Raw genomic sequence first — 137,500 nt, 5'->3', positions numbered from 1 at the left:
AACAAGTCTAACTTTAACTAGTTGGAGGCACTGAAAGAATGCTTGTACCACTTTGATACCAAACTCATTGGAGTGCAGATTTAGAGGTGAAGTGTAGTGGCATATGCCTGTGGCCCCAGCTACTTGGGAAGCAGTTAGGAAGATCACAGCTCAAGACAAGATGGAGAAGGAGCAAACAAGACTTACCTCAAAAAAACAAACAAACTGCACGTGGTAGCATGCACACCTGTAGTCTCAGCTGCTTGGGAGGCAGAGGCGCGAGGATTGGACTACAAAGCCAGCCTGGGAAAAAGCACAAGGCTTTGTCTGACAAGCAAACTGAAAACTAAAAGGGCTGGGGGAGGACTGGGGGTGAGACTCAAGTATTAGAGGAATTTTCCTACCCAGTATGAGGCCTGAGTTCAATCCTCAGTACTGAGTTCAATCCTCAGTACTGCCAAAAAGAGAAAGAAAAAAAAGAAAGAAAACACAATGGAGATTTGGGGAAGATTGAGGGCTGGATTTTGCCGTTTTTAACGAGCTCCCCGGCGATGCTGGTACAAGGGTTTGCATGGACACACTTGATCTGCAGAGCATAAGAACACAGCCAGTCATTAGTGCTGGTAGGAGCTTGTCCAGATAGATCAGAGAGCTCTGGGGCTTCGGAGGGCCGTGGGGGTAAGGAGGGCTCTCTGGTATCCGGGCGCTGGGGCAAAAGAGTTAACTAAACCTGACAACGCAGCAGGAGTTGATTTAGTAGACAGAAGAGAGATGCCTGTATTGGGCCAGTTCCATGGTAAACCTCAGGTGACCAGCTACTCCATTTACCTGGAACTATCTCTCTTGGTTTTACTAGGGAAAGTCTGTGTCTTGGAACCAAGTGTTACCTGTTCTGTGATATTGGCTAAAGTAACACCTAGTCACAGGCAAACAATAACTAGATGGATTGGCCAAGTTCACACTTGGTAACGGCAGAAGTGGAAGGCATCTGTTTTATTTCTGGTCTTAGTAATGGCTTGGAAAGGAAGCGGTAATATTTTAGATAAGGCCATCTTAATTTTCTTAATATTATTGTGCTATCAATCTCCCTAGAAACAGTTAAGCAGGGGCTTTCTGGGTAATTGTCCAAGCTCAGGGAATTCCAGCGTTTTAAGCACATATTCTGGTACAGCACAGGCTTCTCAGAAGACTATTGGAAGTTCAGGGAAAGAAGTTTCCGTCCTTCTTGACCCTGACACCGCATGTTAGCAAATCAGCTGGACCATGTCATGGCTAAGGCAGCAACCGCCACAGGGATCCCAGTCACATCCTCCGGGGTCATGACCCCTCTCATACAAAGTGGAAACAAAATGGACCTGAAAGTCACAGAGCGATTACCGGGAATTGGGAAGGGTATGGGCAGGTGGGGTGAAAAAGAATGACTGAATGTTCCTGGGGCACACTGAAATCTCCCACACAAATCTCCCACCAAACCCCATGAATAGGTACAACAGAATTAATATGTTCATAATTACTAACAGCTCAGTGCCCAGGCCTGCTCTTAAGCCAGTCTTGGCAGCTGGTGTTGTTCCTAAAGAAACGACTTCATTTGCTGTGCTCGGTCTCGTGATCACCCGCAGGCACTGGGGCAGTTCCTAGGACAAAAGCGTGCCCTGTCTGTCATGCTGGTGAGCCACAAAGGCTGTCATTACATTGGACATCGAGTTTGCCTGTCCCGGGGAGCTCAGATATCCCAGGAGGGCCAGCTGCCACTTTTCACAGAACGAATGCTGTTCCCATCAGCCGATGATCCTATGTGACCTGGGCATGGATTCTGAGAGGGATCTGGCCACCTGGACAAATAGCTGCAGGTGCTGTTCCTCTGACATTCTGCCCTGCCTTCCTTCCTCCTCACAGTGTAACTGTCTCCTGCTGCAGGCCTGGAAAGAAGCTTTCAGAAATACTGAGGATTGAGGCTGCCAGTTCCCTTCCTTCCATTCTCTCTGTCACTCTTCCTCTTCCTCCTCCTCCCTTCCCCCTCCTCCTCCTCTTTCTCCTTCTCCTCCTCTTCATCCTCATCCTTTTTTTCCCTTTCCCTCTTCTCTCCTTCTTTTCCCCTCTGTCCTCCTTTTTTTTTTCTCTTTTTTTCCTCTCTCCATGTCCTCCTTTTCCTTTCATCTTTCTCTTCTGGTCCTTTTTGCTTTCCTCTTTGTCTTCGTCTTCCTCTTTTCCCTCCTCCACCCCCTCCTCTTTTTCCATTGTGCTCCCTTGCCCTCCCCCCCCCCCCCCCCGCCTCTGTGCAGCTGGGTACAGCTCCCTCATCTTTCTGCAAGAAGTCTGAACTTTTATTTCACCCAAAGCTGCAGTAAGTGGAAGCACTCACAGAAAGCAAAACCCTGGGCCTGTGCTCGAACCCCCTGTGCTGGGGGAGCAAGAGCAATAGCCAACTGCTTGGAACCAGGCAGCTGATCCTTGTCTGAGACTCACACAAAGCTACCACAAGCCAAGCTACCGGGCTCAGTCCCCGATGGCAGGAACACAGGCCGAGCCAAGCACAGGGCTATGTGGCATCCAGACCTTGACATTCCACTGTGCCATCTTGGTTGAGACAGCAATGTCTCTGCATACACACTCCTTTGTAGATTGAAAGGAATTGGTTTTCTTCATGAGAGTGTTGGGCCCGACGAGACTGAGCAAGAGTTGTTCAGTTTCTAGTCCAGGATCCAGTGTACAGTTACAGTAAGGACTCATTCGTTGGCTCTGTGCTTAGAAAGCTGAAGAGAAAGAGAGCAGGAAGTGGTGAGATGTAGTGAGTAATGAGAATGACACTGGCAAAGTGTCAGTCTCCAGAGGCCTTGACTTGTTGCCCTTGTTAAAAAGCTGTTTGGCACCTCAGGCCTATAATCCCAGCTACTCAGGAGGCTGAGATTTGAGGATTGTAGTTTGAAGTCAGCCCAGGCAGGAAAGTCTGTGAGAGTCCTAGTTACAATTAAATACCTCCCTCCACCCCAAGCCAGAAGTAGTGCTGTGGCTCAAGTGGGTAAAGCACTAGCCTTGAGCATAAAAGCTCAGGGACAGCATCCAGGTTGAGTTCAAGCCCTGGGACCAGCACAAAAATAAATGAAAAAAGTGGGAGCCCTGTAGGCGTTAGTCAGCTATCTTCTGCATGCAAGTTTGGTAGCAGCAAGCAACTCCTCTGAGTCCCTAAGACAAGGAAAACTTGTCTAAGTTTGGAGCTTGGAGCTGATGGTTCCTTAAGCCTTTTCTTTCCTTGCAGGGAACATCCATTCCTATCTCAATCCTCAAGCCTCCTGGAAGAGTCTGACCTGCTTGGAATTTCTCCCAGCAATTCCAACAATCCCAGCTGTCACTTCAAAGCCCTTCTGCTTTCACTAACAAAAGCATTTGGGTCTGCTTTCAGGCCCTTGGTGCCAAGGCAGGCCTGTGGGATAGGATTAAGGAACCCCATACCCCAGCATCCTTCCTTCCTGCTCTCTAGGAAGATGGCTTTGTGTCTTGATTGATCATGGGCAGCTATAATTTGCCTTGGAAAATTTTGCCTTTGGTAAATCTCTTTCTCTCTTTCCTACTTCCCTCCTTCCTTCCCTTCCGTCTCCTTTTCCTCACCCTAGTGGAGACATATTTTAAATGATCTCAGTCAGTAGGGCTGATTTTTAGGTCTGCTCATTTATTTTCAAATTCCTTTATAGAGGAATGAGCAGAGAGGACTTCCTTGTGAGATAAGCAAAGGTGTGAGTGTGTGTGTGCACGCGCACGCGTGTGCATGCACACACACGTGCTTGTGTGTGTATATGTCTACAATGATCTCTCCTTCTCCTTCCCCTTCTGAAATGCTCTAATTTGATATCTTCCTTAAAAAGAAGATGGATATCACAAAAAAAATTCCTAAGATTGGCCATCAGTGATTTGAAGACATGGGAAAGGATGCTAACTGTTGGCTTTGTTTCTCCAGAAAACCCTGACTTTAGGCCAAGACTGGGTCTGAGACATATACTTGGCCTGCTACAGCTGCCAAAGTCCATCTAGGGGACTCTTCAGGTTTGTGTAAGTACTGATCCACTGCCATAATTTTTTCTGGATATTACAAGATCTCCTAAAGAAAGAAATGATAAAAAAAAAAAAAAAACCCTCTTTTAGGCTCTTGAATGGCAAGGGTTATATCCTCTAATCCTTGCTTTTGAGAGCTCAAATCTGAATGGCAATCTCCATGTGTCTTGGACTAAATGCCAGAGGCTTCCCAGTGGCTTCCAAACTCCCACATGGCCTCGGAGGTATAATTGTCTGTTACCCATCTGTCTTTCAACAAAGGTATAAGTTCTATGAAGGCACTTAGAAGGTCTACCTTATTCTAACTAGGAGCAGAATGCATACCTTTGGATGACCTCTAGAATCTCTTCAGGCAAGGACAGACAACATTGCTGATTTGTGGTCTGCTTAGGTTAATTGGGTGGTTAAACATTTTGATAACATGGCACAGAAATCAAGATTTATCTCCATACCATAATCAAATAAAAAAGAATTCTATTTTTTTACATTTTTTATGGAAATACCATACAGAGGGGATACAATTACATGAGCAAGGTAATGAGTACATTTCTTATCAAGCATTATTGCCTCCTCCTTTGTTTCCCCTTCCCATCCCTTCCCATCTCCCTTGCCGCCCGCCCCCCCCACCTTCTTGCTGTCTCTAAGCAACCAATATAAGTGCTAACTGGCAATTTTTCACAGAAAAGTTTGGAAAACATCTTAATCTCTAAACATCCAAACAATCTGGCGGATGCAGGATGAAGGAGAATAGAAGGGAAAACCATAGTCTGGATGTAGCATGTGCTGAGAAGAGTTTTGTTTTTGTTTTTTGTCTGAGACTGAGACTCAAACTCCATCTGACCTGTTCACTCATTGGTTGGCATGCTACCTCTTGAGCCAGGCCTTGCAACCCCAGAGAGATTTTAATCAAATCTTCCGCTTAGCACTCTCTAGCAAGAGATTCTTGCCTCTTCCGAACTGCTAGAAGGTTTTCTATTCACCATCTAGCAATTAATCACTCGCCACCCCCTATTATCTTTTCTCTCATCTTTGCACTTCGTCTTGCCATTGATTTCTCAGAGATTTAGGTCTGTCCTCTTCATTGAGTTCCCATTGAGCTTAGTATATTCTAAGCATGTAATAAATGGCTCCCAAAGATTGGCTTTGCTGGGCCGGGTGCCAGTGGCTCACGCCTGAAATTCTAGCTACTCAGGAGGCTGTGATCGGAGGATTGCAATTCAAAGCCAGCCCAGGCCGGAAAGTCTGTAACATTCTTATCTCCAATAAAACACTCAGAAAACAGGAAGTGGTGCTGTGGCTCAAGAGGTAGAGTGCTCGCCTTGAGCTGAAGAGCTCAGGGATGAACACCCAGGCCCAGAGTTCAAGCCCCACAACCGACCAAAAAAAAAAGAAAAATAGATTGGCTTTGCCCCCAGCAACCTTAATGAAAAACTGGACTGGAAAGACTAAGAGTCCAAGGCAGAAACACAAAGATAGGGAAGAGCTAGAGCATGCTGCTGTGTGGCCCGTTGGCATCAGAACTGCCCTTAAGAGAGGCTGAGCATTTTTCTGATGACCAGGTTTGTAGCCAGAATTTCTGCTTTGGCTGGGGTGATCTCATCCTGCCTCAGTTACTCTCCAGCACCTAGGGAACTAGCCATGGAGTGGGATCAAATTTTATAGAGGCTCAATCCCAAATCTCAAAATGTTTTGGCTTTTACGATGAGAGATGGATGATTTATAAATCTCTCTTTCTCACTGTTCTCTCTCACTTTCTTTTTCTCCCCCCCTCTCCTCCCCTCCTCCCTCCCCCTCCCCCTCTCTTTCTCATTCTTATCTATGACTTGATAAACATTTCTCTCAGTATTCACTGAGGCTACAAAGAGAAGAAACCTGGGCTTGACAGCTTTCAGTCAGACACAAGCATTTTCACCACCAGTGACAGATAGCAACTTCAGCAACCGTTTCCCAAAGGGGCATGAGCAGATCCTTTCTAAAACAAAGAAACTTGCAGAAAATGTGACTTTTCTGCCATCTGGCATTGTTTCTATACTTCTCTCTGTCTGATAATGCTACCTGTCTCAGAAAGGGACCCAGACCAACAGATCTAAAAGAAGAAGCAAAGGAACCATTTTCCTCCATCTTTTTCAATGGCCTTTCTTTAAAAAGGATTAAAACAAGCAAGTAGATGCCAGTGTCTGGCTCGTGTTTGTATTTTACCTGCTCAGAAGACTGAGTCTGGAGGACTGTGTTTTGAGGCAGAAAAGTTCACTGGACTCCATCCTCAAAATAATCAGTGAAAAAGAAGAACTGGGGGTATGGCTTAAGTGGTAGAGTACGGGTCTAGCAAAGGGCAAGGTCCTAAATTCAAACACCAATACTGCCAAAGACAGAGTGAGAGACAGACAGACATACAGAAAGACAGAGAACGAGGGGGATTATAACATATAGTGCTTTGAAAGAGAATTTCTTCCCAAAGTCTTTTTTATTCTAATGCTGTGTATACTCTAAAAGCTGACAAGACAAGGTAGCAAGTTCTTGTGTTTTCCATGGGCAGTCTAGCTAACTTTCCCTCTCCCCTGTGCTATGCCAATTTCTCCTGGTTGGAATTAGCTCATGCTGAAAATTCACTTGTAATAATTCTAAGATAACACTCCAAATTCTTACCCTCCGGGGTACATGCCTTGACTGTGCTCGTACTTGAAGGTAGGCAGAACCTGTAAACACAAAATTGCCACTCCTGGATTGATTCCACTGCAGAATGACAGGATATTTTAGTTGCATAGATGTCTCCTTCAGTGCTGACAAAGTGGAGATTTGAAAGGAGAGCAGACCATTCTGCTGGCTTTAAGACAGGAAGGTGGCTTCTGGAGACTGACAGCGCCCCCTGCTGACAGACAGCAGGAACGGGGCCACCTTGTCCTATCCCTGCAAGGAACTGAATTCTGCCAATAACTACTGATCCTAAAAGAGGACTTGGAGTCTGACAAGAAGGATGTCAGCTGGGAAGACTCTCAGCAGAGGACCCAGCATTAAGCCGTATCCTGATTCCTGGCCACAAAAACTGTGAGGGAGCAAATGTGTCTTAGTGTAAGCCATTGTTTGTGGTCATTTTTGCCCTACATATGGCTTGAACGTGTCCCCCCCCCAAGACTTTATGTATTAGAACCTTCATTTCTGAATGAGGGTGTTAGTGATATTTGTGGGCAGAGCGTTTGGGATGAGTAGAGCCCAATGATGGCATAGGGACTCCATAAGAAGAGAACAGAGACTAGCATTCTTGGTGTTTCAGCCTGTGATCTCCTCCACCAAGTCATCAGGAAACAAGAGAAGCCAAGGCATGTTCTTGTACCCTCAGCCTCCAGGACCCTGAGCCAAATAAACTTCAGTTCCTTATAAATCACCCAGTCACTGGTATTTTGCTATCGTAGGAGAAAATGGACCAGGGCGACTCCCTTTATTTCAGTCCTCCACCTATTAGGTGGAGAAAAGCATTAGCTATAAAATCATCCTCGCCTCAGTCACTGATAAACCTGAGCAGTATTTTTGACCCAGGGCGACGATGTATTTTACTTGAAAATGCCTTTAGACTTCCTGTTTACATCTTCGTATCCTCTCGTGTCATGGTTGAGTATGAAAGGGTTCATGTGCTAGAAGACTGGCCTCTCTGCTGGTGAATTCAGTCATTAAGAAGGAATTGACTCACTAGACACTATATTGAAAATGAACTATACGACTTGATAGGAGAGGAGAAAACTGGGTGAGAGCAAGGGAGGGGGTGACATTGTCCAAAAGGAAATGTACTCATTACTTGACTTCTTTAACGGTAACCCCTCTGTACATCACTTTTGTAATAACAAAAACTAAACATTTATGAAAAGCAAGACTTAAAAGCTGGAGGCCAGTAGCTTATGCCTGTAATCCTAGCCATTCAGGAGGTTGAGATCTGAGGACTGAGGTTGGAAGCCAGCCTGGGAAGGAAAGTCCATAAGGCTCTTATCACCAATTAGCTACCCTAAAAAAGGCAGAAATGGAGGTGTGGTTCAAGTGGTAGAGCACTAGCTGTGAGCAACAAAAGCTCAAGGGCAGTGCCCAGTCCCTGTGTACAAATGCCAAGACCGATGCACACACATGAACACCCACACATATACTCATGCATGCACCCCTCCCTACCCCCCCCCCACACACAAAGGAATTGGATCCTGAGGATGAGGATCTGATTCATGGATGGACTTGTGATTTGGTGGCACCAGAAGGTTGGGGCTGGAGGAAGTAGGTCACTGACTATGGGGAGGGAGGTGTCCTTGAAGGGCCTGCCCTGTCGCTGCCCCGTCCTGTCCCCTGGCTGCCTGTGTATCATGAGGTAAGACTTCTCCACACGATCTCACCACGGTGTTCTGTCTCATCACCCATGAACTCAGAAGCAACAGAGCCATGCACTGAAACCTCTAGAACGGGGTCAAAAGAAATCCTTCTTTCCTTCAGCTATTTTTCAGGTATTTTGTCACATCTGTGGAAAGGCACTCACACAAGCCCCAGACATCCGCTGGGCACGTCATAGGCCAGGAGCCCCCGCATTTGGAATCCTCTCGATGTCTCACAACCACCCAGTCTGAGCGTGGCATGCTGACGGTCACCTCTAGGAAATGCACACCCTACCTCACGCTCTCTTGAGACCCAGGCAGAAAGGATCATTGGTACTGGATCTTCTCAACTGTGAATTCTCCGGTCTGTCCACTATGGAAGAGCATTTTGTTCTTGAAGACTTGAGAGAGGTTGTTAAAAAGGGGGCAATTCCTGAAAAGGGAGAGCAGCCTGCGTTGGTTTTAGAACCCATGGCCTTGGGCACCTTCACTGAGGACAGAACTAGAAAGGTGTGGCTTTTGCCCCTTGCCCTACCGAACTCATTCTTCCCCATGATTCCACACAAGGACCAGGACATTTGCTTTGGTTTGGAGGTGCCAAGCTTTGAAACTCTCCGAGAATCTCTGACCTCTGCTTTCTTTCCTCTGATCCTTGTCACACAGGATCCTCATGGGTGACGGTGGCTCCGGCCAAGAGGAGTAGCCACCACCCCGTGTCAACATGAGCACGGTGGAAAAACCCCGGCAGAAGAACCAGAGGAGAAAGAGGGTGCTTCCTCGCAATCCCTTCCTTCACTGATGATCCCCTAAAAATACAACAAGGAAAAGAAGGGAAAGGAAATAGTGTGTCTGAGGAGAGGATTTTTTTTCTGTTAAGCATTTCTGTCCTAAGTGTGACAGAGGCCTCCTTGCAGAAGTGAGAGAGAAAAAAAGATGTCAGTGAGTGACAAATGTAAATCCAGCCAGCACTGGGCCTTCTTTACAAACTAAACACTGTGTGGTGTGGGGTGAATGGGGGCAGGGAGCTTTCTTTTTTCTTTCTTTTTTTTTAAGAGATAAGAAGAAATAATATTCAAAAGGTCAGACTCGGAGATCTGTGGCTCCTGTCTGTGAAACACTGAAAACAAGTTAATGAAGTTTTAATTCCCCTAGAGATTAGCTGCCAGGCCTGGCTCAAGCGTTATCTCTCCCAGCCCTGCTGTCCACATGGATAATGGGCACTGGGTATGTGTAGAGGGGGCCATGTTTATGTTGTTTGCACTTTTCCCTTTTTATGCTAAAATCTCCAGTGTCTGGATGAGTCCTTTGTCTCTATGGTCTTAGAGAATGAATCTACTACAGAGGGAGAAGGAAAATGGCAAAGATTTATTAAAGACAAAGATGAGAAGAGCTCTTGCTAGATGGGAGGGGGGATCTCAAGAAAGGGCATCATCTGGGGTGTGTGGTGCAGGGGTAATTAGATGTCTCTAGGAGAGAGCTATGTGACTCTCGAGATCATTGGACAGCCCACATGCCGTATTAGTCTCCAGACACAATCGGAGGCTTCATACAGCCTGCACAAGCTCTCCATATGCTCTTTGGTCCCTCTGACTGGTACCCAGTCTGGTGCACCCCTCTGGGAAGCAGTCAGTCCATTATTCATTTGAAACTGCTCAAGGTCATAATGATGTGATGTCTAGGGGCCTGCCAAAAGACTGCTCAAGGCCATGAAAGAAGCAGAGCTCTGTGGCAGGAGGCCCTGGCCCTGTTTACCTTTTTCTGCTTTCACAGGTTCAGAGAGTTGTTCCCTTCTTCCTTCTAAAACTGGAGGAGGAAGTGGTCCTCTGGTCTGTTACTGCCTTAGAAATATTCTTAGGTATTGTAACATGGACCACAAGAGACCCAGGTCCCAGCCCTGTCCCTGCTTCTTATTCATTCCTAAGGAGTTTCTAGAAGGGCAACAAAAACCCCTTGTATTATTTGTTCTCTTTAAGCACAAAACATGGCTTCCCCACAGTATCTTGTGAGGAAAACATCCAAGCATGCAGCCAAGTCGAAAGAATCTTAAAATGGACATCTACCATTTAAAGCCTAGAATTAACAATGACTATACTTACTTTATAATGCATCTCTCCATCTATTTCCTTGTCCACCACTCATCTTTCTTTATTTTTATGATACATTTAGAAATAAATTCGTGTTCAGTATACTTCTCCCTAAACTCTTGAGAGTGTATTTCATCAATGAGATATTGATGAGCTATCATATCAATATTTTGTCAAAAACCACCATATCATCAGTATATGATATGTTGTTGGGTTTTTTTCTCTTTGTATGTAAAGCTTATCCCAGACGAAATGCACACATCTTCTGTGTGCATTAGCTGAGTTTTGGTGTATGTAGTGTTGACCCTAAACTCCTTGAAATACCAAAAGAACGTTATTTTTACTCCAGAAGATTTTCCAATCAATTCTTGTTCCTACTCTACTCCAAGAATCTCTTATTTGATCTGTTCCCATGGACTAGTTTTCTTTTCTTTTCAAATGCCAGGTAGATGTGATGATATTGTGTGTCCTTTCTCACATTGTTTCCTCTTCTCAGCATGACTGTGAGATCAGTCTCTTCATTGCTAGTTCTGAGTACCTTGTATGACTGTAATTCAGCTTGTTTATCTTCTCTATTGCTTCCATGTGCACACATTATTTTTGTGTGTGGATAAGAAGACTCAACTGAAATAATAAAAATGAACTGCATACAAACAAACAGACTAAAAGAGAATAGTCTTCAGAGAGGAACCCAACAGCATAACTCCTTTGAATATCTAAAATATTATTTATCTAAATGAATTCCAGGAAATAGAAATGTGCTTTGGTTTTCTTGTTATTTTTGGTGTTATTGGGTCTTTTGTTCTGGGTTATTGGTTGTTTTTTTTTTTTTTTTTGGTCTTTCAGGGGAGGCAAAAGGGGATCCCAGAAATGAAGGGAGAAAGGTTGAACAAATGCAGTCATGGTATTCAATATACCCTATGCACAAAATAAACTATGCAACTTAGAGGCAGGGTCAAGAGTGGGAAACTGAGGGAAAGCAAAGCAAAGGTTGACATTGTCCAAGAAGAATTATGCTCATTACTTGATTCATGGAATTATAATCTCTCTGTACAACTCAGTAATACATTTTTAAGTGAAGTGAACAACAAATATTAAACAAAACTAGCACACATGTGTGCTTATACACACACACACACACACACACACACACATACATATTCACACTTTGAAATCTCTGAGGTAGAATTTCATTACCTTCTCTCACATATCATTACTATAGCATATACTTACATATCTTATAGAAAAGAAATTCTATTTGGATAAAGGTACTACGATTTTAATTAGTATATGAAGTATTTTCTTAACATAAAAAATGAGCATGAAGTCATAGGAAAAATATTGTTTTTTCTATGTCAGCATGGTTTAAAAAAAATACGGTCAGAGCCATACCTGTAATCCTAGATATCCAGGAAGTTGAGCTCTGAAGATTGAGGTTCAGAGCTATAGAGGGCAGATACATTGTAAGACATTACCTTGGAGAAAACACACACACACACACACACACACACACACACACACACACACACAGCCAATTGGGAGGCATGGCTTTAGTTGTAGAGTGCCAATTAAGCAAGAAAGTAAGTTTAATAAGCACAAAACTGAGTTCAAGCCATAGTTTCAAAATTTTTAGTCAGATAACAATAGTACTCCATTAACATCATGTCTATAATGTTTCTATTTTATATATAGTTCAAAGTTAATTTCAAAAATTAAAAATTCAATGCTGAGCAAGAGCACAAAGACCTAAAAACAACAAACCTATGAGGTCTGCTTCAGAATAAGGTGATTGAAAGACTTCTAATAGTCTGTTGAAGTGACGCAGCTGTCTTGGCTGGTAAACCTGGAATAAGATTTCATCTGGAACCTAAAGAAAACAAAACAAGCATTCAGAAATGCAAATTCTATAAACAAATAAGAACTTATCAAAGTTGAAAAAATCATAATGAAAGGGAAGGCTAATGATGGATGTCAAATACTCAGTGCATCTATTCAGAGAAAGATGCAGAAGACACAATGAGAAGAACTGTTTACAACTCACACCTTCCACCCAGGTGTAGCATCTTTTGATAAATGTTCCTCTCTCTTTTCAGCAGATTGCACAGCCTATTGGAATTCCAACTGGATCTGTGCTTTTTTTGTTTTTATCATTCAGCATTTGTCTGTAATTATTCAAGGCTTTTAACTGCTCTTCATTGAATTAACCGTATCTATTTAAATATCCAAATCAAGGGTAAACAATGCAAAAAAGATTTTTAAAAAATTCAGATCAGAACCATGTGAATTGTCATCAGTTTCCTGTTGCTTAATTGGAGAGTTAAGTCCATTAATATTGAGAGTTAGGACTGAGAGGTGTTTGGTAGTTCTTGCCATGTTATCCACCTTCTTGGGAGCTGTGACAAAATATGGAATGCTTCATTAATTTGTGTGTATCCTTGCCCAGGGGCCATGCTAATCTTCTCCAATTTTACTATTGTGCTGCTGAAGGAAGCACTCATCTGTTTCCTATGACTGGGATCCAAATGCAGTACAGAAATACAATGTTAAAAATAGCTCTATCCTGTGCTGGGAAAGTGGCTCAGTGGTAGAGCGCTTGCCTTGCATGCATGAGGCCCTGGGTTCGATTCCTCAGCACCACATAAGCAAAAAGAAAAAAGCCGGAAGTGGTGCTGTGGCTCAAGTGGTAGAGTGCTAGCCTTGAGCTGAAGAGCTGAGGGACAGTGCCCAGGCCCAGAGTTCAGGCCCCACGACCGGACCCCCTCCCCCCAAAAAATAGCTCTATCCTCTTGTTAAGAAAAGTCACTGCTGGTGACTCCTCTCTCTCTCTCTCTCTCTCTCTCTCTCTCTCTCTCTCTCTCTCTCTCTCTCTCTCTCTCTCTCTCTCTCTCCCCCCCCCCTCTCTCTCTCTCTCTCTCAGACCCTGCTGGTGTCCAAAGTGACAATCCTGTCTAAGAATACTGTCCTGAGTGAGAGTCAGTGTGAGGTCTTAGAAAGATTAAACTCAAAGTCTTGCATTTGCTAGGCAGGAACTCTACCACTTGAGCAACATCCCCAGTTTTGTTTCTCAGATAGAGTCTCATGCTTTTGTCGTAACTAGCCTTGAACCATGATCCTCCTATATCAACTTTCTGAGTTTCTGGAGTTACAGATGTGTAGCACATAATCAAACCTTGGAAGCGTACTTCTGGTCCAGTCTGAATTACTCAAATGATCTGTCCAGTTTAGCTTCAGTGTAGTCTGAACTAGTTGGTACTCAGGTCTTGGTTGGAGGTTTTTATCCAAATTGACAGTACTGCTATTCCAGCTCTTAACTTCTTGTTAAGTATTATTAAGTCTCGCCATTTTTTCATTTTCTTTTCACTCTTCAACTCAAAGAAATCCAGTTTCTCTCCTATCCAAATGCTTGGTGCCCTTTAACCCATTTCCTATTTGCCTTCTGTTTTTTTCCCCCTCCCTTCCTTTCTCTGCTTCTTTATATTGGTTTCTTAGAGTGTCTGTAACAAAAATACCACCAAATGGGTGGTTAAAGACAACAAGAATTTATTTCCTTATGGTTTGGGAAGCTAAAAGTCCTAAACCAAGGTAACCAGCAAGGCCCTGTGAGCATCTGTATACAGGATCCTTCTTAAATGGTCTGTTATTTCTCTCTTTTTCAATTTTCTTCCTAATCTATAATTCAAGAGCCAAGTAATTCTTTTATTGATTCGCTATTATGGAGCATTTCCGGGTATTAGAGGTATTTCATAGAAACTACTCTTTGCTGCACTCCCATTTTATCAGTTAATGTATTATTATTTTATTGTGTAATCATTATGGCCAGTGCATCTGGCAGAAATGGGCCTGGGAGCAAACACATCTGACACTGGACACCCATACACCTCATCTGCTAAGAACACACAAGGCAGGCGTCCAGGAGGCTGCTAATCAGCCCATTCAGCCTGTGGCTTCAGGTAGGAGGTTTCCTGATAAAAGGGAAAGAGGGTGAGCACAATCTATCATATTTTCAGGGAAAATTTAGTTGCAAAAGGCATGTAGGGCAGAAGGTAGAATTGTTGAACCTCAGTCAAGATGCAAATGCTGGATGTGCGGCTGGAGATTCCTTTTGGTCCAAACCACCCAAGCTTGTGCAGTTGTTTACATGGGAAGCTGTTTCCAGAAGGCAAGTGTTTGGATATGGTAGAAATACAGAAGCTCTGGGAAAAACTGCTCCCCCTGTCTTCTGATTACATAGGAAACCCAGACCTAAAGGTGTCCAGCTGCTACCTAAGTATTTAGCCATGTGCTTCATGTTCCTAAACTTACTAGTTCTGACTGGCTTTTTGTCCTGAGCAGGTACTTTTGGAAGGCAAACCCTAGGACTGCTCAGATGTTTCTTGAGTGAGTCTCATATAATGCGCTTCTCCAGTACCTCTCCCAGTTTGAGCTAGGTATCAGCTGACCCAGAGGTAGACTTTCTTTGGAACATCAACGTGTTTGGAGGCCTCCTTGGACCACTTCCCTGCCACGCCGACCCCAGTAGAGTCTGCTTAGCATGGGAAACCATCTATCAGACCATGATAGGGGCCTCGAGACCTATCTCTGAGTTTTGGGACTTCACCGAAGTCTACCTCAGAGAATGGGGCTTTACAGAAACCTATCTCCAAGTTTTGGGACTTCACCGAAGTCTACCTCGGAGAATAGGGCTTCTAAGAGGCCTACTCCTGGGAAAAGGCTGGAAAAACCCCTGGGAAAAGATGTGTTTCTGCCTTTCTTCACTGTATAAGAGTGCCTATTAATCTTTTACTGTTTCTACTGCTCATTGTACTTACTCATTGTCAACGTTCCCTTATTCAAAGCTCTTTCTTAAGAGTGTTGATGACTCCAATATCTGATGAGTGTCTTAAAAATATGACTAACTCACCAGAGTTAAGTGCTACCCTGAAACGCCTCTTATGGAGGCTAGTAGACAAGCCATAAGCAAATATAAAAGTATTGGGGGTTTCACAAAGTCACTTCAGCAGAAGGAATTGTTTGTAAGATTTACAAAAAGTTGTAGGCGCGGCTAGAACAGAAAGAATGTATGGCAATTGCTGAGATAACTACTTAGGAGAAAGAACTTCCTCATTTACTAAGAGACTTGCTAAATCTAAGTCTCCTTGGTGCTTACTATTAAAGAAGGAACAGGAAAGATCTTAATGGGACAGTTAAGGCCTCTATAGAATAAAGTAGTGGTTAATTGGTGACAATCATCGAAACCCATTGTATTTCTTAAAAATAGAGGTAAAGCCGGAAACAAGTGCCTATCAGGCGACCAGCTGGTGACCACCCAAGGATGAAGCCCTGCAGCAAGATTATGTAACCTTTTGCCCTTTCTTATGGAGACTCCTTGCTATAAAAGTTTGTTATCCTCTGCATTAAATCGCACTCAGCACTCAGCACTCAGCATCCACTCCTAATGTGTGTGAGTTGTCTGTTTGCCATCTCCCCATCCTATTCCAGGTTCCTCCCCTAGGTATCCTCTGTAGTCCCGACAGAACCCGGTCCGCGGCACTTCCCCATCAGGGTATTTAAACTTGAACATGGAGACACTTGCTGGGTTCCAGTCTCTTCACTTCCTTTCCCTAGCCTGGAATCACAATGGAGCACTTCCCATCCCAACAAACCCCAGATCCACGCCCTGCTCTCTGCTCCCACACCTCCCCAGGACTTACCCTCTGTTGACAGGGATTTACCGGGCTTTCTTACTGCCAAGGGGTGCTGCCAGGTGCTCTTACCTTGCCACCTCCCAAAACCCACATTCTGTAGAGTCTTATTAACTCTACCACTGAATGTCAAATGATTTTGTTGCTCAGTCTCTACTCCGACTATCACCATTTAGTTCTAGCCCTTCTTATCTAGACCATTGAGGAAGGAACCTGGCTGGTTTATTTTCTCCAAGACTCTTGTCCCCAATTAGCTCTGTGTGTGTGTGTGTGTGTGTGTGTGTGTGTGTGTGTGTGTGTGTGTGTGTGTGTGTATTTTAATCCACCTGGGAGCCAGTGGCTCATGCCTGTAATTTGAGCTACTCAGGAAGCTGAGATCTGAGGATCACAGGTCAAAGCCAGCCTGGGCAGGAAAGTCCATGAGACTCTTATCTCCAGTGACTCACAGAAAGGCTAACACTGGCTAACACAGTGGCTCAAGTGGTATAGTGTTAGCCTTGAGCACAAAAACTCAGGGACAGGGACCAAGTCCAGAGTTCAAGCTTCAGGACAGGGAAAAAAATTCAGTCTGATCATATAACTCCCCCAAATCCTTGAAAATAAACTCCCAGTGTTCACAGACTAAAATCTAAATTTCTTCAGCTGGCACCCCAGGCCTGTGGGGCTTGGCTTGGCTTTTGCCTTTTGATGGAATGTCCTGCCTTTTGAAGGCCAGGAAGCCTGTCTGGAATGTCTTTCTCTCTTTTCTAAATAGCTAAGGTCACTTGTCCTTTGAGATTCTGCTCAATCCTTCTGAGAAGACTTCTTTCACCATACCTCCACCTCTGCCCAGGCAGGTGCCCTGCTCTGTCTGGGTCTTCATAATTCTAACATACAGATTTTATCATACCGTTCGCTTATCTTTTACCAGATGTGGTTTCTCAATGTCAGGAACTGCACCTCTATCTTCTGTACACAGACACCCTATGGGAAACATGCAGGTGATAGCTTTTGCCTGGATCCAAGGACATGTTGATTGGGACTCACTTACCCATATGAGAACAACTTCTCCCTCTTTTTTGTGATGGTACTAAGGCTTGGCCTTAGGGCAGCTCATTCTTGGTTAGCTTTCTCTGCTCAAGGCTGGTGCTCTACCACTTGAACTACACCTCCATTTATGGCCCTTTTTTGCCAGTTAATTAAAGGTAAGAATTTCTCATATTTGTCTGCCTGACAAATCCTAGCTGGCTGTGAATTGGGATTCTCAGCCTCCTTAGAAGCTATTCTTCTTCTTTTCCTTCCTTCCTTCTTTCCTTTCTTTCTTCCTTCCTTCCTTCCTTCCTTCCTTCCTTCCTTCCTTCCTTCCTTCCTTCCTTCCTTCCTTCCTTCCTTCCCTCCTGCCTCCTTCCCCCCTCCTTTCTCTCTCTCTTTCATTCTTTCTTTCATGCCAGGTCTGGGGCATGAACTCAAGTCCTGGGCACTATCCTTGAATTTTCGTGCTCAAGGCTAGTGCTCTACCACTTGAGCCACTACTTCACTTTCAGCTTTTTTTGTTAATTGGAGATAAGGGTCTTACAGACTTTCCTACAAAGGGTGGCTCTGAGCCACCATCCTCAGATCTTAGCCTGCTGAGTAACTAGGAGTATAGGAATGAGTGCTGGCACCCAGCACCCCTCTTTTATAATTTGGCAAGTTCCTTTCAAGAAAGGTAGGAATTGAAATATTGTTTTTATTCCCTCTTTTTATCAGTATATGTGTTAATTATACAAAGGAGTTTCATTGTGATCTTTCTAAAAGGTGCATCTAATGTAGTTTGATGAAATCCACTTCCTCTTACCTTCATTCTTTCTCATCTTTCCTGCACCCCTCCTTATAAACAATCTTAACAGGTTTCATTGTTCTGTTACCACACATATGTGAGTAGTACTGTGGTCCTGTCCACCCTTCTTCATCTCCTTCACCTTTCTTCTTCCCACTAGTTCTCCTTTAATATCATCCCACCACTCAAGTTATTCTTCATTTTTCAGGTCTAGGTTTCACATATGAGAGGGAAAACATGTGCTATTTGTTTTTCTCAATCCGGCTTATTTTACTTAACATGATGATTTCCAGATCCTCCCTTTCATGCAAAGAAATTTTTGTTTCTTCTTAAAGCTTGCATACATATACATATTTAATATATATATATTTCCCACATTTATTGGTTTGTTTCTTTTTGGTGGTACTGAGGATTCTGGTTGCTGGGGATTCTCAAGCTTGCTAGGCAAGCTCTCTACTACTTGACACACTTACACCGCATCTCCCGATTCACAAAATGTTTTAAGAAGAAAAATATGTAAGAAGCAAGATGTTAAAGTGTTTCTTGTCGCCCTCATAGCCCACTCACAATCTCAAGACACTTTTCTGCTGAAGCACTCCGTGCTGTAAGTTCTATTACTTTCTCTAAAAGAAATCTAGAAAATTCTCTTAGTTGGAATTTTGTAAGAAATCTGTGCAATACAAGGTGAAGAATGAACCTTGTGCCTCATAATTAATATGATTAATATGGCAGGAGTGTGAACCCTCTTCCTCCGCCCCCCCTCCCCTGTCCGGTCTCTAAGGTGGGGGGGGGCAGGGAGAATGGCCACCAGGGGTCAGCATTCTCTGGCCTGAGTAGCCTTGCCTATCAGGTTTCCAAGGGGAATGACTGGAGGAGTTGGATGGAGGAATTCTGTGGTAGAGCAGCAAATGTCATTCTGTTTATGTACTCTGCTAAGACGAAGGGCTCTGTTGGCATGGAACATTCTGTTCCAGCACAGGATATCTGTGTTAGAGCACTGGTTATAAAAGGAAGGGAGTGTCTTGAGAGGGTGGGGAGAGAGCTTGTTTCTTAACTACAATACTAGATAAAGGCCACCATGAATATAGTCTCATTTAGTTTAACGTTGTATGTCTTTTGCCAAGGATCAGTCCAAGGGCTTTCCTTCCTTCCTTCCTTCCTTCCTTCCTTCCTTTCTTCCCTCCCTCCCTCCCTCCCTCCCTTCTTTCTTCCTTTCTTCCTTCCTTTCTTCCTTCCTTTCTTTCTTTCTTTCTTTCTTTCTTTCTTTCTTTCTTTCTTTCTTTCTTTCTTTCTTTCTTTCTTTCTTTCTTTCTTTCTTTTTGTCGGTTGTGGGCTTGAACTCTGGGCCTGGGCGCTGTCCCTCAGCTCTTCAGCTCAAGGCTAGCCCCCTACCACTTGAGCCACAGCTCCATTTTCAGTTTTCTGGTGGTTAACTGGAATCTCACAGACTTTCCTGCCATGGCTGGCTTTGAACTGTGATCCTCAGATCTCAGCCTCCTGAGTAGGTAGGATTAAGGCGTGAGCCACCAGCACCTGGCTTAAGGACTTTTCTTAAAAACTAATTGGAAAGGTTCAAGGTAGATGGAGGCCAAGGCAGCTAGCCAGGTACAGAGGCAAAGCCCATTGGTGATGCAGACTTCCCTCGTGGGGGGATGGGACGCCACCTGGCATGCCCATTACGTGCCTAGAAACCAGCCCTGCAGGGGAAATACAGCTTGAGCCTCTGTTTCCCAGGGCTGTCCAAACGCTTTCCCTCATGTTTTCTTCTTCATCTGCAGCCTGAGAAAAATTGAAGCCACAGCATTGGATGGGTTCTCCCTGGGAAAGTTTCGCCTCCCTTTTTGGTGTTCCATCTCCCATGCCCTGTAGCTTTGAGGTGATTTTGAAATGCTGAGGCAACAGTTTTCCAGAACCCTAAGGTCAGCCAGCACCATGGCACCTTGTAATGATGGGGCTCAGAATAAATGTATGACTCCAACTGTGGTCCGCCTGCCGGGCAGATAGAAGGCTTCATGCCAGGAGAGCCTGATGGACCGGCTCATTCTCAGGTGGGATGGCCAACACCAGGACATTCTTGGGTTAACACGGAGGGAGTCACATCCAGGACTGCTTCAATCCTGAGGAGGTTGGGGGGGAGGGACAATTAGTGACCTGCTCACTAACCCTGGAAACAGGGGCTTCTCCTTCTCTTCCTTTCTACCTGTCTGAATAATTGTCCTTCTAAGAGGATGACACATTGTGGACCCAGAGAGCATTACCAATTTACGTTGGTTCCTGGAAGCCTAGATAGTACAGTCATCTTTCTCTTGGCCAACTCTTCAGTCCTTAGTTATTCATATATGTGTCGTTGGGGTTGGGGGGGGAGGGAGAGGGATAGAGATAAAAAGTGGTGGACATAGTATATGGTCAATTACATGTGTTCCATCGTTTTGTTCTCATCCTGACATGGGCTCCTGCTCAAAAACTTCATCTTCCCATAACGTTCTGGGTGCCCACTCCACTCATGAACAGCTCCAGAGTGGGGTAAACCAATCCATCAAGCAACCAGTGCCCTCAGAGAGGACCACATTGGACTCCTCTTTGAGCCTCCATACTTTCTTTCATGGCTTTCCTTTCACTTCAACTAAACTTGTTGCCTTTTAATTATTGAATGGGTAGAGAAAACGTATCAAATACTTACCGTATAAATGTACCCACTTTTGTTCTACGTATACATCATGAGAACCATTTAAAAGTCTTCTGGAATGACTTCCAATTATCAGGCCCCTCTGAAACCTCTTGCAGGAAGTTTTTCTGAGCTGTTCCACATTCCTCTTTGACCCAGGATGTGCTGCTGTAACAAAAGACCCCCAATTTTGCACATGGAGATGAATCAATCATCCTAAGCATGGGCTGTCAGACACCAAGATATTTTCACAAATGCTTGAAGTAGCATGTCTGTGCTTAAAGGATGCTCAACTTTAACAATTAACTTGACAATTTGGGCTGCCAGAGGGCAAAGGTGAACACCGACCAGTTTAGTTGTTACCACTGTTGGGATTTCTGTACACTAGTGTCTCTCCAGTTGTAAGTTAACAGTAGCTGGGCACCTAGGGTTCATGTCTATAGCCTTAGCTACTTAGGAGGCTGAGGTCTGAGGATCACAGTTTGAAGCCAGCCCTGTCAGGAAAGTTTGTGCCACTTTTACCTCCAATTAAAAGTAGAGCTGTGGCTCAACTGGTAGAGTACCAGCCTTCAGTGAAAAAGCTAACAGACAGTGCCCAGGTATTGAGTTTGCACCCAATATGATCACAAATAAAGGGAAAACAAGAGGAAGAAGAGAGAGAGAGAGAGAGAGAGAGAGAGAGAGAGAGAGAGAGAGAGAGAGAGAGAGAGAGAGAGAGAGAGTGGGAGGAAGGAAGGAAGGAAGGAAGGAAGGAAGGAAGGAAGGGAGGGAGGGAGGGAGGGAGGGAGGGAGGGAGGGAAGAAAGGAAGGAAGGAAGGAAGGGAAGGAAAGAAGGAAGAAAGTTAAGAGCTTTGAAAGTGTAGGGAATTCAAAGCATGGAACTAGCTGTGTAGGGGGCTCAGGCTGGGCCAAAGAAAACTAGTCCCAGGCCAGCTCTGGAATGGCAAGTGGGAATGGCAGCTACCATCAGACTGGCTCAGATAAGGTGTGAGGAACGTGAATTCCACAGCCCACAGTGTGGCTTAGAGCAAGCCTGAAATTCATAGAATCTGTTTACAAATTCTTTGTCCTTGGCTGTTTTGCAGGCTGAGAGGTACTTCAAGGCTAATTAACTTCTTCCTTTGGCATTCAAAGAGAAAATCCAGGCACTATCCACAATTGAGCAAAGGAATCTGGAAGGTTCTCAGTTAGGGAGGGATTAAATCTTTGGACCAGTGAATCTTGGTGGGGGAGGTGGATCACTTAGAAAATGGATTCCTAGTCTGTTTGCTAAAATCATTCTCTTTTCATTTATCTTTGCAGACATTCATTTCCTGCCTCAGAACAAATTCAAATAAATTCTGAAGAAAAAAAATAGGAAAGAAAAACTAGACTGTGGCCACAATGTGCTGTTATCTGAATTGTCCAAATGGTTAAGGGAAAAACCAATGCTTACTTGATTGATTTCTCTTATTATCCAGGCAGAGTGTGATTCATTGGGTAAATGTTCCCTGTGGGTTTTTTTAATGTTTTCAAGCCGTGGTCTTTCTAAGTGATACATAATAAATCTTGTTGCTGGGGAAAGGATTCATTTTGAAATCTAAAATCTCATCCCAATCTTAGTTTAAGCAGAGGAAAAAAAAAATCTGAAATACTTTCACCAAAGTCTATTCCCAGCATTGACCTTCCTTACAAACTATAGTATTTAGCCTTTGCACCTCTTAAGAGTACACATACAAACACACACACACACACACACACACACACACACATGCACACTCTCTCTCTCTCTCCATGTATATATAGAAATAGATGGATAGACTAGATAGATAGATAGATAGATAGATAGATAGATAGATAGATAGACACTCTAGTTTTTTGCTTTTATTTTTTGTGCCAGTCCCAAGACTTGAACTCAGTCCCTGGGCACTGTCCCTGAACTTTTGTGTTTAAGGCTAGCACTCTACTATGAGCCACAACATCATTTCTGAGTTTGGGTAGTTAATTGAAGATAAGAGTCTCATAGGCTTTCCTGCCCAGGCTGGCTTTGCACCACAATTCTCAGAGCTCAGCCTCCTGAGTAGCTAGGATTACAGATGTGAGCCACTGATACCCAGCTGTATTTTTTGAAGAAGAAAAAAAGTACGTGGCCAAGGCAGCAGTTTCATGCCAAGTTTTAGGATAAATATGCCAGATACGATACATTCATCATGCTTTTATTTTGTGTTTGGGGAGCGCTGGGATGGAACCCAGGGCCTCACTGAGGCTGCGCTGCATTGCCAGGCCTTTCACAGGACTCTGGTTTGTCTTTTCATGGAGAATCCTCATGACAACACGATGCTTTGACACCTCACCCAAACCCTTGTACTGAGCATCTGAGCCAAATTGAAATCTCTTCTTGGAAATGGATGTTGGTTTGGGTCTTCTGTATAATGTGATAGGTAAAGCCCTATAAGCCACACCAATGCCCTCCTGGATAAAAATGACTACCCACTGGGTGCTGGGCTCGTGTCTATAATCCTAGCTATTTAGGAGGCTGAGTTCTGAGGATGGGATAGGATCATGAATCCAAGCCAACCTGGGCAGAAAAGTTGGTGAGACTCTCATCTCTATTTAAACAGTAAAAAAAAATACTGGAAAAGTGGCTCAAATGGTAGAGCACCAGCTTTGAATGTAAATGAGGGTGTGAAGCCCCAGTACATGCACACACACACACACACACACACACACACACACACACACACACACACACACACACACACACACACACTGATTATAGTCAAAACTGTACAGACTGGGACTGGGAATGTGGCTTAGTGGTGGAGTGCTTGCCTAGCATGCATGATGACCTGGGTTCAAAGTCTCTGTACCACATAAATAAAATAAGTAAATAAATAAAACTACATAGACTGAATCCTTTTCCAATGTGGTCCATGGAAGTCTGTGGAGAGGAAGTCAGAATAGTGACTGAGAAGACACTGCTACGTCTTGAGGAAAGGCCTGGAAAGAGTTCTTATAATGTCCATTTTCAATAAAGAGGGGGTGGTAGCCAGGAATGATCTGTTCCATCCTAAGGCTTCATAGAGATCAGGAACCTCCTAGAAAGAACAAATGCGTAGATTTATTGGAATAGGAGGTGGTAATGCAAATATACACACATTTGCACTTTCTTGGGAGGCTGGGTGGAGAGGAAGGGGAATATAAAACTTATTTTCTATGGAAAAGTGCCTGGGATTAATCTTGCAGATATGGAGTGATAACAAGGAGGGTGAAATGGAAGAATAATTGCTGAATTTAAGAGGAGCCCTTTCCACCTGTGAGGCTCAGAAACAATAGCAGATGCTTTTTAAAAACTTACGTAAGCTGGGTATAAATGGCAAATGCTTAAGAGCAGACCTACAATCTCAGCCCTTCCTAGAGTTCTTTCTAACTCTTCACTAGACAATGATTCATTGGTAATGATTGCATCCCTGTGGCCATGGAGGATCGTGAATTCTATTGGAGGACAACCAGGCTCTGTGGGGTTTATTTTCCAGAGCAGGGATGCCACCCATTCAGCTTTTACCCAGTGCAAACTCTCCTTGACACACAGCTTCACTTCCCTTTCTTTCTCTGGTGAGCCACTCCTCACCAAGCCCTGCCAGCAGATGGAAAGATTAAGCGATGATGGGGCCTGTGGAACTTGGCTGCCATCCAGCTGGTATAGTTATTGTTCTGAGAAACTAAAGCTGCCCCCAAACTAAGATTGAATGAAGAGTAAAAATTCAAGAGGTAAAATCGAGGAGGAGAATTCAAAGTGTGAGGGGGTTTTCTAGTCCTTGAAGCCTCCAGGGCTAACAGAAGATACCAAGATCTGCCTCTCATGCCTGCCATGTAAATGTCTCAGGGCAGATCAGAGAATGTTCCAGTTTTCTAGTGGTTAATTGGAAATAGTCTCACAGACTGCCCGAGTGGGCTCCAAACTGCGATCCTCAGATCTCAGCCCCCTCTGTAGATGGGATTACATGGGTGAGCTACCCACACCCGGCTTCCAGATTTCTTTATTTGCTATTATCCATCTTATTTAAAACCCAAGTCAGTTGGACAGGGACACCTGTACTTCAAACAATATGGGGCTCTGGCTGACCAATATCCAATAAAAAACCAGATGACAATAGAAAATTTATCACAATAGTTCCATTCAGGTTAATCAAGATCATAATAAAGAATTCTAGAATAAATGGCTAAACCCTCATCATACATATCCACAAACCAGCAAATAGGAATATTATAGTCGGTGATATTGATACCATCTAGGGGCTGGTTCATTTCCTCTTCTCTTTAAAGAATCTTAATTCCTGTCTTTTAAGACAGGAAAGTGTTTGAGGTAAACAGAGTAAGTTTACTTGAAAGTAAAAGGAAAAACATGAGGGAAAGTAGAGAAACTTCCATCTGGAGAGAGGCCTAAAGAGGAGTCCAGTGGGGTCCTCTCAGAGAGCAGCTTTGCTAGTTTGAGAGTCCTCCCGTATCTCCCCGCATGGGCTTTGTGCTGATCCTGCACACCACCTCACTGTTTTTATTGGCAGAGCAGGCACCCAAGGCAGGGTATTTGAGCAAAAGCAAGCATGTCAGCAGGGGCCCAAGCACTATGGGAACAAAAACAATGCCATGATGGCCACATTTTGTCCATCACGTGTTAGGTGCACCACTTTTCTTCCTCTTTCCTCCCAAACAGTTCTCCCTTTGCTCTTTCAACCTGGGTTTGGTTGTACATAGCCAGTGATATTCCATGTAACTGTATGAAGCAGAACCCCACCCCAGGCTGACTGAATCCTGAACAGTGTAAGATGACTGAGAAGTTGGAGAGGTTGGGGGTGTGGTTTAGTGGGAAAGCATTTGCCTGACATATCCTAGGCCCTGGGCTCCATGTCCTATACCGAAAACAAACAAAACAAAACCCACAAGCAATTAGTCTTCTCTAGAATAGTGCATGCGATTTGGAAGAGAAGCATGCAGAATAATTTATTTGGTATAAAATCCTAGGAATGTTTCTTAACAACGTTATCATGGCACTGATGGGTTTTATCCTTTGGTAACACAAATCTGGATTTGATTAACTGAATTCTGTAAAGCAACTGTCTTCTAATCTATACACAAACATATATAAACATAAATATGTAAGTGATCTGATGCTATGTATTATCCATATAAATAAATATTCCCTTTAGCTGCTGGGAATTTAATATCTTTGTATTTTATTTACATTCATTAAATTATATTCAGAGAAGGTATATTTTTATCATTTAAAATTTTGCTGGCCCTTCTTACTTCTTGGCCATGGAAATGTATGCAGACATGAAAACAATTTTAAGTTATTTCTTCTGGTTTTAGTTAACATTTTTCATTCTAGTCCACATTTTGATAAAAGTGGAAAGCACTTTTGTTATTGTATTTATTAAGTATAAAAAGTAACAATTCTGCCAGGAGTACATCTGTAATGAGATGGCCATGGTAATCTGGTGCTCCTATCAAAGCTTGTAATGCTGATGCCAGTGACCCCTTTCTGTGTAGACAAACTCTCACATGGCTCCCCAGCGATCCCCATCTCCTGATGTCCACGGACTTGTGTAGACCATCCTCTAACTGTGGGTGGAACCTGTGCCCCGCTTCTAGTTAGTAGGAGATGGCACAGGTAGGTCATCTTTGTAGTGGTGTCACACAAGATTGTAACTTCTGTACCTCTAGCAGACTGCTTTGCCTCTCTCCGCCGGCTTTGATGGAGTAAGCTACTAGGTGCTGAAGGCCAATGGACAAGGACTTAGTGCAGCCTGCAGGTACCATTAGCAGGTCAGTTTGACCCTCAGCCTAGTACCCTACAAGGAATGGAATCTCTCCCCTGCCCCCCACAAATACATGAGCTTAGAATTAGACCTATCTCCTACCAAGCTTCCAATGAGACACAGCCCAACATTAGACTCATGAAAGACCATGAAGTAGAGGACAATGCAGCAAGGCCCAGCTGAATTCCTGACCACGTAAACTATATGATAATAACCAGAGTGGTGTGAGCCACTCACTGAACCCACTTCACACACAGGAACCAATATTCTGGAACGTAATACTGAAAGAATAGTGGGAGCAAGCCAGGCTCTGACATAAGGTGGGAGATGGGGTTTGTAAAAGATAAACATACATGAGGGCTGCTTCACAGCTCTCTGGAATTCATTCAGTTAATTAAAAATGTATTAATTTTCAAGTCTGAGGATTCAGCTCTCCGGACCTTGTACTTACTAGGCAATAGAAAAAATAGTCATTTAAATAACTTACAGTAACAAAATCATTTATAGTCATTATAGAAAATGAGGATAAGCCGGGCGCCGGTGGCTCCCGCCTGTAATCCTAGCTACTCAGGAGGCTGAGATCTGAGGATCAAGGTTCAAAGCCACAGAAAAGTCCGTGAAACTCATCTCCAATAAACCACCAGAAAACAGAAGTGGCACTGTAGCTCAAGTGGTAGAGTTCGCGCCTTGAGCTGAAAAGCTGGGGGACAGTGCTCAGGCCCAGAGTTCAAGCCCCACGACTGACCAAAAAAAAAGAAAATGAGGATAATCTGGAGAGAGAAAGAAAGAGAAATCATCTAAAACTCTGGCTAACCATAATCATGGTTAGCATCTTGACATCCTGAGAGGATCTCACATAAGTCTGGCACCTGAAAGATGTTCCTATATCAAGAGCACCGCTGCTGGGTGCCAGGTGCTCACGTTTGTAATCCTAGTTACTCAGGAAGCAGAAATCGAGGCTTGTTCAAAGCCAGCTCAGACAGGAAATACCCTGAGATTATTATCTACAATTAACCACCAAGAAAGCCAGAAGAAGAACAGTGGATCAAGTGATAGAACACTAGCCTTGAGCACAAAAAGCTCAGGAACAGCACCCAGGGTTAGAGTTCAAGCCTCAAGACTGGCACAAAGAAAAAGAAAAAAAAGAGTGTTTCAGTTAGGGCAAGACCTGCAAGCTGATCACCTTACCTCCTAAGTCTTCCCCCTTACTATGGCTCTAATGTGTCCCCCAAAGTCTATGTATGGAAGTTTGATCCCCAGTGAAACAGTGTTGATAAATTGGAGATAAGGTCTTGAGCGTTTGCTCCTTCTCAGTGGTCAGGAGACTAGGCTCCTTATCATACAGAGAAGATGCGGTGTGGAGTGAATCTGACCTCCTTTGTCTCTTGCTCTTCTGACATCCACCATGGAATGATGAAGTTCTCTGCCCATAGGAGATACTTGATGTTGGACTTTCAGCATGCATAACTATAAGAGCAAATCTCTATGCTTCATTAATTATTCAGTCACAGTAGTATTCTGTGTTGATAACGGCAGATAAACAGAGACAGATAAAATAAGACAGACAGCCGTCCGTGGAAAGCAAGTATGTAACCATCCAGCCTTTCATCAGTGAGGCCCCTTATCAGCCTACCAAGATCCTTGCCTTGCCTCTCTCCCTGCATGCAAGGAAGAGCTTATCGAGAAATCTCCTAGCCAAAGAGCCTGAAGGGCTGACCCTCTCTCCCCTTTCCTGCTATCCCTTAATGAGACTAGAAATTAATAGATAATTAGATTTCAGCCTGAACAGGAATACTTGGTTTAATAAAAGGAAAAATATTTTGTTGGAAATGTTCCTTCTCTATTTGGCATGATGCTTAGGGAGGGCTGTGCCATGGATTGATTTCCCTCCGTGCTTGCCCAACTTGGCCCTTTTATCCATATCTCTGGTTCTAAGACAACTCCCAACATTGCATTTCTTGCCTGGCCCTTTGATTCCCATGGCTTTCAGGGAAGGCAAGTGCTGCTATGTAGACAATCTGTGCTAAAGTCTCTGAGCTCTCCAGACAGGCCAGGGCCAGGCAGGACTCAGACTCCCCGAAACATGCAGGAAACGGATAACCAGACAACCTGGCAGGGTCTGAGCCCTGCTCTTAGGAGAACATCTGTTGTCTTCATCCTTGCAAAAAGAATGTTTTGCTTTGTGCGGAACATGTCAAGCCAGTTGGGCGCCAGTGGTTCACACCTGTAATCCTAGCTACTCAGAAGGGGAGACTTGAGGATCATAGTTCAGAGCTAGCCTGGGCAGAAGAGCCCAAGAAGACTCTTACCTCTAATTGATCACCACGAAAAGGCAAACATGGGGCCGTGGGTCAAATGGTAGAGTAGCCGCCTTGAGTGATAAAGCTAAGGGGAGAGTACTCCAGGCCTGAGTTCAAGCCCTAGTAACACACACACACACACACACACACACACACACACACACACACACACACACACACACACGTGAAGCCAGCAACTCATTCTTCAGTTAGTAGACTGTCAGGCAGAGGTGAATCTTGTCCAAGGAATGAAGGTGTTGGCAAATGGAAAGGTCAGCCAATGAATGAATAGCTTTTGATGGCGCAACTCACACAATCTGGATGTGTTTGGAATCCTGGCTGGAAGTGACCCAAGAAGTATTTCTCTGAGATAAGAAGGCATTCAGAAGCTGTCAACGTTACGTTGACATGTGACATACTGTTACACTGGTCACGGGATGTTACCAGCGTAAACAGAGCTAGACCTTATATCATAGTTATATTTCAATAATCATACAGAAAAGTAGAAGGAGAAGAGGCTCTGAAAGCAAAGGAAAGCTGACACTCATCCTGGACTGAGACACCCGCAGATGTGCATGGAGTACCTACAGCTCTGTGCAATGCTTTGATTTGGCATCATGGTGAGAAAAGGGGTAAGCAAGTGTCAAAATATGCATGTTGCTATATCAGATAGAACATAGTGAGTGGGAGATGCCATTTTACATTTCCCCATACATCTGTAAGGTTTCTGGGCTCTACTCTCATGGTCTCACACCAGGTCACCCACCTACCTGTCCAATTGCATGGGTTTGCCCATGCTGCTCTGCTTTCCTCTGAGCAACTCCCAGCTCTTGGTCCACTCCAAGCCTTCTTTACTCAGTAGTTTGGGGTCCCAGGCCTTGTCTGGTTTCATCTGTGCAATGTTGGGAAGGGGCTAAAGGTGAAAGACTTGGGGCTATTGCCTGTGTATTACATGTGCCCACACACACATTTTGTGGTAACTAATAAATGCTGCTCAACTCCCCTCTCCCCCCAGATTCACATGTTCCAATTTAATTCCCAGCGTGGGGGCATTTGGAGGTGGAGCCTTTGGGAAGTGGTTAGATCACAAGAATGGAGCCTTTGTGAATAGAGTTAATGCCCTCATGAAGAGGGCTCCAGAGAGCTTCCCTGCCCTAATTGCAATGTGAAGCCATAGCAAGAAGGTGCTATCTCTGAACCAGGAAGGGGCCTCACCAGAGCCAGACCATGCCAGCACACTCATCCCAGACTCCCAGCTTCCAGAACTGTGAGCCGTGGAGTTCACTGGTCATAAGCTACCCACTTCACAGTATTTGGTTCCAGCAGTGTGAATAGCCTAAAGCAGTAAGTTTCCCCAATTTGTCTAAGGCAGTCTGTACCGTGTGAAACTGGAGGATGCACCAGCAACTGTGCATCTGGCACATCTGGGTCCCCATCATGATTTCTTCCCTTCTTCTCCAGTGGCTAAAGCAGAGACTCTCACCCTCCTTATTCAGAGGTTTAGCAATATGGGAAGAAAGCCTTATCTGATGATGCCTTTAATGAGCAGTCATCATTTAAAAATTTTTGGATCTCAACTTCATGTTCTCCCTGGCAGGGTGATTTATGCCATACCATATTTCCTCCTGCAGCCAGAGCAGCTTTTATTATGTCATCAATTATGCATGGGTGAGCGGCTGTCTTCTTGGGCTCTGCAGCTGAGCACATCTGGAGAGAAGGCCCACTGCTGCCAGGCATCACATCAGCCTGTGGGGACTGGAGCACATGCCGATTACTTGGCTGGACCTGTCGACGTTTCTCATCCCATGTGCAAAACTGCCTGCAAAGCCAGCTGTGTGGATTGTGCTTTGCCCTGAGAGAAAAAGGCACCTGGCTACCCTCTTACGTTTTGGCATAACTGAACCTTGGATAATCAATAAAGCAATGTGGGCAGTTTTACAGGAACACATGTAGGGCAGGGCTGGAGAGACGTGGACTCCGTTTATGGATCCAATAACAGTGATCATATCGAAGGACAAGTCATGTGCACCCTAAATGAGATTAGCGCTTTCTGGAAAAGTATTAGTAAACCAGAGCTTGCCTGTGGGTCTGGAGATGAAAGTCACTGCCCCTCCCTAGAAATATATGATTTAAATAAAATCCACATGCCCTGGCCTGACTTACGGGCTTCATTTTTCCCTGCATAAGTTCATGTGTATGTCAATGTGGTGGGAATTGGGGTACAGTAAGAACAGGGATAGCAGTGGTCAGTTGGTTCTGTAAAAGTCCATCAAAGACGTTGAATATATTCATTGATTTTGTTATGAGTGGAGGTGATATCCCCAAGTAAATGTCTCAGGGAATGTTCTAGAACATGTTTTTCCCTTGTGGAGAGTGCTAAAACATTCCAGGGGATGTCAAGTCTAACAGATGCCAGAGGCCGTTGAGGAGTTGACTGACTCATAAAGGATACCTATCCTCCTTGGTATTCTGGAGCTGAAATTCCTCGACACGGATTTAATCAGGTTACTCTGTCCTTCCCTGATGGACATGAATTAATTAAGGAAGCAAGGCATGTGTGGAAACAGTTTAGCAACACAGGAAACACGGCCAGAGAGGTCACTGAGCAAAACATCCCAGCAGGGGGCGCAGTGAATCCTTTTGGAGTTTAGGGGAGAGAACTTCTGGTGAGATCCATACCCTTGGATCTTGTAATTGATAGAGACAGGTTCAGGCCCTTGTCTAACCTCAGCGTGCCTGCAGAAAGACAGATCTACTTCTGAGAAAACTGAGGACTGAGGAAAATAGTTCCAGCTAAAAAGTCCAAGGATTCAGCCCAAGGCAGAGAAGTCTTGGCTGCCTGGTAAGGCACTGATTTCCTCCCCAACAGCTGCCCATTCTGTGATAGAGTCATATCTGTCTTCTATTTTTTTCATTGTGCATTAACCTTGGTTGACCTTTGCATATTAAAGTGAATTTCATTGGCATTTTTAAGCCTTGCCATAAATTCAGTATTTTTTTAAAGTATGTATCTCTAAAAGTCGTTGCGTTTTGACTAACAGAAACATATCCCCAAGAGAATCATCAATTTCTTTTGTTGGAGAAAAGGCAAACAATGTTGGCTGTGTTGGTATATGGAGGCGTAAACGCAAGAGGCAACACAAGTACTTTTCCCATACAGCTGAACTTTAAAAAAAAAAAGACAAATATTTTGAACAGCTCATACATCAAGAAGACATGTGCAGGCTCGATTATTAAAATAATCTTGGTATCCTGGTGTAGTGATGTGTGCTTTTATCTTCAAAGCAATTTATGACTGCTCATGAAGTGACTTGGGACAAAAGATCAGAAATTGGCGGGAGGTCCTGGGTCTATGAGTGGATGGAACAGAAATCAAAGGCACTTCCCCCAACCCCCAAGCCTTTTAGTGGATCACAGCCTGAAAGGAAGCTGGGAGCAGTTTCTTCTGGACAGCAGAAGCCCACAGTTCAATGGCAGTTCAATGCTTTGCTGAATCCCATTCCTTTATCCCATAATAGTTATGGTCCAAACACCACATCACACCTAAGCAGAAAAAGCACTTTCTGATCCTGACCCGGCCTCTATCTCCTTCCATTATCATTGGGCCATTATCATTGGGCCACACAGTCTGACTCTGATTTGACAATAGTGACATGAGTTTCTACGTGCTTATAATGTGCCTATGCTGTTCTTGCTATGGAGAATACCATGGAATCAACACAGCTAATTGCTGAGGTGGACATTTGATAGGAGGAGTCGATGGGCTGTAGCATGGTTTGTTATTTATACAAAATCCACAGCTATAGGTGGTGGAGTCAGGATTCATATTCTGGATCTCAAGCCATCGGCCTTATCCCATTTGCCTTCCTATGTCAGAGCAAGGACACTGGCGTTTTAAAGCTTTGCTTTCTACATGGGATAAACTTCTGTCCAAATCTACAACTATCAGCTGGTATCCATGTGCTATACCATCCAGCGAGTAGGTATTTGAAGATATTGAGCAACAGAATTAAACAAATCTAAGTGCTTCTTGGCAAACTATATATCAAAGATCATAAGTGGCTAAAAGGAAGACAGCTGATCTCAGGTTAACAGGTCAGAAAATAATAGCAAAAGCATTTCAGTGGCCTTTGGTAAAAAATGTGTTGGTCCTAGCTCGGTGCCAGTGGCTTACACCTGTAATCCCAGTGACGTAGGAGGCTTAGATCTGAGGACTGAGGTTCAAAGCCAATCCAAGCAGGAAAGTCCCTAAGAATCTTATCTTCAATTAACCACCAAAAAGTCAGGAGTGGAGCTATGGTTCAAATGGTAGAGCACTACTAGCCTTGAGTGAAAAAGTTAAGGGACAGAGCCCAGGCACTGAGTTCCAAGACCCAGAACTGGCACCAAAAAAACAAGTGCTTCCCCAGCCTAAGTAAACCCTTTGTTCAGTTTTCCTGCAGGACTCACCTGCTGGTTCCACCAGCCTGGATGTATTGAATCTCCTCATTCCTTTGCACTTAGCTGTCATTCTTACCATGCTTCTGTGCAGGCTTCATGTCATGCCCTGTTTCCCCCTCCTTGTGACACTTCTTTCTGCTAACCAACCTGTGTTCAGGATGATACCTTAGGTGAAGGTGCTTTGATTAGTTCCCTTGCTCTTTGACCAAGCATTCACATGGTATTCACTCTGTGAGAGACTCTACCCAGGGCTGGGACATAGCTTGAATTGTCTAAAATGGAGCCAAGCACTAGACAGATAATCAAGCAACCGTTTATCCACTGAAATGAGCACTATTCATGAATGTCCAAATGGATGAGTGAACAAATAACAGGCGGTGGGGGTGGGGCAGCTGACCTTGTCAGGGGTCAGCAGAGGTTCTCTTGAGGATGTGACCATGGAGATGGAGAGAAATGAGTCCCGAGTAAAGAGAGATGAGAAGCAGGAGAAGGGATTGTCATGGAAAGGGCTGAGATGGCAAGGGTTAGTGAGTCAGGGATCCAGCAGAGAGTCAGGAGCATTGGTAGAGAAGGAAGATTGGATTGGGCTCTGCCAGGCTAGATTCTGTGGTCAAAGAGCACATGTGAGTTGTAATCCTAAAAGCCATGGGAAGTCATTGAAAGGTTTCTAAGTAGAGGGATGGCATGGCTTAGTTCATACCACTCAGACTTTGGTATCGAAAATTGACGAGACAGGGCAGCAGGGAAGGAAGAGATCTATGAGAACTCCATTGTAATAGTCCAGGTGAGAGATGATGGACCAGAATTAGGGATGGGATGGCAGATAGAGTGGGCTGGATAAATGTCTGCTCCTGCAAGCTCAAGAGAGAATCCTCGCATACATGCCATCAATAATCACTTATGAATGTCAGCTACCATCGTTGTTAATGGTCCATGTATTTCGATTGGAAGCACATAGATAAACTAGCCTAACCTCATTCAGTGAAGGGAAACAGAATTCTAGATGAAATTTGGCAAGCCATGGCCTGCTGAAGCTGGCCCAGTGCCTGTTTATGTAAATCACGTTCTATTGGAACACAGTGATTCTTGTTTCCATACTGTCTCTGGCTGCCTTGGATGGTGAGGTAGGTAGCTGTAATGGAGACCAGCTGGCCCACAAAGCCTAAAGTATCCACGTGGAGCTCTTTACAGAAAAGGTTGCTGATCCCTGTTCTAGACCCGTATGCTTCTCATTAATAACAGCTGAAGTTTCACTCTTTCTCTCTGGTTTCACTTGTCCTGACAACACCAAATGTCCTCTCTACCTTCGATCCATGAGGCAAAGACAATTGTCTCCTTCCCAGATAAAGAAAGGGCACACCACTAGCTTTAGCACTGTGCTTTTCTATCTTACAGAATACATCAGAATATAATAGGAAGGCTATTGGCCTTGGTATATTTTCTGTTAGATTGACCTTCTTGGTTAATATACTTAGGCTTTTTGAATCAAACTCAGACTTGCTGGTAGGCACTGAAAAAGTTACTGGCTTGTGGCTGTTCTCAAAATCGTGGGTACTTGCAACACAACTGTGTCCATTTGAAGTCTTTTTTGTGTGACTTAGTTAGCAGTGGGGCTTGAACTTAAGGTCTGAATTCTGTTCCTTAGCTTTTCTTTTTTGCTCAAGACTAACACTCTACCACATAAGCCATAGCTCTACTTCTGGGTTTTGGGTGATTAATTGGAGCTAAGAGCTTATGGATTTGTTTGCCCAGTCTGACTTTGAACCATAATGCTCAGATCTCAGCCTCCTCAGTAGCTAGTATTACAAGCATGAACCACCAGTGCTCGGCATGAGCCACCAATGGCTGATCCATTTGAGTTCTTTATGTCCTACAAGACAACAAGACAAAAGTGCAAATGTATTTCCTCCCAGAGTTACTTGATTTCCCAAGAGGTAACATCCATTAGCACACGTACAAGCAAGAGGAATGGAGTCAGAGTGGCCACTCAGCAGGAGCACAAGAGACTGGCATCCCCACGTGCTGACTGCATGCATCTGGGCTGCTGCTAAATCCCTCTAAATCTTGGCTTCTTCATTTGTGAAGTTATGATCATGACAAGCCTAATATTGTTGAGTTTCTCATCATCCATCCATGGTAATCTTTACTATGTAGTAAAGATTGTCCTCATTGTGGAGAATATAGTATGACCAAGTTAGACTTGGGCAAAGTGCATGGGAAAGGCTAGTAGACACAAAGCACTCCAAAAACCTAAGATGTCATAATTTAAAGGAGATGGCCCATCTTCAACCCAGCCCTTAACCTGGGGGCTCAGGTGCATCGCTGTGGGAGAATCATTCACCCACTCAAAGCCTGGTTAGAATGAGGAGAGGCACTGGACCCAGGTGCAAAATTTAAAGGAGCACTGAAGAGCTTTAATTAAGATGGATAGTATGGGAATGCAACACTCTAGAAACGTGCAAAAGAATCCATAATGAACAAAACATCGGATTTTAACTAAAAACAGATTGAGTCTAACTGCATTTGTTAACATTCACCAGAACACAAGACAGAGCGCTCCCAGTTGTTTGTGGCAGGGCCAAGTAAAATGAAAACAAGTAAATAATTAGAAGGACCCCCCATGGAGATGTAGATTCACAGCCTCAGAGGCTTGTGGTCAGCAGTCAGGGCAGGGCGGACTTCCAGGCCTCAGAATCAAAGCTTGACAAACACATACTTCAGATTTTAAACAGGCTTGCTTCTTGTCAGGCCTGTCTATGCAACCTCTAACAGGCACACACACAGACACAGACAGACTGACAGTCAGACAGACAGACAGGCAGACAGACAGAAAGACACACACACACACACACACACACACACACACCTTTACCAGAAAACTGAAGCTCATCCTTTTATAGGCAGTTAAACAACATAAGTTAAATAGATTTATATCACACAAAGGCCATATATAGGATTTATGTAGATTGATTGTGTGACTATGTCAAGGTATGTGTCTGTCCGTGTATATGTACGTCAGCGAACGTGTTTGTCAGTGTATCTCTGCGTGCGATGTCAATGCGTGCCCATGTGTGTGGGTCTGTGTGTACGTATGTTCATGTACATGTACGCATGGGTATCTACTTGCTTATGTGACTGCAAGTGTGTGTCAGTACGTGTGTATCACAGAGGAACCCCCCCCTAGGCACGCTGCAGCCCCTGGTGTAATCATGTGACCCCAAGGTTAATGCAGAGCAGATGTGCTCTCTTGGCATGCCTGAGCAGCTCTCAGCTGCTCCCTGACGCCTGATGACAGTGAGTGGCCTCCATATTGTTGTTGGCATTGCTAACAGCAGCGGACATGGCTCCGCCTCATATTTAACTCAGCCTGCAGGCTCGATTCATTAAAAGGAGATTTATGGGTGTCCTAGCATTGTGCTGTAGATCTTGTTTCCAGGAGCAGGCAAGAGAAAGGGGCGTTCAATCTGTCAAGTCTAAGTTGAGCTACATGATGATGAAAAATGTTCAGGCAGGCTACGGCGATTGTTATCAATTCATTAATTGCTTAATTAAGACTGGTGCCATGACTACACAAGTTATTTACTTTGGCTAATTCTATCTTCCCTGTAAACTAGGATCCAGTTATGACTCTCCAGGCTGGAGGCTTTGAAGGAAATAAATAGAAGACATGAACCTTACCTCTGATGGGGATTACAGATTATAAGACAAAGAATATAATACAACTAAAAGATAAAGATTGTAATACAACAATTATAAGACAATGATTATAATGCAAAAATTACAAGACAATAATTATAATACGATGACACGCTTGTAGAGAATGGTTTGTGGGGACAATTTGTGAATTAACATCATCTCTTTTATATACATTCTCATCCGTTGGGTAGACAGCACGCTGCATGGATGGAATGCTGAGATCGCCTTTACCATCTGACAACTCTGTGAGCACAAGCCAGTGCTTCTTGAAGTGACAGCATCACCTGGGGAGTTTGTAAGAAATGCACATTCTCAGCCTCACCCAGACCTGCTGAATTCAAGGCTTGGTGAGTGGAGCCTAGGGATGTGGGTTTTCACCAGCCTGTCAGTGATACGGGACTCATGTGAATTTGAGAACACTTGGTCTTAAACAAATCTTTTCATCTTTTTGGTTTTATTTCCTCAGCCTAAAATAATAAAAAAAAATCACAAGTCCTAGTCTACCACATTCATTCCTGGGGTTCACATGAGCTTCTCATACCACGTAACGAAGGACAACAGCAAACAACTGAGTAATAAGAACTAATTATCACCCATACAAAGACTCAAACTTCCCAAGACTGGTCACAGCTGTCAGTAATTTCGTAAGGTGCTCCTTGGCAGAAATGGTCTCCATCATGACCCTATTATAAGTGTCTACATCATGACAGCTCATTTGTATTAGGCTGTTTCCAAGGCTACAACAAAATGCTTCATCACAAGAGGAGCATGTGAGAGAGGGATCACATAGCAAATCAGAAAGCCATTGACCAGCTCACTCTGCTGAAAGCGACCTGAGGTCTTAGAAGCACCACTTAATTCTCTAAGAGCATAGGTCATCACACCTTCCTCCAGGCTCCACTTCTTGGCTAGCTGTGATGGGGACCCACTTCAAATATATGAGCCCTTGGAGACACACTGCATTCTAGTCTAGTGCTATCACTCACCATCATGCTGATTTATTAGTTGTTATATAGCGTCTTTGTGGATAGGATTTTGCATCCTCCGGTGCAGAGGCCCAGGGGACCTGGGCACCAGTCCAGTTTATATCAGACCAAACAAACTAGAACCTTTTTATTCAGAGCTTGAAGGAGGAAAGCTAGTAGATAAAACTTCAGCAAAGCTTTGGAAAGTCAGCCTATCACCCTAGGGGCAAACTAAACATACAACTGCAAATAGAAGAAAAAAATTCTTTCGTTTAAGGTAGAAGGATAATGATTACATCAATCATTCAGGGAAAACCAACTGTACCAAACAATACCAGAGTGGGAAGCCCAAAGAAGAAATCTCAGGACAGGAATTCCCAAACTATCAAATAAGAGAGCATCTTTGTAACATTGACTTCTCACATGGCTTTGTGTTTATCATCAGTTTGATTTGTTTCTGGAACTAAGGCCTGAACTTGGGGCCTGAACACTGTCGCTTAGCTTTTTCACTCAAGACAGATGTGTACCACTTTTAACACTTGTACCACAACTCTCAGCTTTTTAAATACTTAATTTCAGATAAGAGTCTCACAAAACTGCTTGGGCTGCTTCAAACTATGATCATCAGATTTCAGTCTCCTGAATAGCTAGGATTACAAGTGTAAGCCACTGGTGCCCAACACTATTCTGACAGTTCTATTCTATTATGTAAGTCTACACCGTTGTACAAATCATCATCACCGTCCATCATTATCCCAAGTAAAATCTAGGTCCATTCAATAGTAACTCCCTATTTCACACACACACACACACACACACACACACACACACACACACACACACACACACACACACACACATACACACAGCCCCTAGAAAACACCATCCTACTTTCTATTTGCAAAATGAATGAATTTAACCACTGAAGGCAGCTCAGATAAGAAGAATCTTGTACCAAGTGTGATAGAGTAAGCTTGTAAGTCTTGCTACTTGAGAGTCAGAGATTGGAGGATGGTGTTTCTATGCCAGCCTGCATATAAGAAGTTCACAAGACTCCATCCCACTTAATGGACTGTCATGATAGCATTGTTATTGGTTATCACCAATTGGTTATCACCAATTACAGGGGAAGCACAATGTCTGGGATAAGTGGTGACTATCTGCCATAACCACGGACATAAAAACCATAAGTTAAAGGGATCACAGTCTACACTGCTGGTCTAGGCATAAAGCAAAATGCAACTTCAAAAATAACTAGCGGAAAAGAGGGCTGGAGGCATGGCTCAAATGGTAGAGCATCTGTCTAGCTAAGTATGAAACCCTGAGTTCAATCTCCAGTGTTACTACAAAAATGAAGATGCACTGCTGGCTTCCTTCATTTGGTATAATATTTTCAAGGTTCACCTCCGCTGTAGCACAGGTCACAATTTTCTTTCTCATGAAGGTTGAATTTCCTATTTCATATATCTACTACTTTTGCTTATGCAAAAGTATTGTTCTGTTTCTGCCCTTTTTTTTTTTACTTTTGGTCCTCTAAATACAAAGTGTGCTCAGTAAGCAAATATAAGCATGATTGATTACCCCCAACTAGAAGATGCCTGCACACACTTACCTGTACTTACCTCTTCAGCGTACGGACTTGGCGATGAGGTAGGAAGACATTATTTCACCTCAGTCACAGGTAAGTCCATAAGGAACACCATTGCTCATTTCCAGACTGAGAATGTTACTTCATAGGAAAACAAATATGAGGAGGGCACTGTGTTTGGTGATATTAACTCTTAGCTTAGCGAGCTCCCTGTAGTTGGTTTGGAGGATAGCAGGAGGATGTGCATTTGTCTGGCAAATGTTTAGCTGTGTGCATGCTGAGTCTGGGTTGAGTGATGGTGAACACACGGATATGTGGTGTCTCCCATGTCCTCAGGTGTTCAATCGCTGTCATCTTTTCTAAGTGCTTGTAAAATGCTTTTAGAATGTTCAAAATGTTACATTTTAGAAGGAAATGAGCTGCATTTTTGTTCTAAAGCACAGCAAAGTCCCCCTGTTAGGGCTGTAACATAGAGTTTGATGTTTGTTCAGCTAAAAACAAATAGAACAAGGAAGTAAAGATAAACCTTCAGTGGCTATTAGCTAGAATGCAGGCTATCAATCAATAAACAGAGGGTATCATTACCGATGGGCCAAAATACTGAACCCTATAGAAACCCTCCCCACTTCTTCTTCTTTCAGTAGAAGGTAGAAAAGCCTCTGGGCTCTCACATTGTGCTAGCCCACCCACCCTCTCTAAGACTAGTTTTTTTGCCCTTTGGCTAGGGGTGTAGAGAGAATAGGATGCAGGTGTGGAGTTCGTCAGGGTCTGCTTACTAAGCAAAATGAAAAGAGCAAAAGAAAAGTTCAACTCCACATGTGCAAAGGAAGCAGATGTCTCCCTGGGGGAGAAAGCAAGCCCTGGCCAGAGTTCCACAGACAGAGCTGTGTCCTAGGTAGAATATTTCATAAATATGAGCTAAAACAGCAGCCAGAGGGCGATTAATGTAATATTAGCATCAAATGAGCAGCCCTCAAGGAAAAGGCAGAGAGAAACATCTCCTGAAACACACTCCTTTTCATTTTTTTCTCTGTGCATCTGAATTATGTTTTATGAATAAAATAACAGCACAAATGCAGACCTTGCAGGTGTCTTGTTCACTACAGCTGGACCAGGTGGGCGAAACTATTCAGGGTTATCTCCTGTGTGGGGAAATTTCAGGCTCATAACTCACGGACAACTACTCTCCTTTCAGGCTGACCTCATGCATCTCCTGATGAGATGCAGTGGAAAAGTACACATCACCCATGCAGTATTCTTGCCAAAAATGTTTGGCACGGCCTCCCCTCCCCCCTAGGGGTCATCAGGCAAACCCAGAATATAGACATTCACGAGAAAACTGGCCTGAGATCCTCAAAGAAATGTCACATCATCACATTCAATGTCATAAGAGACCAAAGTGAACAATAGAGAAAAGACTTCTTTTTTGGTTCTATGGCTGAGATCTGCAAATTGAACTTAGTAAGAGATTGAGTAATAAGAATGTGTGTGTGTGTGTTTGGGGGCTGGGAAGGTGGCTCAGTGGTAGAGCACTTGCTTTGCATGCCTGAGGCCCTGGTTCAATTCCTCAGCACCACATAAGCAAAAAGAAAAAAGCCGGAAGTGGTGCTGTGGCTCAAGTGGTAGAGCGCTAGCCTTGAGCTGAAGAGCTGAGAGACAGTGTCCAGGCCCAGAGTTCAGGCCCCAGGACCAGACCCCCCTAAAAAAAAAAGAAAAAAAGAAAATAAGAATGTGTGTGTGTGTGTGTGTGTGTGTGTGTGTGTGTGTGTGTGTGTGTGATTCGCTAATTATATTTTTGCTAGTATGGGGGCTCCCTAGAAAAAGTGGAAAATCCAAAGAATCATTGAAACCTGGAACCTTAGGAACCTAGAAACTTATGTACTATTTTAACAACGAGCAGTGAACCCTGGAAATATGACAAAGGAAAAATAGGTTTGAGGTGGGGGTGATATATTATGGCAAAGTGACTAGGAAATACATAAGGGAGACTAACAGAAGCCATCCCCAAATGCCATCCAGAATGATGACCTCCAGGTCACAGCTGACTCTGTAAGACAAGAGACAAGAGATGCCTACTTACAGTAATGTTTGTTTAACATGGATAATGAGCTTCTCACTGTGTCTGTCTCTCCATCTCTCTATCTCTATGTCTTTGCATCTCTATCTGTTTCTCTCTTTCCCCATATCTGTTTGTCTCTGTCTCTGTCTCTTTCTCTCTCTCTCCCTCTTTCTCTCCCTTTCTCCCTGTCTCCAATGAGTGTCTGGTCTGAAGACTAACCAGAACCTTTGGTATACAGTTAGTCAATATTTATTGAATGAGGGAACACAAATCTTCATGAATACCAGGAAGGGCTATGTAGAATTACAGAACTGGGGAGTTTAATGGACAATTCATCCATTTACCTTCAGCAACTGCTTCATTCACAATGATGAATTTATCAAGTTACCTGACCATCACCTGGCACATAGAAGGGGGCCTGGTAAAAAGGAGTCCAAGATGCAGAAGAAGGAATGTAAAAACCACCTTTGCAAGAATTGTGGGTGGGCCAGTGCTAAAAAAGAGTGACAGTTTCATCCTATCAGCTACTATTCCAACAGAGTCTTCTTTATTTTTTTTGAAAATTCTTTATTGTGATTAAGTGATTACATAATTTCACCAATTTCACAGTATTGTGGGATAGTGAAGCTCAAAGTCACAAACACAGGACTGGCAAAAAAATAAAAAATAAAAAATAAAGAAGTCACAAACACATTCTACCTTTCAGAGTGCAAATTGTCTATCGAGGTCTGTAAAATTTATGAGTTCTATGATCTTTGACAATACAGTTGTTTCTTCCACATCAGGTGATATGTACATTTCTTTCCTTTTGCAGTGTCAGCTGTTGCCTCTTTCCCACTTATTCCCTCCCTCCCATAGCTGCCATTGAGTTGCTTAGTTCGTTCTAATCAATGTCCAGTGCAGCTGATGGGTCCCGCTGTTGTATGTTTTTCCCTGATTCCCTCTAGTTCTGTGTCATCCTCCTGGTTTCCCTCCGGGGTGCACATATATACTATATATGTGATCAGAAGCATGGGGTTATTTAGTAGTAATTAGTGGAAGTCCTTTATTTTTCAAGTCTTGTTAACTTTGTTGTATCACCTTACATTTTAGATTTAACATCCACTTATCAGGAAGACCATGTGCCATTTGTCTTTTTGCTCTTGGCTTACCTTGCTCAACATGATTTCTTCTAGCTCCATCCATTTCCCTGTGAATGCCACTATTTTGTCCTTTCTAATAGATGTATAATATTCCATTGTGTATAGATACCACAATATTTGGATCCATTCATCCGTGGTGGGACATCTGGGTTGTTTCCATATCCTGGCTATTGTGAACAGTGCTGCAATAAACATGGAGGTGCATGTGTCCTTGTATATTGGTTCCTGTTGTTCAGGATAGATGCCTAGAAGTGGTATGACTGGGTCATAAGGGAGGTCAATATTTAGCTTTCTGAGGACCGTGCAAACTGCTTTCCAAAGTGGTTGTATAAGTGCACATTCCCACCAGCAGTGTAATAGGGTTCCTCTTTCTCCACATCCCCTCCAGCATTTGTCGTTGGCTGACTTGAGGATGTGGGCCATTCTGACTGGGGTAAGGTGGTATCTCAGGGTTGTCTTTATTTGCATTTCCTTCACAACCAGGGATAGTGAACATTTCCTCATGTATTTCTTTGCCATTTTTAGCTCTTCTTCTGAGAAGTCTCTCTTTAGTTCCCTTGCCCATTTAATAATTGGTTTGTTACGTTTGGGAGGGATTAGTTTCTTGAGTTCCCTGTATATACTGGATATTAATCCCTTGTCTGATATATTGCTGGTAACTATTTTTTCCCAGTTAGTTGGTTGTCTTTCTAGCTTGGTTATGATAGCTTTAGCTGTGCAGAAGCTTTTTATTTTGAGGTAGTCCCATTGTCAAGTCTCTCTCCAATTTGTTGTGACCCTGGGACTCTGTTCAGGAAGTTCCTTCCTGTGCCTATTAGTTCAAGTGTCTCTCCTACTCTGTCCTTCAGTAGTTTCAAAGATTCAGGTTTGATGTTAAGGTCTTTAATCCATTTTGAGTTGATGTTGGTGCATGGTGATAGGCTGGGGTCCACTTTTAGTTTTCTGCATGTGGCTGCCCAATTTTCCCAGCACCAGGAGTTGAAGAGGCTGTGTTTCAGCCACTGTATGTCTTTGGCTCCTTTGTCAAATATCAGCTGACTATAAGCGTGTGGTTTTATTTCTGGATCTTCTATTCTGTTCCATTGGTCTTTGGGTCTGTTTTTGTGCTAGTACCAAGCTGTCTTTGTTATTACAGCTCTATAGTAGAGTTCGAAGTCTAGCATCAAGATCCCTCTCATGTTGTCTTTTTTGCCTAGAATTGTTTTGGCTATTCTAGGTCTTTTGTTGTTCCATATGAATTTTTGGACTGTTTCAAACAGTCTTCTTTTAGAGTGGTGCAATCTGATATAAAAGATGGACATCACAAATGTTAGCCTTGTGTGTAATTTAAAATTCCGTAGTATCTACCTCAAAAAAGAAAAAAAAATAAAAGAAGCAGGGTGCTGGTGGTTCATGCCTGTAATCCTAGCTACTCAGGAGGCTGAGATCTGAGGATCACGGTTCAAAGCCAGCCATGGCAGGAAAGTCTGTGAGATGCTTATCACGAATAAACCACTCAAAAAACCAGAAGGGGCACTGTGGAAGGAAGGAAGGAAGGAAGAAAGAAAGAAAGAGAAATGATAAACTTAACTTTGATTATATTTTACTTGATTTACTATTTCTAGAATATTATTCGAATATGCAACAATAATTACAATATAATTATTATAAATAAAAAGAATATAGTGTATTAAATCTTCAAAATCCAATGTATATTGTATATTTGGACATTTCTCAACTCACACTAGCCATATTTCAAGTGCTTCATAGTCACCCATGGCCAGTGTCCCATATTTTACAGAGGAACTGAAGAAAATGTTCTATAGGAATATCTATTCATCTCTAAGTCTCAGGTAAAGAAACCACAGGATAAGACAAGCTAGCTAGCCTGGAATAATCAGATGAATAGCTTTTGGCTATTGTGAGCTCTTTCCTGATGCTAGATGACGATGATCAGCAGCATCAGGAAGAAATGCCAGGCTTCTCTTGATTCAACTGAATAATTATATCTGTACTTGGAGTATTAGCTCCAATTTAAAAAAACCTAGCCAGAAACCAGTGGCTCACATCTGTAATCCTAGCTAAGGAGGCTGAGAACAGAAAGAACATGGTTCAAGACCAGTCCAGGCACAAAAGTTTACAAGACCTCTTTTCAACCTGTAGCTGTTGCCACTGCACCAGTTTGTGCCTTCATTCTAAGCTACATGGGAGGCTGTGATTGAGAGGATTGCAGTTCCAGGCAAACCTAGATAGAAAAATCCATGGGCCTCCCTCTAAATGGAGGGAATCTGTGCATAGTAGGACATACTTTTCATCATAGCAACAACAGGAAGTTTATATAGGCGGATCACAGTTAAGGCATGAACCTAGGGAGGATGTGAGACCCTATCCTAAAAATAACCAGTAAAACAAGTGCTGGTGGCTCATGTCTGTAATCCTAGCTATTTAGTAGGCTGATATCTCAGTACTGTGGTTCAAAGACAGCCAGGGCAGGACAGTCTGTAAGACTCTTATCTCCAATTAGTCTTCAAACAAAGCTGGACGTGGAGCTCAAGTAGTAAAGAGCTAACCTTGAGCAAAAAACCTCATAGCCTGCACCTAGGTCTTGAGTTCCAGCCCCAGGACCAGCACACACACACACACACACACACACACACACACACACACACACACACACACACACACACACACACACACACACACACACACACACACACACACACACACACACACACACACACACACACACACACACACACACACACCTTAAAAATAATGAGCAAAACACAGAGCCAGAGGCATGGCTCAGTGGTAGAACTCTTGCCTAATAAACATGACAGCCTGAGAACAAACCCAAGAACTACCAAGGAAGGACGGATAGAAGGAACAAAGGAAGGAAGAAAAGAAGGAAGGAAAGAAAAGAAATTCCTGTTACACATGCATTACTTCTACCCTATGCATCCTCCAAAGCATCAGAAAGTGAGAGAAACTAAGGTGTGGGATTTTATTATAAATTTTGAAATACTGAAAACATAAAGCACAATATTGAAAATTACTGCACCTCAACCTATATTAGTCCAGACACTCCAACTTTTATGGAAGCAGAACATTCTTCATGACAGAAAACACAGACTAAAACTCAAAGGAAAAGTCATGTCAATGAAGAAAAAAATCAGCCTATAAAAACTCCTCTATGCAATTTCATAAATCACGTGCTTACTTGGCAAATGTGCTCTCATCGTTGTTCTTTGCGTGTCTGCTTATATTCTCTCTGTCCTGTTTCTGGGTTGTCTTCACAGAGGTAGTTGGGTAAGCCTGATGAGTTTGACCATCCATCCACTTGAGGATGAAACACTGACCTTATAGTCTACTCAGGAACTGATCCTTGCTCTTTGGAGTCAACAATTGACCAAGAACAATTAGACTAAAAAGATAAAAAAAAATAATCACACAGCCCTGGATTGTTTTTCATTGTTGTTTTGGTTTTTCATTTGGTTTGTTTTCTGAGACAGTGTCTCCCTGGATAGCCCTGGTTGGTCTGCTACTTTCACTCTTCCTGCCTCTGTCTTTAGAGGGCTAGGTTTACAGGTATGACTCATCACACTTAGCCCTTGTTTTCTGTGTATGTGTATGTGTTGTTGTTGTTATTTTCTGTACTAATTGCAGTCCTAAAGAAATTCAAACTGGTCAAGGACTGGCTATACCCTCTACCTCTCTAGGTTATAATAAAAGCAGGCCTTAGACAAAAATTAACCCCACACTGAGACATTTATTGAGCAAAATAGGTTAGATAACTAATTTGATAGCTTGATGAAGACCTGAGTTACTGCCCAGGTGTCTAAGTACACCTTGCATGAAAAGTTTACTCCAGGGCTGCGTACCTTTCAGGGTCAGAATTTTGTTCCTATCAAACAGCATGTCTTTCTTGAACACAGGGTTGAAATAAAACCATTGGGGTCAAACATCAGGACAATTTCTAAGGGCCAGGGCTACAGGCTATCCTCATATAGAGATAGGAAGAATTTATAAAATATTTTCTTCTGGGGCTGGGAAGGTGGCTCAGTGGTAGAGCGCTTGCCTTGCATGCCTGAGGCCCTGGGTTCGATTCCTCAGCACCACATAAGCAGAAAGAAAAAAAGCCAGAAGTGGCGCTGTGGCTCAAGTTGTAGAGCGCTAGCCTACAACTGAACTACAACGCCCAGGCGTTGAGTTCAGACCCCACGACCGTACCCAAAAAGTATATATTTTTTCTTCTGCTTGCAATCTTACAAGAATTTGTTGCTAACATTCAACAATCCATTGTTCTCAAACTTGGAAACCTCAGTTCTTCATATGCTAGCAAAAGGGTGGAGGAGAACTGGTTAAGAAGGAACAAGAAGAGTCAGAGTTGGGCATGGTGGTGTATGCCTGTAATCCCAGCTACTCTGGAGGCAGAGCTAGGAGAATCATAGTCCAAGGTTACTCCTGTGCTTTAAAAGCCCAAGACACTATCTGAAAAACAAACTGAAAACAAGAGAATAGGGGCAAGCTTCAAGTGCTACAACACTTGCCTAGCAAGTGGTAAGTCTTGAGTTTAATTCCTAATACTGCAAAAAAAGGAGAGGGGGGAGTAGGGAATCAAAGGGAAATAAAGGGAAAAGAGAAGAGGAGAGAAGGGAAGGGGATGAGAGAAGAGAGGAGAGGAGAAGAGGAGAGGAGAGGAGAGGAGAGGGAAGGGGAGAGTAGGGTAGGGGAGAGGAGAGGAAGGGAGAGGGGAGAGGAGGGGAAAGGGGAGGGGAAGAGAAGGGAGGAGAGGAGAATGGGGAGAGGAGGGGAGGGGAGGGGAGGAAAATAAAGGCCACCTTGGGCCAGGTCTTTCTTCTGGGCCAGCTGGTGCTGCATCCTAGGTTAGTTTTAATCTAGCAGGATTAATAATTTCATACTATCTCAGAAGAAGGACCGGGTCTCTGCTCAATATTAGGAAAGGAAGATAAGATCCTTGCAGATACCAACCCAAGGGATGAAGCATGGGCTAGGAGACCATGCAATACCTCTCTGAGCAGGCATTTAATACTCAGACTGTACAGACAAAAAGGTATGAGTTTGGGGAGGAAAGAAGGCAGATAGGGAGAGGAGGCTGGGGACCCAGAAACCAGAGGTAGTGAGTTTATGGGCAGAGTATACAAGCAAGAGGGGCACCAGAGTTTCCTAGTTTCAGAGGAAAGAGTCTAATCTGCTTTTAAGGCTATTACCATTTGTCACCCCCAAGACCCAGGACACAGGGAGAGATTTCTGTGTGCATTATGAGCTCAAATTAAACACAATCTTTCATTTCCAGGATCCAGCAATCCTTCCTCATTTGTTTAAGACAGACAACTTGGACTGCAATGTCAAGGTACAAAGTAAGTTCTGAAGTACATTTACATCAAACCTTTGCTTTGTTTTACATAAATAATCTGCTAAATTACTTTAAAAATTCTTCTTACCAGCCAGGCTCTAATGGCTAATAATAAGAATAAGAATAATAGCTACTCAAGAGGCTGAGATCTGAGGATAGAGGTCAAAGCCAGCCCAAGCAGGAGGCTATGAGACTCTTATCTCCAATTGACCAGCAAAAAGTTGGAAGTGGAATGGGGGCTCAAGTGGTAGAAGTCTAGCCTTACGCAAATAAAGCTAAGGGACAGAATCAGGCCCTGAGTTCAAGCCCCAGTACTGGAACAAGTATGAAGAAAATTTTCTCTGACTTATAAAAGTAATTCACCTCTGACTTATAAAAGTAACATCTGTGGTTATTGGAAAGAAATGCACTTTCAAAACAAATCTTTTGCACAGGAAAATTGCTTCTGAATCTGGTATTTCTTTTTCTTGAACTGTTCAGCCTGATAATCATTTTCTCATCATATGCAGTGAGCTACATGGGAGGGGACTGTAATTACCTGAAAAATAACTGCAAAGGGTGCTGGATTCATACCATCCACTGAGACTGCACCACTGTTAGATTAATGGTCAGATTGGGGACGTACCTCCTACTGCACTTCAATACCAAAGAACCAACAGCCTCGGAGACCCAATGGGCCACCTGAGCTTATTACCATCTGCTAGTTTAGTACTTAGATGACTATCTTTTATTTTGCAAGTCAATAAACACAGGGGACAGATAGGAATCAATAGAGAAATGGCAAGAAAACTGGGGGGCTGAAATGTCCTGTCTTGCTGAGGTAAAGGTATCTTATTAAAGCTGTTCCTGAACAAGGAGAAGGAACGTGCTTTTCAACACACAGACTCTTCCCATCCCCAGTTTCTGATTTGGTAGGGCTTGAGGGCCAACCATCTGCATTTCTCATAGTTTCCTAGGGGATGCTGATGCTGCTGGTCCAGAGACAACTAAAGAATAACTAAGAACAACTAAGTTGGAGAGAGGAAGGGAGGAAAAAGGGAAGGAGGGAAGGAAGAAAGGAAGGAAGGAAGGAAGGAAGGAAGGAAGCAAGCAAGCAAGGAAGGAAGGAAGGAAGGAAGGAAGGAAGGAAGGAAGGAAGGAAGGAAGGAAGGAAGGAAGGAAGGAAGGAAAGAAGTTAAAGAGCCAATACTCTAAGAAGCATCCAATGGTGGAACTGTATTTCTTGCTATGCTTCTTGGCTTCTTTGGTATCACATAGTAGCTCTCCAACTTTGTGATTTTTGTCAGATAGAGAATCAGAAAAATTCTGGGAGAGGGAGATTTAGGGGGGGGGTAATATCACAAGGATGAATATCAGAGACCCAGGCCAAACCTGAGGGATAAAGGAGTCCAGAAGTGGTGTGAGCAGCTAAGAGGAAAAGAAATGACAGTAAGAAAAGGAGAGACATTGGTGATCTTTAGGCAGAGGAGAGATGAGAGAATTTTGTTGCAAGGGAGTCACTGGGGGGTCTTGTGACAAAAAAGAGTTCAGTAGGGCTGGGTGGGGACTGAGAGCCAGAACCTGTAGCACATTCTCAAGTGACATCTCTGCCTTTTCTCTGATTACCTAGAAGAAGGACAACAATTCACAAACACCAAAGTCTGTCTACTCTTCCCCCTTCCCCTCCTGAAGATCTGTTGTTCTATTTTTATCAGACCAAAGGTGGCAGTGGAGGGTAGGGTGGATCTGAGAGCAGATCTCCCCTTTTCGGAAATCTAGGACTCTGCCATAGTTTGGGTCTGGAATGTCCCTTAAGAGACTAATGTGTTAAAGGTGTAGTCCCCAATCTGTGGTGCTATTGGGAGGTGCTATTCGGAGGTGGATCCTTAAAGAGGTAGGATCTAGTGGGCACTGGCAGCTCATGCTTGTAATGCAGGCTACTCTTGAGGCTGAGATCTGCGGGTCACTGTTCAAAACCAGCTGTGCAGAGTCCATGAGACTCTTATCTCTAATGAAGTACCATAACAGCCAGAAGTGGAGCTGTGGCTCAAGTGATAGAATGTTAACCTTGAGCAAAAAAATTTCAAAAATAGCTCCCAGGCCCTGAGTCCAAGTCCCAAGATGGATACACACACACACACACACACACACACACACACACACACACACACACACACACACACACACACACACACACACACACACACACACACACACACACACACACACACACACACACACACACCAAAACAATAAACAAAAGAGGTGGGACCTAAATTTCATCATTGACCTGAAAGTGCATTGTAGGATTCTGGTCTCTTCTTCTCTTTTTTTGTTCACTTCCTGGCATCTGTTAAGTGAGCACTGTGTTCCAAGCACATGTATACACCATTGCCAAAGCCATGGTGCTAACTGACCATAGACCAAAACCTCTAAAACATTAAGCATAAATGATACCTTTCTCATAGTAAGTTGATTTATATCAGGTATTTGTTATAGTATAATAAGGTGCTTGCTTGAGTCCTTCAGACTCTATATCTTTCTGAAGCATCCTTTCCTGTCTTCATTCCACCCATTTCCCCAGAAAAGTCCTAGACAACTCTGTCAAGTTGCACATGTATTGTTCATTCAGGTCTAGAATGAACCAGGTCTAGAGTCATCACTACCCAAATGTTGCTTTACCTGGGGGATGATCTTGGACCTGATCCTCCTACCTCTCTGTCCCTTATAACTAGAATTACAGCTATGTACTGCTATGCCCTGCTTGCTCTAAGATTAGGAGCAAAACACTCTTCTTAAGTTTTCACCTGGACTGACCTTGAACTGTGATCCTCCTGTATCTACTGCCAGAGCAGATAGGATTACTGGTATGAACCACTCACTGAGCCCCAGCAAAAGTTTTATAGAATCACTATGCCTAATCCAAACCCAGAAATTACGGCTTTGGAGTGAAGAAAAGTTTAGATCAATTAACTGCAGTGCGGTGAGGGGGGGGAGGGGGCAGTGACAAATATCTCAAGTGATCTTTGAGGTCATCTCATTGAAAAAAAAATGGTCTATCTTGTGAACAAAGAGAGTCTCAGCACATGAGAGGATATATAGATTTGAGGTGATCTGCACACCTGCTATGAGGTTCTTAGCTACAGACCACACCTGAACTACCCCTCAGAGGAAACCGAGACTGTGTAGATTCATGACTTGTCTGTGTGGTTTCTAGGGATAATGTGATTCATTTTATGCTTACAAAAACTAACAAAAAAGTAAGGGAAAAAAAGTGAGAGTGCTCTTTCCCCTTCTCCACCCCCTCCCCCTCCCCAGCCCTCCACATGGCTGCTCCGGGCCGGAATGTGAGAACACATAGCCAGAGGTTCACAGGTGTTCCCCATGCATGAATATCTGCACCTGGGGCTTGAGGCTGGCTCTCCAGACAGCACCGGCATTACACAGTGATGTGTTTCTGTTTTGTTTTGTTTTACTTTTTTCCCTCTATGCCTGACACAAGACCAGGGCTGTCTCTGCAGCTTTCCCAAGTGCATTCCACCTTCCCCAGTCTGGCCTCTGGCCTTGAAAGCAACCTGTTCATCTCAGCCCTCAAAACTTGGAGCCACTAGAGCAGGCTTGAAGTAGATTTCCTACCCGAGGCCTGCAGAAATAGTCTGCTCTGAGAATCATTTTGTGTCAAAGAAAACAGGACTGCAGACCCTCATGGATTTGAAGACACCGATTTATCAGCACAGAATGCTTCCTGAGCTGTTGGTACCTGCTCAGATTGGTCATCAGCTGCCTCAGGGGATAGGAGGGAATGGCTAAGCTAGATGATATGCTCACCTGTAACACACCAGCCGTGTTTTACAGTCAGTGCATCACACAGACACATAACACAGCACATGCACTTGTCCATTCAGCCCGCACAACACAGGTATACACTGCAACCCACACAAACACAGCATTGTTGTGTATAATACATGCATGCCTAATACCCACACACCCAAACAACACTATAGGGCCTCATGAGCACTTCCAGGAACCAGCCAGCAGGGGACAGCATTGCAAAGGCTTTCTAGAAGAAATGAAAATGAAGATCTAGTTAAACTTCTTTACAACCTGTACCCAGGACCTACTATGGGCCAAGCATTGTGTTTTGTACTTTCAGCAATGAGGAACACTGAAATACGTTTTCTTCTCTCAAGATTAAACTTTCTGTCCAGTGTGGTGATACACGCTTGTAATCCTAGCACTCCACCAAATCAGGCAGGAGCATCAGTATCCTGCTATATAGCAAGATCTTGTTTTAAGAAAACAAAAACAAGATTAAACACAATTAAGTAACTCTCAAAGGGTACCAGACATGGTGACACGTGTCTAATTCCAGATACTCAGTAGTCAGAGACTGGGAGAATCATGGTTCAAGGTCAGCCAAGGCCAAATCAGTAAGATTCTATACTCCATCTCTAGTAATCAGCTGGGTGTGTGACTGTGATTCCAGGTACATGAGAGGCATAAGTAGAAGGACTTAAGTCCAAGACTGGCTTTGGGCAAAAAGATGAGATCATACCCAAACAATAATTATAGCAAAAATGGATTAGAGGTGTGGATCAGGTGTCTGTCTAGCAAGCTGAGGCATTGAGTTCAAAACACAGTATTGCAAATACTATAAAAAATACATAACCAAATTGGGTGGGGGGAAGGGGGAGGCGGGGAAGGGAAGTGAAGGGTAAACAAAGGAGGAGGCTGCAATGCTTGGTAAGAAATGTATGCATTATCCTGCCCATGTAATTGTAGCCCCCCTGTACAGTATGTTCTCAAATAAAATAAAATACAATTAAAAAAAATACATAACCAACAACAAAAACCCTCTAGATGGGGATGAAATATGGCCATACCTCTGCTCCAAGCCTGGGCTTGGGTAGTAGAGCAAGTTTTTTCATCCCAGGTCTGCCTCTGAGGAGGATTATGATGCTAGGCAAGCCACACAAGCTCAGGTCCTCTTCCCAAACAGTAAAGTGACTATTGGAGCCACATGGCCCAATAGAAATGTAACCTGGGTGCAACTGACAGCCACATGGTCAATAAAAATATAGCCTGAGTGCAACTTACAACTACATGGTCCAATAGAAATATAATCTGAGTGCAAATGACAGCCCCACAGAGCACTAAATTCTCCAATAGCACCATTAAAAGTTAGGTGCTGAAGTCTCTCTCTCCCTCTCTCCCCCTCCTTTCTGTCTCTGTCTCTCTCATATAATTTACTATATCCCAGTATATTTTAGATCTAACTTCCCCATATGAGAGAAAACATGTACAATTTGTCTCTGAGCTTGACTACCATCACTTAATGTGATTTTTTTCTCAGGCTATCCATTTCCCTGTAAATGACATATTATTCCTTCTAATGGCTATATAAAATACTATTATATATAGATACCAATTTTAGGATCCACTCGTCTATTTTAGGGTATCTGGGCTGTTTTCATATGTCACTCACTCTTAAAAAGGGGTTTGAAGAAAATATTGTCTGTAATTATGTAGCACTTATTTTCTAGCACTTCATTTCTAGAATGAAGTGTTCCCATCTGAGCATTGTGGTTCACACCTGTAATCCTAGCTACTCAGGAGGCTGAGATCCGAGGATGGCAGTCCAAAGCCAGCTTGGGCAGAAAAGTAGGGCTTATCTCCAATTAACCACCAAAAAGAAGGAATTGAAACTGTGGTTCAAGGGGTAGAATGCCAGCCATGAACAAGTGAAAGCCCAGGTTCTGATTTCAAGCCTCAGGACTAGTACAAGAAGAAGACGAAGAAGATGAAGAAGATGAAGACAAAGATGAAGATGAAAACAAAGGAGAAGGAGCAGGAGAGGGAGGGGGAGGGGAAAGGGGGAAGAGGAAGTAAGAGGAGAAGGGGGAGGAGGAGGAGAAGAAGAAGAAGGGGGAGGAAGAGGAGGAGCAGGAGAAGGGGGAGGAGGGGGAGGGGGAGGAAGAGGAGGGGGAGGGGGATAGACACACCTGGGAAGCAGAGTTGTGTGAAACTTGCTGAGGAATTTCAGCTTAGAGTCATGGAGGGAGGTCTGAGACGGGTCTGAGGTTTTCTCCTGGGTGACAAGTGACCTTGCACAGGGCCCCAGAGAAGGACACAGACTCCTAGATGGGAGAGGAGGACACTTACTTCTCAGTGTAGCCAGGGCTCAGTGCTTCTCATGCCGAATCCTTAGTTCCTGGTTTGCAGCCAGGTCAGATACACACAGGCTGGAGCAGAGCTGAGCACAGTTCTTGAAAATGGATAATAAGCCTGCCTGCCATTTTTTTGCACCCCACCTCTAGAAAGAGTCTACTAAGCAGTAAGCAGAGATGCCAGTTCCTCTGGTAGCAGACCCTGTGTCTGTCTTCTCAACCCACCTGCTTAGCAGGTGCCCTGGGAAAGCATCCTTGAAAGTTCGGAGCTGTGGCTACCAGCATCTCAATTGGGCCCAAGGGTCAGAAAAGCATGCAACCAAAGGGATTTTGCCTCCATACAAAAATACAGCATAAGCCAAGTCCTAGTAGCCCACACCTGGAATCCTAACTACTCAGGAGGCTGAGATCTGAGGACTGAGTTTGAAGCCAGCCCAGGTGAGAAAGTTCACGAGACTCTTATCTCCAATTAGCCACTAATAAAGGAGGAGAAGGGGCAAAACCACACCCATCATTCAGCTTTAGCAGGTTGTGTGCCCAAGGCCACCTGGCTCTGGTGACTCACTGTGTTGAACACTGAGAAAGGCATACTGCAGGTGCTGTGCTGGTTTTGTTTTATTTTGTGTGTTTGTTTTGGGCCAGTACTGGGGCTTGGTCTTAAGGGCTGGGTGCTGTCCTTAGTTTCTTTGCTCAAAGCTGGCACTTTACTACTTGAGCCACAGCTCCACTTCTAGCTTTTTGCTAGTTGATTGGAGATAGGAGTCTCATGGAATTTCCTGCCCAGGTTGGCTTTGACCTGTGATCCTGACATCCCAGCCCCCTGGGTAGCTAGGATTCCAGGCGTGAGCCACCAACTCCCCAGACCCTTTGTTCTATTTCCACCACATCCCTGCCAATAGGTCTCATGGCAATCTGCAAGTTCAGACCCCCACATCCCCCCAGCAGCCACTGCCAGTAGAAAGGTCCACAGCGTCCAGGCTAAGCTCACTTGACAGCAGTGATGGAGTGCTAAGCAATTAGACTATAATTCTGGCTTATCAAAGTCTTCCACTGTCCTCTCCAATCTGCCAATATGGGCATCCAGGCATTATGAAGGAGGTCACAGGCACCAGCGACTGAGCAGGACTGAGAAGTTTGGGGCTGGCGAGACACTGGCCCTTGCTTTGATGGGGCTGTCCACTGGAAGGTTCTTTCTATGTGCAAAAAGTAGTGAATCTAGAGACTGAGTTAACAAGCATGAGTTAACAAGCATGAATGAGGGTCTTTGCCTGGAGTGACTGACTGCTCTCCTGCAGGTAGGGAGTGGGATCTGGTTGGTGGCTCCAACTTCTACACTTCTACCTCTCAGGACTTCTGGATTTGTGGCATTGTATTAGTTGGCTGTAACAAAACACCTGAAAGAATCAGCTTATGAAGAGGAAAGGTCTGCAATCCCAGCACTCAGGAGGCTGAGATAGGAAGATCTGAGTTTCAGGCCAGTCTAGGTTACATATCAATTTCCAGGTCAACATGGTCCACAGCCCCTACCAGTAGCACCAAACTTGGAAACCCAGCCCTCAGCAAATGTTCCTTTGAGGGACACTGTTTTAAACTGTAGCAGGTATCTGTTGCACTCGGCCAGTATGATTACTGAATCCCATTGACTGAACACATGCTAAGTACCCCAAGCTGTACAAAGCTATGCCCTTCCCACAACGGTTATCCTCACAGTAACCCTCTCTCAGTGACATGCCAGCATCATGCATGCAAACCCTTCTTTCAGGGACATGCTGGCACCACACAATAAGTCTTTAGCTTTTTCTTGTTTGTGATCAGATCTGATTCTTAGGCTGAGATGTGCTTGTGGGTTATTTATCTGCACAGTTGTACAAATACCTCAAGGGTCCGGGAACAAAACTCTTTCAAAGCTATTGTTCCTTCCTGTCACAAAAAGGTACCTCTGAGTAGATGCACACGGCTGTTCCGATGTGTGCATTCTGCCTGTAAGGAAAGCAGCAAACATTTGCCGTTCCCGTCTGCACTGGGACGTCTTGGGAACAGATTTCTTTCTTGGCATGAAGGAATGCTGCCCTCTAGTGGTAAAACACCAGCGGGCCACATCCTCTGCTCTACAAGGCAGGTAGGAAGCCTCCCAGCATTGTCCCACTCTGTTCCATGGCCTTGTCTCCCTGGCCAGCACCCCTGTGTGAAAATATCCTGGGCGGTGTGCTAGATAGAGCCACCGCCACCTTGGGAGGAATGTGCCTCCAAAGGGAGCTTTTATACACAGTTTATTATCATCCACCCCTCTCGAAGCCCTTTATCCCAGTGGCTCATGATTTTCAACCTGATTCTGCACACTTCAACCACATTTCTTATTCTCTCTTATGTCACCATCTCTCTTTACAAAGCAAACATATTTCGGAAGAAATGTTTTGGATCACAGGCTCTTTGATGTCGGTGGCCATGAGGAAAGTTAGGGCCCTGGGGAAGGAATATGAAAGATATCTTCCCTGGGTAGCTACTTTTATTTATTTGTTTAGAAGATGATGCCTTTTCTCTATTGTATGCTATACCAGGGTCACACAACACATCTCTGGATGAGGGAAATGAAACTCTGAGCGGGTGCTATGCCATGAAAGCTCATACCCAATTGTGTGAAGTGCAGCTTTTCTCCATGGTATGGCTTTATATGCATGAGATGGTCTAAACCAAACACTACTTGATGCACCAATAACTCTGACAAGAAGTTCTCCTTGTAACAAAGCCTATCATTCAAAAGACTGCCCCCCTGTGGGAGTGGCTGGACTGTTAGATCACTCTCTTAGCAAGCATGAATCCCTCCCTCCGTTCAAACTCCGGTATTATTAATAAAAAGAAAAAACCTTTGGTGCAAACTATGCAGCACAACATTGGCACAATTCAAACAGCGTTCTGTCTGAATTCATGCATGTATAGATTCCTCCCAGAGGAACCCTTCTCAGAACTTCCAGTTGTTCTTCCTAAGAAATTTGCAGATGCCACAACAAAAATTTGAGACCATCTAAAGGAACCCTGTTTGGTATTTGGTATGTCTGGGGATTAGCTCAGGGGTAGAGCCATCACTTAGCATCCATGAGCCTTGAGTTCCAGTGCAGCACTCAAAAGAGAGAAAGAGAGAAAGAGAAAGAGAGAAAGAAAGAGAGAGAGAAAGAAAGAAAAAGAAAAAGAGAAAGAAAGAAAGAAAGAAAGAAAGAAAGAAAGAAAGAAAGAAAGAAAGAAAAGGAGGGGAGGGAGGGAGGGAAGAGGAGAGAGAAAGGGGGGAAGAAAGGAAGGAAGGAGGGAGGGAGGGAAGGAAGGAGGGAAGAAGGGAGGAAGGGAAGGAAATGTATTCCAGACCAAATTCTATTTCCTTAATAACTTAATTTTCCTTTTACCTTCTAATTTTCTCAAGTTCAAGGTCAAACCTCCTACACATGTTTTCTATTTCTGCAAAACAAATTACCCTCACACTTTGCAGTTTACAATAACAATGAACATTTGCTATTTTACATTACTCTACTGGCTTGGTGGTTTTGAAGTCTCTCCTGAAGTGACATCCAAGATGTTGGCTGCCGTTACGTGAAGGCTGGGCTGTGGGTGGAAGATCTCCTCGCGAGGAGACTTCTTTACATGGCTGGCATGCTTTTAGGGTCGCTGGCCTCTCACCGTGTGGATCCTTCCGTGGGGCTGCCTGGGTGTGATCCTGACATACCGTGACTTCCCTGGGTGTGAGGTATTGAACAAAGCCAGCTGGAAGCCACACTACTTTTCTTTGGGGGGTGGGAATGGCAGCAGGTGTTGAGCCACGCCCCAGCCCCACTGAGCTTTTTATGATCTAACCTCCGATATGCATCGTAATTTTCACAGTATATGGTTGGTTCTCAAGCTCTGCTTTTGGGGGAAGTTGGCTCAGTGGTAGAGCACTTGCCTTGCATGCCTGAGGTCCTGGGTTCACTTCCTCAGCACCACATAAGCAAAAAGAAAAAAAAAAGAGTCTCTCAAGCTCTGCTTTTGGGAAGTAGAGATTTTCAAGAGTATGAATCCTTGGGCACATTTTGGAGTCCTCCCTCCATCCCTTGAGTTCACGTTCAAGGAACTTGTAAGGGAAAACCCTCAAACTCTTCTATTTTTTTAATCAAAGCTGAAAACATTTCAGTTTATGAAGTGGTTCGACTTCAAAATGAGTTTCAGTCAGGAGTTATATCAAGCAGTGTTGAACTTTCCCTCTAACTGGAATAAAAGGCATTGTCCCATATTGCAAATAGGAATGCGGACCCCTAGGATCACCTGCTGATGACTTAGACAGCCATATTTGAGGGTAGAATCGGACTGGACCTTGGGAGATTGAATGGGATTTGACCCATCCACATGGTCCTTGCTAATGTCAAGGGGGTCTGGAGGGCCTGGCCTGAGCTGTGCATCTGATACCACCCACCCCAGGCTGGTGGCACTGAATAGAGAAAACTCCCTACCCCCCACCACAGCTCACCTGAACCTGGGGTATACAACAATAACCATCTGCTTTCAATTTCCTGTCCTTTATAGTTTCCTTCTCTTCTCTTCCCTTTCTCCAAGAGAGTACTCCATCTTCTAGAACATACACATCAGCAGCACACACATCCCTTATCCCCATCATCCTAACTCCAATGATGATGACTACCATGGTTTGGACATGTCTCTCCAAATTTTCTGTGTGGGAAATCATGTGGCTCTGAGGTCAGTTGGTTTTTAGCAGATGTGTGCATCGGATAAAAGGAGGATTCGAGTTCCCTTTCTTCTCTCTTCTGTATTTGGGCATGCCTTGGGATGTTTCAAACAGAAGACCCTTGCCAGAAATGAGCCGTGTGTGTGTGTGTGTGTGTGTGTGTGTGTGTGTGTGTGTGTGTGTGTGTGTGTGTGTGTGTGTGTGTGCTGATACTGGAGTTTGAACTCAGGGCCTGGGCAACTATCAGCTCTTTTGCTTAAGACTGGTGCTCTACCACCTGAGCCACACCTTCACTTATGACTTTTTCCTGGTTAATTGAAGAGCCTTGCAGTATTATCTACCCAGGCTGGCTTTGATCATGATCCTCAGATCTTAACCTCCTGAATAGATAGAATTACCGACAGGTACAAGCCACAAGTAACCTGTCGATTTTAGTCTCTTGACCTTGAACTTCCAGGCTTCAGAAGTATAGAAAAGAAAGAAAAATTCTCTGCCTTTCATAAATGAATAGCAGCTATTGAGGTTAGGAACATCATACACATTAAAACAACTCTCGTTACGATCTTGCTGATTACCCCTCTGGCCTTATTCTCAATGTTTGCTCTATTATTATGTGCACTTCTTGCTCTATCCAAATAAAATAGACACCTAACATACTTCCCTCTTTCACTTAATAACTAAACAGTTGTTGTTGCTTCAATAGAAGTAGGTACTGATAACTTATGGTAGCTATATGTGCCTGAATGGTAGGCCCTATGTATTCCTGAGACAGATACGGTCCAAACACTCATGTGCTGTTGCCTAGTGTATGGGGGACAGTGAGTGAGCTTCATTACTCTGTGTGTGTGTGTGTGTATGTGTGTGTGTGTGTGTGTGTGTGTGAGAGAGAGAGAGAGAGAGAGAGAGAGAGAGAGAGAGAGAGAGAGAGAGAGAGAGAGAGAGAGAGAGAGAGAGAGAGAGAGAGCGTGTGTGTAGACGGGGGCTTGAACTCAGGACCTGGTGCCATCTCTTAGCTTTTTTGCTCACAGCTGGTGGCCCACCACTCGAGCCACACCCCCACTTCTGGCTTCTTGCTGATGAATTGGAGATAAGAATCCCACAGACTTTCTTGCCTAGGTTGGCTTCAAACCATGATATTCAGATCTCACGCTCCTCACTAGTTAGAATTACAGTCATGAGCGATCAGTACTTGGCCTCCACCTCCATCTTTATGGTGCCAAGAAGGAAAATCCTGGTACAGAGCTATCTGATCTCACCTGGATGAGTCAGGGGAGCTACCATGGGATCTGAGATCAAGCCGAGATCTAAAGGGACAAATGGATACTGTTGTGTGAACAGAAGGCAAAGGTCAACCAGCATGCGGGACCAACTCAGTTAAAGGACTGATGTAAGAGCTGACAGCTGGTTTTTTTGAACCACTTCTAAGACTCTGGAAGTTTGCTTGGGTATCTATTGCCTGGATCAAAAATCACATACACACTAGTGAAAAATGAATTGTCCTGGTCTCCCTACTGAATACATAGTGATACCCACACAGTCTTTTTCTCTTTCACATAGTAGAGGCATTGGGATGCACAGCTATATTTACAGCCACTGCTTCTGGGTTCCCACAGCTTGCACCAATGGTGGTACAGTTCCTAGATGAGAGAGAGAGAGAGAGAGAGAGAGAGAGAGAGAGAGAGAGAGAGAGAGAGAAACATGCCTGAAAAGGCCAGTGGAGAGGTTAATTAGCATATTTCATTGACACAGTTTAATGTCTCTGAAATAGAGACGCATTAATAATTGAAGGCAAGTCATAATTTCATTGAGTGTTTGGATATAAAGCATAAAGATTCACATGTTGCCAGCTGAGTCCCTAGCTGAGAGTTAATTGGATTCCAAGGCTGCTAACTTCCTCAATGGACTAACCCAACCAGGAGGGCCCAGCTGCAGGAGATGTTAGGAGGTGGGACGCAGCTGGAGGACGTGGATCACTGGGAGCACAACTTTGATGAGTAAGTGCTGTCCTCAGCCCCTTCCCTCCCTACTCTCTGCTCCTTGGCTGCCATGAGGTGAGCAGCTTTCCTCCACCATGCCCTCTCGCCATGGTGCTTCTGCCAGGACAATGGATCCAGCCCTTTGAAACTGTGAGGCAAAATAAACCGTTCTTGCCTTACCGTGTTTCGCTCTTTTTTGTTTTTCATTTTTTATTTATTGTCACAGCCACAAAAAGGAACACAGACAGCAGTCTTCTCATTATTCAGAAAATAACAAATAAAATAATGGTGCGTCTTCTAGATGTGTTGAAATACAGAAATAGATGCTACAAACCATGACTCAGTCTTTCTGACCCCATTTTGTCACCCATGTAATGGTGTAGTAGATGAGTTGGTGCATTTAACATGCTTGGCCCAGAACAAAATCCAAGAATGTTTGTGTCCTTGCTTTCTCCTCATGCTCATGAGAAACATTGGTTTTTATTATTACTTTTAGCAATACTGAGGATTTGAACTCAAGGACTTGGGCCTGCTAGGCTGGTATGATTCTACAGAGCCATGTTCTCAGCCCTGATTTTCACTGGTTATTTTCAGAATAGGATCTTGCTTCCAGTGTCCAGCCTGAGCTGGAATCTGCCTATTTCAGTCTTCCTATCATTGCTGGGATCACAGGTACGGACCACCATTCCAAGTTCTCTCTGTGGAGATGGAGTCTTGTGTGCTTTCCTACCCTGGCTCACCTAGAGCCTTGATACTCTGGATCTCAGCCTCCCACGTAGCTTAGCATAAGTGGAGCTCCACTGTACCCAGCTATGGGTTGAGAAAGGTTCTCAATAGCTTTTCTGCAGAGACAAGCCTCAGAGTACACTCCTCTTAGTCTCAGCCTCAAGTAGCTAGGATTATGAGTTACTAGGACCAGCTTTGAGCATTTTATTTTGAACACTCAAGAGAAATCCTATGCAAACATGTGCACATTGAGGTTTATTTCTATACAAGCTGGACCCAGCTATCTTAACCTCAGGAATATGCACGAGGAGTTGGGCTAGGCAAAATATCCAGACGTAATGTAGCAGGAAGCATGAGACAGAGGAAAGGAGTCAAGAAAAGAAACAAACGGAATGTCTGGAAGCTTCTTGAACTCAACTCAAAGATAGGCTCTGCAACTGAAACCAAGCCAGAGGCCTGGCGAACTCCTGAGAGCCAGTGCAGATGTTCAGAGTCCTGAGCGAGGAGGTGGCTGACGGCATTCTCAGTCTGTGCCCTGCAGGCTGATTGCCTGGGGAAAGGTCCACGTGTGAGGTACAGAAATCCTGACTTGGATACGACACGAATGTCACTGAACCTTCATGTATGTGAAGAAGGCCTGCATCAGCCCCACTATAAGAAAAGTGGTCTATATGGTCCACTATTGACTAATGCCTTGGGCTGCCTGCCAGGCTCATAAACACCCTGCTCCCTGCCCTAGTGTAAGAAAAATATGTGGAGGAATTCAATATTGTCAGTCCCACATAGCCAGGGTGAAGGACGAAAAGTATGTTATTGGATTGGGGAACTGGACCACCCTGGTGGAGAAAACATGGCAGGATGCCCACCCTGGTGAGGACCCAGTTCTCAGGCATGCACAGTTGTCTTCCTTCTGGACCCTTCTGGCAGGGCAATGGACCCTATGAGATTCCAGGCTTGCCAAAAAAATAGTCATATAATCTTATAGTTGGAAGGAACTGGGGGACGTAGTCCAATCGCCCTCCCCACTCAGGGGTGGCCACAGTCAAGGCTAGTGAACAGCAGAGCAAGCTCAGGACTAGCGCCCAGCCTCCCTTGCATGTACATTTCACCTTTCACCTTGCTTCAGTCCAAGGACTTCTATTTTTCAGATGTATTTAATATATGGATTCAATTATAAACCAACTGAGACCTAGTCCTTCCTTTAAAACCCACATCCTAATGTGATCTGAAATATTATACAACTTAGAAGCCTATAGAACCATTGAGCTTAGAGCCCACACAAGGGGAAGTCAAGCAAGAAATGAGAAAAACAGCCCACAAAAGGTAATGAGGTGACATTGACCAAGATGCATAATACTCAGAATGACTTAGGAAATTGTAACCTCTTTGTACAACGACTTAATAATAAAAATAAACAAATAAAAAGGAAGTGGAGAGGGAGGAAGCCTACATTGGGAAAAAGAGACCATTTTCCCAAAATTCAAAACAGCTCAGAAGCTCTCAGGTCAATTAGCAATAACAAAACCAGAAGCATGAGGGGCCAGGATCTCCATATACCCCTTAGAACCACCATGCTGCAAACAGACATGGCTATCCAAATGAAGAACAGGCCTCAGATTAAAACCTTCAGGCTTACCAACAAGAATCATGTCCATAAAGTAAAGGCCTTCATTCGCTATGGATACCTTTAATATAACCAGAGCTTTTCCTATACATTGTGTGTGTGTGTGTGTGCACTGATATTATCAGGACCTGACCTTAGGATGTGGGTGCTATCCCTTAACTTTTTTTTTGTCAAGGCTGGCTTTCTACCACTTGAACCACAGCTTTACTTCCAGTCTTCTGGTGGTTAACTGGAAATAAAGGTCTCATAGACTTTCCTATCGAAGTTGGCTTTGAACTACAATCCCCAGCCTCCTGAGTAGCTAGGATTATAGATGTGAGCCACTAATGCCCCGCAGGACTTGACTTGTATTTCATCTAGAGTTTACTGCTTTTCTACGGGCTTCAGCACATGGTTTCCATTCAAATTTCTCCTCTCCTTGAAGTCGCCTTGGTCACCATCTTGTTCTGTGAGGGTGAGCAGCCACTGCGGCTTGGCTCTGGGATGCGAGTACAGGGAGGTAAGATGAACAATGTGTTGCACTTTTGATGAGTCCGTAAGCCACTCAGGGACTGGCTTCTGTAGAGACAAGGCTAACTTTTCACTCTAGCCAGGCTTTGGGACAAACAACTGGACAACGGGGTTTGCCTGTGGGTTTAGTTTCAGTCAGTGAGCCGCAGCCACAGAACGGCCACCTCTGTGGCCTCTGCTGTAAGAATGAAACCAGCTGTGACAGGGGCGCTCCAAAGTCAAGGCCAAGAATGTGCAGGAGCTCCAGCCGCCTCCCAGCACCGCTGCTGAACCCAAGAACTGTGTCAAGGGGCAGGCTGCTAGACCAAACAGACCTTTTCAAAAAGCCTTTGCAATTTAGAGTCCTAACCACTCCTTCCTTTTTCTGTTCAACACAACACACAGGCTGGAGACCATTCTTCCTTTAATGGAATTTTACCATCTCCCTTCTTTGCCTGGTGGGTCCCAGGGTGGACCAACCCACGCTCTTGGAAAAGGACCTCCCACCATGCTGACTCTTAAATCTTGTTTGGAACATCAGCTCTCCATCCAGAGCTGGATATAGACTGTGCAGTCAAACACAGAGCATAAGGGAAAATGCAAAATTCCCCCAGGCTGGCCACAGCTTCAGCTTCAGCAACACCCTCTGACCTGCACAGCTAGATCTAGCAGAACAATGTTCCCACCCACCAATGCCATGTTTGTAAGAACTCCAGGAATTGGAATTGTCTTCTCAGATCAAGTATTTACAGAAGGAGGATTCTACTCCACTGGTCACTTTGCAAGAGAGGTTAATCTGACACCTCGCAGTGGATTATTTAATCAGAAACAAGCAACAAAACCCCACACAGGCAACTATCATTATTGGGTGCAGTGGAGTCCACAGCATGAAATGGGTTGTAAATGCTCAGGTCCATGGGTGATTTCTACTCAGCTGGGAAGCAGCTGTATGCAAAATATCAGCTCCTTGCATGATCATTAGACATCTTCCACCAAGAGGAGGCCCGAGCCTCTGTGCTGTACAAGTGGCCAGGTTCTAGGTTCAATTATTAGTTTAAATACTTGGACTTTCATGAACGATGGATCTTCACCAACTGTCAAGTGGATCAGAGAAAGTTCTGCTGAGAATTGCCACGTTAATAAAAACTTAGACTCACAGTTCTGGTAAGGCAAGCTATCAAAGGGTAGATCTATATGTTAGGATCTTTTGAAAAAGAAATCCAAGTAATTAGGAAAGCCTGAAAAAAAATTCTGAAGATACACTTCGAGGCTGGCTGCATCTTTTCTAGAGTTGTAAAGCATAGGTTTGAAAATGATAAGCCAAAGAGTTCATTCTCTATCACTTGAAGCCACTTTACTAGCGTTTCCCTCTCTGCAAATCTAGAAACACAAATACATTTCATGTGGAGTTCAAATGGTCAAAATTAGAACTTTTATTTTTACAAGCTCCAAACTATTAAATACCACCAAGAAATCATGTGCATGGGAAAACAATGGCAGACACAAAATGTTAAATGTTTCTCCAGCCACAGCTGTGTGCATATAAGAAGAAATTGAAAACCTCTGGGAATGTTATTTTGATTAGAGACTCTTGTTTGCTTCAGAATATGAAAGTTTGAAAATCCCATTTTTCAAGTTACTGATTTGAAAGTCAACCTTTGCCCTCCAAATGATTTACATACAGGCTTAAATCCAGGAAACTTAAGGTTAAAGTATAAATATTAATAACTTTGATTAAATTCAGCTTGGTTCCAGAAACATATGATATGATACAACACTTTAGAATAAAACAAAACAGAAGAGAATCAGATTTTGGGTTATGTGAAACATACATAAGGTCCAACATTTTTTTTTTTTACCCTTGAGGATCTTTCTCTTCAGGAAGAAGCTAGAACTGAATTTGTTTGCTTAAAAGAAATCTCTAGATTGTATCCAATTAGTTAAGAGAAAGGCAGGTATATGTACACATGCACACGAATGTGTGCACACATGTTTACATAGCTAGTGCTCCTTTTACTTGCTTCTGAAAGGGGACAGAGCAATCCATAAAGCCCCCAGGTGGCTCAGCCTGCATTTAGCTCCATTAGAGAACTTAATAGCTGCCCAGCAGTAATAAAGCAATGCACCTCTGTCCCACCAAGTTGCCCCTCAGAAAAGAGTTGGGTCATCTTGCTGCTGTGAAAACCAGAGCCTTACTACAACTTTCCGGGAGAGTCAAGTTCTGGGAAGAGATAGCTTTGAGGGTAATGGTGAAGTCAGACTGCTGGTAGGTGTCTGTGAGAAGAGCTGTCAGGATGACCTCCATTCTAGTTCATCTGCCACAGTCCAAATCCATCATTCTTTTGAAATAACATCACATGGTGTAGGTAAGAGCAGGCATGATGAAAGCCTGGTCAGTCAATTTAGGGCCAAAGGACAGACCAGCCAACTGTTCACATTTTAGGAATTTGAAATGTCTCAAAGTAGAAAGATGATTTAAAGGAAAGAGAAGAGAAAAACAATAAAAGGGAAGAAAGAAAGGAAGAGGAGAAAGAAGGAAGGAATAGAATGGAAGAAAGAAGGAAGGGAAGAAATAGGGGAGAGGGAGGGAGGGAAAGTGGAGAACGAGAAAGAAACTGTATAGAAAATGTAAGCTAGTAAGAATTCCTCACTTGGAAATAAGGAACAAATGCATATAAAATGCATAAGCATTGTGCAGTTTAATGCAATATTAAACAGTAGAATACATAGGCCTCAGAATACTTTTGCTATGGCACATATATACATATAAATATATAATGCCATGTATATAATGTCTCCAAGCATTTTTTTAAAATATGCAAGATTAATTTAGGATCATTCTAGATAAAAATACATATTTCTTTAAAGGGGCAGGTTCTCAGGGCAGATCCGCGCAGACATACAAAAGTGAAGCTATGCTTTTTGGTAGGTTTAGTTGTTACGACCGCAGAACTTTGTCATAGGCTGTTAGGTGACTGATAGGGAATTCTCCCATGAAGCTTTACAGGAGCTGATGAGCCCTGTAGAAGCTCCAAGGTGAGAGAAGAGAGGCAGAGGTGCGGCCTGGCAGGGGTACGTGCTTGAAAGCAGAACGGGACCCTCTCAGAGCTCCTCTTCTGCAAAGGGATAGGCTCTTAAATAAAATAACACTTCCTTAAAAATCTGCCACCTAGCAACTCTTTACATCATAGAAAAATAGCAATTCTGTAAAAAGAAATATAGTTACTTTGTTAAAATGGTCTATTTTTAAACCAGCAATTACTTTTCATATAAAGAACTTCTAAACATCCATTCAGAAAATAAAAATAGATAATACTGAGTGCAAAGCAGACAATGGCAAGTTTGCAAACCATCGAAGTATTTTCACTGCCAGATGAACAACACTCTTCAGTGTAGTACACCACAAGTGTTATCTTTTAGGAACTTGAAAAGTATTGCTTTTATTCTCTGATGGCAAGGTAGTCACTAGTAAAGTGACTCCCGCATCGGAAGGCCGAATTGATAGAAATGGATCACATGTAGCCAATCCATGTTTCCCTAAGCTCAGAGGACCCAGGCCCCAAGCAAAGGCCTAGGACCAAACTAGGCCCAAGCGTGAGCATGGAAGGCCTCAGGCACACTGACCACACTCCCAGTCATTTCAGTTCGACTCACTCCATTGTCCATATTTAAATTTCCACACAGAGCCAGCTGAACACCAAACTATGTGCCAGCTTAGCCAAATCCATTAGGCAGGAGATTTTTCTGTGAAAACTCTTCTAAATATAGACATTAGATCTTCATGCTATGAAACAGATGGTTTTATCTCCACAAACAACTCTGTACGGACGCATTTCCTCATCCTTTATGGAAGGTAAAGAAGAAGTCAGACCAGCAGTTTCCACCTTCTGCTGGGCACTGCGAGGGCACAGACTGAATCAAGGAACACTGAAACCACCAGAGTGGTCCTGGCCTCCACCAACATGGCGTCACACCCGCTCTACCCGGCTAGGGTCATACGACTCTGCAAAATGAAAAAAATAAAAGGGCAGTGAGTGGCATGTTCAACTAGCTGGTTTTTCTCTTTAATTTTTAGACTATAAATTTGCTTAGAGAGCAAAATCTACACATGTAAGAACTTCAGTCTGAGACCTTTCAGTAAAAAATTATGGTTAAAAGGTGGTTCACAGGACAATGTCTGGTTTTTACCCCAACATGGATGAGCTAAGTGAGTGGCTTAATGTTTGGATGTACTTCCTGTTTTCACCGTGAAAAATAATTCACCATAAATCTGATGTTTCTTAACCAGCCAGGATGTCCTTGGCTGATACCAAGCAGGAATTCTTTTCTTTCCCTTGTAAATTGCAACTCTAGCCAAAGCTTGCATTAGAATACACTTTTCTGACATCAAGGCTTAGGGATCATGAAGTCCTTCCAGTGTGGAGCAGCCAGCAATGAGATGCTTCCAATATCCAGATGTTGCCAGAAAGCATGCTGGATGCTCACCTGTCTTCTGAGACTTTCTAGAAGGACACACAGGTGTATCTGAGTCAAGACCACCATTGGATCCATTTTATAGCCTGCCACAGAAATTCCAAACTGAGCCTCAATACATGAATTTTCAGAACAGGTCACTATATGAAAAAGTGACAATCCTGAATCCAAAATTTTAAATGTGTGTGTGTGTGTGTGTGTGTGTGTGTGTGCGCGCGCGCGCACGCGCACGTGCGCTGGTCCTGGGGCTTGGGCATTATCACTGGGCTTTACTGCTCAACTCTAGCAATCTACCACTTGAGCTATAGCTCCAATGTAAGCTTTTTGGTAGTTAATTAGAGATAAGAGACTCACTGACTTTCCTGCCTGGGATGACTTGGAACCTCAGTCCTCAGATCTCAGCCTCCTGAGTAGCTAGGATTATAGGTGTAGGCAACCAGTGCCTGACATTTTCAATTCGTAAAGACAAGATGTTTAAGAAACCTGGAAGGGGTAGAATCATTGATACATAATGGAGATTCCCTAAGAAAGTTAAAAAGAGAAGTACCACATGATCCCACAGTCCCACTACAGGGTGTGTCTCCAAAGGAAATGAGGCAGGGTGTGGAAGAGCCAGCTCACACCCACGCCACTGCAGCACGGACACCACAGCAAAGACATGGAAATGACCTCTTCGTCCATCAACTGATGAGTGAACAAGCAAACTATTTATATGGAAATATACATGAAGGAATATTATTCAGCCTCAAAGAGGAATGGAATCCTGTTACTCACAGTAACATGGCTGATCTTGGGGATATTATGGTAACTGACCTAAGCCTGATACAGAAAGACAAAGGCTACATGAACTCACTTGCATATGGGTTAAACTCAAGTAACAGGGAAAAGAATGGTGTTTCCAGGAGACGGGGTGGGGAGAGAAAGGGAGGTATTGGGAGAGCTAAACCCTCAGCTGAAACACAAGTACTGAAGAGCAATGGGCTGACCACAAGCAATAATGCTTCACTTAACACGACATCTGCCAGAGGGCAGGCTTAGACTGTTCTCACCACACATTAAGACAAACTTGCTAATTATCGTGGTGGTATTTAGAATACGCACATATGATAAGGCACACCTCCAGGAGACACTTTTTATTTCTTAATCATGTCTCAGTAAAGCTTGGAAAAAAGGTGATTCATTTATCTGAGTTATCATCTTATGATCATTATGCTGAGTGAGATAAGCCAAGCTCAAAAGGCCAAGTATTACATATTTTTGGTTTTGTTTTTTGCTCACATGGAGAATCTAGACATAAAATGGTACTAACAATAGTAATAATGAGACAAGAGTGTAAGAGAGGGGCTTGGGAAGAATCAGCGGAGGGGTGAAAGGGGAGGGTAGCGGGATAAACACAATCAAAGCACTTACATACACACATATACACACACTCACAGGCAGCTGACTTGTAACAAGAGACAAGAACACAGGGTGAGAGAAGATCATCTCTTTAATAAATGGTGCTGGAAAAAACTGAATATCCAAATGCAGAAAAATGCTATTAGACCTACCTCTCACCACATCAAAAAAAATTCAAAATTGAAGACTTAAGACTCAAACTATGAAACTACCAGCAGAAAACAGGGGGAAAACCCCACTGTCTTGGTTGATCATCTTTTTGGATATAACCTCCAAAAGCACAGGCAAAGAAAGCAAAAATTGACAAGTGAGATCACTTCAGGCTAAAAAACTTCACACAGAAAAGGAAAGAACAAAGCAAAGAAAATCTTGTAGAAGAGCTGGGGCAGTGGCTCCACTTGGGAGGTGAAGAGTAGGAGGATCACTATTTAAAAGCAGCCAGGGATATAACTAGTGAGATCCTCATCTCAACAAAAACAAATGTGGGGTGGGAGGTGTGTCTTTTCGTGCCTGTCATCCCAGCTACATTGGGAGGCACAAGTCCAAGTTCAAGTGATAGAATAATTGCCTAGCAAGTAAAAGGCCCTGGGTTCAAATGCCAATGCAAGAGCGGGAAGGGAGAATATGAATCTTATAGAAGGGGAGAACACAGTTGCACACTGTACACCTGCCAAGACACTATATATCCAAAATATATGAGAAACTCAGTTGAATATGCAAAGAAACAACCTGATCAGTAATAGGAAAAAGATCAGAACTGATATTTCTCAGAAGATACACAGATGGTTTACAAGTATATGAAAAAAGACAAAAGATGTCCATATGGGTAAGGATGGAGAATGACATCGTGTTGATGGGAACATAAATTAATACAACTATAGAATGGAGGGCAGGAGGTCCTTGAAAGACCGAAGGAGCAGTACATGTGGCTGCCCAAACTCGCTCCTGGTATATGCGCAGAAGAGATGAAACTAGCACCTGAGCAAGGTCTGTACTTCGTGTTCACTGAAACACTGGCCACACACCAGCCCGGACAAGAAACCAGACTATGAGTGGAAAAGACATTGCCTTCTGCTTTTGTGACAACATGGAGGAGCCTGGAGAACATTCAGTTAAGTGAAATAAGCCAGGCACGAAGAAAAGATAAAACACGGAGCGATTTCACCCACATGTCTAATCAAAGATGGCTGACATCAGAGGAATCGGGAGCAGAAAGAACAGTGGCTGCAGAGAGCTGGGATATTGGGTGGGGTGCGTGGGGGGATGTGCTGATGGCTACAGGACAGGAAATGACAGGTGGGAAAGAGTACTGTGCAGCGGATGGCTATAGTAAATGACAACATGCTGCATTCTTGAGAAGTGCAGGGGGTGTGCAGTGTTCTCACCACTGAAGCAGCTGAGTGAGGTGACACATCTGTTAATTAGCTGACACATTCGTTAATTAGCTAGCTTCATTGAGTCCACACTTGCATACATCAAAATATCATGTTGTACAAGACAAATAAATAGCCTTATCTGTCAGTTTAAAAGTCAGCCCCTCCCCAGAGCTCCCTTCCACAGTCCACAGCATCTTGTCAGGGCAGAAGACCCAAGAGATCTGGGACAAATAAGTTATTTCAATAAAACATTCTGCCAAGGAACAGGGCCACACTGGTCAATGCTCCTAGAAATCATTCAGTAATAGTATTTATTTGTGGGAAGTTTTCAAAGTGCCCTGAGTAGCGAATTTTTAATTTTGAAAGTTTCTATATTCTTCCAGGGGAAACAACTGCATGCATGTCTTCATCGACTTCTAAATTCTTGGATTTCAAACCAGAGAATGAAATGAGGTGGCAGGGAGCAGAGTTGCTGGAAGCAACTGGGGGAGATGGACGGGTCAGCTTCAGCAAGGGGTATCCAGTAACCAGCCTTGTAAAGTGTGGTTTTCTCCAACCTGTACAACTTCCAATATTTACCTCCGCTCCTCTTTTAGTCATTTGGAGGCTGCATGATGAATGTCTGGTGTCTTAACATCATGCCCAAGAATTTCTCTGGGCCTGTTTTTGTTTGTGATGCTGGTCCTGAGACTTGAACTCTGGGGGGCCTGGACAATGTCCCTGAGCTTTTCTTTTTTCTGTCTCAAGGCTAGCACTCTACCAACTGAGCCACAGCTCCACTTCCGGTTTTGAGGGTGGTTCATTGGAGATCAGAGTCTTACAGACTTTCCTGCTTGGGCTGGCTTTGAACCGCGATCCTCAGACCTCAGCCTCCTGAACAGTCAGGAGTATGAAAGTGAGCCATCAGTGCCTGGCACTGGGCCTGTTTTTGTAAGAGCTGAGAAGGTGAAACTCACTTGAGGTAAAAACACTGTTGTTGTCAACGGGCAACTACCTGTGGCTCAGTGGACCACAGGAAGCCCCCAAAACAAATAAACCAAGAGAAGGCCTGAGCTCCTGAAGCCAGCACCAAAAGCTTTATGAAACATTCTGTAAGGTGCTATGGTTTGTCTCTCCCCTGTCCCGCCCTCACCCTCTTCCACAGTTGCTTTTTGGCAGCCTCTGCTTGACCTCCTGCTTTTTTTCACCATGTTACCGAAAGGCACAAGGCCCTCCCTCATCAAATGCAGCTCCCCAACAGGAACTTCTCAGCCTTCAAAATAAACCTCTTTTCCTTATCAACTACCTAGCCTCCAATATTCTGAGAAAATGAGTTAAGACACTGGGTGGATTTTTTTTTCAGAAATGAAGTGTTAAGAATGGACAAAGCTGTTCACTTAGTCCACTAAATCTTCTCAAGTATCCTAAATGATGTGATCTCTGGAAAAGAAAACAACAGAGGTTGGCAAGCAAGGAGTTCTGAAAGGTGGCCATGTAAGACCCAGCCCAAAGGGCAATGAGTGGATCAAATCCATCTATGTGTCCTTTCTTAGGGATTACTAAAGGCAGCGAGGGTCATGTGGGTGAACCGTTGGCATTGTGGGGGGAGGAAGTATGAGTAGAGGAGCTGGGGTCTCAACTAGCTTCACGGACTTTCCAGCAGCCACACCTCTTGAGCTGGGTGCTGGTGGCTCACCCCTGTAATCCTAGCTACTCAAGAGACTGAGATCTGAGAACTGAGGTTCGACGCCATAATGAACAGGAAAGTCCATGAGACCCTTATTTCCTATTCACTACTAAAAAGCTGAAACAGAGCTATGGCTTCAGTGGTAGAACGCCAGCCTCGAGTGAAAACAAAACAAAAGAAAACTAAGGGACAGCACCCAGGCCCTGATGCCAGCACCAAACAAAACAAAATGCATTCACCTCTTTCACTAATTTCTGAAAAGCTGGTCATGTAGATAGTTTTATACAAGTGTTAACATACACAATTTCTATAAAGTTTTCATAACATATGACAATAATATGATTTTTGAAGAAAACTTCTGGATAATTCTTCAAAGATGAAGACTTTCTGTTTCATGTTTGCTTCATTTTGCTATGTAATTCTCACTGGCTTCCAACTTTTTTTTTTTTTTAGTAGTACAATGGCAAAGATTTATTGAAGAAAATGATAAACAGATCTCCTGCTAGACAGGAGAGGTCCAAAAGGAGGGCACTTCCAGGGGTGCATTGTGCAGAGGTTAATAAAGTGTCTCTAGGAGAGAACTATGTAACTCTCAAGATCATTGGACAGTCTGTGGGACATATCAATGCCCAGAACCAATCAGAGACTCCATGAAGCCTGCACAGCTCTCCATGGATCCTTGCTTAACCACTATTACTAGGTATCCATTCCAGGGCACACCTATGGGATCCAATAGTCTTTTGCTTATGTGCAAGTCTTCCAAGGCCAATGGGCCATGACATGATTCTCAAAGAGTGCATGTGCAATGGCTCAAGGTTATGGTGATGTGATATCTAAAGAGCTGTGTACAGGACTGGTCAAGGCCATGGTGAGAAATCCCCTATAGCAGGGAAGCTTTTGGCTTCCAACTTTTGATCGCCCTACCTCAGCCTTTTGAGTGTTGGGATTACAGGCTTGTACTACCACACCTGATGGAAATGAATAACTTTTTGCCGGAACCATTCACAGGGTCAACTTTATCTTTTATGAATATGTAAATTTGTATTATCTACCAACTTATTTATCTATCGATCTATCTATCTATCTATCTATCTATCTATCTATCTATCTATCTATCTATCTATCTATCTACCTATCTAATCTTAGGATTCAAAACTAATAGCAAACACCTTTCCCGGACCTAAACTGCTTACCTGGGCACCAGAAGTCTGGGTCCACAATCCTTTCCCTTCTTTGTGTTGATGGATGCCCATTTTCTTCTGGAGGGATGAAACCCTTGGAGACAGAGTGGGGGTACCCCAGTCTCCAGGCTGGGTCCTCACTGCTCCCTGACACAAGATCTCCTGGCTGCCAGTCATGGCCTCTTGAGGCCTTGGGGTCCTCGGCCTCCTCCGTGGAGTCTGCATTGTGGAAGCTCAGACTCCGCATCCTCGACACTGAGCTCACCTCCTTCATTCGCATCAAGCGATCAGGGTCCACCCTCCTTGGAGGGGAGGCCAACTTCTCTTGTAAACTCTCGATCACTTTGGAAGGGCTCCGAAGCCTCTTTTCTGAGCCTGTCCCATTTGGGGTCCTTTCTACGAAATGGAACAATGTGGACCTGAAAGGTGGCCTGACCTCCATATCCTTCTCCTCAAAGGTCTTGGACTCCAAGGAGCTGGGCTGAGGCTCAGGGCCGGTGGTGTGGCCCACAGTGGCCCTGTCTACACCTGAGCACGCCGATGCCTGGGGAGCCCTCTCCCCTACGAAGAGGGGACTTTCGGTCCAGCCACACTTTCTCCTGCCATAGAAGGCATCAGTGGCCAACGTGGGGCCCCCGGATGGTGCTGACCTAGGCACTGACTTTCCTGTGGACAAATCGGGGCTGCAGGGACTGGCATCGGGCTTGGGTGGCTGGCTTTGTCCCGCTGCCCTGGTACCTGGCAGAAGGGACTCCACAGCCACCTCTATGCCTAGGATCCTCTCTGCCCTGGCCTGCAGAGACTCACCTGGAGGGATTTCCACCGCACCCTCTCCACCCAAAGCCCCATTTAACTCAGTAGTGTTTTGCTCTTGTTCAGGGTTGAGCCCTGTGGACCGCAGGTCTGGGGCTGAGAGACCTCGGGTTTTGTGAGCGATCGACAGCGGGACCACCGTGTCCCTCTCTCTACTACTCTCCCCCTTCAGCAGGACCCCTCTGCTCAGTGGCCCAGCACCGAAGTCTTTGGTGAGACCTTCTGAAGGCTCCTTCTGTTCAGCCCAGTAAGCTGAGCCTGCTGGTTTTGTGTCACTTGGTCTTGAAGTCACCCATCTTTGCACAGGACCTGGGCCGACTGCAAGCTTGGACAGGCCATTTACAGCGGCCTGCATTGGCTGCTCCATCCTGGCACCTGCGTCTCCCCACTGGAAGGGGTCGCCCCTGCTACCTTCTGCCTGGGTGGGGCTGGAGAAGCCAGGACAGTTCCCGCTGGGCCGTGGCTCTATGCTCCAGCTCTCAGACGTACGTTTAACGCTTCCCACTTGAGTCTCTGAGTCCTCTGGTGCCGGCAGGGGACGTGGCTGTTGCTCAGGGCTCATTTCCGGGTGGCTATTGTGGAGGCCCTGGGCTCCTGGTCTGCTGTTGGCCCAGGCTCCGTGCTGCAGATCCGCCTCGCTGCACTGGCTGCTGTTGTCACCACTGCCTTCACTCTCACTCTTTTCCTCTTCTTGAAGCTCCTTGTTGAAACTTTCTAACTGACTTATCAGATCCCAAGGCCGACGGCTAACTGGTTTCAGGAGAAACTGACCAAACAGCTGTTCGCTATTGCACCGGGCAGCTGTGGGCTCTCCCTTCACCACCTCTGGCTTAGCTGTGGGCTTGGCTTCAGGATCCTGACCGTGGACATCGACGCAGGGCTGACTGGCATCTGCTTTGGGCATAGATGCCACATTTTTGGATGAGGAAGTCCTGGAAAAAGCACTGTTGCTGGATGGGCTGAGGGACACCTGACCCCTGAGGTCAGGGGCATTCGGCTTCTGTGTTTGGTCAGTGGAGGTTAAAGCCATGTGCAAGGATGCTTCAGAAGCAGGAAGGTCTAAGGGCAGGGTGGGATCTGGACTCCTTGGCTCTCCCGGCTCTGTAGCAGGGAGGTACCGAGGGCCTTTGGCTTCTTCAGGGAAACTGGTTTGGGTTTGTTGATCTCTATACTGGTGACCTGGCCATGAGCCAGAATACTTGAGCTCTCTGTGTTTTGTGAGGTACACGAACTTGAGGTCATTTGTTTGCTTGTCTTCTAGTTCCTCCAGGTCTTGTTTGAGGAACACGAACCTCCCAGCCATGCTTCCTGTGAGAGCCTGCAGCTCCAGGTCGGTGGAAGACATGCTCAGCAGACTTTGTTCTTGCAGATCTGCGTTCTTATCAAGCCCCGGCTTTCCCTCGGCGTGTGATTTTAAGTCATTGTTGTTCGTATCTATATCTGGCAGATGGGCCTCTGATTTAACTGGGATGGAAACCAAGCAAAATATGGTCTCGTTTGTTTTTTTCTTTGAACTTTTCTTGGTCTGAATCCCAGTCTCAAACTTTCGGAGCTTGGTTTGGCTTCTGCAGGTGTCCTCGCTCTGGGAGTGTGGGGAGGAAGCCTGACTCTCCGGGCATCTTCCTGACCACGGTCCACTCACCACACTGGGGTCTCTTGGGTCAGTGAAGCCTCCGTTTTCTCCATTCCTGGGGAGTAGGCCCCAAAGCCATTGGGGGTTGGGGTGTGCAGAAGCTGGGCCCAACTCAGCGTCTGACGAGGGTGTCAGGTCCTGCGGGTGCAGGAGGATGCCATTGTGCTGTGATTGCCCGCGGGCTGGCTCTCGAGCTGTCACAGGGCCAGAGTCATATTGCCTGTCACGGAACTTTGTTTCCTCGCACAAGCCAGCGGGCGGAGCTAGTTTAATATGTCGTATCCTCGGATCATCGAAGGGGATGTACTGAACACAACCGTCATAGGTGGCAACTGGGTAAGCATGTGAGGGGAGCCCTTGGGGCAACACTGGGGCAACACCGTATGTGTTCCCGGCACCACTAGGGCCAGGAGGAAGTGGACAGTTTGTTCCATCCTTCTCGGCTCCATGCTGCTCCTGCTGACCCTGGCTGTCACTTACATGGATGGGCTCTGTGTCTTCTAGGTAGGGGTTTGGGATGTGTTGTGGGGGTGACTTATAGGAGGGTGGAGGCACATAAACTGGAGGCTCCAAACCAGCGTCTGACACCCCAAGGTCATGCCTGGGGTCATTACTTTTGGTCAGATAGCTGTTTGCGTCACTCTCCTGAAAGCTGCTATTTTCTCCTGCCCTGGATGGTTGGTATGAGCTGTAGGAGGGAGGAGGTTTAACAGGCCTTCCGAACTTTGGCCGGGGAAAAGGGGCTGGGGTAGCACCTTTCTCAGGGTTCCTCGTGGATTCCAAATGTGGTGCACAATTGGAAGGATGTGGGGGTATTCTAGGAACACCTGGTAAATAGCTGTCCTTGATGGAAAGGGGAATTTCTGTGCAAGCTAGGCTTTCGGGGGAAAGAACTCGAGGCAGTGACCGGGATTTCCTTTTGTTCTGAGACGTCAGCCCATGCTCTTCCTGAACGAACGGATACAGATCTTGAAACAGTTTCTCTCCGTCACCATCGGACATGTGCCTCCCCAATTTCCTTGACTCATTCCAGCTTTCCGGGCTTGCGCTGGGCCACTTGGCAGGCCCCAACATCCTCAGCTCTTCTTCCCAAACTGCTTTCTTCATCACTTGCTCTGTCCTTCCTCCGACTTCCCATGAACCCTCTCGCATGTGGCTCGGCAGGCCATGCACTCGAGCCATTCTTCTGACCTCCTGGGCTTCCCGGTCCCTTGAACCTGGCAAGTTACTGACCTCCTGGCCTCTTCTTCTGTGGGTGTGGTCGCTGCCGACCTGAGGCTTTGAGGACCATGCTAATGTGGGTCGGTTGTACAACCTGCATGACAAGCAGAGCACAGATGTGAGACACAGATGTTAGACAAGGAAGAAGTCTGTCCTTCTCTGCTTCTGCAAGGGGCATTCAAAATGACAACTGGATCAGCACCTTTGAAAATTTGGGTCCCAATCACCATACTCTGATACTTTTAAAGAAAACGGGTCCTACTAATTATGGGTGAACAACAACCATGTGTTTTGTCCTCAAGGGTTGAGTGGCAATAATAAGGATGCCCACAAGAACCCTGGGCTCTGGATGTACCAGAGATGTAAGGCCGCTACTTTTCAAGTGCTCAGTGGCCCAAGGATATGCTCTGACGCAGTGGTCCTGGACCTCCTGCTTTATGTTCCTGGCTCAGTCTACAAGTACCCTCCACATCTACCTGGCAATCTCTGCAAACCTGCCTTTGACAAAGCCGCTCTTCAGCAGTGAGCCTTGAAGTTTAGTGGGGTGGCATCCTCATGTTCAGATTCAGCATGACTGAGATGGGGCCCCCACACTCTGCACCCCCAATGAGTCTCTAGGCAGTGATGGTGCTGCCCATCCTGAGCCCTTCTATGGCTGTCACCTGTGTCTACACATTTGAATGTGGAGGGAGTTTAGAATTCACAGAGCTTAACAATGCCCTACACACATCTTGTTAGAATCGGGGACATCAGAAATGCTGCTTGTTCCCTCAAGTGCTCCTCTGGTGTAGGAAGACCATGGTTCACAGCTCTGGGAGAGGTTCCTTGCTGCTCTGGTGTGGAAAGCACCAGAGAGGCTGTTAAGCACAGTTATGCTGTGCATAATGAGGTTTCAGTCCATGACAGACTGCATACACAACAGCAGTGCCCTAAGATTATCATGGAACTGGAAAAGTCCTGTCCCTTAGTGCAACACTTTGTTTGTAGAGATGATAGTATAAACATACTTATTGCCCTGCCAGACATATAGAAATATAGCCCATGCAATTATGTATCCACACTGTACTTGATAAAAAATGATGATGTAACTGATTGGGGTACTTGCTATACTTTTATTAAGAGTGTACTTCTTACCGAAGTTAACTGCAAAGGAGTGTGTTGCATATACCTAGCAGCAGTCCCATGCATTCTTCATGTCTTTTGTTGTTGTTGTTGTTATTGTAAAGGTGCTGTACAGAGGGGTTACTTATGTAAGTCAGGTAACGAGCACGTTTCTTTTTGAACGGTGTCACCTCTTCCCTTGTCCTCTCCCAGGTTTTCCCTCCCACCTTCACAAGTTGCATAGTTCATTTTCAACACAGTGTCTAGTGAGTTATCATCTAGTGAGTTGTTCATCGTTTGTCCCGCCCTTTTGTGTTCCCCCTTATCTCTCCAAGTCAGCGAAACTTACATAGAAGACAAAAGGTACGGAAACCAAAAACAGAAACAAAGGGAAGAGAAAACAAAAGCAAACACAGAAAGCAAAATAAAACCAAAAACTCTTGCTTCCGATTCTTGGCGTTCTTCTCAATAAACCTCCTGTTAACAATTCTTGGAGTTCTTCTCAATAAACATCATTTTGTATGATCATATGCACATGACTATTGAGCCTTTGTGATCCTCTCCTAAGAATATCCTTCTTTGGTCTCACTATGTGAATGTCTAGTCTTGTATAATTGATCATGTCCAAGTGTAATTTTTTTGTCTTTTACCACCCAGTGTGTTTACTTGTAGATTTATAGGCACATTCTAGTTACAACAAATGAGGGAAATCATTACATGTCATTTGATTGTGTCAAGAGACCTTGTGCAGTGATGACCTTTGCCACTGAGACCTACACAACAACAAAAATCACCTAATGACACATCTCTCAGAGTATCACCTTGCCATTAAGTGACAGGTGGCTGTAAGGTCTCTCTTGGCGAAAGTTAAAATTTGGCAGGTCTAGATCTAGTCCTGGCATCTGTATTTTTAAGAACCACTGCAAGAGACTCTTACCCTCAGGTGATCTGAGCATAAGATGGGGTTGGGCATGGGGAGATGACTATCTGTCTGTACATTAGAACTTCCTTTGGCTCCTTACACAAATGCCTACCCCAGACGTTTAGCTTTAGTTGGTCTAGGAAAGGACCCACCACAAATATATTTCACAATCTCCTGAAACCACTCAAGCATGTATCCAGGAATGAGAATGCAACAGAGCAAGGTACCTGGGTAACACTGTTAATCTGGGCAAGAATATTAAGATTTCATCTATAAATGACTGGATAGTGCGGCTCTATGATGGGAAAACCATCTACTCAAGGGATTCAGTATTCTGACTAACAATGGGCCAAGCAGAATCTTTAACTCTAAAATCACTGATTTGTAAAGGAATATTATATACATGTATACATACATTTATACATATATGTATACATACATACATATATATGGATGGATGTATATATACATATTATATATGGATGGATGTATATATACATATATATGTATATATGTACATCTACATATATAGATACACATATGTATGTCTATATATATATGCATATATATATATATATATGTATAGCAAAACACAAACATACACCTCATTGTTGCAGATGAATGTTGGAAGAGTAAAGTACCAAAATTAAAAATTACTTCTAATCTTCCTACCTAGAGGCAGCTGCTGTAGTATATGAATCTTCTAATCTATGTGTATATGAAAATATTGGTTTTCCATGTTTATTGCAGCATTATTCACCATAGCTAGGATATGGAACCAACTCCGATGCCCCTCAGTAGATGAATGGATCAAGAAAATGTGGTATATATACACAATGAAATTCTATGCCTCCATCAGAAAGAATGACATTGCGCCATTTGTTAGGAAATGGAAAGACTTGGAAAAAATTATATTAAGTGAAGTAAGCCAGGCCCAAAGAAACATAGGCCCCATGGTTTCTCTTGTTTGCAATGTCTAGAACATGTCTACAACAAACAGAGAAGGTCAAAGGCTATGTACGTATCACCATATGAGATAATGTTAAGCAAAATGTGTCCCAAGACAGGGACAGAAGGGTTTTTTTCTTGCTTGCTATTGGTTTTAATGTACTTATAATGCAGTATGTGATTCTTTTGTTTCTTTTGTAAGTTCTTCCCCCATGGTATAACCCCTGTTTTCACTGTATTTGATTTCAGTGTTCTGCATCTTGTATATACATTTTTGTAACTTGGGGAGGGGAAGGGGTATAGTTGAACGCTTAAATGGGGATGCAGGTTGACCCAAATGAACTTTACAAGTTTGGGGGAGGGAAAGGAGTTGCAGAGGTGGGGAGGGAAGTGATGGCGGGGGAAAATAAAAGGAGGGGTAACAATGCTCAATAGGACATGTACTCATTACACTATTCATGTAACTGTAACCCCTCTGTACAGTATTTTCACAATAAAAAAATTTAAAAACAAAAAAATGTTGGTTCAAACAGTCTCCATGTTCCTTAGTCATCAGGGTTGATGTGAACACTTCCCAGTGCTTTGGGGTTCACAGTAAGTGCTCCCTGCCCCTACCTACTCACTCACTTAAGGCTCAGTGGGAACCCTTGTCATTCCCACTCAAAGGAGGAAACAAAGGCAGAGAAGCAGTCACTTGCTCGACGAAACAAAGGCAGAGAAGCAGTCACTTGCTCGACATTACTGACACTCAAGCTGTTTCCTGCATTGTGTCCAGTATGTCAAATGAGTTGTTTCACTGAAAGTTAATACCACCATTATTCCCCTGTTCAACATATACACAGGGATAGGATAAATGACTGTCCTAAATAACATAGCTCATAAAATGCTGGAAAAAATTCTAATCTGAGAAGTGTGAACCAAAAGCCTGCCCATTAGGATGCTTTACTTCTCCCAAGGTAATACAAATTCAAGTGTTTAATTTTCATAGATGAGTAGTTTCCATCATATATATGCAATTTAATTAGCACAGTCCCAATACAAAAAATTCACAAAGGATTGGTTCTAGCACATGATTTTTGTTTGTTTGGTTTGGTTTTGTTTTGTTTTTGAGACAGGGTGTTACTTGTGGCCCAGGCTACTCAAGATTCTCCTGCCTCAGTTTCCTAAATGTTAGGATTACAAGGGTGTGCCACCATGTCTGGATAGTCTAAATATATTTAGAAATACAAATATTAAATGCAAGTCTTAGATTATTTGGAATGAATCTTGAGAAAAAAATGAATATATCCCAGGACTTAATGTCAAGTTGGCCTTAGATAAGCCACCAAAGGTCACCTGGTGTGCAGGCATAGCACTGCTGAACTTTCTCATTCCTACTTATAATTACTTTTTTTCTATACTACATAGGTGAAACCAACTTCTCATTACCTTAATTTGCATTTCTTCAATTACTGGAGAGGTCAATTTTCTATGTGATGAAGTGTTATTAACTGGCTTGGGGATTTAGTTTATTTCTCCATTACACTGAACTGTGTGTTGGTGAACTCCAATAATCCCAGCACCAGGGAGGCTAAAGCAGGAGGATCACTGAGTTAAAAAGCAGCCTGGGCAACATAGGAAGTCCAGGCCAGTCTTGCTACATAGTGAGACCCTGAGTTAAAAAAAAAAAAGTCCAATTTTGCTTTGTGGTATAGCAGAGTGAAGATCATGAGATGAGGGCTGGGGAGGGGGTTCACACAACAATGGCATGGGATGGACTCCAGGGGGACCATTCCTTACACAGGCAGAAGGAGGCACTTCACAAGGAGCCCTGGTAACGATATAGTGTTACTATCCCTATTTTGGAATTACTTCTTCAATTTACAGGGCATCAAGGACAGCTTCCAAATAATTTAAGAAGCCAGTGATGGGTAGGAACTATTTTACGTCATCCTGACGTAAAACATGTGCCACCAAGCAACCATAAAGCTGTAGGCAGGCTGTCAACACAGAGCCATCAAAATTGTGTTTTCAACTCTTGGGGTTTTGAATGCTTGGCAGACCACTGCTTACATTGGAGGTCTACAAAGAACTCATTTTGGACATCATCGTGCTGGCCTTGTTGCCCACCCCACTGAGGGGGACCAGCCCTGCAGCGCCGCTGCGTCAGCCCTTCCCTCAGGGACCCTAAATGGCTGCCCGCCCGCATGAGGAAACCTGTAGGAGGCACTCCACAGTCAGAATCTACTGGCTGTGGGTTATCAGACTTCAAAGAAAGCCTAGGGCAAGACTTAACAACTGCAAGTTAATGAGACATTGCAATTATCATAGACTCAACTGGAAGAGGGTAAGAGAAAGCATGAGGAAGCATGTGGTTGGTTTCTTGCCTCAGAAAACAATCTATTTCCTTTCCTTTATTCTAAGCCAAGGGTGAGCAAGCTGTCTATGTTAGAGGGCTTCACTCAGGGCCACCCTTCCTCTGCAGTCATCCAGACACTCTGGAGGGCCTGAGGTCAGGGAGGAAGTCCACTGTGGCTTTCGCTCATTCACTCCAGTGATATTCCTACAGTGCACATGTTGTGCTTGGAGTACTGGATGGACCCCTGAGGTGCTGTTTCTGCATATACGTGCGATGGGCAGACCCCAAAGAAGGCTAAAAATGGTACACATAGGGTAAGGATATAAACTCCCTGTGACTTCCTACAGAGATAATGTGGCTAACGAAAATGTGCACCAGGCAGGGAATGTGGCTTAGTGGCATCGTGCTTGCATGAGACCCTGGGTTCAACTCCTCGGTACCACAAAAGCGTTAAATACAATTAATAAAAAGGGGAAAACGTATTAGCACCTCTATTTCATCTAGATGATCCAAAAATGGCTAAGTATTCTGAGTTAGAAAATTTTTTCCCCATTTGTGCAAAATACCCAAATCCCAGAATGCAGATCATCTGGGAAAGTTTAAACATTCTATTTCAAAATATAGTCCATGTGACCTAGAAAACTACACAAAGCGCTTACTGAACAAGTAAGTGTGCCCAGTCTTGTATGCAGTTTGAGTTAGGCTGAGAGAGGCATGAATGGACCCCCAGTGGGGAGAGCTCTGCTTGACTTCTCCCGCAAACAGCTTATCACACATGGATATTCCGGCAGCCCCCATACCTGGCATACCCAGGCTTTACCCTACCTCTAGAAAGCATGTTACCTCACACCGCTTCAGAGCCAAGAATACATTTTCTTCTACTTTTGAGAAAATAAGGTGAGATCATTTTTTTTCCTTTAAAAAAAATGAAGCACTCACAAGGAGAAATTTCACATTAACTTGCTGAACGCACTGATGTGGGGTAGAAAAAAAAAGCGACAAGCAAAGCAGATCAACTGAACTGTGGGGTCTATGAGACCAGCAGGGTCTCTATCTAGAACTCTCTCTGGATGGAGGTGAGGCGGGAGTCAGACTTGCTAACTGCTCCACGACTTTCACTGGGAAGAATGAAATCCTCTCCATAAAGTCTTTGATGTATAAATATGTAAAAATCATGTCTCAAGAAAATTGGCAAACACACAAACTCACTCACTGAATCTATGAATAAAAGATGATTAAAAGGGGAAAGTTAGGAGAAAGTTCTGACAGTTCATTTAACTTGTCTTCAACCAAACAGAAAATACTATCATTCTTTAATTTTTACTTTTTAGTACTATTTACAGTGCTAGGAATTGACTGTAGGGTCTCACACGTGCTAAATAAGCATTCTACCACTGAGCTACATCTCCAGCTCTGCCCTTCTTTTCAAAAGTAAATGTCTCCGGGTTAGAAATTTAGCTCAGTGGAAGAACACTTTTCTAGCAAGTGCAAGGCCTTGATTTAGGCCCTCAGGTCTGAGAAAAAAGAAAAAGTAGAAGCCTCATACTTAAAAACGGAAATATCTGAGATAGCTTTCAAGTGTTGCACACTCTAGTAAGACGATTTTCTCCATCAATTCCAGGACTCTTATGAGATGCACCAAGTTGTGCAAGAGCTGTGCCCAGCAGCCTGGAGTCCAGGATAGAAGCAAAATGAGAAACTGAGTAAAGGCTTGTTGCTGCCAGATTGATTAGGGTATCTGTGGGAAAAGAGCACAAACGTTGCATTTGTTTCTTTCTAGGAACCCAAATTTGGACATAGTCATCCTTCAGATAGCTCCAACGTCAGGCTAATGGCCTTCACTGTATAGGACAAGGTCAGGATGGGAAGATACCATTAAAGTCATGTATTTACTGGTGCAATGTTTCCCTCCAGGCCCTCATGTCTATAGCCTAAGCAAGCAGATGCCTGCCGCTGGAGGCTATCTTCATACTCTGGTGTTACATTCTGCAAGTTGGGATGGCTGGAGCACTCTGACCCCAGACTGTTTTTTCAAAGCCATCCTCCTTCCAGAAGGGTTGGTCATTGATAAACAACTGGATAAGATGAGCAGAAAAGTTATAGTACCACTTGAAGCTCCACATACTCCTCTCAGGAGCTGCTTTCTTCTCTCAATCACCACAGCAGAAGGAGCTGTAGGCATCTCTTTAGAGTGACTCAAATTCACCAGCAGGATCAGGAGCCTGATAAGCCACTGTGATAGCTCAGCCAGAAGCCTCAGTTCCATTTCTCAGAACACCCAGCATTCCAAGGGCTCCTCAATATACCACACTGTGCAAATAACCCTCTGACATGGGGTAGCAAATAGGCTAACTTTAGAAAGGGGAAATAGGAAGTCAGAATAAAATTAAGACTGAAGTGTAAAGGTTAGCATGAATTAAAGATCAGCCGGACAACGGGGAATATTACTATGCAGCCAACACACTTGGAACAAGAATTGTAGGTTGCATTGGCAAAGTTGTAACTAAAAGATTCCTGAATGCCTGGTCAGGCTGCTACCGTGCTGTTATGCCTACTTTCACAATGTCACATTACATGACTGCAGATGACAGAGTGCTGGTTAGTTGAGTGCCTGGTAGTCTATTTTGGGATGTCTTCTTTTTTTAGTTAAGATCAATACTCAAACTTAATAATGGGTCTGTAACAAAAAGTAAAATATGTTTTATGGTCTTCTAAATGACACTAAGTGTAGACACGTAGATGTGGGAACAGGAAATCAAAAGCAGTCATACTGCCAATGTACATAAGGGTAAATGGTGGGATTCATTCTGGAAAAACCTCAGCTAATGCTACCTGGACCAGAGTCTCTGAAGTCACAGTTGCTTAGCTTGGACCCCCCAGAGTGTGGGTTCCATGAGATCAGCACAGATGGGAAACAGCCTCTCCTGCCGCACCAGCTTGCTCTGCCACAATGCCATGATGTTTAAAAACTGACAGTTAGAAGTAGACCTGCAATGGTCTTGTGGGTGCTGAGTTTCCTGAATCATCTATGCAAGGTCCAGTAGAGACCTTTTAGACTAGCAAGGATCCACTAAGGAGGCCCCACCTCAGGGAGTAGGGTTTGTAATTAGTCCACACTTTTTATATTCCACTACATATACTACTAGTGCTCACATGAAAGACTCGGCCATCTTAGATACTGTGGTGATAATTGTAACAGTGCAGGAAGAGGCAACCCTGATACCCAAATCTAAAATGTTCCAAAGTCTGAAATGTTTCTGGACTTCTAGATTAAAGACATTCAACCGGTAAACCTTGCCAATATTCCCAGGTCTCCACTCCCCAAGTCTGAAATACTGACCAAATCAAGGATTTTGGAAAAGGGATAGTCAACCTTTTCAGTGTATCTAACAAAATCAGGACCAGAGAAACACTCCTTGAAGAAGATATTTCCTTTCCTCCTTTTCTTTCATGCAGAGCTGGGGAAGGAACCCAGGGCTTCAGGCATGCTAGGCAAGCAGTCAAAGCCTCACCCCTCTGCCAGCCCTGTCCTGAAGTAGGTGCTTGGGAAGTTGCGCCTTATTCCCATGGACTATAGCAAACATTCCTAGAGAGAGGTGGCAGGAAAGGTAAAATTCACATAAAAGGAGGATTTACAATGGAAATACGTGGGAAAAATTATATTAAGTGAAGTAAGCCAGGCCCAAAGAAACATAGGTTCCATGGTGTCCCTTGTTTGCAATAACTAATATATGTCTAGGACAAGCAGAAAAGGTTAAAAGTTATGTACATTTGACAATATAAGATGTTGATAAGCAAAATAAACCCCAAGATAGGGACACAAGTGTTTTTTTTTCTTTCTTGATAGTGTGTAACGAATTTATAATGGACTATGTGATTTTTTTTGTTTCTTTTGTTTGTTCTTCCCCACATATAACCCCTGTTTGCACTGGTATTTGATTCCGGTGTCCTGCATCTTGTATATACATTTTGCTAACTTGGGGAGGGGAAGGGAAATAACAAAATGCTGAAAAAAGGATACAGGATGACCCATTGTAACAATGATATGAACTAGACACTATGTTGAAAATGAACTTTACAACTTTGGGTAGGGGGAGGAGTTGGGGAGGTGGGGAAGGAAGGGATGGTAGGGGAAAAACAAAGGAGGAGACCACAGCTTAATAGGAAATGTACATATGACCTTATTCATGTAACTGTAACCCATCTGTACCGTATTTTACAATTAAAAAAAACATAGATATGTATAAAAAGGAGGATTTACAATCTGTATTAAGAAGGGTCTTGGTGGAGAAGAAAAAGAATACAGTGACCTGGTGGGTAGAAGTTGGTGGATGAATGAAGATCCACAGAAGGTCAATCTGTGCACTGGGCTGTTCTCAGTGGAGAGCACTGGAAACCCTGTGGCTTTTGAGGAACAACCTTCCAATGAATGCACTTGACCACAGAAGAATGCCTGCTTTACAGATCTCCTACCACCTTTCACCCATGTCTGATATGGAAATAAGTTCACTCATTTTACTGACCAAACTCTCAAGGACACACTGATGAGCTTGAATTTAAAAGCAAGAAAACACTTGAGTTCTTGTCCCAGAAGCAGCCCCCCCGCCCCATATGTTCGTATCCACATAAAGATTTCACCAGAAGAAGGAATCTCACACACCATCACAACTGAAGGACACACTCAGGCCCACAGGAAAGCCGATCCTCAGGGAGGTACTGCCAATATAGGTCCCCACCTGAGCCACTAGGTGAGGCTAAAAGTAGGGCCAGGGCTGGGAAGGTGGCTCAGTGGTAGAGCGCTTGCCTTGCATGCACGAGGCCCTGGGTTCGATTCCTCAGCACCACATAAGCAGAAAAAAAACAGAAGTTGCGCTGTGGTTCAAGTGGTAGAGTGCCAGCCTTGAGCTGAAGAGCTGAGGGACAGCGCCCAGGCCCAGAGTTCAGGCCCACGACCGGACCGCCCCCCCCAAAAAAAATAAATAAAAGTAGGGCCAGTTCTGCTTTTGTGGCATCTCAGTGCTTGGTAGTTGGAACTGTATTTGACAGGCTGTTAGTCACCTCTGCCACCTTATTTCCCAGCTTTGAAAGAACATGTTTAAAAGAGACAGTAGAAGTAGAATCTGAATAAGACCTGACAGAGTCCATGAAGCTGCAGCTCACCCTGAGGAGGGCTGCTCCACGTGAACAGGACAGCCAAGGCTGGAGCACAGGACCACCCAGTGGCTCTGGCATCATACTGTACCACGGGGAACAGAGCAGCAACACTGCCAGGAGTGAGGAGCCTCTGCTGTGGTAACCTAAGCACCAACACCACAGCATTTTGACTATGCCTTTCTCTGCCTCCAGTGTGGAGAGGATGGAGATGATCTGGCCTTTTGAGTTTGGTGGAGAACTTACCACAGTCTCTAACCCCCTCAAACACACATACACACAAACTTGTTTGTAGCTATTACTGCCATTACCCATCCAAGTATAGTAATGCTGACACTCTTTTGCTCGCACCATAGGGAAGGAGGTGCAGGTGAGCACACAGGACAGGACAGGAGAGCTGAGTGGTTGTCTGGATGTGATGTTATTTTAGGTCAGCCTTGTCTTTGGCTAAGTTGTAATCAATAGGCCTTCACAATCACAGGAAGTGATGATGATCTGACCCACGATCTTCACAAGACACTGCCCCTCCCCAGGAATGGCCTGTCTCTAAGGAAGAGCCTACGCCCGTTTCCACCATGATGCTGTAGAAGAAACCAATATTTAGGTTATTAGAACAAAACAGGAAGAGCAAGCTCCCATCTGTTTGTTCTCATGCAAATCTAACAGTTTTTGTAAAGCGGATTATTTCAAGATTTTTCGACTTTCTCTTTAACATAGCTATCAAATTTTTTTAAGGTAACCTATTTGTGCTGGTATATAGTCCATTCAGTGCCACAGTACATATTAAAACCCAATCCACACTGGCTTCTCACTTCCTTCTCTCATTTCTGCTCTATTAGCATGTCCACTTATTCACTTATTTAGTCAATGAATATTTATAGAAGGTCTTTGTGCCCCTGACCCTCTGCTCTTTGAACATTAGGCTCAGAATAGGGAGGAGTAGGGGAGGTAGCCACTAGGAAGCCTACATGAGAGTCTGAGGGCCGTACAGAGCCTGAGGTCAGTGCCTCACCACCCTATGGCCCCATGCCTGGCATATGACAGTTCATCCACTACATCTCCAGTCTAGCCTCTAGTTCTTCATCAATGGTTCAGAGACTGTCATCTTACTCTGTTGGAGCCCGTGGATTGCAGCTGTCTTTGAGGAGGGCTATTCCAGGTAACAGGACAGACATGGCTGTGGCACCTGCATGATATGATGCTCATGTCATCCAGTGGCTCTGACTTCTCACCGAACCAACAGAGAACAGGAGCATTAGGCCTGTGACTCCCATGCTTACTGGTTGCTGTCTCTCGGGTGAGTATTTTTCCCAGTCTCCAGCCTTCCCACCAACAAGGTTCTTCTAGGACATCATGGCAGCCAAAACACGATGAGTGAGAGGTCTGCTCTCATTCTGCAGAGACCGCCTCAGTTCTGTGTTTCTGGAAGTCTGTGCTCCAAGAATCCAACCTGCTTCTTATTGGGAAAAGCTGATGAGAATAAAAGCCACATGAAAGCATTTGCCACAGAGAACAGGGATCCAGATGCTTCTGGAAAGTTATGCTGCTTCTGAACAAGAATAAAGATGCCCAAGGAGATAGGAAAACAGGAGGCCTGACCCTTGTGCTCAGGAACACATGATATCAGGAATCCACACTTCCCTCATAAAAGTCCAAGAGGACAATGCCTGGCACTTAGCTAAGAGTATGGGTTTATAATTCTGTAAAGAGAAAGAAACAGATGTTAAACTTGAAGCATTCCTTTTTTGGAAAACCATTATGAGCAGTGTATGATTTGAGAGAAAGTTAAAAAGCCCCTGCAAACAGACTGTTTACCATATCCAGTAGCACCATGGGGAATGGATGTTTATTCATCTGATAAAAACCTCCCAAGATGAGGGCCCCAAGCCACCACATCAGAGACTCACCCAGTTTGCTAAGTCTTTAATTAGCCACCACAGCCGCTGATGGTGAGGGATAATTATGCGTTCTTCTCATGGTTAACAAACTTTTTTTTTTTTAACCAGAATTCCTGGGGTGAAGTGAAGAGAAGCCTGCTATGGTATGATTTCAGAACCAAATCCCAACTATGTCAAGTTATTTTACAGCTTCCTCCGATTATATATTGTTTCACAGGAAACACATTAAGGAAATGTGAGTGCCTGATAACAGCCTTTACCATCTGAGTGGGAGCTGAGCGTTACTCAGTTATGGCGCCTGCACTGGCGGCGTGCAGGGTTCTCCACGTACAAACACTCAGCTTTCCTGCGGCCACTTTCCCTTAACCTCCACATGGGCACGTGTGTGTGTGTCGGTCGGGGCATGCGTGCCGTCAAGCAAACTTTGGACGGGGGCCTGTGAGTCTTTTCTGTACCACATAAATGACTTTTCATGCAAAACCCACTGGTACCTTTATGGCCTCAGGGTGTTGACAGTGAATGACCAGGGGTGTATTACAATGCAGATCAACTCTTCATAAGACAAGTGCTTTAAATAGGGGAAAATGCCATGTCTTTAGGATTGCTCAATGATTGGTTTGAGATGAGAGAAAACAACATGTCTTGGGGTGCATGGTCAGCACCCCGTGGCCTGGAAACTTATCATCTTCCAAAGCTGATGTGGGCAAAGCTACAGCACCTATGTTTTCCCAATCCCTCCTTCCCATCCCTGTGACTCTCTCCAGCAAGGCTAAAGCACCTAGAAGCTTCAATCCATTCATTCTTTACCTGCAAACTAAGCAGAGAGACATGCGTGGGTAGTGAGCTATCTGATCTAACACTAAACCTTCATGAAGGGCGGCTACTGTCAGTGGAGGGAAGGGATCTACAGAAAAGAGGCATAGGAGTGAAGGCCAAGATGGCTGACAAAGAGGAACAGAGGTAAGTATACCCCCCACCTCGGACTGACTAGACGAAACTAACAGGCTAGCCCCAGCTCTGGCTCTGTCATGCCCAGTCTTCCTGCACTTCCTGCCCATCAAAGCTGCATCTTTATAACAAGCTGTCTTTTCATATGGGTGGGTCTGTTTCTGGTGCACTGAGAATCCACAAAGGAGAAAAATCTTTTCACTCAGAGCTGTTCAGTCCACCAGAAGTTCTGTGGAATCTGGGGCTGTTTCCTTCCCCATGTGTTGGCATACGAGGACAAAGTCATTAACTGGCCACCTCATCCACTCAGCCAGGAGGACAACACTCAGCACGGGACTGGGCCTTACCAGTCAACTTCTCTGCCTCCCGTCGGAGCCAAGTGTTCTGAAATACTCAGCAGGTACCTGGCACTGGAGTGCCAGGATTGATCCAGAGAATTTAATCTAAGGAATGAGTGTTGATGAGGTACAAGATTCTATAACAGAAATTAACCAGGGCCAGAGATGAAGTAAGACATGGGACTGGCCTTCAGGAGGCTGACAATCCTAGAGACCTACAGAAAAATGTTAGAAGTGCTAGACGAGAGAGATTTCCATGGAAAACACCTGAAGAAGCAGAGTTCCCTACAGCAAATGGGCAGAAGACAGAGAGAGGCCGAGGAAAGGCTGTTTGGTGGGGCCTGAGGAAGGTGACGGGGAAGCCTTCTGGATTTGAGTCCATGATGCTGTATGCAGATGTCATACAATGAGATGTCAGCAAATGAGGCAACAGGTATGCTGCACAATTGGTGACACAACATAGCTGAAGTTCCAGTCAAGCCCTAGGTCATGGCCAACACCACCTTGTGTTGGGTAATCCTTCCGACAGTGTCCACAGAGAAACAAGACTCTAAACTCTAGGTTTGGCAGCAAATATTTCTTCTAGAGCTCCTCAGATATGAAAGGACATGGCCATACCTGCCAGGGGAGAGTGGCGACAAGGAAGTGGGAAGAGAGTCTAGCACTGGGTGGCTGGAAGACAAACTCACATAACTGAGACCCTTTCAAACTAGAAGCTTCTTCGTACAGAGAGTCTGTGTGCTGGCCTAGTCCTTCTGCGGGGTAGCATCCGCTGGCATCTAGCAGCACAGGGCTTGGAGCTAAGCTAGGCTTCCTCTTAGGGCCTACACCAAGTGCGAGGCCTGAACGCTGCCACCTGAATGCTGGCATTAGAAAAGCCTCGTAACTTGTCCCAGTCCTCTGATGGCTTGGAGATAGGAGTCACCAGCCCAGCAGGGTCACCGTGTAGGATGGGACAGGCAGCAAGACCACAGCTGTACTTGTCAAGTGACTGAGGCTGGGGACTGGCAGATCCAGAATTCATGTGAGTCATGATGTGGTTGGTCTGTCATATTTATTCATTTACATTGTTTAGAGTTATTAATCATTTGGCACCTATTTATTTCCTCTCAAAACACTTTTTCCTCAGACCTTTCTCCCCTGTATTTCCTGTGCCCCTTTCTGGTTATACCTGGCTACATGCTCAATCTACTTGAGTGCTTTCTCACAATGTAGTATAAAAGACAATCACAGTTTTATGCAAGAATGACAGAGATTTCCTTCAAATGAACCTGTTTAAAGAGAATTTCAGAGCTCCTGTCCCAGGCTCCTGTCAGTCCATTGTCTTTTCCTGTCCTAAGGAGATACTCCCCCCAGTACCCACCCACATTGGGGCTGATGTGTTTGTACAATAGCAAAACAGGTTTAAAAAAAAAACCTGGTAAAATTGAAAGAATATTAAAGAGGAAATACTTGTTTCCTCACAGATGGTGGGGAAGGCATCCTCCCATTTCAACTCTCTGAAACTCAGAAAATATTGAGATGTACTGATGCGAAAGGCAAAGTAACCAGGTGCTGGAGGCTCATACCTATAATCCTAGCTACTCTGGAGGCTGAGATCTGAGGATCAAGGTTCAAAGCCAAGCCTGGGCAGGAAAGTCCATGAAACTCTTATCTCCAATTAACTACCAGAAAACCAGAAGTGGTGCTGTAGCCCAAAGTAGTAGAGTTCTAGCCTTGAGCAAAAGAGCTCAGAGATAGCACCCAAGCCCTGAGTTTAAGCCCCATCACCAGCGAAGAAGAAAGAGGAGGAGGAGGAGGAGGAAGAGGAGGAGGAGGAGGAGGAGGAAGAGGAGGAGGAGGAGGAAGAAGAAAGGCAAAGTTAGTCTTACTGTGTGTGGGGGCATACAGGAGCTTTACAAAGTTCTAAAGTGATCTCTATGGGAGGTGAATGCACATGAGGGGAGAGAGGAGAAGAGAAGAGGAGCTATTGCTCAGAGCAATAGCATGTCTACAGACCACCGTTTACTGAAAGCTTAGCCAACCCAGTGCTACAGGCTTCAAAAGGATTCCAGATACCACAAAGAACATAGGCATTCCAGTCTCTGACCCCCGACTCCTTCTCCAGATCTACTCATACATAAGAAATTGAGAGCACCTACTTAGGTATAACCCAATGCCAAGTCAGAAATGGTGGACACCATGGGAGCTTACCCTGCCTCAGAAGTCCGAGAAACAGAAGTACTGTGATGCTCCCCGCGGCTTCCGGGCGTGCTGCGGCGGCTCTCCGAGTCACTCACTGGTCTCTTCCCCTGGGAGGTCTGACTGTAGGCAAAGGCTGCAGGATCATCTCCATACCCATTCAGCAGGTCATGTTCTGCTCGAGTCCTGGACCTGGCTTGCCGATGCCCCCTGGGATTATCCTCACGTGGTCTGGGGAGGTCTCGTGATGGTTTGTATCCATGAGAAATCAGGAGATCTTCCACACTGTACATGATGGGCGGGTGTCATCCGAGCTCACTAGATTGGAACCATCATGGTGGCAGAACCTATCACTGAGGAGACAACAACAGAGAATTCCATTTGGGCCTGAAGAACCACAGTTCCCTTTATCCACAGCACAGAGCTCATAGAAAGCTGAGCCACATGGCTCACTTTGAAACCACTCTCCAGGTATCTGCAGAGAAGGGCTGGCCTAGTACCAGTTCCAAGCATGGTGATGGATGTGTGGTTGGCACCCAGGTGACTGCCACTGACCACTCATCTCAACCCAGCAGACCCAAAGATAAACTCAGATGTGCACACTGCAATTACAACTTCATGTTGCTAAAAAGAGAAATTCCCCGTGTACAGTTTCATTGTATCTCACACACCTGCTCCCGAGGGCCACCGCAAGATCTTTAATTAATGCAAAGCCTCAGACCACCTCAGCGGAAGCAATCAGAGGAGCAACTACAAGGGCAGCGCCCAGGATGGCTAGCTAGCAGTTAGGCTTGTAATGAGAAAACAAGCAGTTCTCAGTCAAGCAAACACACACAACCCATAATGTGAGCCAAGAGTTTGCTTTTCCATACAAAATGTTTTCTTTATTTTATCTTGCTCATATTATTGGGGTTTTCTTTGTGCTGATACTGGAGCCTGGCCACTAACCCTTAGCTTTATCACTCAAAGCTAGTGATCTACCACTTGAGCCACTCCTCCACTTTCAGCTTTTTGGTGGTTAATTGAAGGTAAGGACTTCCCTGCCCAAGCTGCCTTTGAACTGCGATCCTCAGATCTTAGCCTCCTGAGTAGCCAGGACTACAGGTATGAGCCACCAGCTCCAGGAATTTTCTGCTTGTTTGTGTGTTGAGACAAGGTCTCTCTCTGTAACTCTGGGACTCGATGTCTCTTGCCTCCACCCCTCCAGTGCTGGAATTCTGGTGTCTGACTCTGCATGAAACTCTTAAGAGTGGAACTTCTTCCAGGTGATTTTTGGGGAAATCTTTCACATCTTTCAGTCTAAGATGTCCACACCCAAATCCTGCCTCTGACCTTCATTGTAGCTTGGCCCAGTGTCAACTCTCTGAAGGCAAGAGACCAAGAAATTAGAAAAGGGGCAGAAGCCCGAAAGTTGCAGGGCAGGAGGCTGCCAGTTCCTTTCTTCTAAGAATGTGAAAGGCAAGCGTAAGTCCTGGCCGACCCCAGCCCCATTTTGCTAGTAGATGGACACAAGAGTCTCTGTGGCCATGGTAAACAATGGCCGTGTGCTTCTTGCCAGTGGGAACTGTCCCTGCTTGGTACACTGTCCTGGTTTATTCTGCCCCTGTGTGGAGCACTGTCCTACCTCACTCTATGTCCCTCATGGGAGCCCAGGAGCAGCACAGCCCTGTGATCAGCTTGGAGAGGATGGCATCTGCAGATCTGTGATCTTCCATCATGTCTCTCCATTGCTTGGAAGGCTGACAAGCTCTGACAGTTGCTGTACTCACAGCAACTTCCTGACAGTAATACTGTATGACTTTCAGGGACCCATGACTGTGTCATTCCTTGCGAGAGGGGTGGGAAATTTGCCTCATGAAATCATTTGGTACATGATGGGACAGATATATATATTTGCTTCTAGTTGGCTGCCACTCAGCCATCTACCTGTATTGGTAATTTTGTAGGGCCTACCAATGATGTTATTAGAAACATCTAAATGGGCCTGGGCAGAAAGAAGGATAACCCACTCCTGCCCTACACAGAAAAGAAAGGAACAGAGAACCTGGACAAATCACTGAGCTAGAGACTACCGAGGAAAGCCTGCACATAACAAACTCAGGTTATGTGGTCAGAGACTTTTCACATCCTAAGCATCTAGCACACAGAATTTTCCTGGATAAATGTATACATGGGGGAAAGGGATATGTGATAGATTTTGAAGAATGATTAGGAGGTGGGGGGGAGGGGGGAGGCTGGGAAGGGAGGTGAAGGGTAAACAAAGGAGGAGGCTGCAATGCTTGGTAAGAAATGTATGCATTATCCTGCCAATGTAATTGTAACCCCTCTGTACAGTATGTTCTCAAATAAAATAAAATAAAATTAAAAAAAAAAGAATGATTAGGAGTTCCTTGGATAAACTGCATGTGTCCATGTATGAGGGGTACTTAGCACCTATTAGTACAATAACTTAGCAATAGGATCCTAGTGACCTAGAGCACCAGTGTCCCTTTTTCTGTGCCCCCGATCTGTTTATTCTTGGGGAATTTGTCTGAGTGGTAAAGAAATCCTCTAGTAAGAGGATTTCACACATGTAGGTAGGTCATAGGTCATCTTTCTCTTGGGTTTAGGAAGGAATATGTCCACAAATATATTTAGCAAAAACTTAAATGGTATGACAACTCATGTCAAGCCCTAAATATCACTCAGAAAAGATCAAACGTCAACCTTATTGTTCTAAAGTCTAATGGTCTGTTTGGTGTGTGTGTGTGTGTGTATGTGTGTGTGTGTGTGTTTGTTTGTTTTTGTCATGGGGCTTGAACTCAGGGCCTTGGCACTGTCCCTGAGCAATTTTGTTTAAGGCTAGCATTTTGTCACTTTGAGCCACAGCTCTACTTCTAGCCATTTTGGCAGTTTATTGGATATATGGGTCTTATAGACTTTCCTTCCCAGGCTGGCTTTGAACCATGATCCTCAGATCTCAGCCTCCCAGGTAGCTAGAATTACAGGCATGAGCCACCAGTGCCCAGCTGTGGTCTGACTTTTGCTGACCCCTTAGAGGCTGGCAGCCCATACAGGAGTAGGGGTACAAATACACAGGCTTCCCAGACAGAGGTAAGAGCTGACTCACAAACCCCATCACCAACCCAATAGTCACTACCCAAATTCACGGAGGCTTCCCATTCCCGAGGTCTCACTCTTTGCCTTTTCCATCCCATCTCACAGCCGGGGCTCCTGTTTCTTTCTGCATTGCACACTAAGCATGAACCTCTCCCTATGGCCATTTCTGAATGGCCACAGTTATTTCTAATCTCTGCCATATCAGCTTGCTTCTTCAGCATCCTTATCTATTTAAAATGTGCTGTCCTAAGAGGTAGCAGGTTCCCCACCACACACACACACACACACACACACACACACACACACACACACACACACACACACACACACACACACACACACACACACACACACACACACACACACACATCACCCTGACCACCTGGAGGGAAGAATGAGGTGCTGATGAGTGGGCTCTGGCATCAAACAAGTTTAAAAGATCCTTTCCAGTCCTGAGATACCAGTTTTCTAAGGCTACAGCATTTTAATTCTATCACCTAGCTGCTAATTCAAAGGGCTGGTGTGTAGGCCACCACAGGGACAAATGTGTGACATAAACCTGTCACTGTCACTATCATAACTATTTATTGCATTGTGGAAAGGTAGCAAATGGCACAGATCAAGTTAATAACCACACCAATAGCTCATTTTCCAATCTGCAAAATGGCAATGCTGCTGATATCCTACCTTCTTGGACTACTCTGAATTCCCAAAAAGAATATGTGGAAGGATTGACAAACATACAAGGATATGCTATAATAGTTCTGGTTTCCCTCTCTGAAGAGTTACTTGCACTATGGAAAGATTTCACAGTAGGCATTAATTTTCTCCATTTAGTTTGAATAGTTTCTTGTTTCTTTTTGTATTGTTTGACATATTACTATCAATTTTCAAAGCCATACTCACTTGACATCACCCATATACCTTGCCCTTTCATGAGTGGATATTCCAATCTCCATTGAAGTCACTAAGAACGAGAAACAGTGCCTTTTTTCTGGCCAACTCTGAGGCTTGAACTGGATGCCTGGAGCTGACCTTGAGTTTCTTTTGCTCAAAGCTATCACTCTACTACTTGAGCCACAGTGCCACTTTTGGCATTTTTGGTAGTGTTATTATAGATAAGAGTATCAGGGACTTTCCTGGCTTTGATCCTCAGATCTCAACCTCCTGAGAAGCTAGGAATATAGACATGAGCCACTGGCACCCAGCTACACAGTGATTTAAGTAGTCCAAAACATGAAAACACTGTGGCAGCACTAAAATGATGAGTAAGACCTGCTCTGTGCCCTTGTGAGTCTTAACCTTTAGCTGGAAGACAGATGGAGAAGATCCAATTAAGACTCCACACATATGCGTTAGTAATGGGAGCCTGCCACCTCTCCACAGTGTCAGGGCACCATTACAGGGACAGTCTCTGGATCAGGAAAGTCCCTAATGACTGCCTCAGCCAAATTAATTGTCTACTTCAAGGCTATACAGTAAGAACGGTTTCCCAGTCAGGTCATTCCAAAAGTTGTTCCCTTCACTATTTTGTTTCCTTCAATTAAATGCTCAAAGTACATCTAGACAGAGTGACCAAGAACAAGAAGCGCTGATAGTAATCTGAGGTAGAGACTTGTGGCATTTGGCCAAGGTCAAGATAGCTAATTCACAAGCTTTTTCGTTCTCATTATTCTCTACTACACATGTGCTCAGAGAGCAATCAAAGTCTTATAGCAAAATTATCTCCTCTCATATATTGACAAGCACCTATTCTACTTTATGTTTTTTTGTTTTTCCTCTTTTGGCCTGTTCTGGGGCCTTACACTTATGTGGCTTCCTTGCTAGCTCATGGTTGGTGCTTTACCATTTGAACCATGCTTCCAGCCCCAGCTTTTTTGCTGGCTATTTTGGAGAATTCTCATGGACTTTTATGACTGAGCTGGCATCGAGCCATGTTCCTCCAGATCCTCATTCTAATTTGCTTTTTGTAAAATGCTGGTCATTTCATGTCATGACCCTCTGATGTGGAAACCAGGCCTGTAATGGCCAGGGTATGAACTGAGATGGCCTCTGAAACTTGTTCTTATCAACCTATGAACCTATATGAAGCTTATCAGTAGAGTGTGTGTGTGTGTGTGTGTGTGTGTGTGTGTGTGTGTGTGTGTTGGTCTTGGAGCTTGAACTCTGTCCCTGAGCTTTGTTGCTCACGGCTAGTACTCTACCACTGAGCCTCAATGCCACTTCTGGTTTTCTGGTGGTTAATTGAAGATAAGAGTCTCATGAACTTTCCTGCCAGTGCTGGCCTTGAACCGTGATCCTCCTAGGCATGAGCCACACAAGCACCTGGCATATCAGCCTTTTCTCAACAACAAATACAGCTGTTCTACCCAAACTCTCCACAGAAGGAAGTATACCTCTGTTTCCTTTCTTTACCTGGGGACTTCCAAGTCTTGAACATGAGGACGCTGGAATACCTAGGCTCCAACCCCTCCATAAGCCTCACCCTTGCTGCCAAGGTGAACAGTAAGCCAGGGGGCTTGGAAATGAGGCACAGCACGATGCTGCCACTTTTATTCTTTCTCTGTGGTTTGAAAAGGCCAAGAAGCAGCTTTCTGTCTCCTTATGCTTTCTCAATTTTCCCACTTTTCACTGACCCAATACATTCCTAGAATTATTCCATCACTTCAAAGATACCATTTCTAAAATGATTTAAAAACACTATCACCACAATGAAAAGTGACAGCCTAATGAAAGGATGAGTGTCCCTGCTGGCCTATTTCTCTAGGGACCACGTGGTATCCAGCTGGGAATCCTCCTCTCAGGCCAACTGTGGAAAGCATAGCTGCATGGGCTGTGACATCAAAAAGATGCCCACTCCACCTGCCTCTCTCCTCCTGCCCACTTCCATCTGCCTCTCTACTTGCTAGAAGGCTGTTATCAATGTACCCAACTTCCGAATCTTGGCTTTCTCCTATATGAAATAGATAGACCTGCCACCAACGTGCCTTCAAGGAAGGTTCTGAGTCACATTTAGCTGGTCATTTCTATTAGACTTGGTGGCATTGCTCCATCAGAGAGAAATCAGGACTAGATTAGTTACTTAGCTCAGAGAAAGTCCCACCAAGCCCCCAGCTACTTGCTCTTTCCTAGTTTGGTTTTATACACCTTGGGTTAATCCAAGCAAGGCTTCTAATTAAAACAAACTTTGTAGGCTCCGTATATACAATGAAGAAAAGCCACATTTATGTAAGTTCTCTTTCTGTAGACGAATGAGTGTATGACATGACATTCAAAACCAGTTAAGATAAACACAAAATTTGAATTCATGTTTGTTCTTCTATTATTAAAATGAAAAATAAAAAGCTTTAAAACTTACCTTTTAATTGAAGAAACGGGGACAGAAACAAAAAGACAATACCTAGCTGTATGGGAAGACTGGGTTTTGTCCCCAATCCTGTTGTTTATATCTATTGGACTAGTTTAAATTGTGTTTTTGTGAGCCAGGACCAAAAAAGAAATACTTATTATCATTCAGCCTCTAATTGAAGGGGTGAATCAAAAGAGGTAAAGTGGAAGAACAGCAAAGCTGGAATGCCAAGTTTTTCTGGGCTAGGCTTTTTGATAAATTCATGACATCGCTAGGTTCATATCCTATTATCTTCCTCTCCCTTGGGGAATGCTTGTGACAGGTTGTAAAGCGCTCAAAATACTTCCTAGTAGATGAGTAAGTTCACAAAGAGTACCCTTCAATTCTTGGTTAATTTATTCTTCACACCCCTTGAACAATGACCCCTATAAACTCTCTTTCTACAAACCACCAGAAAAACCTGCCTTACTTAACATAGGATCATAGGGGACATGAAACAATCTATCAGCCACTCACAAGTATCTGCTTTGTGCCACAGAGTTTACTAGTTGCTTAGAATACTGTGTTACATTTTGTGCTTCCAATATATTTCCTGAGGTAGATAAGGTTGTCTCCACTACAAAAGAGAACCACATAAGACTGCTATGCTAGTTCATTCAAGGCTACATGGCCTCTATGAGGCAGATTCAAGACGTGAACCCATGTTTGTCTAGCTTTGAAATCCATGCTCCTATTTTGGGCTCATCCATTTATAGTTCCTTCCTTTATTTATCAAATGTATCAATTAACTTATCAAATAATACATAACTCTACCAAATTTATCAGATAATGCATAGATACAAATAAGAAAAAAGACAGGGTGGCATTAAATTTTAAAAGTATATATTTAGAAAGAAAAATGTTCATTCTTTGGAATTGGCTAGCTCCTGTACATGGCCCCTTCCTTGTATATACAGCACACATGTGTACATATGCACACTCACACAAAGGTCATGCTGCATCTGATGGTAATATCTTCATGGTAAGGCTAGCCTGGTTTCTAAATGCTTGGCAAGCAAGTCATTCACAAATGCACCATTTAATCATTTCCTGACCTTCGCAGGCCACATGCAGCTGCAACTCTGTTACAAATACTCTGCATGAAAAAGAAATGCTCCACATAGAAACAGCCACTCTTGTCCGCAAAATTAATTAGTAGAGTTTGGGCTATCCTTGAATAGATAGTGGGAAACCACAAGTGAATGGGGGGAAGGGCACGAATACTCTAAGGTGGTAGCAAAATGAAAGGACTGAGGTACTAAGAGCAGTCAAAGTGGGAAGAACATAAATAGCAAAGATGGAGAAGTGAGGGTATGCGCAGTTAGAACTATAAAATGAAGGAATGCTAGAGGCAAGAATGGGGAAAAGGGAAGTGATAGAAATAATCAATCCAAATGCCCCTCAGTGGATAAATAGATCAGGAAAATGTGGTATATATATACACAATGGAATTCCACTCATCCATCAGAAAGAATGGTATGGTCCCATTCGTAAGGAAATGGAAAGACCTGGAAAAAGTTATACTAAGCAAAGTAAGCCAGAATCAAAGAAACACAGGCTGCATGGTTTCCCTCATTTGTGGTAGCTAGAATGCTCCTATAAATCTACAAGTACACACACTAGATGTTAAAAAAAAATACACCGGGACATGATAAATTATACAGGTCTCTAAGCATTCACATAAGAGAGGAACTAGGGGAGGATGTTCTTAGGAGAGCATCGTAAAGGCTCAATAGCTATGTGCTTATGAGCATATAAAATAGTATTTATTGAAATGAACTACAAAAACATGGAAACAAAGTTGTTTTTTTTCCACTGTTGCTGTTTTTGTTCTCTTTTCATTTCGTCTTGTTAGTTTATCTGTCTTTGGGAGGATAAGGAAGGGCACAGAAAGGGTAGGACAAAGGGTGAAGAAGCGCTGCAGTGCTACTAGCTACTATGTTGAAAATGAACCATACAACTTTTGGAAAAACTGGGAGTGAGGGAAGAGGTGACATTCTTCAAGAAGAAATATACTCACCTGGCTTAAGTAACTGTAACCCCTCTGTACATTACCTTTATAATAACAATAAATATTTTTATGGGAAGGGATGGTAAGGGGAAACAAAGAAGGAGGCAACAATGCTTGATAAGAAATGTACTCATAACCTTGCTCATGTAATTGTAACCCCTCTGAATGGTATTTTCACAATAAAAAAAATCCTTTTAAAATTAATTTTCAAGGCAAATACGATGGATTTCAGCCTTGGTGTATGTAGCCAGGAAAACAGTTATCTCATTTACAGAAACTAGGAATAATTATGGGTTTGAGACAATGACAAGCAATCTGATTTTGGCTTAACCTACCTAGTTCTATAAAATTTTCTTTCCGATGAAGTAAAACTCTCCCTCTTTGCAGATGACATGATCTTATATTTAAAGAATCCCACGGACTCCACTCCCAAATTACTCAAGCTGATTCGAAACTTTGGCAAAGTAGCAAGGTATAAAATTAACCCTCAAAAATCAATGGCTTTTCTGTATGTCAACAATGAGAAGAGTGCAGCTGAAATCAGGAAAGCAACTGCATTCGTAATAGCCCCACAAAAAATAAAATATCTAGGAGTTAACTTAACCTCTATGATGAAAATTTTAAAAACCTAAAAAAGGAAACCAAAGCAGAACTTAAAAAGTAGAAAAACCTCCCATGCTCCTGGATTAGAAGGATCAACATTGTAAAAATGGCAATACTTCCAAAGGCTATCTACAAATTCAATGCAATACCTATCAATGTTCCAACCTCATTCTTCAAGGGAATAGAAAAGGCAATCTAAAAATTCATATGGAACAATAAAATTCATATGGCACAAGAACAGACCTGAGGACCAATGGAATAGAACTGAAAACCCAGAAATGAACCCACAGACCTATAGCCACCTAATCTTCAATAAGGGAGCTAAAAAAATAGAATGGAAGAAAGACAGCCTCTTCAGTAAATGGTGCTGGCAAAATTGGTTAATCACCTGTAGAAAACTAAAGCCTAGATCCTTATATATCACCCTGCACCAGAATCAACTCCAAATGGATCAAAGACCTTGGAGTCAAAGCAGATACCCTGAAAACATTACAGGATGGAATAGGAGAAACCCTAGGTCTCCTTGGCACAGGCCGAAATTTCCTTAATAGAGACCTGGAAACACAAAAATATCAAAGAAAGGTTGGACAAATGGGATTGCATGAAACTGCAGAGCTTCTGCATGGCAAAGGACATAGCTAGCAACATCAATAGAAAGCCCACGGATTGAGGGAAGATCTTCATCATACAATGGACAAGGGTCTCATATCTAAAATATACTTAGAACCCAAAAAATTAAATCCCCCAACAACAAATCCTCAAAGAAACAACTGCCTGATAAATAAGTGAGCTAAAGAGTTAAAGAGAAACTTCTCTGAAGAGGAACTAAGAATGGCCAATAGATACATGAAGAAATGCTCAACTTCACCAGCCATAAAAGAAATGCAAATCAAAACAACATTGAGATACCACCTTACCCCAGTTAGAATGGTTATAATCAAGCAACCTAATAACAAAAGATGCTGGAGGGGATGTGGACAGAAGAGATCCCTACTGCATTGTTGGTGGGAGTGTAAACTTGTTCAACCACTTTGGAAAGTAGTATGGAGGTTCCTCAAAAGACTCCACATAGAGCTCCCAGCAATCCCACTTTTGGGCATTTACCCACATGATCACAAACAAGGCTGTACTAAGGCTACCAGCACAACTATGTTTATCATAGCATTATTTACTATAACTAAGATATGGAACCAACCCAGAATGGATCAAGAAAATGTGATATATATATATATATATATATACATTATATATATAGATATATACATATTATGGAATTCTATGCCTCTATCAGAAAGAATGACATTGCCCCATTTGTTAGGAAATGGAAAGACTTGGAAAAAATTGTATTAAGTGAAGTAAGCCAGGCCCAAAGAAACATAGGCCCCATGGTTTCCCTTGTTTGCAATAACTAGTACATATATAGGACAAGCAGAAAAGGCCAAAAGCTATGTACATATGACCATATAAGTTGATGTTAAAAGAAATGAACCCCAAGATAGGGACACAAATATCTTTTTTCTTTCTTGCTATTGTTTCTAACATATTTATAATGTATTGTGACTTATTTTGTTGCTTTGTATGTTCCTCCCCCATGGTATAACCCCACTTTTCATTGTATTTGATGTCTGTGCCCTACATCTTGTATATACACTTCTCTGATTCGGAGAGGGGAAGGGAAAAAACAAAATGCTTAAATAAGGATACAGGTTGACCCATTGTAACAATGAGGTGTACAAAACACTATGTTGAAAATGAACTTTACAACTTTGGAGGAGGGGGAGTAGTTGTGGAAGTGGGAGGGAAGGGATGGTAGGGGGAAAACAAAGGAGGAGGCAACAATGCTCAATAGGAAATGGACTCATTACCTTGCTCATGTAACTGTAACCCTCTGTACAGCATTTTTACAATAAAAACATACAAAAAAAATTCTTTCCCACAAATAATTGCAAGTGAGTTTTTTTTTGGGGGGTGGGGGTCTGGTCATGGGGCATGAACTCTAGGCCTGGGCGCTGTCCCTCAGCTCTTCAGCTCAAGGCTAGTGCTCTACCACTTGAGCCACAGCGCCACTTCCGGCTTTTTTCTTTTTGCTTATGTGGTGCTGAGGAGTCGAACCCAGGGCCTCCTGCATGCTAGGCAAGCACTCTACCATTGAGTCACCTTCCCAGCTCCAGTGAGTTTTTTTTTAATCAAAGATTATTTGTCCCTTCCAAAGAATTGAATGAGACTGCAGAAAGCAATGTATTGTATAGCAGATTTCAGAGTTCTTTTAATTATCCACTATAAGGTTTATATTCAAATGAGAGGAATTACAAAATAAAGAAATGACTAATGATGCAATGGCATTTTCAAGTATAGCTGAGAAGTCTCCACTGTCAGATTATCTATTTCTCTGTACTGCTCAGTGTGTGTGTGTGTGTGTGTGTGTGTGTGTGTGTGTGTGTGTGTGTGTGTGTGTGTGTGTGTGTGTGTGTGTGTGTGTGTGTTGAGTTAAATACAGCCAGGGACACCATATGGGAGAAAAGAAAGAATCCTTGGGTTTCTGTCTTTCCCTGAAAGAGTATATTGGGAAGACTCACCTGGAAGTTCTTGAGAATCTCGTACCTCTAGAATAATCGGTCCCCACCAGTGCCCTACCCCCTAGCCTTTTCTCTTTATTTCTCTGTTGGCCACAGGCTAGGGGTTGAGGGCTGAGTACAGCTTGTGGCCATGACATAGAATAAAGCTAAACTGGTCATGCAGACAGAAACTCTGACCTTGGCCTCATTAGCAGAGGCCAGTCAAGAGAGCAGAGGTAAATGGCTACACACTGGAAAGTAGAGGACCAGGAATGAGATATCCTGCAATGTTCCATCCAGAGAACAGGTGTCATACACTTACATATTCTAATCAAAAATCATCAAGACACTTGTTCTGTATTGGACATGCCAGACACTGGAAAATAAAGACCTATCAGACACAGCTACTACCCTCCTGGTAAAGGTTGAGTCTAGGTGGTCTTACATCAATCATGGGTATTCTCATCACTAGGAGTCACCAATGACCAATGGCAAATAAATGCCACTTCATAGGTAGCATTTTCTCTTCCCTTTCCACTTATAAAAATAACATTATTTAAACAGCCAAGTACTGGTGGCTCATAACTGCAATCCTAGCTACTCAGGGGCTGAGATCTAAGGATTGTGGTTCGAAGCCAGCAGTGGTAACAAAGTCCATGAGACTCGTATCTCCAATTAACCACAAGAAAACCAGAAGTGGCACTGTGGCTCAAAGTGGTAGAGTACTAGCCTTGAGCTAGAAAGCTCAGGGACAGTGCCAGGCCCCAAGTTCAAGCTCCATAACTGACCCAAAAAAAACTACCAACCAACCAACCAACAAATAACAACAACATTTTATTCTCTTATTTATAGTAATAAGGCTCTCCAAGAAAGTGAGAAGAAATAAAACACTAATAAACTCATTACATGAACCAGAATATTTCTTTCCTTTACAACTTTCCTTAGAACATGAATGAGAAAAAGATACTCAATTAAAAATATAAAAAAAGTAAACACAAGAAAGCCACCTCACCTCATCTGGAATCACGGGAGTACAAGTTAAATGGGAATGACATTACTCATATACCAAGTACTCTGTGGAAGTAGTACTCTGCAAAGCAATGCTGGGTGGTAAGGGCAAGAAGCACTCTCTGGAAAATGCTCTGCATGGCTGCGTACCTGTGTATGAGGGGCTTTGTCCTGGCGCATACACTTTGCCTTCCCTAAAAGTGATAAGGCAGTAGGTAATAAATACCTTTACATATCTCAACCCTACGCATAATAATCTCACTTCTTAGGATTCATCCTGGTGGAATTAATAACCAGAGATATGCAATGCTTTGTTTATTAAAAACTTGACTAAATGGCCAAATAAGGGATACATCTGCACGGTGGGTTACAATATGTACACACATGTATGGAATTCTATTTTCATGTACATGTTTATTATGGCACAGGAAATGGTCATGCTAAATGTACATGTTAAATAATAAAGACAGGCTGGGAAGTTGGCTCAGTGGTAGAGTGCTTGCCTTGCATGCCTGAGGCCCTGGGTTCGATTCCTCAGCACCACATAAGCAAAAAGAAAAAAGCCAGAAGTGGTGCTGTGGCTCAAGTGGTAGAGCGCTAGCCTTGAGCTGAATTGCTGAGGGACAGCGCCCAGGCACCGAGTTCAGGCCCCATGGCCGGAAAAAAATAATAATAATAATAATAAAGACAGAATACAAACTTCTAGATTAGTGTGATACCAATTGCTTTTATAGCCATATGTACACAGAGGGGAAAAATAACAAGAAGAAAACCAAATATCAACAACAATACTTAATTTTAAGTTGTTTGTGTGTAGTTTGTGTGTGTGTGTGTGTGTGTGTGTGTGTGTGTGTGTGTGCGCGTGCGCGTGGGCGCATGTGTGGTGAACATTTTTGCTCAAGGCTAACTCTCTATACCATTTGAGGCACAGCTCCACTTCTGGCTTTTTAGTAGTTAATTGGATATAAGGGTCTCATGGACTTTCCTGACCAGGCTAGCTTTGAACCATTATCCTCAGATCTCAGTCTCTTGAGTAGCTAAGATATGGGCATAAGCTATCAATATACAGCTGTACTTTAAGTATTTTTTTGTTTTTATTGTTTTTCTTTTTTGTGCCACTACTGGGGCTTGAACTCAGAGTCTCTGGCTTGACATTTTTGCTCACAGCTTATGCTTCACTATTTGAGCTACAATTCCGCTCTTGGATTCAGTATATTTTTTGTTTCAACATTTTATTTATAATTTATTTTTGTAATTATCTGCCATGAAATGCATCAGGTCAAATCACGTGAACTTGCTATTTTGCAAGTGGAAAGTAGTCAAATACCTAAAAGATATGCACATTTATAAATATGTGCATATGCATATATACCTATATATAAATTTATATATAGTATATGCACACATATATAGATGTGTGTGTGGTTACACATATATACACATATACACATACTCATAGAACATGAGTCTAACTAGGGACCATTTTAGGGGGATGAGGGAAAGCAAAGAGGAAGAAAGAAAGATGGAAGGTGATAATGTCAATACATTATAACTATGTATGAAGACTGCATAAGGAATCTCAATGAAAACTGTTGATCAACAAGAGGTTGAGGGGCTAGAGAAAACAATAGAAAAGGTATTCTAATCAAATATAATACATGCATGTCTGAAATACCTCCCTGGTACCATTAATATGGGGGGAGGGGAATGACTCAAAAGTAAAACAGGCTTTGTGTTGGAGTAGATACTAGTGGGAGGGCTGAAAACTAAAGAAGAGCTTGAATGAGGATGAATATCATCCAAGTAGTTTGTTTGCTTGAATAAAAATAGAACAATGAAACTTGAAATTGTTTTAAGGAGAATGGGATAAGGATACATTGTATGTCTGGAAATGTCATAACGGAACTCCCTTGGCACAACTAACGCATGCTAATTTTTTTTTAAAAAAAGGGAAGTGGTCAAATACTGGCAATTCCATAGGCTTAGCATACTTAATACATTTATATACCTCAAATAAGCTTAGGTACATATCTTAATAAATACATTATGACTGATATTAACTTGATTTCATCATTAGTTATCAGTCACCATCAATCATAAAACGATCCATATGTAAAATGTAAATTAGATTCAGATCACTTAATATTAATAGCATTCATTGTCACAGAATAGTTATTTCACAAATAATAACATGGCTAATAACATAGCTCACCAAACCATCCAACCAATAGAGTCAATGATTTTAAAAAGTTTATTCTGACAGTGAATGGATATATCTTTTTCTTTTATTTTTAGTTCATGTTCTAATCCAAAAGAAAATGGATAGTATAGAGCATGTGAGTCTCTTTGCCATGGGAACTCAACCTGTTCCAGTGAGTCTGAAGTCACATGCTCTGTCACAAATCTAGTACACAATTACAACTTGCATTCTAGGTCTCCCTAGCTAGTGGCACTCCTCTAAAAGTCCAACTTCCCTTCTATTCACTGACATTCCATAGTTAAGATGTAATTGGTCCCCCAAATTGTTGGCAGTTCAGTGTAAATATTTCTTCAACTGACAACTTTTAGCTCTAACATTATGATTAATATGTAACAAAGTACTTTCTTTAAACAAGAGGTAAATAGCCAAGACATTAAACAAACCAGAATGGAGTGTGTTGTGAACTGATACTTTCTACAGATTTGCTTTTCCCTTTCAATGGTAGAATTGTGTATTTTATTGTGAACAATAGGATTGCCATTTCCTTTTCTAGCCTTAATTATTAAAGAAATAACCCCACGGTTCCATTTTAAGTTCCAGGAACAAGAAGTTCTCACAAATCCTTGTTACTATACCACACAGTGTGTTGGCCAGCATTGCCAGGTTCTCAAGTTGTTAAACTTGAAGAAGATATAAAAAGCATATTTAATCTATGAAGTAATCATGTTAGCAGGGCAAGCATCATTGAGTTAACTTTCCTTAAGATGACAGAAGGAAAAACATGAGATAGAAAACTTGGGTCTGGGATCAAAAGGATCTTGGAATATTAGTGGTGTTGATTTGGGTTGTGTTAAGGTAGTGATTAAAAGTTACTAAAAGGAAAAAGTGCCCATTGGGCAAGTTTTTAATAAGCATTATCTCTTTTAACTCCTCTCATTGTTATTTTTTCCCCCACACTAGTGTGATGTTTCTGTCTTCCTGTCTTTTCTTTCACCTCTAAAATCTATGTCACAAAATTAGTATTTTGGCTACTCTCCATTTTTAAGAGATCCTAAGTTCCTTATTAACATTTATGAAATACTGCAAATCAGTAAGAAAGGACCAAATTGAGTAAGATTTAAAAATCCTCTGAAATATGGGACTATTTGCATGCAAATAAAACAGTTTAGAGTTTTTATTCTATTAGCATCTATATGTCATGTTCTATGTTAAGATTCCTAAAATATTTTATTAAACTTTTAATATAATAGTTTGGCTTTTTTATTTGTAAATATCTTTAGCATAAAAGAGCCAGGGTTTCTTAAAAGATTAAGCTTCAAATTATTTCTCATCATTTTTCCATTTTTCTTTTTTTTGGGGGGGGGGGTCGGTCGTGGGGCCTGAACTCTGGGCCTGGGCACTGTCCTTCAGCTCTTCAGCTCAAGGCTAGCACTCTACCACTTGAGCCACAGCGCTACTTCCAGCTTTTTTCTTTTTGTTTATGTGGTGCTGAGGAATCGAACCCAGGGCCTCATGCATGCAAGGCAAGTGCTCTACCACTGAGCCACCTTCCCAGCCCCCATTTTTATTTTCTAATTACAAAAGTCATATAAAATTTTTTTCAAGAGTAAACTCTGCAAAATTCAGAGCTTAAGCAGAAAGGAAAAAGTTCCTATCTCCATCCATCCATGCACTTGCTCTCATTCTGCTCTCCTTTCCCTCCTTGAAGACACAGAGGAGGCAATTCCCAACAGTATGAATATAAAGAACAAACCACTTTATTAGGTAAGCTACATGGATAATGGGTGAGCAGGAAATACTAGTGGTCTGATAAGAAACCTTTGCTGGTCTGGCCAGGCTGCTTCAGATCATATTATCTAGCAAGTTATTGGAAAATGCATTTAGCTGTAGAGAGTAAAGGTAATAAAAACATTTGAAAGGAGACACAACAAATTCAAATCAAGATAACTTAGGTTTTAGAGGTGGGGGGCGGTGTGAAGGAGATTGCTGTGGAGTTATGGAGCACCTTTCAGTGTTTGAAGAATATAGGAAGGCGGCAGACCTTCCCTTTCCTGGCTGCAGGAAAGCATTCCAACAGTCCCCAGACAAAGCCTGCTGGAAGGTACTAAGGAGGGAGATAAGCCTTCCCACCCAAAAGGTGAAAATAACTCCTGAGAACCAAAAGCCAGCAGCAGCCAAGCTCAGCACTGAGCCCATTGGATGGCTTGCAGAGATAAAGTTCTTACTTATCAAAATACAACCCACAACTGGACAATTGTTTCAGCCCTACACTCTATGTTCCAAACTCTCTCTAGATTAATTACCGGGGAGTGTAGCCAAGCTCATTAAAAGGGAAACTGGCCTCCTACTATATAGTTTATTGTTCTTCCAAACTAAAGGGGACAAAGAGGACTTGGAGAAGACACTAACTTCTGGGCTTTCATTAGTGATGCTTAAGAAAAGATTTATCTGTGCATTTCAGAAATGTAGACTTCAGGGATCGCGTCACATCTGTCTCCTTTTAAGTGAAAAATTGCCCCTTATCTATTTTGCTGTGTATCTCAGATCATCAATTACATTCTATAACTACTGAACAACATAGTACAGGCCTTTGGAATCTGAGATCTCTCAGATGAGTTAGTTGAGCTTGTCAAACCCTCCAGAGCAAGCAACCATTTCAACTCTGTGTGTTAAGCTGCAAGGGGGTGAAAAGGCAAACTTTTTTCCCCAAAAAACAGGCTTCCTCCACCCACCCAGTCCCTTAAATCTCTTGGATCTGCCAAGGGCCTGACCTTCCAGTCTCTGCAGCAGAGGGTGGCATTTTGCGGGAGAAAAGCCCAACAGATAGACTAAAGGCCTCTGTTCAACAAATATTTGCCCACTCCAGATGGAGTGAAAGTTTGCTACATGTTGCTGGTGCAGAGTAATCAAGAGAGACCTTCAGGAAACTTGTTCAGATGCTGACAAAGAATTAGACTTAATAACAAGGTAAATAATTAAGTTTCATCCCACAGAACATTATGGATAAACCAAAGGGACTTAGCAAACTCTTAATTTCAAATTAAAACCAACACAACTCCCACGAAACAGAAATCTCTGTAATTTCCAGAGATCTCTAAGTATTCCTGCTTGGCTAGCTGACCTCAATCTACTCATTGTAAATCCGGAGGTTTTATTTATCCAGCCAGTGATCACTCCGTTTACGACATTGAGTTGTTGTTGTTGTTGTTTTTCTTGGTTAGAGAATTTATCATTCTGGTTGCCAGCATCTCCTCTTGGCCCTTCCCAAGGAGCCTAATGCTCTTCTAACGCTCATCCCTAGTCCCTGGGATGTCTATTCTAAGTCTGAAAAGACAAAATGCCAAGCAATGAAAACACAAAACCGTGGGACAAACATCCTTTAAACTGTCATCACCAAAAAAAAAAAAAAAAGAAAACCTGGGAGTGGTGAGATCCAGGCCAGACACGCAGGCTCCCCGCCTGGGGAGAGCTGCATGCGTTTGGGAGGTGAAGCAGCGGAGGAGGACTCCCCCAAATCCTCGGCTCTTACGCATCACGGTGAGGGAGGACCGGGGCACCAGCCAGGTTGTGCTGGAGTAAAGTTCCATTTTGTTTTTTTTATTTTTTTAAACTAGTGAGATCTCAGCTTCCTTTTCAAATCTGCACACTAACAGGACTCGGCTGCTTCGGCCAGTGACCAGGAGTGGAATGTGGTTATGGGCATCTAGGAAGACGCTGGCATCTGGGGGCGAACCGTTGGCGAGTGGGGGAGGTGGAGACCTCGCTGGTGGAGAGGTGGGCGCGGAGACTCCATCCAAAGGATCCCCCCCCCCCAAAGGAGCTGAGGAACGGGATTTGCAGACATCCCTCCCAGAGGCGGGGCCCTTTCCTTTCTCTCTCTCTCGCGCGCCTCCCCGAGCAGCCTGGGGCAGGGCTGCCCGGGGCACGGGCGGTGAGGCTGCCGCGATTAGCGCCCTCCCTAATCCCCCGTCCCGAACAGCCCGCGCCTGGGTGGCAGCGTTCAGTCCCCCGCGGAGACCGAGCGGAGCAGCCGCCAAGCCAACTCCCACCGTCCCGCCCCGCAGGGTCCCCCCGGCGAGGACCCGCACGGAGGCTGTCAACCCCAGGGGGGCAGGGGCGTGCGAAGCTGGGGGGCGGGAGTGGGCAGGGAGGGGGACCGGCCCGACCCGCGCAGCGGCGATCAACCCGGGCGGGGCGGCGCGAGACCCCCTCCCTCCCCGCCCGAGCCTCCCCGCGCCCCGGGGCGCCGCGAGCCCCAACGCCAGCCCGGCCTCCGACCCGCCCGAGGCAGCCCCGCGCGGGGTCGGCACCTGCGGGCCGGGGAGACCCTCCCGTCCCGGGGGAGGGGAGGGGGGCGCCCCAACCCCGAGGTTGCGGGCTTGGGGCCCCGCCGCGCGGCCCGGCTCCGGGACTCGGGCGCACCTCGGCGGGGATCCCGGCGGGGCTGAGACCCCCCCACACACACCCCGAGCGCGGGGGCGAAGGCACCTTGTCCCGACCGGAGAAGTTGGGGGGCAAGCGCCGCCGGAGGCTGCGGGCCAGGCCCGTGAGGCGCTGGGGAGGGGGGACGAGCCAGATGGATAGTGGGGGTCAGGAGCGCGAGAGACGTTAGGACTTACCGAGTGCTCCCCCCATACTATCCCGCGCCGCCGCCGCCGCCGCCGCCGCCGCTCTGGCCGGCCGGGGACCAGCGCCACCAGCCCCGCCAGCAGCCGCCCTGGCCGAGCATGCCCGGAGAGCCGCGGATCGCCCCGCCCACTGCCCACGCTCGCCCCGCCCACGCCCGGACTATCCCCGCCCACCGCCTGCTCTTGCCACGCCCCCGCCCGGGCTCTCCTCCGCCCATTGCAAGAGCCTCGCTCCGCCCACTCCCGAGATCTCCCCGCCCACTTCCCCATACTCTGGCACCTGGCAAACAGGGCAGCATCAGGGCAGAGCCTGGTGCACAATCTTCAGAGGCCTGACTCAGAATCTACAAGAATCCAGGTGAGCTGACCACTCTTTCTCTCTTCTCGTGGCTTGTGTTTGGGCTATGTCAACCAGGAAAAGCCCATCTATAGAGAGATACTTAGGAACACCCACATACACACAAGCACTCATATACAAGTCACACAGTGATGCACATAAGCAGATTCATATTCAGCCACACATAGGCTCACATAAACATATCCATAAAACACACTGACATAGAGCACAGACAATAGCAAACACTGCACCTACACATAAAAGCACCAGTGATGGCATGAAAAGCAGGTAAGAGTGACCCCAACCCTCCCCCATGTTTCTCTTGGAGCTGCAAAAAGACTGATCTACTGCCCAGATCTGCACTGGTGCAACATTCTCAGACCTTGGAGGGCAGAGAGAAGGCATAACATGATAAACTTTTCTTACAAGCTGGAGAAAGGCAGGAAGTGATGTCTAACTCTACCTAGTCAACAGTGAAAAGCACAGCCAACCAGTGTCATTGAAAAATCGAGTTTTCAGAAAGCCATTTAGCTACTCGCTACTTAAAAAAAAAAAATCATTCTTGCTAATAACTAAAAACTTCCACTATGTCCTCATGTCTGAGCCTGATACGCTCCTCACAGGGATCATATAACTAATTAAGCCCCAAAAGAAAAAGGTCCTTTATAATCTAATAAAAAGTGGGGTAGGGAAACTCCAAACCACTAATGCTGGAAAAGAAATAACAATATAATTAAGTGCTGTATTCCATTATCAACAGGACAACTAAGGAAGCAAATAAGGGAACATGGGAGGGTCAGCTCACAGGAAGGTCCTGGGAATCTACTGATGATTCCTGCTTTTAGCGCTTGGCATACATGATTCAGGCCCAGGACAGGCATGAAGAAAATGCTAGCTACCATCACTAATACTGCTACCAAAGGTGTAGTTTGTGCTGAAACCATTAGGAAGACTGTGGGGAACACCTTGAAAACAGGTGGGTTGAGACAAGGCAGAGACACAAACATCGTGTTGTGACTAGGAAACTAAGATGGGATTTTTTTTCATTATTTTCCTAGAGGAAAATGAAACACATTTGGAGGAGGCAGTTATTAATAGTTGTGTTATTAATTCTTATCAAAAAAGCATTTTCCAGGTATGGATTGTTTCAATGACATACACAATCTGTTTCTCCTCAATTCACCAACTAAAAAGTAACCTTGTGTTGTCTTAGGGTACATCTATATGTGTCTTTTCTAAAAACAAAATCACGTATCTCTATATGTATCACAAATGTATATGCATAATTACATACATGGGTATGTGTATCTATAAAATGCATAGGCTGTGTGTGTATGTATATATATATATATATATACATATATATATAATTACATGTCAGACATACACAGAGCCAAATGTGACTAAGAGGAGACGATTATAGGTACTGGATTGAGGTTAGGATTTTCCTTCCTCGTGCAGGGCTGGGGGTGGGGGGGGGAGAACCATCCAGCCCTTAGGCTGTGGAAGGCTTAAGAAACGTTTTGGTATATGTTGGGACAGGCACGTATACTTCTCTTGGTTGCCTGCAGCCATCTGCCTATATTGATCATTTTGTTTGGGCCCAGAAGGATGTTATAAATATCCAAATCGCCCTTGGAAGAAAAAAGTTCCCACCTCTCCCAAGACAATGTCATATTGTTGAGTTTCTGGGTCACTTCCACAAAAGTTTTATAATGTAGCTGAAATGCTTTGATATTGCAGTAGAAAATGACCTTGATACAATGCTAGGAAAGAATATAAAGCTAAATAAGAAATGGTGAAAGCCGGATGCTGGTGGCTCAGGCCTGTAATCCTAGCTACTTAGGAGGCTGAGATCTGAGGATCGCTGTTCAAAGCCAGACAGAGCAAGAAAGTCCATGAGACTCTTATCTCCAATTAACCACCAGAAAACAGGAAGTGGTATGGTGGTAGAGCGCTCCCCTTGAGCTGAAGAGCTGAGGGACAGCGCCCAGGCCCAGAGTTCAAGCCCCACAGCGTACAAAAGAAAAAGAAAAAGAAATGGTGAGCTGGATGCTGGTGGCTCACAGCTGTAATCCTAGCTCACTCAGTTGAGTTAGATGCAGGGATTACAGTTCGAAGCCAGCTCTGGCTGGCATGGTTTAGCACTAGTTTTGAGGGGGAAAAAAAAAGCTCAGGGACATTACCCAAGCCCTGAGTTCAAGCCCCAGGACTGGCGCACGTGCGTGTGCACGCAAACACACACACACACACACACACACACACACACACACACACACCTGAAGTAGAGTTGTGGCCCAACTGGTAGAATGCCAGCCTTAAGCAAAAAAACCAAGCAGGAGGGCAAGTCCTTAAATTCAAGCTCTAATACTGGCACATAAAGAAAAAAAAAAAAAGAATAATGAAAAAAAAATTACCAGAAAGATTTTTGGAGGGAAGGTAATGAAATTGCAATGCTAGAGATTCAAGAGAAGATGGCAGGATTCCAAGCATGGCTCAAAAGGTAGAGCAAGGGTAAGGCTCTGAGTTCAAAACAAAGTACCACACACAGGACAATGAATTTACAATTTCAAAGATTTCAAAAATGTTTGTGCTCTCTTGACCCTGGCTCTTTATCAGGATGACCTGGTTTCAAAATGCTTGGCTTCCTCTTTATTTAGTACTGAGCCATCACTAGCTTGTACAAATGCTTTCCAGCCCTGACCAAGGCCATTTCAGATGAAGAAACAATAATGAAAAAGAAAATTAGCAGAGACGATGGTAGTAGTACTGAAAGTCAAAGACAGAGGTAGAAGATTTTTCTGAAGATCTAGAAATAGAATTAAGAGACAAAGGAGGGTTAGGCTAGAAAGAAGCACACCTCTGATTTAAATGTGAGAAAAAAAAACATGAGAAAATAAAACCATTTGGCTAATTTCCATACTGATTATAAATGCCTGGCATGAGATGACAAACAGGAGATGGGGGAAAAACAGAGATATAAATAAGTATCTATAGGTAAAGACAGATCCATATTTATATTTTATTCCTACCCATGTACACATAACACATATGTTTATCATTACAGTTTTATAGAAGAGGACATTTCTTCCTAAGTCGGGCTTTAGTAATTCAGAAAACACCTGTGTACATTTTCTTTTGACCTCAACAGGAATGGCATTCTTTCCCCTAACCTAATCTGGCAATCACCACCCACTTTCCTGACTCTTTGGTCCCTTTCTGTCACTTATTTGATGTGAGGAGATTAGAGCACAGGAAAAAATATCTCTATCATTTACATGATGGAAAATATAAAATATAATGGAAAACAATGTCAGCGTGATGGTTTAGAGATCTAGCACAGCCTGTGAGCATGTGCTAGGAGCCAGCCCGGATGCTCAATGTCCCCGCCTTCCTGTGTGTCCTGGACAAGGGATTTCACAAACTCAGGAAGGAACTTGGATTACTGAGTCATGGGGCAGATGTGCAACGACCAAAGAAAGAATGCGTAAGGGTCTACTTAAAGGGGGAGGGGAGAGGCAAAACCCTTGTTTCTTTACTTATGGCTTTTTTTCAAAGACCTAAAATAACCCTCTTCTCTACTTCCTTTCGGACTCTGCTCTGACCACTATAAAGTTTCCTTTAGTTGATTTAGACATTCTTTGATTTTTTTTCTGCCTTTCGTCTGATTCTAGTTCTCATATTTACTAAAGAAGATGAATGTTCTTGATAAAACTTGGATGCTCTCTTGTGGATGTGTTCAGGAAAGTTGAACAATGATGCCTATACAAAAACTAGATGAGGTTTTATGGAATGAAGACAGACATTATAATAAGCATTATATTAATTATATTATTACATTAATGGGCATTATATATTAATTCAAAGCTATACTGGCTAGTTATTTTTAACCATGACCTAGACATTGCTTTCCCAAGGTGAACTATGTAGACCTATTTCAGGATCAACTGAGAGGAGGATTTGACCAATAGATTCCTGGTCTTTATTAACCAATGGCACAATCAGAACTTCTAATTTGTACAGATGAGACTCTGGGATCTCATCAAGCAAATTCCCCAGATGATTCTAGTATACAGTAAAGGAGCAAGGATGGAGTGCAAGAAAGGGAAACACTACGTTCTGAGAGAATATAACAGAATGACTGACACTCAATTTACACTCAGAAAGCAATATTGCCAGTGCTAGTGGCTTATATCTATAATCCTAGCTACTCAGGAGGCTAAGCGGAGGATTGAGGTTCAGAGCCTGTCCTGACAGAAAAGTCTCTGAGGTTCTTATCTCTAATTAACCAGCAAAAAGACAGAAATAGGGGTGTGGCTCAAGTGGTAGAGCCACTGAGAAAAAAACCAAGTGAGTGTAGAGGCTCTGTGTTCAAATCCCAGTCATAGTCATAGCAATCAGCATATGTCGTGCTGGGCCATCAAGCTGAATCACAGCAGTGTCCTTCATTCATCAAGTTCATTCACTGTTTGGTGCTGATAACTTAGAAGGTTTAATAGCGAAACAAAGTATATAACTTTAGAGACCAGGAAAGAAGGCAAACACTTTTCAATCACATACTTTCAGTCTAAGGACACTGAATCACTGTGGTGTTACTTTGTTTTTAAATTACTGGCTATCTTTGAGTCAGCTTTTTCCCACATAAGGCTACCCATTGACAGAACACAGCTTCTCTGTCTCTTTCTCAAACCCTGTCAACACTCATCAAGGGTGATGGTTTACTAGCAGTGGACAGAGCATTCCAAACATCTTCTGCTCATGGCCTATCATTCTCTCCCAGGTTCATAAGGAAACACTCAGTGATTGCTCATTCCTCCTCAAATGGCAGTGCCCAGCTCGGGACTCATTGGGACAGGAGATATTAATGTGGCTTCCCAGTAGAAAGATATGTAGCCAGCACCAGATAGGATCAGACCTCTGGGTAGCCTCTCTCTACCTAGACACTAGCAAATCAAAAATCATTAGGATCAACCCAGGTATTGATGACTTTATGACCCATGTATGATTTTAATTTTAAAATGAGAATTATGTGAACAACTAGAATAAAGATGTAGCTTGGTGATATCGTGTTTGCCTATCATGTATAAGGCTTGAGTTTGGTCACCAGCACTGAACACAAATAACCATGAATGACTATGAGCCAAGTTGGTTGCCAACATTAATTGCAAAAAGTATGTTTCTGTCACAGAAGAAAATGATAGGTCAGTGTGGGGGGAGGGAGTAGGTGGGTGCGTGAGGAGGTGAGGGGGGGGATTTGCTAGTCCTGAGCTTTGAACTCAGGGACTGGATGTTGTCTCCAGGCTTTTTTGCTCAAGGCTAGCACTTTACTAATAAGAAAAACCTGCCATTATCAGAACTAGCTCAATCTGGTAAGGAAAAGCCTTCCATTGCCAGAAGCAGCCTCATCAGAGCTAGCTTGTTAAGTCATTTTGAAGAAATTGTAACCTGTAACCATTGGGGTCCACTGAAACTCAAAATACCTGTGCTCTACCTGGAACTAAAACCTGGAACCCAAATGCCATAAAACAATTGCATTCCTGTCAGTCAGGGCTCAGACTTCTTGGAGTAGGAACTCCTCTGGGCCCTCTGAGTTCAATACTGGGATTGCAACTTGATTCTTCCTGGAGTGTTTTCTGCAACATTACCACTTGAGCCACTTTCAGCTTTTTGGTAGTTAATTGGAGGCAAGAGTCTTATGGGTTTTCCTGCCCGGGCTAGTTCCAAACCACAATCCTCAGATCTCAGATTATAGGCATAAGCCACTGGTGCTTGATAAGGTTCTTTTTAAATCAGTGATGGGTTGCAGGACAGAATGACATCAAAGCAGGAGGGAGAGATGAAAACCACCTTTCCTTTAGCCTTTCTCTTGAGCTAGGCACTGAGCAAGGCCTTGACTTACATTCTTCCATGTGTTCAGGTCAGCTTAATTAAGAGGATTGCATGATTTTGAGGTAATTGTCCCATGTAAGTATGGAAGAAGATGCTAATCTCCAATTAAACAAAACTTTCCATCCAATTATCTGCCTGCTTTTGTAAAACTTCCATTGTATTTTGTTTCAACTTTGTATTAGCCTTCCATCACTATGACAAAATACTTGAGATAATCTTCTTATATAAGCAGGAAAGATTAATTCACTATTTTACAGTTTCAGAGGTTTGAGATCATGGCTCTGTTACTTTGTAAGGCAGAGCATCATGGCAGGGAATCTGTGTAAGAATAAAGCTGCTGATGGAATGCTAGCCAGGAAGCAAAAAGATCCTGGAAAGGCCAGGCCTCCATTATTCCCTACCAGGACAAACCTCCAGTAAGCACCTAGCATCCTTTTACTAGGCCCTACCCTCTAAAGGTACTACCACCACCCAACAGTATTAGAGGCTGGTGACCAAGCCATTCACAAGTATGACTTTGAGGGAATATTTAAGACCCAAGCCTTAACAAGCCCATTCTACAGCATTTTCAAAATATCTATCCTAGATTTGCTCATCAGCATGAATACTTGAATAGATGACTAGATTCTGAGTTCCTGATAGAAGAGGATTGCTCATCTCTGTATCCATTTGGCATCCATCAGTCTTTACGCCCAAACAGCAACCAGAGTTGTTGACAGAACCATCTACCTTCTTTCCTTTCACTTACTGAGCCAGTGTTTTTGCTGCACTAAATCAGCCCAGACCCTGGAACTAAAACCAAGAGAGAAAATGGAATTACCAGAAATTATGCAAACTCGACAACTTTTGAAACCCCAATAAAAGCTGTGGACTTGACCTTTCTCTTGCTCCTTCTGCCTTCTTACCAACCCTAGGGCTTCACCTCATGGTTTTGTGTGGCTTACTGCTTTTCTAGCCTTTAATCGTTTCTTTCTATGGCATTGAACATGGATGTTAGCCTCATGTACCTGGATTTTATGTGTGTGTGTGTGTGTGTGTGTGTGTGTGTATGTGTGTGTGTTTGAGTTTGAATTTGAGTTTGAGCCCCCATCTCAGACAAAAATAAAAGGAAGAAATGGCATTTTCAGTTTCAAGGACATTTCCAGGACTGTCATGAGCCTAACATGTGTTAAGCCCTAGGTTCAACCACTAGCACATGTGTATGAACAGATGCACATACTACCATCACCACGACCACTGTCAACAACAACAATAAAAGTCATAAACTAAGACCTAGGCACCAATCAGGTTACCAAAGAAAAAGACAAAATGGCCAGCATGTAGATTCTTGGTCAATTCAATGTAATATCTGTCTGGGGTGTTATTTTTGTTTTTCTGGTGTTCTATGTACACCCAGCTTACTTTCCTAAACCTACTTGTTACCCTCTTCTGTGCCTAAGTGATGTATCAAATAGATTGCATGTTTAATTCTTTTTGAAAAAAATCAAATGTTCTAAAAGCAATATTAAAACATACAAAAAAAAGAGGCTGGGTACCAGTGGCTCACACCTGTAACCCTAGCTACTGAGGAGGCTGAGATCTGGGGATCATGGTTCAAATCTAGCCCGGGAAAGGAAAGTCCGTGAGACTCTTATCTCCAATAAACCACTAGAAAACCGGACATGATGCAGTGGCTCAAGTGGTAGAGCACTCGCCTTGAGCTGAAGAGCTGAGGGACAGAGCCTAAGCCCGGAGTTCAAACCCCACGATCGACCAAAAAAAAAAACCAAGAGGCCAAAGTGGAAGATCAGTGGCTTGTAGAAACACAGCTAAAGAGCTAACGAAATCACTCACATGAAAGTCAGCTTTCACCAACCATAATTGAAAAATAACCTTGAAAATCCAAACCCAGTGTTTTATCTAGATGGAACAATTAGCTAGTGTCTCTAAGTTCCCAAGTAACTGGCAGTCTTTCCTTTGCTGCACTCCTCCCCACAACCTAGTGCACTTTTTCCAGTCAGCACTGATAAGGACTTTCAGGAAGCCTCATTTCTGCACATAGCTTTCATCTCTGTGGACATGCTTGCAGCAGCCTCTTCATGCAATGCGTCATTGAATGCAATGTTCAACTGGTCAGCAAGGAATTTAATCTACTGTGTAGTTTTCTCAAGACAGGCAGGTGTCTTCACTCTTTGGTCTGTATATAGTTTCACAGCCTTCCTTGTAGCTCTTGATGGCTGGAATGTGAATTCAAAATTTTGCCGAACCTACCAAATACCTGCAAGGTACCATAACTAGTCACCGAAGTTGTATTGTATCCACCTGTCTGTGTCTTCTCCCCTTCTATACAGCGCTCACTGGAGCTAGAATACCATATGTTCTTGGAGCAGATGCCATTCATAAACAAAATGAGTATTTTTTTGAGGGAACACTTTCATTTACAGTCATGAGCCACCTGTTCATGTCACGCACTACCTGTTTAAATATGGGGTTCTGATAGATTCTATATCATTAGGGATTAATAGAAATGTAGCACATTTCCTAGTTATTGATTCTTTGCTGGCACCTCATAATGCATGGCAATGTTATTAGTACAGTTCCATTCTTCCCATCTTTCCTAGTGAGTTATAATAATAATAGGGCCCTGGTACCTGGCAAATTTCCAGCGATAGTGACACACTAAGGGCTGTGAATACCCAGTCTTATAATACTGAACAACTCAGGATGGGAAAGGCAATTTTCAGCCATCTGATAGACTATTTTAAGCTCTTACTAATTACATTTGTGGAAATATACTTAAAAGTTAAGGAGAAGTAGAAGCTGGCACCAGGGGCTCATGCTTGTAATCCTAGCCACTTAGGAGACAGAGATATGAGAACTGAGCTTCAAAGCCAGCTTAGGCAGATACAGCCTATCTCCCATTAACTAGCAAAATGCCAGGCTGGAAGCATGGCTCAAGAAGTAGGGCACCAGCCATGAGCAAGCAACTTGAGTGAGAGTCCAAGTCTGAGTTCAAACCCCACCAAAGACTAGATAGGCTGTAATCTAATCTAATACAGCACACATCTATCAATTTATTATTTGGAAAATATAGTGGTCAGTGACTATTGGCTATGAACCCAGAGGCAGCACTTAGAAATCTGCAGTTTTCAAACAAACCCTGTGGTTTACATTGTGCTTTAAAGTTTGAGGTCCACGGTATGTGGTGACCAGTCCACACAGTACTTAATACTGACAAGTGCTCCAAGCAATACCTTAGTAATCCTTGTTCCCATTTGAGGAGCTGAATGTATTCAGAGGGAAGTGCTTCCCACTTCCTCTGCCTCTGTTAGGAGGTGACCCAGCTTCTAGGGGAAAGCACCAGCAATCAGACATGCGGTCTGAATATCAAGGCTGCCATTTGTGGTGTGTCTTCAGAGAAAATGACCTCCAGCCTCAGTGTCTTCATACGCTAACAAACAGTTTGTTTTGAGGCTTCAATGAGATGTTATATGAAAGCATCCAGCACAGAGTCAACATTCTGAAAATTAGCTGTTCCTGAAGTTTCTGAAGTTCATGAGCATGCTGACAGAGATGCAAAGCATCTGGCATATCATGATATTCTATGAACCCAAGGTAACTCCCATTTTGGGGAAGTAAATATAATGGAGCACAGTTCCCACATTTGTTGACTAATATGGGTGGAAACCATTTCTTTTGCTTTTTTTCTTTTTTTAGCTGAGACTGGGACTCAAATATGACAACTGATGCTTTTGTTCATTGACTATCTTGGTACCAACAGAACCAGTCTCCAACCCCAGAAAGAAATAATTTTGTATTTTTTTTGTGGAAAAATGTTACAGAGATAACGTGATTAAACACATTTTAGGGAGGACCATTTGACTTAGCCTTTTCATTGTAAAGCAAGATTATACTTTCCTCCCTTCCTTCCCTCCCTCTCTTCTCTTCCCTTCTCCTCCCTCACTCTTCCTTCCTTCCTTCCTTCCTTCATCCTTCCCTCCCTCCCTTCCTCCCTTCTTTTCTTCCTTATTTAGGAGACCAGCATTGCCAACAGCATGTGCATTTTCAAGGTAAACAAAGCATCAGAATGTTTTAAAGTTATTGAAACACCATGAAATACTCTGAAAAGGGCAAGATATATGTTCTGCCAGGGAACCCAGACAGCACAACTTTCCAAAAGAACACTTTAATGAGAAGCCTCTAATGTGAAACATGAGGTTTCAGAGCTTCGTCAGAGCATATGACTATGTATATATGTGTGCTTGTGTGTGAGAGAGACAGAGAGACAGAGAGACTGAGAGAGACAGAAAGTCAGGGAGAAGAGGGACAGAAAACTGATGATTTGGAGTTTAGAAGGGTAGTTTGGCCCCAATGTCAAGAGAATGAGTAAGTGTGGTAGAAATCTTATTTTTAAATGCACTGGCCAAAGTATACCTATCTGAAATCAAATGAGGAGAGAATAAATGGTGGGTGAATAAGTCATAATACTCAATGCACACATATAAAAATAGAACTAGTAACTCAAGGGATGGGTGGGGTTGAGAGAGATTAAGGAAAATCATGAAAGGCATGCAATGTACTCATAAACTGACATGGTAAACTTAAACTCCATTGTACAACTACTCACAGATAATAAAAATATTAGAAAGAATCCATAAGGACTGGGAATGGAGCTCATTGGTAGAGTGCTTGCTTAGCACGCATGAAGCCCTGAGTTCAATTCCTCAGCACCACATAAACAGAAAAAGCTGGAAGTGGCCCAGTGGCTCAAGTGGTAGAGTGCTAGCCTTGAGCTGAAGAATTCAGGGACAGCACCCATGCTCTGAGTTCAAGGCCCATGGCCAGAAAAGAAAAAGAATACAGAAAAGTAGAACAACCATAACAAGGGTATTCTTTGAGGCATGGCTCTTCCTTTGAATATTGACATCAACAGATACCTGTAACTAAGATAGGGCTTAACTAACCGTTCCCCTGTTCTTTCCAATTTAATGGGAGAGTCTCAAAGAGGCAACTGGCCAAGCTGAAAGTAATATGACCATGTTAGAAACTCTCTGAAAACTTCAGTGATTTCACATTCAACTATTCTCTGTGTAGTTTGAGCCAGATTCTCTGACCCAAACATTCAGCCAACCTGCCTCTGAAGGCCTGGCTTCTATTTTTTAATTTCCTCAGGCGGATGGTATCTCCTTGCACATATTTCTGGATTGTGCAGGGATGGTACTGATGTGCACAGCGCTGTATCCACCCAAGGTATCATGGCAACAACTTCCAGGGAGGGGCAACAGCATCTTCAGCTGTGCTCACCTCCAGATGCCAGTGATGCTCATGAGGAAGGAGAATTTGGAAAGGTTGCAAAAGAAGATTCTAGAACCTCAAAAGGAGGAGGATGCTGGAGAAGGACATCATGCAGCCTGTGTTAGCAGTCCATGTCTACCACCCCTTTCTTTTATGTCCACACACAGCTGCTTCCTCATTTAAGAACCAGTACATTCTTTCCATTCCCCATGGCAGGTTAGTTTTTAAAATGGCTTAATCATTTTATTAAATTCTAATTGTACAAGCTAGAAATCTATACAGACTTATAGAAAGCATATTATTGCGGAGGGAAAAAGGCTTGGGAATTGAGTGGGTTGGGAGTCATGCTAATCTCTGAAGGGAATAGTGTGCTTTGATAATGCCTGTTGATATGATGAAGAAGCCCATGGTATATATGCTCAAAACAGAGTTGTTTACACATTGTTTTTAATATATGAGTGTGTGTGTATACACGTGTGCGCACATGTATGCATGTACACATGCACATAGATCCTAGGGCTTGTACTCAGGGCCTATGCACTGTTCCTGAGCTTTTGTGCTCAAGACTAGCATTCTACTACTTGAACCACATCTCCACTTCTGGCTTTTTTTGTCATTAATTATAGATAAGAGTTTCACAGGGCTGGCTTGGCACCCCGATCTTCTGATCTCAGTCTCCTGAATAGCTAGGGTTATAGGTGTAAGCCACTGTCACCTTTTTTAGATTCTTTAAGAACAACATGTTATTCTCATTAAGCCCGTAGGTCTGCTGACACTTCACTTAGCTAATACTCATGTCAGTATCAACAACACTGACTTGTTCTTATTTAAGGAATAGGCCAATAGTTGGCTACGGAGATAGAATGTCTGAAATTTGCTCCAACTGTGAGGTTTTTAGCTGAACCTAAATTCTGAAGTCACCCTTGGAAACTACATCCAGCCTGGATAACAATCCTCATACAAAATGGAGCCACATCACAACCCAAGCAGAGGTCAACCTGTCAGAACCGATGCAGAAGAGCACCAAGGCACAAGCTGAAATGAGTAGATATTGAAAATCAGGGAGGGTTGTTTCAGGTTTAGTGACATCCCTGAAAGGACCAAGATGTTTCTAGAAAGAGTTGATCCCTAGGAAGAGCTTCCACTGTTGCATCCTCGTTATAACACTGACTTCAAAGTTCTGTCCCTTGTTCACTACCATTTTGATTGAGAAGACAAGTGCTGTTAACCTGAGATATTTGTATTGCTGGGACTTTTGTATTTTCACATCTCATTTATAAATATGGGACAACAGGGATGTTTTGAGTATTTGGTATCTGCTACAGTTTGGATCTTGAATATCTCCTCCCAGGTCCGTGTGTTAAAGAGTCTTTCTCCAGGGTGCCACTATCGGGATCCATGGAAACCTTAGAAGATAGAGCTCAGTGGGAAGTCTTTAGGTCATTGGAGACATGACCTGTGAAGGAGACTGAGCGGCCCTATTTTCTTCCACTTCTTCTCTTTGTTCTCTGGCTTGTAGGTGAGTGGTTTTGCTCTACCACACATTCAGCCACAATGAGCTATGTGACTACTCAGTCATCGATTAGTCGACCTTACTTTCTTTACCAGTGAGGTATGGTGATGGAAAGCTGACTGACGCTGTGCCTACACAGAAACCTGACCAATATATCCTTCTAGTGTGATAGCAGCAGTGTTTTTATTCTATCACCTATTTGCAAGATACAGACATTGCTGACTACAGCTCCATCAGAGCTCCATGGATGCGCTTCCCACTGCATCCTGTTCAGCAAGGGATGGCCAGAATGCCAGAGCTCTTCTGTTATCCCTGTCCTAGTTTTTCAGTGACATTGTGAAGGACTATCACTGTGCATCTAGGACAATGTAAAGACATGTGTGCTGTGCTGCATAGCATCTCATTGCTAATCATTAAAGTCTAAATTAAACCCTAGTGACATGAGACTGACTGACAGTTATCCCCAGGTTCCCAGGGATCAAAGTCAGCGTGTGATCAGAGGTATTCTATGGTTACAGGCAGGAAGATACAAAATTTACTCTAGGCTGGTGAGAACCAGCCACAGGGAGAAGGAGGGACAGCAGGCACATGTTTAATTTATTTTGAAAGTTTTTTTCTTTTTTTTTCAGGGAGGGGAGAACTTACTTGCAGCTTACTGCAGAACTCACTGCCTAGGAAAGAGGCAGAAAAATGGCCCCAGACTTGTGAAGACAGTTGAAGCTGCAGAGTACTATTAACAAGGCAGCCTGCACAGCCACACAAAGCTTGTCTGGTTTTCTCTGTTGGAGGTACGAGCGCATCTACAGACCTCAAGGCAGACAGTAGATGGGACTGAGCCACCTAAGACCTTGACAAGAAACTGAGTCAATAAAAGTTACCTTCCTACTCTTTTATTTTCCATTTTGACAAGTATACATTTCAGTAGCAACCATCAGCTCTGTCTATTTTCAGAAGTTTGTAATCATCCCAACCCGAAACTCAGTATTCATTAGCCAGTAACTTCCTACTTCAGCTCCCTGGTAAAACTTAATTCTTTTCTTGTCTATAAATATACCCATTCCTAGTACCCCATACCAGCCACGGGGAGTGGAATATTTCTCATGTTGAATGGCATACTTCTCATTTTGCATATGAATTACTTTAGGTAGCTACTGCCTTTGAAGTTCTTCCATGTTGCATGCTTTCACTCCTTTTTTAAAGATGAATAATATACTATACTATAATGTACTATTCTTTCCATAGAGGGAGACAGTCATTAAATACTAATGATTAGCAATACTATACTACACAGGACCACAACATATGTGTCCTTAGTTTTACACACAGAGATTTTGCACACATACACACACAGAATATCTGTTTTATATATGTTATATACAGAGAATGGCATATGATATATATATATGTGTACATATTTATGCATATATACATATACACACAACATGCATACACCATTCTCCCTATATAATATATGTGTGGTACATATACTATTTATTTATTCGCCCATTGACAGACATGACAATGTGTGTGTGTGGTGGGGGGATGTGCCAGTAGTGGGACTTGAACTCAGGGCTTTATGATCTCATTTACATTTTTTGCTTAAGCCTAGCAATTGAAGGTAAGAGTCTAGTAAATTTGACTGTCTGTGCTGGCTCTGAACTATGATCATCCGATCTTTGCCTCCTGGATAGTTAAGACAGGTATGAGCCACCAGAGTCCCACAGGACATGAGGGTTTTTTTTATGTATTCTTATCATAAAGATGATGTACAGAGGGGTTACAGTTACATAAGTCAAGTAAAGAATATATTTCTTTTTGGACATTGTCACCTCTTCTCTGGCTCAGTCATGGGCGTTTTTGAGTTTTCTTGGTTTTTGTTTTGTTTTGTAAGTTGAGGGGCTTGAACTCTGGGCCTGGGCGCTGTCCCTCAGCTCTTCAGCTCAAGGTTAGCACTCTACTATTTGAGCCACAGCGCCACTTCCGGTTTTCTGGTGGTTTATTGGAGATAAGAGTCTCAAGGTCTTTCCTGCCTGGGCTGTCTTTGAATCAAGATCCTCATGGGCTGGGAAGGTGGTTCAGTGGTAGAGCGCTTGCCTTAGATGCTTGAGGCCCTGGGTTTGATTCCTCAGCACCACATAAGCAGAAAAAAAAATCTGGAAGTGGCACTGTGGCTCAAGTGGTAGAACGCTAGCCTTGAGCTGAAGAGCTGAGGGACAGCGCCCAGGCCCAGAGTTCAGGCCCCACGACTGGACCAAAAAAAAAAAAAAAAAGATCCTCAGATCTTAACCTCCTGAGCAGCTAGGATTACAGGCATGATCCACCGGCACCCAGCTTCATGGAAAATTTTTAATGCCATTTTGAACATCATTATCAAATACCTGTTTTGAGCCATACTTTCAATTCTTTTGTGTATATACCAGAAGTAGAATTGCTGGACCAGATGCTAATTCTGTGTTAACTTGCTGAGGATCTGCCAAACTGTTTTTCTCAGGGACTGGACCACTTTACATGGCCACCAGCAATGAACAGAGTTCCAACTTCACCACATTCTTGCAAACTGTGAGGTCTGCTCTGGGAAGGCAGGGCAGACTCCTCCCTCCGCTGGGCTAACTCTCCGCCCAGTAAGTGTGTCACTTAGGTAACTGGCACACCTGGAGGCAGTCACCCCTCCTCCAAGGTCACATTCTGAGCCACCTGGGGTCACACCTCCCATTGGACTGGGGGAGGCTCCCAGACCCAGAGGTCACATCTGCATCCAGTGTGGCCACACCTTCCCTCACCTGGCCCATCTTTCCCCTGCCCCTTCTCTACTTAAACCCAGGTGGGACACCAGCCTGCCCTTTGGGTCATGCCTCTCCACCATGCACAGGCAGACAGTTCGGTGAAATAAACTTCTCTTCCTGCCTGAACACCGTGTGGTGTTCCCTTCATCAGCTACCTAATTAAACCTACCTATTTAATTTACCTAACACCAACAGTTGTTACTTTACTGTGTGTGGTTTATGAGACTGCCACCCTGATGGGTATGAAATGTTATCTCACTGTAGTCTGCTTTGTATTCCAGTCTTTTTCAATTTTTGTTACTAAGGATAAGTCTGTCTTTTCCTCTAAAATCCCAGGAGCTCCCTCTGGTCAACCAAACAATGTGTGTGTGTGTGTGTGTGTGTGTGTGAGAGAGAGAGAGAGAGAGAGAGAGAGAGAGAGAGAGAGAGAGAGAGAGAGAGAGAGAGAGAGAGAGAGAGAGAGAGAGAGAGAGAGAGAGAGAGAGAGAAACTTTTTTCCTGATGGCCCTCAGAGCTGGTTGGCAGGGATCTCAACTTGTCACTTTCACACTACACAGCCCATGAGACTGATTGGGATTGTAGAAAGATAGACAACATGAAGCAAGAGAGAACTTTGCACCCCCTCTGAAGCAAGATGAAGGCTTTCTTCCTTTCTTTCTTTTTAAAAATAGATCCTCAGCATCAGAGAGCTGCCATTTAAAGCAAACCAGGCAATTCACCCATCAAACCTGCAAAGACAGTGGAAGTAGATGTTCCAATGGTTTAATGGATAGACAAAAAGCAGCCCTCACAGGCTTGATCCTTTTGAGGAAAAAGCTGATCGCTCTGAGCTGACAGCGAGATCAGTAAATTATATCTGGGATAATTGGAAAGAGCTGAATCTTGAACCATCCATCAGAGGAGTTGCTCCTCTAATTAGACAGGCCAGTGGCAACAGGCCCTCTTTATACTTGTGCATAAAAGGGCCACAGACAATAGTGTATTTCTCTTTAGAACTAGCTGTGTGCAAGCTGCAGCTGGCTTCCCTCCTTGATATCACTTTGGAGGATGCTGCCACTGATTATGGGACCAATACAGGCAATGCTGAAGAGAGAAGGGTCATAGCTCACGTTCTTCAATATGCAACTGTAAAAAGAAGGTCAGATGTCATAGACATTGTGTATGTGTGTACTCTCCAAGCTAAGAACTTTATCTGATGATGTGAAGACACATGGATTGTCTGCCGTAGGGTCACATGACATATGACATGACTGCTCCCCCCTGGAAGAATAGAGGGCATCAGGAAAAGGAATGCCTTGGGATCCAGACTGTATAGACCATATCTAGCACTGATCCACCTGACATAGTCATGCTTAACTGCACATATGAAAACAGAACAGTTATATTTTACATTTCTCTCCTTTTTTCTTTCTTTCTTTCTTTCTTTTTTTCTTTCTTTCTTTCTTTCTTTCTTCCTTCCTTCCTTCCTTCCTTCCTTCCTTCCTTCCTTCCTTCCCTCTTTTGTGTGTGTGTGTGTGTAAGTCCTAGGGCTTGAACTCAGGGCCTAGGAGCTGTTTTGCTCAAAGTTAAAACTTTACCACTTGAGCCACAGCTCCACTTTTGGCTTTTGGGTGCTTAATGAGATGTAAGAGCCACTTGTACTTTACTGCCTGGGCTGGTTTTGAACTACAATCCTTATCTCAGCTTCCTGAGTAGTTAGGATTACAAGTATGAGTCACCACACCTGGTAATTATTTCTAATCGTTCTTGTTTATCAGTTATCTACATTTTCAAATGAGTCAGTGAGAAGGAAGAATAAGAAAGAAGATCCATATAAATCTCTTGGTAGAAAACAAATATAGGAAGTGTTTTCTTTTGTGTGTGTGTGTGTGTGTATGCTGATCTTGGGGCTTGAACTCTGGGTATAGGCACTGTCCCTGAGCTTTTTGCTAAGGCTAGTTTTCTATCACTTGAGTCACAGATTTACTTCTGGATTTTTGGGGTTAATTGGAGGTAAGAGTCTCACAGACTTTCCTGTCTGGTCTAGCTTCAAACCATGATCCTCATCATCGCAGCCTCCTGAGTAGCTAGGATTACAGGCATGACCCAGCAGCACCCAGTTTTCAAATAGTTTTTTTTTTTTTTAATGAGTAGTTGTTTCCTAGGTTATGGCCAAGTAGAATTGATTATCTTACTGTCTAGTAGTTTGGTCTAAACATTCTTGAATGGGGAGAAAAGAAAATCATTCCTCTTTTTGGAATTCTCATCTTAGAAGAACCACCAAGTTTGGAATCACCGCTTGCTTCTTTTTTCTAAAAGACTCCTTCCTTCCTCCTTCCAAACAGATAATATTCGGTACATTTCCTAAAGCTCTGAGTCAAGTTTAGGCCACCCTCCTACAGCCTCCTCCATCCATTCCCCCAAGCAAGCCAGTGCTGAACCCTGTGTGTTCTTTTCATATGGGACTGCAATGTTGGTGATACTTTTCCATCTGGTGGTCTGCTATTCACTCCCTTCTGCTTGCTTACATTTTTCTACAGTCTAGAGAATCATGTGCCATGAATTGCATCTGATCACACCACTCCTCTACAAACCGTTGGTAAAGGCTTTGTTCATTCAGATTCCTACATCACATCTTGCAGTCCAGTTCCTGCTCACTTGCTTCACAGATGATCAGCCACTCCCAACTCAGCATAACAGCCCCACCTCTCGCCACTCTCAGCCTATAATACCTGGCCCACTGTCCCCAGGAACCTCTCCACAGGCCATTGGCCCAATAGAACACTCTCTCCCCATCACCCTCCTGGCCTCCATTCAACTCCCTTCCAAGGCAATCACCCAGCAGGACCACAGCATGCTTTCCTCTAACTGCCCTCCATGGCTCCACCAGTGTCTTCTTGTCCTTGTCACCTGCTGCTCAGTTGGCTCCCTGTGCTACTTTTGCGTATGATACCAGCAGCTTTCCAAGACTTGTTCTCAGCTTAGGGAAAGAGGAAGAAAAACAAATTCTCTTTTCCACCAGAGCCTCCATGTTTGTTAGTTGCAGTAAATCTTAGAAATGTATATCAAATTTGCTAAAGCACAATGCATCGTTCCCTTACTCTGGCTCAAATTACCTCCCTACAGATCACTCTTGGTTCCAAGATGAAAAAAATGCTTCTTGAGGTCAAACTTAAAAGAGATCAATGTAACCTGGGTGAGAAAAAATTATTGGCAACTAGTGAGGTTAGATCATGAACTAATTTGCTAGATACGAAAAGAATAGAACCAGACAGCTATTTTTTGATATTTTATATATCTACCAGGAAGGAATTTTTGGATACCAACCCCCCCCAAATGTCAACTATTTTGATTCGTTTAACATAAAAGATTTAATTGAATCACCATATTGCAGAAAGAGTAGAACAGACAAGTCAGGTAAATTAAGGCACAGGGTGGAATCACGGCCAAAGATTCAAATACCTGCAGGTACTCAGAGTGACACAAGCTGACTCTGACCAAAAAGGACACTAGCATCCCTAAGTCGTGCTCTGGAAGAGCTTGTGTACATCTGAGACGTAGCAGCTCCCGGAATTAGTAACACGTCCTTAGAAAGTGTGATGGTGCCCTCAACTCCAGCAGTCACCTGCAGTTCTGTTGTGGAAGATGTTCTTTTTGTTTATGCCAATTGGCCAAAGGGCTAGTGGGTATAGGAATTTCTTCATTAACTGAAATTTAAACAGCTATGTTGCTTAAATATTATGCATACCTTTCTAATTGTGCTTTTACCTTTTTCTTGGAAGTGAATAATTAGGAATACATATTTATATATCTTACATATGATGGAGATGATAAAAACCTTAAAAAGTGCCTTGGAACAGATGGTAGTTTTAGAACAAAACAGATCCATTAGCTGTCAAACCCAGCTTCTCGTAGGATGAGAAATAGAATTAGTTCTCAGGTGTTGCTAAGAAAAGCTCTTAATCATTCTAAGATAAGTACCTTAGGATATGGATTCTTCTGTACAAAATGTGAAAGGAGATGACTGTAATACTCACAATTAATAAATGTCATAAACTGCAAAGAATAAGATTTAAAATTTTTCTGATCTGATGATGAGATAGAATCATTCAAATTGTATTTATAAAGATGATGCACATGATTTGGGACCAGTGTTAGAAATTTCCAGGGCTTTCCAGATATGTGCAGTTTTCCTGTTTCCATTCCTGGAATCTTTTTTTTTAAATATTTTACTTCCTATGTCAACTATCATAAAGAGGAAGAAACAATCTTTGATTTCGTAAAAGCAGAGATCTCTGGAGTATTTGTAGAGGAAGCAAATGATTTGTCTATTTCAAGCCAGAGCAGAAGAAGGAGTGTGATCCCTTTTTCTCCGTTCTTCCTTTCACCTCTACTAAAGGCTCTGAAAACACATTGCAAAGGAATGTTTCTATTAATAGCCACTTACACCAGGACTTGTGTACACGTGTGCTTGTGTGTATCTACTAGGTAAAATGTTTAGATAAATGACTACTTACATTTTTTATGATCACAAAGTGTGTTCCATTTTTGGTTGTTGTTTTATTTTTTATCTTTGCAGTACGGGGTATTGAACTCAGGGCCTAGTCTTACTAGCCCAGCAATCTAATCATCTGAATCATGCCTCCAGCCTCTTTCTGTGTTATTTATTTATTTATTTAGTTAGTTAGTTAGTTATCACTTTAGCCCTAGATGGAGCAGGGCTGCAATTCTCTTACCTATGCTTGTCACTACAGATGATAAGTGCCACTGCACCCGACTATTTGTTGAGATGATCTTTCAAAGTTTTATGTCCAGGCTGGCTTCAAACCATAAATCTGAACTGTCTTCACAAAGTTCACAGGGTTCACTTTGTGGTAATAACAGTTGTTTGTGTACTCCACAACACAGGGTCTAGACAGATCCAGGAGCATTTTAATATAATTGATAAGCTTAATTGCCCTTTTAACTGGGTCATCAACTCTATGTGCTAATAATTCAATCCATAATGTTCCATGGGAATAAAATGGAACTTTTGCCCATCAGAATTACCATAAGTCAGGCATGAATCAGAAACACAGATTTAAACCATAGGAAAGAAAACATGCAAATGGACAAAAATTATGAAAATATTTGTTACTTATGGGGGGGAAGGAGTATGTGATTTTGACATAATAAAAAATATAATTTGATAATTTTGTGTGTCAGCTTCACAGAGACACAGGGTACCCAGATATTTAGTCAAAAATTTTCTGGGTGTTTCTATAAGGATGTCTTTGGATGAGATTAATATTTAAATTTGCATAATAATTAAAGCAAATTGACTTCCCTAACGTGGGTGGGCTTCCTCTCATTAGCTAAAGGCCAATGTTGAACAAATAGAATGATCTTGATCTGACTGAGAGAGTTCTTCCCATCTGACTCCCTTTGAACTGGACCACTGGATTTTTCCTGCCTTCAAACTCAACCTGAAATATTGGTTGTGCTGGATCTTGAGCTTTTTGTTCCATCAGACTTGAATTTACACCATCTGTTCTTCAGGGTCTCCAACCTCCCGAATCACTCTGAAGATTTCAGAACCTGTAGGCCTCCATAATGGGATGAGCTGATTCTTTATAATAAATTGTACATAAGGATGTATGTATGTATGTGTCTATCTGTCTGTCTATTGCCTATCCTCTGTCTATCTCCAAATATATCTTAAGAATGTTGTTCTTTTGGAGAACCACATGGAAAACATACAACAACCATTTACACTCGAAAGTAACCATAGTCAACGCCCATTCTATTTGTACTTTCACACCGTTTTCAAGCAGGTTTGCCTTCACATTCTCCTTTGACAAAAATGAAGAAGTAACAGTCTCAATGCTGGAGAGATGGGGACTTGCCACTCACCAGTCTCTTCTTGGTTTTATCTTTTGGTTTCTTTATGAACTCAAGATTAGTTTTCATACTTCCCCTACTTTAGATCTGATTGTCTTTTTTTGCGTTAAAGAGAGAGTGTCTCAAATTGTAAAGCCAGAAGAAAATAAAGACCTAAATAAAATCCACTATAAGCATGCACATAATAAAATTTAAAAGACGGTCCTATTCTGGTGGACCATCTGCTTTATTTGCCACTATTATTTTTATCTAGGCTTGTATTGGTCTTTGCATTATGATGGTATTTTTAAACTTACCAGTATGTTCCTACCATGATTTCTTCTAGCTAAATTTTGTAATAGATGAAGACAGGGTTCTCTTCTCCATAAGTTTGCTGTCAAATTATAGAGAAGATGTGTTGGGTTGCAATACAAACAAGAGTTTTTTCCAGAAACCTTTAAGAGCCCGTAAGAGCTGTGTAACCATGTGTAACCATGAAAGGTTACTGGCAAAGGGAAAAGAGCTTTCCAGAAAGGGGTAATATGACTTAAGAGCCCAACAAATGGGAACTTATTTCAAGAACTAAAGATATATGTCAAAAATTGAGTCCAGAAAGATGAGGCAGTGGTGCAAGATGATGGGTTGAGGTTGAAAATGCCCCCAAGTCATTTTGCAATGCACCAAAGCCTAATTACCCTCCATGCTTTCGCTACTTCACTCTACTTAAGTGATGTTCAATCCATGAAACTGTTTTCCTTTTTATCTTTTCTCTCTCTCTTTCTCTTTCTCTTTCCTTCCTTCCTTCCTTCCTTCCTTCCTTCCTTCCTTCCTTCCTTCCTTCCTTCCTTCCTTCCTTCTTTCTTTCTTTTTCAGTCATGGGGTTTGAATTCAGGGCCTGGGCATTGTCCCTGAGCTCTTTTGCTCAATGCTAGCACTCTACCACTTTAAGTCACAGCACCACTTCTGGTTTTCTGGTGGTTAATTGGAGATAAGTCTCATGGACTTTTCTACCCAGGCTGGTTTTGAACCACAATCTTCAGATGTCATCCTCCTGATTAATTAGGATTATAGGTGTGAGCCACCAGCACCTGGTTCCATGGAGCTCTTACTGCATACCTTATATACCTTCATAACAGGAACCTATGATATCATAGTTCCATTTTTCCAATTTCCAGTACCAATCTAGTCCTCTTTGTAGAAAGCCTGTCTTTTTGAGTGACCTTCTTTGAAATGTTGGTAATTGAAATTACATAGTAAATTGAATGGGCTGTAGATAAAAGTTAGCAAACTCTACATATCTTTTCCAATACCTTGGGAAAATGGGAAATTTAAATGTATTAAACTGGGCTGGAGGGCTGGGAAGGTGGCTCAGTGTAGAGTGCTTGCCTTGCATGCCTGAGGCCCTGGGTTTGATTCCTCAGCACCACATAAGCAAAAAGAAAAAAGCCGGAAGTGGCGCTGTGGCTCAAGGGGTAGAGCGCTAGCCTTAAGCTGAAGAGCTGAGGGACAGCACCCAGGCCCAGAGTTCAGGCCCCATGACCGGACCCCCCCTCAAAAAAAAACTGGGCTGGAGGGTGGCTCAGTGATAGAGTGCTTGCCTTGCATGCCTGAGGCCCTGGGTTCGATTCCTCAGCACCACATAAGCAAAAAGAAAAAAGCTGGAAGTGGTGCTGTGGCTCAAGTGGTAGAGCTCTAGCCATGAGCTAAAGAGCTGAGGGACAGCGCCCAGGCCCAGAGTTCAAGCCCCACAAAAAATTAAATTAAAAAAATAAATAAATGTATTAAACTTTCATCAAGAAGTATACTGCATTAATTTTTCTCAAAGATAAAAAACATATATACAAATACTAAAGAGTAACTTCAGAAAATCATCTAAAGACAAAGTCTGCATATTGTCTTTCTCTTTTTATGTATTAATATTTCTCCTCCCAACCTGGGTTAACAATTGCTATAAAAGTATGTCAGGTCACGTGTATTGGTATATAACATATGATCACCGTTATATATTACAGACTGTGATAGACAATTTGCTCCAGGAAAGTTAGAATGAACGTGTGACTTTAAATGAGCATCATTAATTCCACAATACTGTGAATTTCCGGAAATTAAGTAACACTTATCACATCAAAAAAAAAAAAAAAAAAGAACCTTGGGGAAGGGAGGGTGGGAGGGGATGGTAGGGAGAAAACAATGGAGGGGGTAACAATGTTCAAGAGGAAGTGTACTCATTACCCCACTCATGTAACTGTAACCCTCTGTATAGAATCTTTACAATAAAAAAATTAAAAAAAAAAAAAAAAAAAAAAAGTATGTCAGGGAAGTGGCACTGTAGCTCAAGTGGTAGAGCGCTCACCTTGAGCTGAAGAGCTGAGGGACAGCGCCCGAGGCCCAGAGTTCAAGCCCCACGACCGACAAAAAAAAAAAAAAAAAAAAAAAAAAGTATGTCAGCAGTGCAGGCATTGAGCCAAAGGGATAATTTTATTGGGAGACCAGAAAACAGCCCACTATTGAATTTGAAATGAGCTGAATTAGACAATCCATTCAGGAACCCACTTCTTTTTGTTTGGCTACTTCCAAATGTCCGAAGGTCCAAGATAAGAAGCTCTGTCTGTGTTTGAAATGTGCCAACATTCCCAACTTTGAATTTTCAATCGTAAATTCTGCATGCTAAAGAGCTATGTCACCAATTCTTGTCATTAATGATGAACTAGTCTGGGTTGAATTGTAATACCACCTCTGCAAAAAGTCATCCAGTGCTTTGTTCCACTTGACCAATGACATCCTCATTTTTCTAACCATTGCTACAATCCTATAACTTGTACTGGATGAAGAAATACTAATCTGGAGGCTGGGAAGTTGGCTCAATGGTAGAGCTATTGCCTTGTACACCTGAGGCCCTGGGTTCAATTCCTCAGCACTACAAAAGAAAAAAGCCAGAAGTGGCACTGTGGCTCAAGTGGTAGAGCGCTAGCCTTGAGCTGAAGAGCTGAGGGACAGCACCCAGGCCCAGAGTTCAGGCCCCATGACCGGACCCCCCCAAAAAAAAAAGAAAGAAAGAAATACTAGTCTGATGGGATTTCCTCCAAATGGTTTCAAACCAGTAGCCTTGAACTCTTTCCAATTTGCTGCATATATCCGGCACTGTTGGCTCATATCTGTAACCCTAGCTACTGAGGAGGCT

The 137,500-nt window shown here is 43.5% G+C and overlaps 1 protein-coding gene, 2 long non-coding RNA genes and 1 pseudogene across 4 annotated transcripts in view; 2 read left to right on the top strand and 2 right to left on the bottom strand.

Moving 5' to 3' along the window:
- Positions 1–9,557, top strand: part of LOC138804876 (uncharacterized) — a 23,292-nt gene extending 13,735 nt beyond the window's left edge. Inside the window, exons 1-3 of one of the 2 annotated variants that reach the window (XR_011365366.1) lie at positions 1,693–1,829; positions 3,932–4,023; positions 9,033–9,557. This is a non-coding gene — a long non-coding RNA (uncharacterized lncRNA). Of the gene's footprint in view, positions 1–1,692; positions 1,830–3,931; positions 4,024–9,032 lie in introns of those variants that run through there. The other variant, XR_011365367.1, reaches the window with a different exon arrangement.
- A 3,295-nt stretch (positions 9,558–12,852) lies between these two features.
- Positions 12,853–12,946, bottom strand: LOC138804878 (U6 spliceosomal RNA; annotated as a pseudogene).
- A 52,070-nt stretch (positions 12,947–65,016) lies between these two features.
- Positions 65,017–112,779, bottom strand: LOC138804871 (junctional cadherin 5-associated protein-like). The gene is made up of 4 exons (XM_069989371.1): positions 112,677–112,779; positions 93,206–93,546; positions 73,714–77,462; positions 65,017–67,610 (listed from the first exon to the last, which is right to left on the bottom strand). Exons 2-4 carry the CDS (start codon positions 93,484–93,486, stop codon positions 67,576–67,578), a joined length of 4,065 nt encoding a protein of 1,354 aa, XP_069845472.1. The 5' UTR covers positions 93,487–93,546; positions 112,677–112,779; the 3' UTR covers positions 65,017–67,575.
- LOC138804872 (uncharacterized) lies at positions 112,374–126,570 on the top strand. Its single transcript, XR_011365365.1, has 3 exons — positions 112,374–113,043; positions 125,537–125,704; positions 126,328–126,570. It is a non-coding gene; the product is annotated as an uncharacterized lncRNA (long non-coding RNA).
- The last annotated feature ends 10,930 nt before the right edge of the window (positions 126,571–137,500 follow it).

The sequence above is a fragment of the Dipodomys merriami genome, unplaced genomic scaffold, assembly GCF_024711535.1.
Source record: "Dipodomys merriami isolate MVZ:Mamm:240054 unplaced genomic scaffold, mDipMer1.0.p SCAF_378, whole genome shotgun sequence".
Taxonomy (NCBI): Eukaryota; Metazoa; Chordata; class Mammalia; order Rodentia; family Heteromyidae; genus Dipodomys; species Dipodomys merriami.
The sequence above is the reverse complement of the archived record's forward strand: the minus strand, read 5'-3'. Positions and strand labels throughout refer to the sequence as shown.

What these genes read in the sequence shown, in the direction of transcription:
- LOC138804871 (XM_069989371.1), bottom strand. Translation starts at nt 93,486, where the DNA reads ATGTACAGTGTGGAAGATCTCCTGATTTCTCATGGATACAAACCATCA. An exon ending in TCTCGGACTTCTGAGGCAGG is followed by an intron (nt 77,463 to 93,205) that starts GTAAGCTCCCAT and finishes CTTGTCATGCAG; the next exon opens with GTTGTACAACCGACCCACAT. An exon ending in CCCAGACTTCTGGTGCCCAG is followed by an intron (nt 67,611 to 73,713) that starts GTAAGCAGTTTA and finishes TTCATTTTGCAG; the next exon opens with AGTCGTATGACCCTAGCCGG.